At 34.0% G+C, this 144,179-nt stretch overlaps 4 protein-coding genes across 11 annotated transcripts in view; 3 read left to right on the forward strand and 1 right to left on the reverse strand.

Moving 5' to 3' along the window:
* The window catches only part of LOC127836840 (matrilin-2-like), a 10,116-nt gene extending 9,507 nt beyond the window's left edge, over positions 1-609 (forward strand). For all 3 annotated transcript variants that reach the window (XM_052363460.1, XM_052363459.1, XM_052363461.1), the window contains one exon: positions 1-609. This exon is cut by the window's left edge and continues 4,008 nt beyond it. The gene's annotated coding sequence lies outside the window, so the exon portion shown is untranslated.
* Positions 610-9,427: 8,818 nt separating this feature from the next.
* Positions 9,428-25,540, forward strand: LOC127836837 (uncharacterized). 4 transcript variants are annotated; one of them, XM_052363455.1, is made up of 12 exons: positions 9,428-9,607; positions 14,212-14,303; positions 14,539-14,784; positions 14,916-15,107; positions 15,464-15,670; positions 15,792-16,010; positions 16,938-17,063; positions 20,325-20,471; positions 22,198-22,326; positions 23,906-23,992; positions 24,278-24,543; positions 25,185-25,540. In XM_052363455.1, exons 2-12 carry the CDS (start codon positions 14,237-14,239, stop codon positions 25,293-25,295), a joined length of 1,797 nt encoding a protein of 598 aa, XP_052219415.1. In that variant the 5' UTR covers positions 9,428-9,607; positions 14,212-14,236; the 3' UTR covers positions 25,296-25,540. The 4 variants fall into 4 exon arrangements, with proteins under 4 accessions (XP_052219415.1, XP_052219412.1, XP_052219413.1 ...); XM_052363452.1 differs by having other exon boundaries at positions 9,429-9,607; positions 23,906-24,001; XM_052363453.1 differs by lacking the exon at positions 9,428-9,607 and adding an exon at positions 13,957-14,046 and having other exon boundaries at positions 23,906-24,001.
* An 8,144-nt stretch (positions 25,541-33,684) lies between these two features.
* LOC127836847 (putative nuclease HARBI1) lies at positions 33,685-47,439 on the forward strand. Of its 3 annotated transcripts, XM_052363468.1 has the most exons (6): positions 33,685-33,951; positions 40,396-44,169; positions 44,533-44,645; positions 44,864-44,975; positions 45,680-45,771; positions 46,584-47,439. In XM_052363468.1, exons 2-6 carry the CDS (start codon positions 43,743-43,745, stop codon positions 46,863-46,865), a joined length of 1,026 nt encoding a protein of 341 aa, XP_052219428.1. In that variant the 5' UTR covers positions 33,685-33,951; positions 40,396-43,742; the 3' UTR covers positions 46,866-47,439. The 3 variants fall into 3 exon arrangements, with proteins under 3 accessions (XP_052219428.1, XP_052219427.1, XP_052219426.1); XM_052363467.1 differs by lacking the exons at positions 44,533-44,645; positions 44,864-44,975; positions 45,680-45,771; positions 46,584-47,439 and adding an exon at positions 36,364-37,127 and having other exon boundaries at positions 33,687-33,951; positions 40,396-43,734; XM_052363466.1 differs by lacking the exons at positions 44,533-44,645; positions 44,864-44,975; positions 45,680-45,771; positions 46,584-47,439 and having other exon boundaries at positions 33,688-33,951; positions 40,396-43,734.
* Positions 47,440-47,716: 277 nt separating this feature from the next.
* On the reverse strand, positions 47,717-53,038 carry LOC127836848 (uncharacterized). The gene is made up of 5 exons (XM_052363469.1): positions 52,862-53,038; positions 50,035-50,105; positions 49,159-49,293; positions 48,599-48,733; positions 47,717-48,005 (listed from the first exon to the last, which is right to left on the reverse strand). Exons 1-5 carry the CDS (start codon positions 53,017-53,019, stop codon positions 47,752-47,754), a joined length of 753 nt encoding a protein of 250 aa, XP_052219429.1. The 5' UTR covers positions 53,020-53,038; the 3' UTR covers positions 47,717-47,751.
* Positions 53,039-144,179: the final 91,141 nt, after the last annotated feature.

Consider the following 144,179-nt stretch of genomic DNA (forward strand, 5'->3'; position numbering starts at 1 on the left):
ATTACTAGCTTTTTTTTGTTCCTCGCGTACATCGTTGTAGTGAAGTGTGGTATTTTATAATATTCAGTGATATAGGAGTACTATTGAACTTTTATTGATACAGATAAATAAATAATATGAAGAACATAAACAATTAAAATTAAATTATCAGAAATGCAACTTATTTGCTACAACTATTTATTAGTTGTAAAATTAACATTATATATACATATAGTTCATACTGTTTTATTAAAAAATTATAGTCTTATTATTTTTACATGAATGTAGTGTTTTGCCACAGTATGAACATTTGTATTTGTAAACAATGAAATTGACATTACTTTTGTTGAGTTTATGTTTATACGCATAGTTCAGTCGTGGTTATAAATGGTATGGGACCTTGAAAAGAATTAAACAACACTTGTAAACCCTGGATCGTAGGCATACACTTGTACGAAGCAGGGTAATTGAAAGGGAAATTTTGTTGTATATGTTCAATTTTATGTGTTAATATGTCATTATAATAATTGTACATTCACTTCGTTTATAACAAGTCATCGTATGTATGTACTATCTATGTGTGAAAATGTATAGTTGAAAATCATTTAGGAATTATAAAATTGACCATTATCTTGTTACAGTTGTTGATTTTAAATCGCAGTGTTTGCGATCCATAATATATGGGTACATACACTGTGTATGTGTCATGGTAAATAGTCAATAATGCACTTAATATTTAGAAAATAAACAGGCAAACATAAGTTAAGCATATGGACATTGTTTTGGAGCAATGTTAGTTTACCAATTTGTAGTAGTATGGACATTTTATTGTAATTGATAATTTACTGACAAGCAACATATAAACATATTTTTACTAGTTACAATACCCAAATAACCTGTATTGTACACTTAAAATGCAACTATATAAGAATGAAACATTATATACATTATAGATAAAGACATGTATGGAACATCATGATTTATATTTGGTATTATAATAATAATACATATGCACGTTACTATGAACACTTTCCAACACAATAATTCTACTAGTAAAAAAATGATAATTAAACTGTAGCAATAAACAATCAATGCCATCTAAAATTATTAACGTAGCAGTTTTCATGTACATTACAATAATTAAAGAATAAAAAATAAAGGCTTATATTTATTTATGCTAATGAAGTATGTCATGAGTTGTTTTATATATATATTGTTTTATTTCAATCTTTTTATAAATTGATGAAAATCATTTAAAAAGTATCTTTATTTTATGTTTCGAAATATGCTTTTGTTTGACGAATGGCATATTCATATTCAAGAGTGGTCTCCATGCACACCGTGCATACTAATATACAGTTTATATGAGAAGTTTAGCAATAAATGTATATTACTGATATTTTCTAATTGTTTGTACAAATTATAAATTGATAAACTAATCATTACACAAAACAAAAATAGTATCACAAAGCATTTTATGTGAATATTGACATGTTGTGACATAATCGTTAAAGGCAGATACTACTTTTTACTTACTTTCCAATACAGACCAAGATCATGTTCATTTTAAAAAGAAATATCTTTTATCTAAATAATATTATGTATTTTGTAGAAAAAAATAGAAGTAAAGTGGTATTGAATATAGCAAACAACTCTCTTTTGGGGTACATTTCGAACTCGTGTTTAAGATTTTTAAAATTCGCTTTCACAAAAAAGTATCATATAAAATAAGTGCATATTATTTGATGTGTGAAACCTGTTGATGTCATCATCGTTAGTTTTGTATGTAAATACTGTGATGTCAAGATAAACATGTAGGCTCAATGATCGAATTAATAAATCATCGAATGTAAACCATGGTTAATCAAAGTACTGACAGTACTGGTGTGTCGATACTTTTGAAGAGGATGGATATATACAAGCATCAATTTAAGTTGATCTACATCATCACAATTGTGTATGTGGGTACGAAAAAAAAATTTGGTACAACAATTTTTGGAACGAAGCATATTATACCAAAAAAAATTTGGTTACGAAAAAAATTAAGAGTACGAAAAAAATTGGGTACGAAAAAAAATTGGGTACGAACATTTTTTTTGCAACAAAATAAAAATTGGCTACAAAAAAAAAATGGGTACGAAACCATTTTGGTACAGAACAAAAAGGGGACGTAGTTCCCCTGGGAAACTTGACCCAAAGTCAAGACACATATTTCAATCTAGGCCATGTCAAACTCAAAGTTTCAAAGTCAAATGAAAGATGCGTTCATTAATTATTGTCACATTGTTTACTACTGCTGTTATTTTTTAAATAATATAACTGATGACCATCATGTGAGAGAAAATTCACATTATCTTAGTATATCAGGTTTAGCAGCCTTTTAGATAACAAAGTTGGCTAGTTTTCAGTGTCGCTTCTGGGGATCAAATCCGCAGCACATCCTCCTGCAATCAAAGACGACACTCTGCCACTAGGCTTTTAGAAAGATTCTGAAATCGTTCGATCCCTCGTCAGAGCAAAAAAACCAAAAATAAGTCAAATATTGCTGACTCGGTATTATTGGGTCAGTTCATGAGAGATAATGGAAGATGCAACATCTCTCACGCCCCCTAGCATCGCCTTAAGCTGTATTCAATTCTCATCAAGAATTTGCTGGAGTCATTGATCCCGAGGCACCAGAAACAAGATGGCCATGATGGCCCTGTATCGCTTCACTGTTTTTTATGTGAAAAAGCGTGCAATGCGCATGGGTTGAAATGTATTCAAGCAAGTGACTTTCTCTGTCTATCCCTCGTCCCACTGGGCGCTTTAAGTGAGAAGGGTGGGCATTTTATTATATAAATTTGGCCCCAGGGGCATAATTTGAACACACTTGGTAGAGAACTATAAGATGTCACTACATACCAAATTTGGTAGCCATTTGCCCAATGGTTATGGACAGGAAGTTTGCACAAAAGAGGCTTTATATAAGCATATGTTCAATTTTGTGACCCCCGGGGCAGGGTCAAATTTGAGCTCAGGGTAATAATTTGAACAAATTTGGTAGAGTACTATTAGATGTCACTACATACCAAATTTAGTAGCCCTAGGTTCTATAATTATGAACAAGAAGATTTTTAAAGTTTGCACAAAATAGGCCTTATTTAAGCATATGTTCATTTTTGTGACCCCCGGGGCAGGGTCAAAGTTGACCCCAGGGGCATAATTTGAAAAAACTTAGTAGAGAACTTTAAGATTATAATACATACCAAATTTGGTTGAAATAGGCCCAATGGTTATGGACAAGTAGATTTTTAAAGTTTGCACAAAATATCCCAAGATAAGCATATGTTCAATCTTGTGACCCCAGGGGAACGGTCAAATTTGGTCCAAGGGACTTAATTTAAACAAACTTGGGAGAGGACTATATGTTGTCACTACATACCAAATTTGGTAGCCCTATGCCGTTTGGTTATGGACAACAAGATTTTTTAAGTTTGCACAAAATAGGCCTTTTTTAAGCGTATGTTCATTTTTGTGACCCCCGGGGCAGGGTCAAATTTGACCCAAGGGGGCATTATTTGAACAAACTAAATAGAGAACTATAAGATGTCACTACATACTGGATTTGGTAGCCCTAGGTCATACGGTTAAGGACAAGTAGACTTTTAAAGTTTGAACAAAATAGGCTATATATAAGAATATGTTCATTTTTGTGACCCCCGGGGCAGGGTCACATTTGACCCAAGGAGCATAATTTGAACAAATTTTGACTATTAGATGTCACTACATACCAAATTGGGTAGCCCTATGCCATACGGTTATGGACAAGAAGATTTTTAAAGTTTGCATAAAACAGGCCTTATTTAAGCGTATGTTCATTTTTGTGACCCCCGGGGCAGGGTCACATTTAGTAGAAGACTATTAGATGTCACTTTATCAAGGTGCCTGAACCACGTGACTTTTTCGGCTATGTGTGGGACAATCGGATGTAAACAAAACGTCGCTTCAGGTAACGTTTTTGATAAGTTCTTCATCATTTCAAAACCATTTTCAAAAAAACAAAGACGAGTGCCCGGTCATTGTAAAAAGACACAACTTTGTTAAATTTGCGCAAAATTAATTAAGTATTTTTTTCCAAAAAGTGCAACCGCGTGTTTGAAAACACATGAAGTGAAATGCTATGTGTGGTATATGTTTTGTTCAATCAACAAAAACATTGATTATAATATTGTCGAGGGTTTAAAAAATAGGGCGGACATTGTTATTCTTCATAGATAAGTTACCTACATTGTATGTTTGCGCAAATACATCTAATTCGGAGTGTGTGTATATAAATGTTATACTGCTATGTGTGGGACACATTTTTTAAATGCTATGTGTGGTATACAAGAATTTGCCCGTCAGTTCTGCATTTAATCTGAACACAGTTTTGTAAGAAACTAGAACATAAACTTTAGTCTGTCCTGAAAATACATCAAATTAACCAAATGTTACATTATTGAATACTGAAGTAATCGTGTACTGATGAACATCTTCGAATCCAATAATGCCTGTTTGTGGTCTATTCCAATATTATCTCCATATGAATATCTTCGAATCCAATAATGCTTGTTTGTGGTCTATTCCAATATTATCTCCATATGAATATCTTCAGTATATCAGAATAAACACGTCATTAATAATTACATTAATTTATAACTAGCATGCACATGTAACAATAGAAATAAAAGCACCAAATACATAAGGAAGTACATAAGTATTCACAAAGAAAGTGTAATCAGTCAATTTATGAATTTGCAAATCTTGCTATTCAAACATATGAATGCTCCAATTATGTCATAACAAATGATCATCGCCAAAACGTCTTGACTTGTGGGGGTTATTATACCACAAACATATTGAATTGCATCAATACTTCATTTACTCAAGTTAAAATGAAATCTGAATAACTGAAAATAGTGTGAGATGTTTAATGAAAATACTCATTTGCCCCGGTCATGAAAGGGCGATGCAAGATCTTGTTACCACTGCACCAAGAAATTAACATTAAATCATATAATGTTGTTCAATTTGTTGAAATGTCAAATTTTTATGTAATGTTTACTTTGATTGTTTTCTTTCCGTGCAATACTTGCACCATCTGGTAATAAAACAAACAGTCATTTAAACTTTGGAACATTTACTATACTATATGTTTGTATATGACAACTTTTCATTGATCAAGATATCATTACGTCTCTTGAAGGTGCTTCCAAAAATACTTTAATCTCCCTGAAAAGAACAAAATACAAATTAAATAAACTGTTAAACTTAAAAAAATAGCATGCGTAATATATCAGATAGCTCAATAGGATTAAGATACAAATACATGATTTTCCAGAAAAAAATGTTATTGATCCTAGTTTCTATTTGTTTCAAAATGCTGTATGATCTCTTTATGCTTATTTAATAACTATCGTTACAGTAAAGAATGCCTACACATTCCTGCTAAAAAAACACACAACTAACTGTTTGTAGTTTTATTGCAATAATATTCTCATGATATCTTGCACAAATAATCCTTACGATTTTGCGTATTAAACAAGTGAATTAGTTGGCAGTAACAATTCACTGAAAATTCTACATTTTGTAACAATCAATTTTATAGAAACAAACAAGAAAAAGTTTGCCAACGGAACTATTTTCCTGTTCGTGCGTGGGTGGCTTTGTGTATGGAGATCCCCGACCGTGTTTTCACCTCTCTGCCACACTGCTCTCAAACAAATGGCATTCTAAAAGTAAACACAATATGAATATAAGTTATCGACAATCATGATAATTTTGATTAACATGAACGTAGGATTATCATATTTAAGGCGCGCAAAACACTACCAACAATGTTTATTGACCAACTTTTGTTATTCAGACAGACTTTAAATATTATTGACGTTAATGTCAATCTTTCGATTCTCTAGTTTAGTTTGTATACCGCGCATAGCATTTTAAAAATTTGTCCCACACATAGCATCATTAGGAATTCATAAACACACTCCGAATCAGATGTATTTGCGCAAATATACACTGTATGTAGCTTCTCTATGAAGAATTACAATGTCCGCCCTATTTTTTAAACCCTCGACAACATTGTAATCAACGTTTTTGTTGATCAAATAAAAAATATACCACACATAGCATTTCACTTCGTGTGTTTTCAAGCACGCGGTTGCACTTTTTGGAAAATTAATTACTTAATTTAGCGCAAACTTACCAAAGTTGTGTCTTTTGACAATGACCGGGCACTCGTCTTTGTGTTTTTGAAAATGGTTTTAAAATAATGAAGAAATTATCAAAAACGTTACCTGAAGCGACGTTTGTTTACATCCGATTGTCCCACACACAGTTTCTAAATAGCCAAACAAGCCGATGTATGCTGTAAGAAAGTTCTGACACGAATGTGAACATTCATGGGCGCCGCCATTGTTGTATGACCTTGAGCGGTCCGTCTAAAATGCGTTTATGACTGATATGAACGAAAAGTGCAAATATGAACGAATATAGGCAATATTTATGCGTTTTTTACAGTTTTGTTATGAACAAATCACTGTTGAATTAAAAATTCACAATATGTGATAAATATGTTAAGGCTGCCTCAAAATAGAGCAATTTAATAAAAGCGGTGGTCTGACTGGTCGTTCATATTCGCGGATATTATTTTGGAGTTACTGAATTTAAAATGCCAGTGAAACACGCTTTCAAATTCATTCAATCGTAACATTACACCTTAGCAACGTGTATTTTTGTCACAGAACGATTTTAATATAACAAAAATAAAGGAAAATACATTAACAAAGCCATTATCTTTTCATACCCGCACTTTTCAGTCATATCCGCCGATATGAGTCATGAACGCATTTTAGTCGTACCCTATGTTGAGGCGTTAACGACAACTCTGCTGGAGAATGTTATCGATGCTAATAAGCGAGATATGCCGATTAGAAAATCGACACTATCTCAATCGGACTGGCTCGGTCTTTTACATAGCTCGTCATTGTGAAGAATTTTTCCATGGTATGATAACTTAGACGATGCTGACGCAGCATCGTTAAAAAGTTATTATTGTGTCAGAAAAATACACCATGAGATTAAAGCACACTTCAATGAAAGTTAGAGCAAACTCAACTTCCTAAACCGATAAACACTCCAAACAGTTAGGGCATAATTGATAAACTAAATTCCATAAATAGTCGCATGATTAATAAAGGTTGAAAAATCGCCTTCCATTAGGAAGTACACTTTCTATGTTTGCATATCGAATCAAATGTTTGTTTGTGTATTATCTTCGGCCTTCGGTAAATATCCCACTGCAATTTGTAAATTCCTCTATCTCTGTTGGAAGTTTTTTTTAAACAGTTATGAGCCTTAAACCAACGCTTATCTTTCTAATCGATACGAATGTTGTTGATTAGGATAGTATATGCTTTTTCGGCGTTGTTATAGAAGGCTCGTAATTTTATTATTGTAATCTAAATGTTAACATGTACTGGGTAAAATGAATATCGATTGCAGAATTACATAGTAACGCATATTGAATCAGTGTGTCGCTATCGTGCATCGTATTCGCAAATCATCGTATTGTTATTTCGCGATTTCGCATCGTTACTCGTGTTTTTGCATCGTGGTTTCGGGTTCTAAGCCTTGTTACCCAAAGCTCAAAATTGAAAAATCACGTTGCAAGATAGCGACAATCCGACAGTAAATTGCAAGAACTCGGTGCGAGTTCATGAAATCACGGTAAGACGATGCGAGATTACAATACAAGATTGTGGTTTTAATACCAGGCATCTTGTATCGTAATATCGACATTGGAATATACATCGACAGGTTAGCGAAAATTCGATGCAAAGGTACGAAATAACAATACGTGATCACGCCAGTATATTCTCAATTTTGAATCGTGATTGTGCGTCTAATATCGTGTTTTGTTTTGCTCCTCTCATCGTATGCTGGCGTTTTAAAGCTTGTAAGAGGTAATCCATGCAAGACAACATTTGGCCCTTGCGAAATACCGTAGATTCTCATAACAAAAAAGTCATGTTTTCCTTTACTGCAATGTGAAAGTTAGGTCCTAAGGAACAGTGCATTGTTTTTAAAAGAATTACCATAAAGTTATTATGTTATTACTTTGATGTTTGCTATCTTTACAAACAATCGGAAGTTCGAAATTGATTAATTATAAATTACACAATATAAGTAGTTCTTTCTTTTTTTACATTAAATTCCATCAATACAGACACACTTTTATATTGTTTGAAAAAAAACTGAAAAACTAAGAAACACCTATCTTGACAAACGAAGAAAGTTTATCCGAAAATTAGCAATTGCCAATCTGCCCTACAGTATTCATTGTTATATAAGCTGAGGTTAATTAAAACCATAAAAAAGCAATAGAACAACGGTAAATTTTAATTCCCCGCACTCAACAATCTTGCTGTAGGTTCTACTAAAAAATAAAACTATTGTTAATGTCTAAAAAATGGTTGACAAAGTGCGCGAAACGGTAGTCACAACTTTTTGTCGGAAATGACGTCAGCGCTGGAGTAGTCAAAATCGCGTTCCCAGCCACATATAAAGTGGTGAAAATGTCCGCTACCCCTTCACGAGAAATCTCGAAAACGATGATATCTTGGAAGTACGTTTCAGCTAACCGCATATCCGTTTTCTATTGTCATTTTCCAATTACGCAATCATTCGTTTTTTCGTTTCTACATTGCCCGCTATCTTTGAAAAACGACCTACGTGACATGCGTGCGTGTCAACGAAAAATCGTAAAAGGCCAATAATATATTCGAACACATATCATATTTAAGTGTGAAGTCATTCGGTGACATCTCGAGACACTCCGTTAGTACTTCTACGGAATTATCGTCATTTTTCACATACGCATTGGTTGTAAAACGTATCGTTACGATTTTAACATACGTATTGTTAAATAAACTGGACATGTTCGCGGAAAGGATGTCGTTTAGGAGTTATTCCATGACATGAAAAAATCGACTATTTTAAGGTGCCGATATTCGGGTCTCAACTTGCATGGAATTGTAAAGCACTATTTTGAGTGGCGGAACCAAAATGGATCACGGATAGATTTGATTTTAGTCCGCAACGTAAGATTCAGCCAATAGTGATACGTTTGTTTCTTGTTTTTAACAAGGTAACACCTACATTAAATAAGGAATAATACATGAAGAAATGTATTGAAGTGTCTGTGTTGTTCAAACCTCTCCTGATAAAGTACACACAGCCATTAACCCAATATACTGTAGGTTTATACGAATGCGTATATATTTATGTCATGGTTATCTCTTGTCCTGGATAACAACCATACTTGAATTATATTGAAGATAAGTGGTGACCCTATTTTATGAGAAAATGTTTAACTTCCTACTAGATGGTTGACTTAAAATTCGCGGGGACATTTCACGCATAATTTATATTATATTTATACAGGCGTTTATGTTATTCAAATATATATATAACTTATATTATGTTATCGTTTTTGCTAGCACTTGTTAGTGACGCTGATGTGATAGTATGTTTTCACAGGATTAACGCATTTTAAAACTTGAATTAGAACATTGGGGTTATGTAACATCTAACGGCATAAAAGGTAACACTCATTTTTTAATTAATTCGTATTTTCAAATAAAGTATGATCAATTTAGCAATCAATTTTTAAAGTTCAAACGATATCTGTTAATTGCACAAATATAGAAACTTTTGATGTAAGCATGTTAATGTTATTGTTTGAACAATTTTAAGTAAAAAAAAATATTCTGTTGAAATGCAAAAACACATATTATTGAGTATAAAGCGGGTGCTAGCATAAGCATTTTTTATTTTGATCACACTAGCAACATAAATTGACTACATTAAGTTTTTTCCAACTTAAGGGTGTTATCAGGTTATTTATTTTAAAAGCACACGGTACTTACATTGATCAAAGCAATACACTAGGATTCTGTTACTCCTAGAGTAGAAAGCGCCGAACAATCAAACTTCATTGAGTCGGTTTGTTAAGGGGAATATGCCATGCAGATAAAAATGAACGTGCAAACACAATGCGTCATCATTTGTTTGATTTGATCGCGTTCAATCATAGGTCAATGTTTAAAAAAATCAAAATATTGACCAGGCGAGTTAATGATGGTTATCAAACATCGTTATTGCTGATTTTCCGAGCTCGCTTGTCTTTGTTCCTCCATTTCCATGCAAAATTGCTCCGACACAAGAGTACACTAATATGGAGCAACTGATTGCTGAGTTCCTGTTCACACAATATACTAGCCCCAATCGATAAAATGACGCTTTTGTGATTTGATGTACTAAACGGTTCTTCGTCATTTTTCGTCCGGAATAAAATGAATGTTTTTACATTTAAGGTGCACGTAAGCATCGACATGTATTATACAAGCTCAAAATATAATGACAAATGCTGAACGAAACGATATTTTATATGACATTATAAACATAGCACAAACCGACTTGATTAATGATAATAGCATAATGACAAATGCCCAGACGGGTACGATGTACGAAACAATAACGTTAGTGTAGTAAACTTGATAAATGTACAAGATGCCGAGTGTACAGAATAAAAAGACTTTTCTACCGGAACGGATTAAGTATGAACATAATCTCTTGATAAATGCACATAGCATAATGAACAAACAAAATCTACCAAACGAAACGATACGTTGCTACGTTTACAAATTAATAATACATAGTGGCAAATACACAACAACAATGACACGAATACCTTTCAACAGATAAATGCACATAATATAATCCCGAATGTTAAAAAAGGCGACTTTTCGAAATTTAGTAATGTACTTACAGCTTGGCACATTTGCATAAAATGATGCATAGCGCTAAGAAGAAAATAATATGTGCATGAAGAAAATGATGTTAGTACAACAAATGGATAAATTAACGCAATATTATGCAAATAACACTGAACAGTATGTTGTATGCACACAGGAAAAGTCGTTATTACAGACCGATTGGACCATCTCACAAAAGTATAACAAATGTACTGAGCAAAGCCATACTTCTGAGTGACGCAAGGTATTAAAGCGACTCAGTGCGTTCGCCGTTATAAATATTTAAAATGTACCCCCTACGTCACGGTATATGTCACTGTCATAAAATCATAATAGAGAAATGTCCGAATGTAAACGTTACGTTATTATATATTTCAATCGGTTAAATGCAAATTTTACTGTTTTCACGGAACTATTTGAGAATTATACAATGCTTAATTTTTCTTGTATTTTGCAGCTTTCAACTATCTCTATTGTAAAAGGTGGAGAACTGTACGCTCAAATTTGAAAATGTCAGTCATGTTTTGTAACATAATTTCACATTTGTTATATTATGAAGTCATTAACTTAATACATGCTTACCCGATATGTATACGCGTTAAGCATCAGACTCATATAGATGGCAGATTTACAAGAAACATATGCGACACGATTCGGCACGTGAACCGTGTAGCCACTACGTAGCTCCGTGTCGATCCCTGCAGGTCCTGGAACGTCCGGATAGGCCGAAACGGCAGTTGTGGACTTTTACATTTCGCGACGATGGCAGCTTTCGGGATGTCCCGTCAACTGCCATGATGGGTCCGGGCAAAACTGTTGTTATGCCTTTGTTTTTTGCGTAAGTCCTTGACAGTCCGAGAACAGATTCCTGATTCCGAATCATGAAGGATGCAAGCGGTGCAATTACAAAATGTTCATAAACTTGGTCAATGCCGAGTTAGTTTTGGCGGGAGTATGCATAGATGGGTCAGCCGGTGATGCTCAGGTGCTCAACACCAGTGAACTAACGGAAACCATCGATATGGGAGTGTTGGGACTGCTCGATAATGGACCATTATTGAACGACAATAAACCTAATCCGTTTTAGATTGCTGTGGACGACGCAATTGACTTTAAGAAGTGGCTCATAAATCCTTTCTCTGAAAAAAAACATGTCATATTCCGAAAATATATGCAACGACTGTTGATGGGGGTTTCAAAGCTTTCTTCCAAATCATTCATAAAGATTGACCGATTACGGAGTGGACGCCGTGTTGTCACCGAATGAATTGTCTTTGGAAGACCGTCGACGCTCACACATTCCAAAAGTCCACGGATTGTCTCGGATCGATCAGGGACGGTCCGGCACTGCCATATACATCCATGTTTATATTGGGGACTGGGACTTTGTGCCCCATATAGATGCTGGATCACAACTGCCGTGTAGATCCGTGAAGATCCGAAAAGATGGCAGCATCTGAGGTGGTCTGTGTAACTGCCGTATTGATTGGGTCCTTGGACAGCTGTATTCATACCATAGTCGTTCTTGAGCGTCCTTGACAGTCCGAGATCAAAGGTTAGACCCTTGTCCATCAAGGACCATGGCGGCAGTTGTACGTTGTACTCTGTTTTACCGACGATGCAACATGGGCGCTGAGATGACAATTAACGACATGCTGATGTAAATAAGATGCCAGTTCAACAGCAAAACGCTCGGGATGAAAATCGTATTTTTAGTACAAAAGCGAAGGTTCGACAGAAAAATTGAAAAGCGAAATAGATTTGGGCTACCAAATATACCAAGAGATACTAACACGCATTGAGCAAGGAATCAATCGAAAGAAGTAAAACAAGAAGCATCTGACGGCTGGCATTACGTTTGCAGAAACATTTCGGCAAATAAAATATGGGACAGGAATTTCACTCTAATGTATGACTTTCGGGTCGCACTCAGCATCGTATGCAAGTTCATCCATCAGGTGTGCAATACGATACTTGCAGAATGAGCTAGGACCCAATGCCCTGTCCTAAAACGCCAGATGAGTGGAGGAGCATCGTCAAGCAGTTCGGCGACCGATTCCAGTTACACAACTGTGCGTGTGCACTGGACGTTAGGACAATCGCCGTACGATGTCTTCGGTTCAGCTTCTTGTACTACAACTATTGACATTTCCTAATCTTCATAGCCTTGGTCGACACCGACTACAAATTCATTCTTGCGGAAGTAGCAACAATTCTCTTCGTGTTCAACATAGGGTTTTCCTTGATCAATACGGTCATGATGACCTTTTCTTTCCCTGAAAGGAACTGGGACTTCTTCTTTTCCTTTAAGCGACAGTTTTTATGTGCTAATGGTTGTATATCTACTTTCTCGAGCTTTGTTCTTCTTGTCGCGGCTGTTTTTCATCGCTAGTGGATGAAAGCTCACTTTGACAATATGGTTCAAATTTGGGGACATACTTTACGTATAAGCTATGAATACCAAATTTCACCTTCGCGGTTGGAGAATAATGAAATCACCGAAAATTAACATGCTTGAATACAAGTTACTGTCGGTCCGTCGCAGATCGTGTGTGGTCCGTATTGCTTCCGTGGCGTTGTCGTTTATTTCCGCGATTGTTCGTGCAGGTGCTGTGTTGATCCGTGTTTATTCTGGTATGAAATGTCAAATATAAGACGATATAGTAATTATTACATTTGTGTTGTTTATCAGCAACTAAACAAATACGTTTCATGTATGCGTTCAACTTTCTTATTTATTACAAGTTAAGTAAACAATACGTCTGCATTTACATCCATTTCTACGTGTAAATAAATGTTACATAATTCCATATTTATAAATTGTAAACTGATAGAAAACATTGTATATGTTTTTAATAAACAATGTCGACTGAAATATAACGATTTTTCTTTGTCATCCATATTTGTTTTGCTTTGCACGAATTCCAAACTCTCTTATGATTTACAGGAGAAAAAACGTTGCCTTTGTATATTACAATGTAGTATAACATATCCCGTTCATAATGATATGCAATGTTATTGTAATTCAGTCTTCAGAGGTAGTTAGCAATAGCACATTTTAGGGTTGGTAAGCTTTGTATCCTTTTATGAGTTTCATCATGTGTTCCCATGCGATAATACTGCAGCGTATCTTGTGCTGTGTGGATATAATATAATGTGTACCCGATTTATCTTGAATAGTGTTTTAGTCGTACGATGCTCTTAGCAGCAGAGAGTATTAGGTTTGGTTAGATACCATAATCATTTAAATTGACTAAATAATAGTGAAAACCAAAACGAACACTTATAAACATTCGATTAAGCAAATACAAACAGCATATACCTTGATTTTGATGAGCAAATATAGCTGCTGCAAACAATATAAATACGCATTTGCACATTTTTATTTCAGATCTGTTAATTTGGAATAAACAAAAATGATCACTATATATGTCTGGACATTTCTAACACTTTTTACATTCAACCAAACTTGGATATGTGAAGGTAAGTATTTTTGAAACAATTTGTATTTTGCTATTATCATAAAGAATTATTTATGTATTTATTATGTAATGTTGTTATAATATGTTCTTATTATTAACACATTATATTAATTTATTATGATACTATATTTTTTATATAGTGTATGTATAAGTAAGTATGTCATCCCATTTTATCTTCTATATTGCAATACCGAATGTGCAAATATATTTACATACAATTGAACATTGTTATTCAGGACGTGAACTTCTACAGTACTTAAATCGGAGGGAGACACCTGCTCGCGTTACTTATAGTGGCACAATTGTAGTCTTTATGAACCACAACTATGATCCCCACAATGCAATAGACGGCTTAAAGGGTTCACCAGACGAGTGCAACTGCTGTGCTGGTTTTAATCGGCCCGCAACTCTAACAATTGATTTAAAAACACCTTACCATTTTAGTCACATCGTGTTGCATGCACGATCTGAAACCGGTTTTGGTAAACACGTATTTTATTATGTCATTACTTTCATGAAAGTCCATTTTTTTTAAATAAACCTTATCTTAATTATATCCAGATGTAAATGAATTTGGATGTTCATTTAAACATGTAATAAAGTTGTTTTTCAGAGGATCATTTCCGCAACCTCAATCTAGCTGTCAAAAGTACCGCCTCAACTGAGCAATCGTATCCTATATCTGCAACCAATAAAACTTTTATACTGAGCGCTTCAAAAGCACTTCAGGACGTACAGTCGATTGTTATCAGCAGCACTGGTGTAGGATTTATGGTGATATGCGAAGTGGAAATATTTCAACCAGGTAAAACTTTATTAGAATTCCACTAGTTAATTGATAAGAAAAAATATTATGTGTTATGTATAAATTTGATTTTACGTTTCGATTCTAAGCATCTACACAAAGATACTTGCGATTTTTGTTTTCTAACAAATTGTCTTGTTCATCTCTACATAATCGGTATTTTATTTTCTATCAACAGATTTAAACTAAGGCACGTGTACTGATAATAATTATTTACGATATTTGACACTGTATTCAGCAAAATTTGATATTATTCTCCTATCCTCTTTGAGATATTTTCCCTCCTTCTAATTAATTGGAATCTCCGTCAACTCTTATTTCATACTTAATACAATCTGGCCTTTTTTTGTTTTAAGATGTCAACATAACGTCTCAGTCATCTACGTATAGCACCTGTTTTGCGCATAATGCTATAAATGCTGAGACCTTTACGAACGCAGGGTTCAATGATCAGTTGCTTTGCCAGGCCTGCAGCGCGACAACATTTGAAACGGATCCGTGGTGGGAACTTGACTTAGGAAGTTTAAAATTACTGAAACAGATTAAAGTGTTTGGACGAACAGGTTTGTATGTGCTGGCCCAGTCGCCCGACGCATAATTTGTTCGTGCACTCTAAAGACAATATTTGCAAGTATAGTCTCGTACACATTTACAATACAAACTTGTGTTTGTTTGTTTTTGTAGATATACTCTCCTCCCAAAGTACAAATATTGAACTGCGCATAAGCAATACATCTTTGGGTGAATCGCGAAACGGAACGCCAGAAAATATATTAACGATTTCAATGCAACAAATAGTTTTGTTTGACGGGCCTAGACTAGCTAGAATCATCAACATAAAACATGCACGTACAACCGTTGACACCATCCTAACTGTTTGCCAAGTTGACGTGTATGCAGGTGGTACGTATGATCATAAGCAAATATGTATGTTATAAAACTAACATTTAAATGATACATTTTTATCAACTTTCCGGTGCAATCTATAACTTTACATTTGTCGTTGACCATCGCGATTAGCCAATTGGTTTGAGTTAGGGTATCATTGTACCAATGTTAATTTAAAAAGTTTGATTATATATGCACATACAACCAGTATACTTGTTCATTTTATATGGCTGTTAAATGTGTACGGAACAGGTATCCTTTATTTAGATGAAATCTATCATCGAATATGTCTGATTCGAAAGGATTGAGCAAGAAGAATTTACAAAGATACATTTAATTATGCGCGTGTGTTTCCCTAGGGAAATGTTTGTATCGGTCTCTGGTTTTCCATTTGATATGTTCAATCGCTCCGTGGTTTCCAAATAGGGTATACTACCCGTTGCATGTGTAACGAAGTGTTTGTGTTATTATGTGGTGAAAAGTACCGCTCGTAATTTTTCAAAAAATATTGTTCATAATCAAACGTCTGACCTTATTTACCAAGATTATCGACATTCTTTAATTTAAATTTTGGAATAAAAGAAAAACGCTGTTATATTCAAATGCATTGTGTGAATTATTTAGTATACTTTGGAGATGTGGTGCAAAATGTTGAAAACTAATTGCAAACTACATGTAGAGCACCCGTGGGTTATTAAAGACAGCTGTGTATACTTTTTTGATGCATTTTAAATACATAATATATATATATATATATATATATATATAATTACAATTATTTGATAAAATGTTTTAGCATGTTATTAGTCAAAGGTAAATATTACGCATAAACATGCAAAAGGTCACTGAAAGTAGTCAATCAACGAAACTAGTACAATCATGATTCATAGCAGTATAGGTATAACTTTGTGAGAATTATTCACAAAAACGAACCTTTTCCAGATTGTTTAAAAGGCACATACGGAGATGCTTGTTCACGATCATGTCATTGTAAGGACACGTGCGATTATGCGACAGGCGATTGCAGTGCTTGCTTACCTGGATGGACTTCAGCAAGTTGCGATAAAGGTGAAATATCGTTTTTCTCTTACTCCTCAGCCAAATAGCCGAGCGGCCGCACTTTTAATATGCGATCTGTATAACAAAGCGAAAGTCCCCCTCCAAGCAATAATAAGACATACATATAGTATCTTGTTTATACAAACAAAAACCAGAAATATAATGTATATTATTCGCATACAGATACTCTTTCTTAGAGCATATCGCGACAAAATATCGCACAGGGCATTAAGGCATCATTCAAGCTCAACTACAACGACAGCCGCCATGATTCATTATGCAAAGTCACGGGTTGGTAGAGGGGTGACGAACTGCAACAAGAACTTTACATGACTTAGTTTTAATGTTTATAAAATGTATGATTTTCTATATAATTTTCAATGTGTTAATTAAATTTTGGTTCATGGCGCAGTGTCGGGAAGATTGTGTTCTGTCACGACGGGGCCGAACATATAAATGATCGCGTGGGTTTGTAAAGACGTTTTCGCAATGAGTTTCTGTTTGGCAATCGATCCACGTTTATAATGCTCGAATGGGGACTAACAGGTAAAACGTGTTACCGTACTCTTCAGCGTCACACTGTATTATTTAATGTAGGCCTTACACCATGCATATAGCAGTAACTTAGTCCGTATAAACGGACTCCCAGAGCCTTTGATAATTTTTGCTATGGCGGCTCTGGCAGTCAATATGCACCCCTTCATAAAATGGGTGCAGTTCAGCGCAGCGAATCCGTGCGCTTCACTAAACGGACGTCGTTCGAGACAAATTGAGGAAAATAATGAATAAAATTCATAAACATGTTAAATTTACCTGAATGACAACCTACGGATGTTATCCTTTGCATGCACCCTATAAAAACACGACGATGTTTCAACACACTTTTCTCGCTGATATGTTTATGTTTAAATTTGAAACAGTGTATTCTGTATCGAATACCACATCGTTATCGACTTGATAGGCTGGAGCACATAACCCGACGTGCAAAATATTGGTGTACTGCAACCTAACCAATATTGGGTCAATTTTCCAATATGGCGGATACAGCGTACAAAACAAAACCTAAGTCAATAAAATCAATTATTTCTTGCTTTAATGGTACCATTTGGATGTGTGGTATAGATCGGTAAACTTTAATAAGTTCTTGCAGTTTCAGTGTTCCTTAACCCTTGCATTGTTGATAACATTGTGCACCCATGGACAAGAGAGAGCGCATTGCAACTATAAGCAGCCCATTGGGCTATAAAGCTTAGAGTTGAATTATTGCAACTAAGCAGTAACTGTGACACTTGGCCCCTCTAAAATGTTGTTATAAACAATGTGTTTAATATGTAATGCCTTCAGTTTAACTTTCATCTGTAAGTATTCATTATCATATTGAGGTTTTGAAGTATGCATAAACAGCGAACTTAAGTGTTTATTCGAAACCAACTTTTTAAATATATCTTATTTTAATCAAGACTTTAACAAAACAAAGGGTAAAATGTATCTTCGATATTGATCTTGATCACTGAACTATAAGCAGAAACTATCGAGCAACCAAACAAAACATTAATTAATCATAAATCTGACATATATCAGTTAAAATATATTATACTATAATTATTAACTCTTTCGAATCATACTGAGGTTTAAATCGTCTTCATCATTCGACATTATTAAACGTCCTCACCAATTAACTGTATGTACTGAATAATTGCTTAAAATTAGAGTATTCTTACTGAATCATGGTTAATATGTGATTTTCATACTGACGATTAAATAGTTGTTTGCTCTTAAATGCCATACTGACATTGTAATAAATACTATAGTGAGCATCGAATAGTGATGCAATTTCATTCCATCAAAACGCTTAAAAAAGAAAATAAACATAATTATAGAGGCGAATGGTTAAGATGTAACGGCCCATCGGAAAGATAACATCGCCACTTTGATAGGCACGTTGTAGTCCCACAAAGGTCGCTTATATGTGTGAAAATGCAAGGCAGTGTAACAGACATTTAATATTATAATTAAAGGAACAACGAACATAACATTATGTGATTCTACCCCTCGGAAATTTCCATTCGTATGTAAATCATTTTACATTAAAGCTCATTTTCTTTGATGGAATGGTAAACACATAGCATCGTCTTTGTCTTCTGTTAAGTCACCCTCTATTCCCGATATTCGCGTTCACACATGTTTTTGCGCGACTACCTACTCTATAACATAGATTCAGAAAATGGATTATTCAGTCATGTCAGTGAAATTGATTTGTTAAACCGTAAAAATATGTAAATATTATCAACATTTACATGTATTTAAATGCTTGACTCGTTGTTGTTTGTTAAAGTCTGGAAATATACGATTTTATTTTATTTAATGTGATACCAAACTTGCTGAAAAAAAGAACCGAGGAGGATTTTATCTCAGATCCGTATGGGTAAAGAAAACAATATAACACCGTGCTATCCTAATACACCACTACCTCATACAATTAATGTATTCTATATATATGTTTAATATTGCAACGCTTACATTTACGAAAAACAACAGTCAACAATTTAAATCTTTCGTTATACTGTTTTACAAGTGCGCTGACATTTACTCAACATTGATATACCAATCGTTACTTTATACAAATAAAGAACAAGTTTCCAATAATAAACAATACAAATAACAAAAAATCATTTTTCGAAGAAGTGACATTGAAATATAATCATATAAACTGACCTAATGGCATGCATTTTAAGTCCGCAATACGTTGCGTATTATCTTTATGTAGCTTTAAACATTGGATTTAACGCGTACAGTAAAGTAAACTTGATCAACTTGGAATTTCAATTTGTGAATGATTACTGTGTTCACAAAGTACATAAACAGTCTGCGGGAAAACACACATTTAACTTGAATAATTAACAATGAATTAAAACAACGTTAAATTTAGATAACAACTTTGCGCGCACATTTACTACACCAAAATTACTTACCTCCAGTTCATACCGCTTGTGTCTTGCTTTCAAATAATCACACAATATATTTAAACATATAGGGAGTCTAAAATCAGAGTGATTAACTGACAGATTGAAATGCGGAACATAAAAATGTTGTTGATATGTATTTTAGTGGTTTTATATAAGAAGCTTAACGAGGATAGTATTGCAGTATACATAAGACCAGTACTTAAGAGGTGTAAACAGAATGCGTCTTCTTACATAAAACCACACAACTACTGTATCAAGACATGAATGCATATGACAACACTAATATTACACACATATTTTTCAGCGTGCGTCGGATCCTACGGTGAAAACTGCTCTTACCTCTGCACCGGGAATTGCCGTAACAACGAAACTTGCAATATTGAGAACGGACATTGCTTACACGGCTGTAAGCCTGGATACGATTTTAGCAAGGACCCTTTGTGTAATACAGGTAATCCCTTTTTGCAGTTTCGAAAAACACTTGCTTGGTATACAATACACTCCTTCAATATAAAATGCCTTTTGTGAAACATATATTCATGATCATTATCATTCAGTGACATGTGGCATAATATAGTGTCTCGTAGACGTAAACCATGCGCTATTGTGCTGAGTAAGCCTTAATTTGGTTTTACATATTTGTACAAATTACTATTCCAATAGCTCTTTAAAACATATTGTCATGCGATATTTGCCACATACATTGTATTTAATCGTTATACCTTCACCAAGTGTTAATTTTGTCCCATGTTGACTATTATGTAACACAAATATCATATTTTTAAACATAACTATGTAAATATTTCTCACAGTATGTGAACGTTTAGAACACAAAATAGTTTAACTACATGAACATTGTATAATCCAAATTAAATTATTTTAAGAATATCCATGTGAATATACAATATCGAATATATTTTACGATACAAATATAAACTTTTATAACATAAACGCAATATTATTTTACCACACACAGTCATATTGAATCGTACAATACGAATGTATATATATATATATAAAAATAGCTGGGAGCTGAGCACAAGCGGCAAAACTGTCTGCAGTTGACGACAAGTAGAAGACTACTTACTTCGTATCGCTTAATACTCATTTGAGTCCGAATAGGAATCATACCTTTCCCAATATTTGTGCAATGGTATAGGCGAACCGTCCTGCAGTTGAGGTGTGCTTGGTTGGATGAGGTGGTTCCTTTTCTGTACACGTTTGATACAACGTAATCAATGTTAACAGTACTTCACAGCTAACAAATGCGCACGAATAAAATTCATTTCAATCGAGGTTTTCATGGATTATGTTGATATAGTGTTTACATTTTTATAATGCTTTGTTAAACTGATATAATATGTATTTCCTGGCAGTCAACATTTGGACATCGGTTCTTTAGACGACTTATATTAATGATTGATTAATTGATCGATCAAAATCTAGAGATTAGTTTCGAAATATGCATTTCCCTCGTATTTCCAAGCCTACTGTAGGATATACAAACACTCGACCACGATAAAATAGCATGATATTAAAGTGTGAGATCATGATTTCTATTTTATTATCTCGTATTGTAATCGCAACACCTCGTGTCGTGATTTCGTCTATCGTGTCGTGTTCTCGCGCTTTAAAACCAGAAGTCGAGTGTTCGAAACAATGAGTTGACTAATTGAACACCGTCCTTTGTGATGTATGTCAGCAATCGAATGAAATGCCTTGTGGAGGTCAACGATGTTGTGTCTGACTAAAATTGCGAAGTGACATCACCATCTATTAATACAATGGGTTCATGATGGAATAACCACCATTCAATAAAAATAGAAAACATAAATGAAAATATATAACAAATATTTTTACCATACATATAGTATCTCTTTAACAAATAAATATTTCTTACGATGTAAATTGGTAAATATGCAATATATATATATATATATATATATATATATATATATATATATATATATATATATATATATATATATATATATATATATATATATGTTTAAAATATTTGAATGGAAAATGTGCTAAATATATAGGTTATACCATATAAATATAAATATAATTACCACTATGATATACAAAAAGATCTACGTTGTATTTTCAACGTTTGACACGCAACATCTGAACCTATTAATCGCCATTACTTGTAATAATATTCGTTTGTTTAGTTTGCAGACATATCAACATCCCGCATTGTGTCTCTGGACAACAACAATGTGACGGGTTCTCTGATGGAATCATGTGTACTCAGTGTGAGCCTGGATATCATTCCGGAGGATACAACCAAGGCTGCATTGGTTCGAATTACCTTTTCATTGTTTTCATAGAACATTTTTAAGTATTCTTTTAACGCATGCTCTCATTAGGCGGACTACTTGAACAATTCTTTCGTTAATTACATGTGTGTTGTTCTGTCATGAAAAATACGTATTTCCTTATTTCCTAGTACAGATTTTAATTACAAAGCTCAATTAAGGTTGTCCGATCCAGTAATTGGTCTTGATATTCTAAATACATGGCTCAAAACGTCTAAACAGCTATAGGCTAAATGAATTATGTTATTATGCCGTTTTTAATGGCTCAGCTAAATGAATTCTAAAATTGTGTTGCAGTTTGTGTCAGTTAAGTTTCGCGTGTATGAAAGGCAAATTAATAGATTGTAAACTGTGTTAGAACAGAAAAGAATATAGTAGTAGTAGAAGTAGAAGTAGAAGTAGTAGTAATAGTAGTAGTAGTAGTAGTAGAAGTAGTAGTAGTAGTAGTAGTAGTAGTAGTAGTAGTAGTAGTAGTAGTAGTAGTAGTAGTAGTAGTAGAAGTAGTAGTTGTAGTAGTAGTAGTAGTAGTAGTAGTAGTAGTAGTAGTAGTAGTAGTAGTAGTAGTAGTAGTAGTAGTAGTAGTAGTAGTAGAAGTAGTAGTAGTAGTAGTAGTAGTAGTAGTAGTAGTAGTAGTAGAAGTAGAAGTAGTAGTAGAAGTAGTAGTAGAAGTAGTAGTCGTCGTAGTAGTAGCAGTAGCAGCAGCAGCAGCAGTAGTAGTAGTAGTAGTTGTAGTAGTAGTAGTAGTAGTAGTAGTAGTAGTAGTAGTAGAAGTAGTAGTAGTAGTAGTAGTAGTAGTAGTAGTAGTAGTAGTAGTAGTAGTAGTAGTAGTAGTAGTAGTAGTAGTAGTAGTAGTAGTAGTAGTAGTAGTAGTAGTACGTATTTGTATGTTATGATACCGATTAATTCGCTGCGTGAATGTCAGGCTGTGCGCAACAATACACAAGGGTTATATGTATGCAGTTGCTTATCGGGATATTGGTTATGGACGGACAAACATTCCTGCAATTGTTAGATTTAACATAAGCTTATATATACATTTAATAAGTTTCTCCAGCCCGCAACCACAAAAAATCCAAACAATCAAATAATTATTATGACAAGGAGGGTTGGACTTACAAGTCACGTCTCACTCAAATAAGCATTACGAATGACATATATCTCCCCAATCTCTATCTTTCATAAATTTATGTATGAGTAAAGGATTTAATTTTTTTTTAGTATTTACATATGTTAGAAAATAGCAAATATATTTGAAAATGATAAAATAGAGTGAAGGGTCAGCGCAAAAATAAGGATCGTTTGGATTAGTGGTTTAACCCCTTAGCGACACACTGTGTCGGCCTAAGTGCCTAACTTGAGACAATCATAGTTGCAAGTTAGATTTTATGTTTAAAAACTTATCCTAAGATAGTGCGATAGTGTTTCAAATTTCTGCTTGTTTTAAATGTCAGTAAAACCTCCATAAAGCACTTTTTTACATATTCTAGTTTTTATTTTACCATTTGAACACGATGTCTATCGTAAACGTAGATCTTCAGTTGGCGCATCATGTTTAATGCAGATTACAACTGCACGTTCGAATCTGACTCCACGTGTGCATGGACTGACGTCACGTCCGGTGATGACTTTGACTGGACACTAACTTATGGTGCCAGGGGTTTGTAAAATTGAAAAACACATATTGGTCTTTAAGCACTTTTAAATTAATGAACCTTTAAAGTGACTGAACTAACTGTAATTATCAATTCATATATTAACCATCAAAGGTTTACTCTATGATGTGAAACGATTACAAGTAATTGTTAATTTTATTAATATTCGCAGCTGTATTAGCCAATTATGTTAGACAGAAAGATCCTATGATGTAACATGTGCATGTCATCTTAGGGAATCTATTTAATATATTTATAATGCGGATTAATGTTTTACTCAGGTAAATATATGTACATCGGGACTAGCGGTTCTAGAAAAACAGGCGAAAGAGCTTGGCTGATAAGCCCTATGCTTCGCTCTACGTCATTCACGGAAAAATGCCTTCAGTTCGGGTACAGCATGAACGGGCTATCCATTGGGATCATAAGTGTGTACATGACCGCGAATGGTGAGAAGCCCGGGTCTTTACTGTGGAGAATGTCTGGTGACCAGGGGCAGGAATGGAAAGGTGCTTCAGTAAATCTGAGCTCTCTGGAGCAGTATCAGGTATTCGTTTATTGAGTGCTAAATAATATCATGTAATGTGAATGATGTACGTTTGACTATGTTATTTAAGCAATTTGTGTTTGGTATCAATAAACTGACTTCTGAATTCATGTCTGCAGATGTAATTTTTATTAATATTATATTTTATACTGAAACTAATTACCATAATAACCCAGTTGTATTAATGTGTACCTGTGAGGGAAATAAGCCAATGTACCGTGTCTGCATACGGTGCCAAATGTCAATGAACGACGTATATCCCATTGATCGGGAGGGGGTAGATGTGAAAGTTGGTCAAAGATAAATCTCGTATCATAATCAGACCATAAATATATGCTGTCACTTTTAAATAAGATGTACGCGGAAATTACCCAAACTAAACATGCTAATGCTTGGTACTCTATCTCATTTTAGACGTGGAATTGAAAAAATAACAATTTCATACAATAGTACTTACACATATTTAAAATTTAAGTTTTATAATGAATGGAACAATTATGTAATTTCTTAAAGAAAAAGATAAACCATAGAATGTTTTTCTGAATACATACATTAACAGTTGATCTCATGTCACTATAATATCCAGAAATAGACTAATTCATTAACCAACAGTAAATGTTTTACGACTTTTGTATTCGTAGGTCATTATTGAGGCGGTAGTTGGCAACAGTTATTTCGGAGACATTGCCATTGATGACGTTGCGATTCTCCCGACAGCTTGCCAGCAGGAGAAGGGATTGCTGATTGGCTAAGAATCATGATTTCAAATCAATTTAGAACAATCGTTTAATTCAGGGACCTATACAACATAGGTCCCTGTTTAATTACGTCATTCATTATTTTGTTAATTGTTTGATATACATCAAAAACATATAATATAAACATAAGTCGAAAAATCATAAAATGAAAAGCATCGTTATATATATATATATATATCAAAACTGGTTCTGTGTGTATGAATATACAGATGTATTAAAGAAGACCTTTAGAATTTGGGCATGATGTTGTTAAAGTCGCTGCTCGAATGTAAGCCCTTGTTTGAGTTCACGCATTAAATAGTCGTTTCATTAATCTGAACCTAGAACGGTTTTGATAGTTGAACAAAATGCTATCCTTGCTGCTGCAAACACAGATATGAGGAAAGGGAAAATCTTGCGAACATCTGAGCACCTGATTATTTTTATAGTTGAACCATTTGCTACTATTTAAACTAAAACACAAGAAAGGGAAAAACAAATGACATTACTTAAAGAGTAAGACTTGATATTGTACAACAGGTGTCTTCTTTAGTTAATAACTTAGGTTGTACGAGTGATTAAATTAGAGCTTGGCAAAGACTTGACGAACACCCTGACACCGTATGACATATTGTGTAGCAAGTTTTTAAAATCATTTTACAGAAAATTCTGATTTGAAACGCTTACTTAACTAATTGCAAATACGCCTCTTTATATAATAAGGAAAAATGGTTGAATTTATTCAATGCAAGAGTACTTCTTCTAGCAGGCATAACTTCATGTCATAACGAACCGAAAACGGGTAGGAGTGTTTTGTCGGATAAATGTGTGTTTACAGACAGTAACAGAGACAAACACAGGGGCAAACAGACAAAAGACGGCGATTCTGATACTGGTACACACCCACGACGTCGTAGCTGAGGGGCGTCTAATTAAAGTGCAAAATGTTACCCCTTTACCTGAACACGTATAACAAAAGTACACAATCTTACTTCTTCCTATGTTTAAGACGCTCATCCTACGGTCTCCTCCGCATGTCTTGCTTTTGTCCCTATCACATGGTATGTTACATACGGAATCCGGTCTTCTCACAGCTTCGGATTTATGCTTCCACACCAACAACTGCTGCCCGACTATAACACAAATATAAATACTATTCAGAATTTATTTTGTTTTATCAACTGTACCTTCTTCGTTTCTTGCTATTCTAAGACTTATAATTTTCTTTTATCGGCTTTTATCGTAATTTAAATTTGTACACATAATATATAAAAATTATCATCTTAAAATACATGTGTCATACTATAGCAAAAAGAATGCCAAACAGCCTTGAACTCATATACATTGGGTTTGACAAGTATGAAATCAGTGTACAATCTGAAATGGATTTTCACGTTGCATTAAGATACATGGAAGTGCAACAAACCATATCATTGATTGTATAACTAAACAAAATGTAAAATTTACACATAATGTTCAATATATGATACTATAAATACAAATTCAAATTTTAATAGTTTTGATTTATATACGATTTATTATAAATCATAATCCGTGCTCATTTAACATTATAAATTACAAGAATTTACTCTGTTTGTGTAAATGTATTAAATCTATTCTTTGCAACAATTAATCTCCATCAATATACAAGTAAATCATTATTATATGAATTCAAAATATTTTAAAATGTCATCTTACCTTACAGAAGCTTAGTTTATGGGCCTTTTGGAAGATAATACGAGCTTTTAATACGATACGATAAAACAACTATCGCGAGAAATAACTCTATTTAGACATTGCGATATATTTATTCGTGCAAACAGTGCACTGTTTTGCTTAATGAGTTTTACTGATATAAATGGAGCCAATTTCAAAGAACACAATATTATATGAAGGGAACAATAATTCTTGTTACTCTGCTTGAAGAAAACAAATGCTTGATCGTAGTGTTGACCCCTCTTGTTTACTGATCGTTGTTCCTCTATATTCGTAGTCGCTATAATAGCAGAGAGTCGCGCACAGCTCTGGATTGGTAAAAGGCCCGCTATTATTCTGGACAGTCATAATACGGAAGTCCACAATGTCCTCGAAGCATCCGATGTAGTGGGAAGCTGTAAGGGCACACTGACAAGTAATAATACAAGAAACATGAGCAACGTACCTCTTATCTGTTTTGTTCCTCAATACATGTACCTATGAGGTAGAAATGATGAATATATTATTGAACTCTGAACTTCTTATTTTGGGGAAAATATTAAAGAATACTATAATATATGTGTGAGTACAGTTCATACATGATATTGTAATTGCATCGATGTTGTATTTCAACCATGCGTTATTAAATTAATATAGAATCTTTAAGCATGTTTTCCTGCTTGAAAACCCCCAGACCTTTTCATACGGAAAACGATAAGGCTTTCAAATGTTTTCGACTGTCATGTCATGTGCATGCCTTAAAACAACTAGTTGTGGCCCATCTGTTTATAATACAGGTAAAAACTTCAATCCATAAACAAAATCATCAAAACCCGAAAGACCGCCTTTAATATTGTGATCGTTTAGATTAAAATTTCACTTTTGGGTAGCTTTTAACAGATAAAAAATAACTGAGTATTTACACACCCGAAATGACCTTTAAACCTGAACAAAAATAAAATCGAATTGCATGTGAAGAGCCTTATGAATTTTGACCTGTTGACCTCAAATATTGGTCCCCTATCGTCCCAAATAATCACCATGACAACTTTTAGAACGGATCTACGTTTCCTTCTCCATCAAGGAAGTAAGGAGAAGCCAGATGACAGACAAAACATCAAGTCGGAAAACAAATTTGAGTTGTTACAAAGAGTTGCTGCCTCTTGAGGGGAATCGGCGTAATACAATTTGTATCCAGGGTGATCCGGGTTGTGGTAAAACGACGTTTTTAACAAAACTGGTTGTTGATTGGTGTAAAGCCCATTCAAAAAAAAGTGACAGCATTAAGAACAATATCACGACAATGGTCACTACCAGCAAGGAGACGTCAAAACAAACACTTTTCAGCGATCTTGACTGTACACAACTTGTTTGTTTTGGTCATTACGTGATTACAGTAGAACCATATGTGAAGTCAGCAAGATGGTCGAGAATGCCATAAAAAGAAACAAACTAGCTGGGATTTGAGCGTCTGAGAACATAAATGTATAGTTCAGACAGACACTGCAGACAAATGGTACAACCCCGAAATATCCTTTCCTCCGCCATGCGACTCTACTTGCAAGTGCCGTAAAGACCGAGGCATGCCACTATATTTTCAGCGAAACATTATAACCGTACGACAACGGAAACTTGCCAACCGCAGCATGAGCGATACTTTGACGCGTATGTTCAAAATTTCCGTCGTTACGAACTACTTAACCTTGGTGGAAAATGCATTCATGTTTTAGCTGGGGACAGGATATTGAAATAGGAACAACGAAACAAATGTATTGATTTCTTTCAAAACGGAGACGCGCATTGCAAAATATCGTTGTAGCATTAGCTATTTATGTGCAGTTAGTTCATTAGTTTTACGTTTGACGATTGATGGAAGATTCACTGTGTGCTATATACATTAATATGCTTGATATGAAGATTGCCAGGGGATTGAAAAAAAATTCAAGTTGAAGACTTTGACACTAAAGACATTTGTCTAAGAAAAATAAATAACCCATTTGGAACATAAAAAACCGAGTACCTGCAGGTTAATGGGTCGCCGGTTCGCTCTGCAAGTGCGTTTGCGTTTAAAACACTCCTCGAATCTAGTGAACAATCGTCGCTAGTCTTTGTGGAAAATACAATCACAAAGCACATGACGATAACAACACGTGATTACTAACTTCAGACAGGAATTATCACAAAGAAAAAAATGTGTGCCATATCCTCAGACTAGACTGATATTTTATGAAGATGTTGAACGGCATTGATATGACACAATGTGAATTCAAACAATAAAACAGGATTATTTATTACGATCAAATATTGATTTCCTGGAACACCATTTTATCCAGGTGACAGTAATCCAACAGGTTGCCACAGATTCAAGACGAAAATAACACTGATCATCAGAGAGCGACTATACACTAAGGACGTTGAGAAAATTGAAAATTGAGTCGTAATTAAAAATTGATAAAATCGTACATAGTTATAAACGCGAAAAAATGAATAATTGTGATTTGTATTCTTTTTTTAAATGTGTGCCAAAGCACAAGGCGCTAATATAAATCATTAAATTATTGAATAAGTTTTAAGAAATGCAAAAACTTTAAACAAGACTGAGCTTTCACTTAACTGTTCAATTATTATCATGAATTTATTCAATTGCCCTTTCTAAAAACAAACTTGAAAAACATAACCAAAAATGGATCCACTTCGTCAGATATTTTGCAACCAATACAACTTAGATAACCTCTTTGAATACATATGTGCCCATAGTATCAATAATAGTATGTTTTATTTTTTTATTTTTTATTTTTTTTTATATTTTTAAAAAAAAACGTCAACCAAAAGTATATCCCAATTAATAATTAAAAACTTTTAATTATGCTCTGAACATGTTTAAAAATGTTGTTATTTTTTTCAAGAACCGTCTAAACCGTGTATTGTGTGTGTGTGTGTGTGTGTGTGTGTGTGTGTGTGTGTGTGTGTGTGTGTGTGTGTGTGTGTGTGTGTGCGGTGTGTGTGTGTGTGTGTGTGTGTGTGTGTGTGTGTGTGTGTGTGTGTGTGTGTGTGTGTGTGTGTGTGTGTGTGTGTGTGTGTGTGTGTGTGTGTGTGTGTGTGTGTGTGTGTGTGTGTGTGTGTGTGTGTGTGTGTGTGTGTGTGTGTGTGTGTGTGTGTGTGTGTGTGTGTGTGTGTGTGTGTGTGTGTGTGTGTGTGTGTGTGTGTGTGTGTGTGTGTGTGTGTGTGTGTGTGTGTGTGTGTATGTGTGCGTGTGTGTGTGTGCGTGTGTGTGTTTTGTATAACTTTGACAAACATATGTTGTATATGTAACAACTTTAATGAATGAATACAATGTAGTATATGTCTATATACTTATGTACAACTCGAAAATAATCCTGAATGAATATGCCTTTTATGTTGTATGTTTTTATGTATGAACATGTAACTGGTATCAATGTAAATAACATATATGGAAAAATAAATGAGAAAAAAATGAATTTATTCAACTCCATGCCGTATATATAACTTGAAAACGAGTGAAACCTTTATTGTTTACGAGTTCGTGTTTGCTCTCTGGTGGTGTACATCTCACGGAACGCGGATTTATTCTAGATCACTCGTTCTGCGAGAGTTTTTTTAAACGCAACCGACACATATTTCCACACAGTATTTTTCATATATTCTATTTCCAGTTTTAAAGTCACCTACAGTGGGGTTAGGGATTTTGTTCCGGGATTAATCTCTTTAGAATCCCTACAAATAACCCTCATTTTTAGGAATTAATCCTTTTCACCGCTTTTCATCTGAATACAACCTTTTCCAGCGTTTTTTAAGGATTAATTCATCTCTTGATGGGATTAATCTCTACGCTTGCGCTAACTTAAAGAGATAACCACGTGTTTTATTCATTAATTTGATTTAGAAATATATGAGCATGTGGACACAAAATTGATGTCCATAAGTTGGAAGTGTGTTCTCGTGTAGATTAGCAGTAATGACCCGACTGCAACATATATACGATATTATCATTCTTTATTTAACTTTTGATGTTATTTGATTTATAAATCCTCTTTACCACAAAAGCAATTTTGCTTAAGTAAATTATAAAACTGAATCATTTAAAAATATACTGTTATATTTTGTTACACCGACCAAATTGAATCTTAATAATTTGAATTATTTTCTACATCCGATGAATAATCTGTTTTATAATACTGTTTGCTTATGATATTTTTTTTGGAACACATTATTTGTGTAAATTTAATTTGATGAAGGAAAATTGTTATGTTTCTGCTACTATTAGAGCTCAATTAGACATCCCCTAGTTAGTTTTCGCAGAAACAAAACAATAACAACAGATGTTATATTTCGCAAGAATATTTGCATCACCTCATTTCCGTACATTTGACACATCTCTTACTTAAAATTCAATTGTTGACGAGTTATATTGCCGGCCGAGAACTTTAAAAATGCTCCTTATAATGTTAGCGTGCAAGAGCTATAAGGTGTCTACTTCATGATAAGTAACAGGACTGACGTCTTGCACTGTTCGTGTTTATTGCCTCTTTTATGACTCGAACATTTACATGTAATGTGTGTTGCTAACTTGCATTTTTTACGTGTGCATATAAAGAAGTGCAATGCACTAAGCTTAAGACAAATATACATGTGGGTACACGTGCAACAGGCTACTTTTTGTAAAACAACAGCTTAGAATCAGTATGTTAATTGCATATGAAATACTACACTCATGTTCATCGATCGCATCTTAATTGCGTTGTCTCTCTGGTTCTGGAAGCACGCGCTATGTCGTTGTTATTAGCAAAATGTATTAAATGCTCTCCTCTTTAATCGTGGTTATGTACAGATATATACAAGTAAAGTATGGTGTTCAGTGATGCAAAAGTCCCAAATCATAACATCAAATGTAGTGTCCGTGGCTAACTAAAAATACGTGCTATGTTTTGTTTTTGGTTGTGTGAAGCGTCATATCGTCTCTGTTAATGGATACAATGGATAGGAAGTGGGTGGAGAGTGATAGCCTAGTAACTCTCTTGTTCAACAATAGGGCTTGTGGTCACTTTTCTTAGAGAGATATCTCAAGTAGTCTGGGTCAGAACATTATATCATTTTGCAATCCAGAGATTCAAAACTAATTTTTTTTTAATGTTGACAGGATAAATAGCAACACAATTAACTTTTGAAAGATACCGACAAGTATTTTTGGCTTCGTTTCGGCGAGTATATTTGTCGTTATGTCGTATTGTCATGTTGTAATATGATAGAAATATGCCATCATATAGAATAGGACATATGTTCACTTGATTACCTGTTACCCAGAATTTCGTGTTAACAACGCATTCAATGTATAATCTGTACATAGATATAAGCTCTAATATAAACGATTACATTATTTAACCATTTATATTATTCATGTAGCTGTATCGAGGAATGGTAAATAAAGTTGATATTGCGTATGCACTTAGTAAAACTCAGTAAATGCACAGCTGGTTATAAAACAGGCGTTGCCGGTGTCAGAGAAGACATGACACCTTAAATCAACCTCTCTATATAACCTTATATCAACATTAACGTAAGTTTTAAACACCCAGATCAAGTATTTATTGTACAAAGAAAAAAAGTTGTTTATAGTAAATTCCAGACAGATATGTAAGCATAAGCATATATGAAGTATAGTTAAGCTTTTGACTAAATGGGGCAAGTCCATTAATGTGACTAAAAGATGTCATTTATATATATGTATTTCTTTACCAGCATTGTATAACATTAAACATAACCGAACATAATTGGAATAATCAAGAATTGTTTTGCCGTCATCAGGATGCGAACGTAAATCCTTAGGGAGCAAATGTAAAGCGCTACTGCTTAACCATGCAGACCTTTAATGTACTTAGAATTGTTAGTGTCACACTCTTACATTTACAATTTTCAATGAAAATGATTATCCACAAACATGTGTAGAGTGTAGAACATCACTGATAGATACACTGTATATAGGAAGTCATAACTATACAAGTATATAATAGAGAACCATACAAGATGATATGAAGTCAATTGGAAATGAATTGCATTTGTACAGATTGTACTCACATAAATGATGGGTACACATTGAAGAGTGTTCGTGATCATTCAGCAATCTATATAGTTTTGCATATGCGATATTTGTAAACACGTGTGCAGTGGACGCGTTTCACTCGAGCTTTCGGAATGATACACTAGACTTACGTGAGAAGATGTTTATAATCTTTTAGAAGGTGATCCAACATTGTGTAGTAAAACTTGTGTCGTTAACCAGCCTCAAGCCTGAAGCTCATTAAAACATGTTATTAATGGTTTGAATACAAGTTGCAAACACTATAAAATGAAGTTTTCAATTTCAAGATTAATCTCACACAGAATTTACCAGTTATATGCATTATGTATGACCAAAGTCACTTGTTTTCATTGGCCTTTCTAACCGTGAATATCTGATCATCTTCAAGTATATACTGACCAACATCACGGGATATAATATTTTTTTCCAACTGTCTAATGATTGCACTCGGTTATTTTGCAATATAATGATTTAACCTGAACAACGATATACAAAATGTGTCCATTGACTATTAATAATTCCTGTATACATGTCCTGGTGTTAAAACGAAGGTCTGTTATCTCCGATACATGTAACACAAATTTGATTGCGACCCAGGCTAAATTGTTAAATAATTTTCATTATCTAGTGTACTGTGGTTACTACAAGTATGGAGCGTCCGTAGGTCGGATATCTTCATAGCTCATAGATAAATGTGGTTTGACGTAAGAAGATAAAGCTGTACTTTGACAGTCTTTAGCGATTACTACTTTCGATTTGCGAACACTTCGACGGACATTGTATCTTAAGTTGAAATTTAAACACTAAAACATCTTTGTTTAATAATTTTGATTAAAATAGTTGATCTAAATTGTCTACGGGATTACTTGCATAGAAAACGTAAGTATTTGATCACAATTATAATTATGTGTTAACTAAAATATTTAAATTACGTTGAAATGCTAAAGGGGGCGGAAACTAAAACCATATCACAAGGGAGACTGCCTACTCAATCACCGTGTATTTTAATGTTCCATTGTTGTTGTTTGTCATTTAATGTGAATTAATCAAAAAAATGTCGGTGTTTCAATGTTATTAAAGGATTATTGTTCGGCGTAAACGACTCAGATTAATTTAAATTCTTTTAAGATGTTCTTTGCTGTAATTATAAAACCGAGCTTTTAATTGTATATATAAAATGGCGCATATTTGTGTCCATGCAAACTGACAATAAATTATAAATATAAACCAATTACCATTTACAATTTCAAAGGGACTTTACGGTATACGGATTATATTATTGATTTCACAAGTCTTCAAAATTTAGTACATCAACAGACACACTGTCCACCTTCTGACATAACTGCAACCAATTTGTATAGTTTGTCATCATGATATGAACATTGCATTCATGTACATTTTGTATGTTATTGGATATATTCAACCAGGCTCTTAATTATATCGCTCATTGCGTCATTGTCGACCTGAAATAGCCCACAAGTCCCCCGGGGCTAACTAGAAGCCGAGTCACGTCAACCTGGGTTGACCTCAAACCGACGCCTGTCATCCCCGGATGACTAGAATCGGCTTCATGTCACCCCAGGGTGACACAAATCGGCTTCTAGTCACCACTGGCCGACAAGAATCGGCTTCTAGTCATCCGTGTATTTTTTTTTTATCAAACGGTTACGCATCACTTTTCGATGTCGTAAAAAAAACGCGCGCGCGTTCGACAAGAAGCCTGCTTATTCCGGAAACAACAACAACAAAATGTAAATAATAATAGAAAACAAGAGAATTTTACAATGATATAGTATGTGTGATAAAATTTAAAAATAAAAATAAAAAGATCTGAGATAAAATGCATTTAATTCTGGTTTACGACATCTGACTCCCGCAATTTATTCGTTTAGTGTTTTTTTTTACATTTAGCTCTACTTTCGTGTTTGTAGTATTTTTACACAATTTTCCTCCCAATGAACAACCAAATCATATATTTTTTGTTGAAAAAGTAAAAAATTTTCAGAGGGAGATTTTATGCTGATTTCAAAGGTGACTAGAATCGGCTTGAAGTCATCCCCGGGTGACAAACATCGGCGTCATGTCACCCTAGGTTCGCTACAATCGGCTTCATGTCACCCGGGGATGACTAGCGTCGGCTTCTAGTCACCCCGGGTGACTTGTGGGCCATTTCAGGTCCACAATTACCCATTGAGCATTATTATCCTGTAAAATATATCAACAATATTCCAAATAGTGGCTGATACGTATCTCCGGAACAATTTACGTTACAATATCAAAGTTACCATCGGACTTTTGATTTTAATATCACTTTAAGCAAGTTGTCTATTATTTAATAACATATTTTTGTTATCAAAAATACTGTTTATACATAAAAGAAGTAACCTATTACATCTTAATATTATTTACTTATCATTATTTAACACATCAATGAATATTATAACCAATATGTTGACTTAGAAAATGTAGATTAATGATTGTGTGCAGTAACTTCCGATCTCTATATTTACTAGAGTCTAAAATAAAACGCTACATATGTGTTCTGGATCTTTATCAACATATACGGACAAATACCTTTAATTATTACCAGCCTTTAAGCATGTCCTCTGTTGTACTATGTAAAAAGATGGATAATGACCCCCAAAGAACAAGTTTTACCACGTTTTGTGATTAATTTAAAATTGGTTTAACTTAGTGGACATTATACAAACATACAGTTTCATATACAGTATACATTAGGTGAACTTTATTTGGTAAACCAGATTCGCATAAATTTCTTTAAGAATTTAATACAAACATATATTCTGCACATTTAAATGACACCATAGGCAAAGTTTGGTTACTCAATTTGAATTTTCTTTTAAATGAAAGGCATTTTACTATAAGGCATGATGCATATTTGCTTAATAGACCGCTTAAAGCTGTTCCAAATTTTATATTTTCATCGTCATATGTTTATGTTATTTATCAAGATCCCTTAGGAGCACGTAAGAAAGTTTATTCTAAAATCATCATTAATTTTTGGCGAACAAACATGGTATCGAATACCTAAACTTAAATATGCATAATTAAAATGAAAAGAATACTTAACATTCAACTCTTTTTACAATCTTTGTCTTATTGATTAAAGCAAATAAATCACCTTAACTTTTCGCATCATCTATAATTTCACGAAAACTTAAAAATAAAGAAAAAAGTATTTCCTGATTACATGGTATTCAAATTACAAAGCTGTAATCTTCGCGTTATCATTTAAATATGAATATTACCTTTAACATAACAATATATTAGCCAGAGGGAATAAGGCCATACAATCGGTGGTAATTGAGGACAGATACACTATCATATCAGCCATAGAGGCTGGTGCGTGTAAACTGAAAGAACAGGTCATAAAAGGAACATAACACATAGAATGTGGCGTAATGGAAGGAAGTGACACTATCATTTCTGCAATAGAGGCAGTTTCGGGGGAACTGACTGGACACGTCATAACAGGGACAGGGCACATAGAATCGGTCGTAATGGAAGGAAGTGACACTATCATTTCTGTAATAGAGGTAGGTGCGGGGGAACTGAAAGAAAACGTCATAAGAGGAACAGAGCACATAGAATCGGTCGTAATGGACGGAAGTGACACTATAATTTCTGCAATAGAGGCTTGTGCGGGGGAACTGACAGAACAGGTCATACGAGGGACGATGCACATTGAATCGGCTGTAATAGAAGGAAGTTAAACTGTCATATCTGCAATAGAGGCAGGTGCGGGGGAACTGAAAGAACATGTCATAAGAGGGACAGGGCACATTGAGTCGGCCGTAATGAAAGGAAGTGATACTACCATATCTGCAATAGAGGCAGGTGCGGGGGCAATGAACGAACATGTCATAAGAGGGAAAGGGCACATTAAATCGGCTGTAATGGACGGAAGTGACGTTATCACTGGATTGGTTGAGGCAAGTACGAGGGAGATTTCATCTCAAGTAGACGTGGCAAAAAGGGAAATCAGAAAGCTCAAGACAAATATATTGACGAAGATAACGATTTGCAATGCAAAAGTAAGAAAGCATTCATTTATACACATGAAATATAATTTCCACTTCAAACTGTTAAAACTGTCGTAGGAACGTTTTGTGTATAGTTTTTTTTTATTTAAACTGCATTTTCATAGGTTATATATTGCAGTTAAACCACATTTTATTTTACAATGTTGATATTGGTAAACAAATTGTGCATGAATACGTTTTGCATTCCATAGTGCTAAAAGGCATAGCAAAACAGAATGATTTATGAATTATAGAAAGGGATAACAAAAATGATGGAAAGAAAATATATATCAATACAGAATCAGCAATCGTTACTTATAGGCCAGTAGTTTAAATCGCTAGATGGATTAATGTCTGCAAAACTCGCATTGACAAAAGGACCAAGGGCCCTATAGCGCTCTATTGAGGCCTAATGCACCTAAACGTGTCTCATAAGCTGAATTTCAGAATAATAAAAGTACTTTATGAAAATTATATATTTATAAAATATGCCCATTGTTATGCCCCCCCCCCCCCAAAAAAAAAAAGAAGAGTGGGTATAGTGTTAGCAGGATGTCGGTCGGTCGGTCTGTCGGTCGGTCTGTTGGTAGACCAGCTCGTTTCGAATCAATAACTCGTCAAAGGATTGACCGATTGGATTGATATTTTAAATGTGCATTGGCCTTGGATAGTAGGTCACTTCTATTGAAATTGGGATCACTATGTCTGAGGCCAAGGTCACTGTCCCATAAGTGTGAAAATCGTTTCCGAGCAATAACTCTTCCATAAATTAACAGTTTGGCTTGATGTTTTACACGTGAATTGAACTGGACAGTAGAGGATCACTCTTAACATTGGGGTCACTATGTCAAAATTCAAGGTCACTGTCACAATAAGAGTGAAAAGCGTTTCCGATCAAAAACTCGTCAACGAATGTGCTGATTTGCTTGATACTTCACTCGTGCATTGACCTTGGGCAGTAGTTGACCACTATTAAAATTATGGATAACTAGGTCAACAATCAATGTCAGTGTCACAATAAATGTGAAAATAATTTCCGAGCAATAACTCGTCAACGAATTGACCGTTTGCTTTGTTACTTCACAAGTGCATTGGCATTGAACAGTAGATGACACCTATTGAAATGGTGGTCACTAGTTTTAAGGGAAGGGGGCTTGTGTTTCCGACCGTGGAACTCTTGTTAATTTAGATTTCGACTTAGATATCATTAGAACAAATGTTCTTCTTTTTATTAAGATTTGACTTTAAATGACGTCAGGAGTTCTAACAAGATTTTTGACATGTAGAATTAGTTTTTTATCCTTAATGACCCAGTTTCAACCTCAGCAAAAATATCATTATTGCAAATGTTCTTATAATACTTAATGCTGATAGGAATAACATGTAACATCAGAAGATAAGTCCCAATGATATCTCGGCATAACTCGAAAGTGGATTAATTGAGGTTTTTAATAAGGTCACTTGATTAATTTAAAGCAAAGCGTGTAACCAATCTAGAATACACATGTTGTTCCAATATTTATGAAACTTTGTCAAAACATTTGTTTTCAATATCTTTGCCAAGTGTAAAAAATGGTTTCAGTCTGTTAAACTAGATTTTGGCCTGGAGACGGAAAATGATTACTTATATGGCTTTAGAGAAACCTTTTTACATTCTAGAAATCACATTGTGCTTCCGTTGTCAAAAAAATTGGCAAAATTTTGTACCTCAGCTAAATTAACAAAAATGGTTTCCGGTCATTGAAAAACATGACCTGACAGTTTTCCTTATAAGTTTTTTTTTAACCATCATCATCATCATCATAAGCAGCGGCAGCAGCAGCATTAACAGCATCCTCATCATCATCAGCATCATCATCATAATCATCATCATCATCATCATCACCATCATCACCATCATCATCATCATCATCATCATCATCATCATCATCATCATCATCATCATCATCATCATCATCATCATCATCATCATCATTTTTATTATTTTAATCATCATTATTATCATGCTCATCTTTTATCCAGTTTTAACAATATTTCTTTTTGGGGCGTGTTCAACGGCAGGGTGAGGATGACGAGAACTTTAAGGATCTGAGCAAATTACTTGAATTTAAAAAAAGACGATGTATCAGGGACTGTGATTTGTTTTGTAGTTTATATGTATTTAGTTGAATGTATAAACGCTCACCATACTATAAACGGTCGAAAGTCAGTCAACCGTCAACAACAACATCATCATCCTCATCAGTATCATCATCGTCATCATAATAATCATCTTCATCATCATCATCACCATCATCATCAATATTATTAGTTTAAACCTATTAATTTTAGCTCGACTGCATCGAAAGCCTCAGGCTTATTAAAACGCTTTCGAATCCGTTTCTGGCGCCTAGAACCAGGACTTGTTGTCTTTGGGGGAGATCTAAAGAACGCTCCCACAATGGAGATCGAACCCATGACCCCCCCGGTTGCTATGCTGACACCATATCCATTACACCACAGCGACCTCATGAATTGTTATCATCGTACCGATTGACTGCAAATATTTTATAATTACATAAATTACTGATTATCTAATAATACCATAAATTATTCAGTTGTAAGAAATCGCTCGCAAATTGACGCTATCGCTATTAAAATGTGTATGAGATTAAAATATTCATATTTAAACTATGCGAGGGCAATTATTCGATAACGGAAGATCGCATAAGGTTTATGGGGTTATTTTGAAATTCGATGATTAGATCTAGCTATAATTATAATTAGAAAACAAACAATTAGACAGCTATTGTTCAACTTGAAGTAATATGTACATTAAATGAAAGCACGAGGTATATTGCTTTTGAGGTCACCTTGTCCAAGGTAACAGTAACGGGCTTATGACGGGACAGTAATTTCCGTTAGTTAACTAGATAACGATTTCAACCACACTCATGTTAATAATTATTATATTGGTTAAAATTAAGGAAATTGAATTTGAGGTTGCCATGTCAGGGCACATATTGATGTCTGGCTTTCCCGTCAGTGCGAATACACGTTTTTAATATTTAATTATATTGGTGTATTCCAAATTACTTTTTGCTCGATAAACATATATGTGTAATAATTTGCTTAGCATACTGATAAGTAACTCAAAAATAAGTCAAATATTTCAATAATAAACTGTTTATAGTTTTGCGTTGACGTTTTATCATGTCTTGCTGCTTTTATGCCACACTTATAATCGTCAAAACGTTTCCGAAGCCTGTTATTGTATATCACAATTACTCTATTCTTGCAGAAATTCAGTCGTGGTTAATCGAACAGTACCGGGCAATGTGTGTTGTACCAGTGTTGATGCTGGATCCTGACATAGATGTACCTTTAGAAAAGATCTACGTTGCCCCGTCTATCACGGAACTATGGAGAGGCCAGGCGACGGACAAAACATCAAGGGGGAAACAGATTGTTTGAGTTGTTACAAAGATTTGCTGCATCGTGACGGTAATCATGTTAATACAATTTATATCCAAGGAAATCCGGGTTGTGGTAAAACGACGTTTTCAACAAAGATCGTTCTTGATTGGCGTGAAGCCCATTCTGAAACTATTGCCAGTGCTAAGAAAGAAATCACGAAAAGTGCCAGTACCAGCGAGGGGACGTCAAAACCAACACATTTCGGAGATCTTGACACGCTGCGAGAGTACACCTTTCTGTTCTTTGTGTCGTTACGTGATTACAGCGGATCCATGTGTAACTTCAGCAAGATGGTCGAGGACGCAATACAGAGAAACAAACTATCTTGGAATGATAGTTTCTGGCAACGTAAATGTATTGTTCTTACAGACGCTGCAAACGAATGGCACCATCCCGAAATAATCTTTCCACCGCCATTTTACTCAGAGTGCAATTGCCTTAAAGATCGAAGTATGCCTCTGTATTTGCAGCGAACAAATATTACCAACATTATAACCGCACGACCATGGAAACTTGCCAATCTAAGCATGAGCAATACTTTGACGCGTATGTTCGAAATCTCCGGCGTAATAAATCACAAAACCTTAGCGGAAAATGTTATTAATGTTTTAGCTGAGATGGAAGGTATTTCTAAGAATGATATACAATGTAAATGTATTGATTTCCTTGACAAAGTAATGTCACAAAACTTGCATCATCTCATCACAGTTCCAGCTGTTTGTGTGCAGTTAGCTCATCAGTTTTACGTTGGACGATTGATGGAAGGTTCACTGTGAGCTATATACATTAATATGCTAGATACGCATATTGCCAAGGGTTTGCAAAAACTTCAAATTGAAGAATTTGACACTGAAGCAATTTGTTTTGAGGAAATAACAAAAACATTTGGAACAGAAACAACTGAGTATCTGCGGGCTAATGGGTCGCTGGTTCTCACTGCAAGTGCGCTTGCGTTTAAAACACTTACAGACTCAAGTAAAGAAACGTCGATAGTATTTGCGGAAAAAACCATCACAAAGCACATGACAAAAACACAACTTGGTTACTTACTTCAGATAGGGATTATCACAAAGAAAAAATCTTTGGCGCTTAGCCCGCGAAAGAATGTTCCATACATGTTCGTACATAAAACTATTCAGGAGTTTCTAGCATCGTTGTATATTGCAATGCATCAGACGGACATTGAAGACATCACGAACGCCATTAAGTCGGTGTATTGTGATGCTGATTCTATACTGGACATGGGTCAGTTATTTATCTTCACGTGTGTAATGTGTGCTGCTGAAAGAATGTCAAAGCACATCATGGATGTCATAACATGCGACATGGAAAGCAAGCTGCATTCTATTTCAGACCCGACGATAGATCGATTTTCCACGCATTATTTTGCACAAAGAATTGTATTGCATGGCTTTATTGAAAGCGTGGCAAATAAACAGCCTTGCTTACAACTGAAACTCAGTCATTTAGTACTTTATGTTGGAAATAAGAACGAAAACGATGCTTTACATACGTTAATAGATATGAACAAATCAAACATCGTTAGCATTGACACAAAATATATTTTCTTGCTTCAACAAGAATCATCATATTGTGTACAGGAAATTATTTCGCAATCAAGAGATACATTGTCGTATCTGCGGCTTGAAACCGCGGGTCAATTAGACCTACAGGGTCTAAGACTCAAGTACTTATCATGCGGAGGACGTTCCAATATAAGTAATTTAGACTGCACCTGTATGCACACGTGTGAAATAAATGTTTTAACACGTTTATCAGAGAATTGTTTCTTACAACCGATGTCCGTCACAGGTAAAAACATTAAAATCCTAAAGCTTGGGGCTGTTCAATCAATTGATCTTCTCCGCGACGCACTTCCAAACCTGGGAAATTTACACACGCTAATATTACACAGTACAAATTTTCCGAACACAAATTTGTACTACTTTTCTGAATCTATCCGAAGGGTAGTTTATATGAACGTTGTAGTTTCCGCTCAAGATGTGAAGTCGATGGTGGAATGGTCAAAGTCACGGGGCGCGTGTGTGTGTTGCGAATTGATGGAATGTTTAACATCTGCCAATAATTGGATGGATATAAGTCACTGGATGACACAGCAGGACGGCATTGAAATAACGCAATTTGATTTCATAGCAAGCTTAAAAGAGATCATTATTTCTTTGAGCATCAAGTTATCAAAGTGACAATACTCAAACAAGTTGTCACACATTCAAGACGAAAAGATCACTGTTCATCAGAGAGCGATATAACACTAAGTACGTTGACAAAAATGAAAAACTTCATAAGATTCATAATCCGAAATTGATAAAATTATACAGAGTTATAAACGCGAAAGAAATTGAGTTTTACCTTTCCTTTTTTGTTCTTTAATTGTTTTGACGACGGGCAATTCGGTAATATAAATTATAAAATGATTGACACAAGCTATGCAAAAGTAGCAACAGATATACTCGTTTGGTCTTTGGTAACATCTGGAATATTGTGATCTCATCTTGTATGGAACAGCTCAATGCGAAATAAACAAAATGCATCGAATCCAAAACATGCGTGCCAAATTCGTACTCGGCCAACATAAATATGACAGTTCAAAAGATGCTTTGTATAGACTACACTGGCTACCAGTAAAAGCCAGGATATTATTCAAATTTCTGACCTTTCAAATATAATTGTTATGTTGGTCACGCGCCAAAATACCTTACAGAAATTGTAACAGAAAAAGTACCAGCACGTTACCTACAATCTACAGTCTCGTATGACGGATGTGATGATGTTAAACGCACACAGAGATAAACCTTCATGGACAGGAGTTTCGGAGATGTCGGTCCGAAACTGTGGAATGAACTACCATCAAACATCCGGACTTCTGTCTCAATATATATTTTTAAAAGGAATTTGAAAACATTTCTCTTCAGAGACGTTTCAACCTGGCCCCGTGTTCACAAAGCAAATTGAAATCGATTTTCAATGTCAAGTGACATTGATTTTCAATTTTTGTCATCGGATCTCAAACTTGGTGTTCACAAAGAAAATCGATGTCAAATGACATCCAAAATCGATTTTCAAATTGCAATCAATGACACTGAAATTGAAATTGATATTGGGCATTGTCAAATTGAAAATTGATGACAATCACCATGGTAAGAAAACAATATGGCCGACATTGAAAGACGTCTTCGTCGCGCTCGATACATAAATGAATTGTTTCCAATGGATAGGAGAGTTTTCCGTGATCGAACGAACCCATTGGAAACATTGTCCCCGATGGAAATTCGTGAACGGTACCGGTTTTTCCCGGAAACTATTCTGTTTCTTGTCAATATGCTGAATTTGGAGAGGGCTACTGAACGTTCTTGTCCTCTTCCGCCGCTCATTTCAACTCTAGCGGCATTGCATTTCCTTGCAACTGGCACACACCACATTGTGACGGCCGGGCTGCATGGAATTTCACGGTCCAGTGTATCTAGAGCGGTCAAGCAATTCACGGACAGCGTGTGTCGACATCTAAATGACTTTGTTTTCTTCCCAAATATCGAAAATGTGCAACGGACGGTGCAAAAACAGTTTTATAATATCGCTGGTGCGTATTAGCTCTCAATATAATTTAATCGGACAATTTAATGATTTTTGATTGGTTGTCAAGTAAACAAATAAGGGGAGTTAAATGTTTCTTAGTCGAATCGGGCACAATTCAAAACGTTGTATTAGTACTGTATGCTAGATTTATACGTCTTGAAATAACATACGTGTATGATAAGTATACGTGTTTGATAAGTATAATAAACATAACTGTTTATTAATGATTGTTATTTTTGGGAACACATATATTGACATGAAAGACAGAAGATTGAACTTGTAACTTGTGAAAAAAATTGCGGAAACTTTGTTTGTAGTATACTCAAATTAATATAAAATTAGGCTAACAATGTTATTGTCTTTAAAGGTTTCCCCCAAGTGGTTGGTGTGGTTGATGGCACACATATCCGTATTCAAGCGCCTAGCGCAAACGAAGACGATTATGTGAACATAAAGGGATTTCACTCCCTTAATGTACAGGTAAAACAATAAGTGAAATAAAGTCCATGAACATTTCCTCAACTTGTATTTTTTAGAATATATATGTTTAAAGGTTGTCTGTACACAGTGAAAATTGCAAAACGAAACTGGTGACAATTGGATGTTCTGTTGTTTACTTGTATTATTGTGATATCAGACAAAATGATATTGTGCAGTATGGATTTTATTAAGATATGTGGTTTCTATTTGCTCTATAGATGATTTGTGATGCCACTTTTTGGTTTGTTGACGTAGTCGCAAAGTGGCCTGGGAGCGTTCACGATTCAAGGATCTTTCGTGAAAGCGCTATACGTCAGCGATTTGAAAGAGGTATAATGACAATTACATGAAGACTACCCAGTATTATGATTTTATTAATTCATTGCACAAATTTATTTAAGCACAGAATTATTACCGGTACATCAAAATTAACAAGCACAATTTTATTTTATTGAAGCGTTTCCATCTTTTCAAGTAGGTTTGATCACCAGCCATATACATAAATTATCTATCCATCCATCCATCCATCCATCCATCCATCCATCCATCCATCCATCCATCCATCCATCCATCCATCCATCCATCCATCCATCCATCCATCCATCCATCCATCCATCCATCCATCCATCCATCCATCCATCCATCCATCCATCCATATATCTGTCAAGTCTGGATTTATTATATATAAAAGCTTTTAAAACGATCACATGTATTATTATCACATCACATTTGACAAACGAAAGCAACTTAAAACATCACTTTTTTACGCAATGACACAATTGAATTAGCGTCTCATCAGCCCAATAAATAATTCATACTAACAACAAAAATTGAACTTCATTGAAATCACATCATTCCAAATGATCACAGTAACCAATATCACAATAATTTAAATGTAATATAAACAACAACATATTACATCAGTAACGTTATAACTATGTCATAAACTTGCATGCATTAAACAATACACTGCTTGATATCGTTGTTTGACATTACAGTGCTGCAAAATGATCATTCTTTTTTTATTATAACAGGTGAAATCGACGGTCTTCTGCTTGGTGACTCTGGCTATGGATGCAAGAGGTATCTTATGACACCATATCAAAACACCGACAGTCCTTGTAAGGTATAGTTATTAAATGGATTTTTAAAACAATGTAACATATATTCAAAATTAAATTTTGTTAACCTTAGATTAAACAAAAAAAATAAACAAGACCTGTGTTTGTGAAACACAATGCCCCCAACTGCGCGTTGAGCCGCATGGCAGCTATTTAAAAAAACCAATCACCTGTGACCTTGAAGAATGACCTTGACCTTTCACCACTCAAAATGTGCAGCTCCATGAGATACACGTGCATGCCAAATATCAAGTTGCTGTCTTCAATATTGTAAAAGTTATGACCAAAAAATATGCAGAGCAGTTCAAACAATAATAGATATGAATCTATATCTCATCTAGTACAAATATGACCTGATCCTATTGGCTTAGAGCGGTCGCATGCCCATTGAGTATATTCCATACATCCCCAGTAATTTCCGTACTACATGTACGTAAGTAATGGAAAGTCGATTAAAATAATCCTTACACCGTTGGTAACTGACGGTGTATGGGATATATACCCTCAGTAATTTCATACCATACCAGAGCGAAGCTCGAGTATGGTATTAAATTACAGAGAGTATATATCACATAAACTGTCAGTTACTAACGGTGTAACTAATAATCCTATTAATTTCTTTTACCAGTATTTTAAATCTAAAATCATGGAAAATACACACAATGCCAAATTTCATAGCATAAGTATATAAATACTAATAATCATGTAAAGGTTTAATATTTACTTACAGGCATAAAGCAATGTCACCTAACTAGCATCAGTTCGTAACATTAAGTGGAATCCTTGCAATATTATTAGTATGTTGTTTCATTTACAGGAACGGTTTAACATATCCTTATGTCGAACAAGAGTGGTGATTGAGCAAGCTTTTGGCGTTCTCAAGCGTAGGTTTCCATGTCTACATTATGGACTTAGAGTAAAACCTGACAGAGCAGCCAAAATAACAGTCGCGTGTGTCATTCTTCATAACATTGGATTAGAGAGGCAAGACATGTTTTCACGAACATGTGAGGATGACACAGATTTGCCACAGGTTGTATATGAAGGAGATGGGTCTGGAAACAGTTACAGAGACCACATCGCAGAATCTTTCTTTTAAAAACATATAATAACAAGGGCTGTTTGTAATGATACTAGGCCTAAGCACTCTTTACTTATAATTCGGAAACCATATGATGGACGGACCGACCGACGGACCGACCGACATGTGCAAAACAATATACCCTCTCTTCTACAAAGGGGAGCATAAAAAATCATTAATGAAATTATCAGGTTTTGGATTCACCAACTTTTTTAAGTCTAAAATGTAAGACTCAAACTTAAGAAAAGAATCGAAAAACGTTTTACCTATGAATCTGATCACAAAACATTCACCGTCAATTTGAAGATAACTAAACAAAGATTCATTCACATAAACTAACAGAGTATTATATCAATAGCATAAAGATAAGAGAAGGATCACAGAGGCTGCATATCAAGAAAGACAAGTTAGAACAATAGAATAGGCATATCAACAGTATTATTCATTTAAACAGGTATATTGGAAACTAGAAATGTGTCCTAAAGGCTAAAGACAAATGCATTTTAAATATTTCACCGGACACAAATGTATCTTGAGTCAAACTTGTTTCAAGGGGCATATTGACTGCTAACAGACAAGTTAAATGGATATTATTTGCAACAAAAGCTACAAAGGACTGATCCATGCATGATATGTGAATTAAATGTATAAATAATGTAGGACACTAAAATATGAATAAGTGGAACACCAGCTGCCCATCAGTATAGCACTTTCATCATTTACCAAACTTGGTCCTTTATTTATGGTAAGTGGTGTTTCACTTATTCATATTTGAGTGTCACACATTATTTATACATTAAATTAATAAAACATGCATAAATCAGTCCTATGTAGCTGTTTCTGCAAATAATAGCTATTTAACTTGTCTATTAGCAGTCGATATGCCCTTAGAAACATGTTAAGTTTAAGATTCAAACAAAAGAAGGCCTTGATCCATTGCAGACTTTATATTTGAGTTTAACAATTCTTTTTTTAAAGTAAAAAGTTGTCTTTCTTGCTCTGCAGCCTCTGTGATCAACTTAATTCTAAGATCATGTAGCTGTTTTCCTTGCTGTTGCCTCTGCAACAGCAGGTCCAACTCAGCCTGTGCACGTCTTGTTTCCAGCTCAAGTAGCTCTTCTTCATAGCATCTGTTTCTCTTTCTCTTTTTCAACGATTCTGGAAGTTAATTATATATTGACATATTCAAATTGTGCTTAAGAAATTAAATACTTTCTTCATTTAATCCATATTTACATGCATGTTTTTGTAACTGATTTATGCCAGTTATGATTTGAACAATTTATATGCACAAAAGAAGTTTCATAGATTAGTGAAGTTAAAAATGACTCAGTTCTTAAAGTTTTAATTGTTATTTCAGTTATGTGCATGCTTTTTATCCTATTATCAGACGAAAAACAATAGAATATCAAGCGATCGTATAAATATAAGCTCTATGCTAATATCGACATTTTTATACCATGGTTTTCCGATAATATCAACATTTTTAGACCACGGTTTTCCATCTCTCTTGTTAGAACACTATATGTTTAAACGTGACGTCATAGCGAAAGATGACGCTTGAATTAAACAAGCAACTTGGAGCCAAATAAGAAAACCAGCACTATTTCTTTGAAATTCTGGCAATATGACTTTCATATATCATCTGCATACTCAAGTTAATAATAGTGTGATGTATAAGTATGCTTCCAGATTCAGAGGATGTCAAAAGATGATTTTTGGTCTCAAAAAATTGACATATCGAAATATACCTTTTGATGGTCTTGATGTTGAAGAAGTGGCTACATTCAAGGCAGTTGCAGGCTTTGATGTACACTCAGCAACAGTAAGTGTACACTTGGCTGAGGTTTCATCAGTGTCTGCCATCTCAGCAACATCAGCCACGCCTTCAATACAACAAATTATACCATCTAAGAATAAACAAGAAATGTGTCCATGACACAATGATGCACCACTAATTGGCACCGGTCACAACTTTAGACAGACAACCAGACATACAGATGTTACTTTTAATGCCCCTTCACCATTTTTCGAATCACAAACATCGCAAAATAAAACCAATTAACATTCCACAAATCATTATAGCCAGATATGTATATAATGGTTAAATATTAAACAAGACAAATATATTAAAGCAGAGCCATTGTGTATGGTTCATTGTTTAATGTTTCCAAAATAATCTGTAACGTATATTGCAGGTCAGTTGCAGTTCTACATATTCCATTCATATTCATTGCATGTTACAAATTTGAAAGAAAATGCAACAGTGAAAAATAAATTAAAAATATCATTATACATGCATAACAATCACCTGAATCAATGCCACCCGGAATGCCAATCAGCTGTGGCTTGTAGCGGATGCCATCTATGACCAGGTCTTCCACGGTGGTTAATACAGCTGGAGGCCCCCCTCCAGTTTCTTTTCTGTCAGACTCTTTTTTTTTGGCTGAAATTAAGCGAGGTACATTTATGAACCATTCTTTCAACTTAAATATCTTATACTGTAATCTTTGAAAAAATATTAAACAATCAACATTGATATTTGATGTACAATAATAATTGGCAGTGATTATTATTTAAAAAAACTCGGTAAGATTATAATACTGAACTATTGAATTGAACAGTTCAAAAATAGTATTAACTGAAAAATTAAGCTCTCAATACATATACCAATGTATTTTAAGAGCATACATCTTTATATTATAACAACTATTTTCTAAATATGTTGACAAAAATAAACACTGATTAAGGAATATGTAATATAGATTAGAGATTACTTGTTAACTATTCATGGGCCAAAGGAACTAACTTATGCTATTATAATTTTTTAATACTCAGAAATTTATTTTTATCATCAAAAATAAATTTAACTACATTTTGCCAAAGTATTAAAAATAATCAACAAGCATAAATATTGAGCGTGATTAAAGACCTAGCAAAATATTACTGGCGCGCAAAACACATGTAATGAGCTCATAATATTCAACAATTACATGAATCTTTTTTATTTTTGTGTGCATAAAAAACTTAATAAATTACATTTAATATTATACAGTTTTTACAAAGGGTGCAATAAAAGAAAACATTTCACTACATTACATTATGAGAACATGTCATTTTGTTTCATTTTTACATTCCATTAAGACTGGTACATACGAACATGATATAAATGCAAAGTGTAAGGTACCTCGACATTTCAACTGCGCATACATGTCTTTTATTTGACGCACTGTCCTAGAACATTGTGCGACACTGAAGCTGAAATGAAAGGTAATATAGTCATATTCTAAATGGAAGAGGACCATAATTGAAACATATTCATCGCTTAGGTTTTTCTACGTATGAAACGGGGCATAATTCTGTCAAAATGCCAGTCAGAGTTACGCAACTTTGCCTGCACAGTCCCCCTATGATAGTAAGTAAGTGTTGCAAGTATGAAAGCAATAGCTTTGTTACTTTAGGTATAAAGTGGACCTAAGCACAAAACTCAACCAAATTTTCAATTTTTTAAGTATAAAAAGGGCACATAATTCTTAATAAATGCTAAATACAGTTGTCTGCTCTTGTTTATAGGTTGGGGTCATGTTGATAAAGAAGTACACAAAATATAAAAGCAATATGTCAAAAGACATAGTCGAGCTAAAAATATATGACACATATAAAGACATGAATGTCTATAAAGGCACCCTAGCAAACATGATTTTGCTAGATCTTTCTTATTAATATTTTGTTCTGTCTTTGTTTTGATAAGAAAACATTAACATTTTGTAAAAAATAATCATTATCTATTAGAAACATGTTTTTATTTACAAAACAACAACAGTTTAGTATTGAAAATTTGTATTTAATTTTTTTTTTGTTTACACTGAGTAGCACTATTTCTGTCCAAATTCTCATTTTTTCTCGCACAGTGTATTCTATGCAATCAAATTAGTGAACAAAATATTTGAGATAGTCCTGCATTTAAACAGACAAATGAATCTACCTTTATATATAAATAAATAAGTAATTTCCATTTCCAATTAAATTGTATCCTATCATTTTGTTGTCATTTATCTCAAAACAGTAAAAAAAAAAGTTCAAATGGTCCTTTGTGGATAAGATGTTGCAAAGCTTAATTATATAGCCTAATTGTAAAAAGTATCTTTAAATTTTTGATTTTTTTTCATATAATTTTGTAAAGCAAAATTACATAACAGGTTGGTTCAGACCAGGGTAGGAATTACGACTTGCTCTTGGTTATAGGACTGTTTGGAAAGTATTTTAAGTTTAATCAAAAATATTTTGAGAATTTCAGATTGTAAAGCTTTTCTCTTGCAATGCATATACGTTTAAATCAGTCATGGTTTAAATAATTGATATTGTGCCATATCTCACACTTTGTGACTAATCATACTATGGTATTAATATTTAGATCTAATACTGAATAAAAACTACTATGTAGCCTCTTTTCATGATTTCATATAATCTTCTTATATAATTAGGGCGGACAGACCAAGGAAAAACATGCAAAGGGCGATCAGATTCTAGAACCTGTAAGGAATTATGGTGAACGGATCTGTTGATTAGGGCTCTGTAAGTGCTAATAATAGTGTTAGAATAGACTAAACAAGGCCGTCATTTTCAGAACGTACATTTAATCGTCACAAACACACAGACGCTTTATAGGCTAGATGCTACTAATACTAGTGATATTATTTGAGACAATTAAACATGCCTAGAACTTCAGTGACTTGAAGTTTTCACAAAAGATTTAAAAAACATAATTTTCAGTTGCAAACATGAAGCTGCCAAACATTTCCAGACATTGTTTTTGTTCATAGGTCACTGAAACATTATGAATATATATATATTAATGCCGAATTTTCTTACTTTCGGTTATACAGGCATTTGTTAGTTCTATCAAAACATATGAATGTTTTGTCTACAGCCTAACTGCACTAAGACTAATAGTATCGTCGACTCACCTAAATTCGCGACTAACCTAGATTCGCGGATTTTGTTTTCGTCACGTAACCGGTACCAATATTTGTTTCTGCTCATGCGTGATCATGGCGATATGCAAATGAATGTTTACTCGATTGGAACGATTGAAGATTTGTGAAAAATAATGCGTTTTAAACAAGTAAAAAGTGTGAATTAGAATCAATTAGCAAATATACCATATTTTCTTAACACCAATAATACCCGACCATCGAATTTCATAAATATTAAGTAAAAATCAGATATCACGATTTTTTTGTTGTCGTCTGCTGTTGTAGTAGCATTACCATATATGGAAATGTTACGCTTCGAAAACATGAGTAATTCCAACACATGATTTATTGTGTGTTTCTTAGACCATGCAAATTAAGCTAATTTATATTTATTTTTTGTTTTTTAAGGCCATCCCTAAGCATTGTCGCAAGAAGTATAGGCTTTATTCACCGACTTCCTTGATAAATGCTTACAGAGCTGTTAAGGAGAAGAATATGTCCGTTCTTAGAGCCTAAAAATTATACAGATTGTCTAACAATACTTTACGTCACAGGGTCTTTGAAAATTATCCACCCAGACACAGTTGTTATGTGAGCTGCTCCCAATTTCCATGCAATTTACCCTGTTCATATGTTAATATTTTATTGTTATTTCGTGTTTGACTTTTGTGTTAAGTGTTTCATTTGCACCAGAAACCAATTTAAACTGTTAAAAATAAGTAAGCTTGGCCTAATTACTCGACATTGCAATGAATTTTTGTATGACGTCATACCCGCGAATCAAGGGTAGTAAAACAAAATGGCTGACGCTTACACTTATGTCAACAATATTGACATTTAAGAGCTTTACAAACATTGTTTGGAAATCACAATGGAACAAATCAGCGAAGAATGAATTTATTTTAAAAGGTTAATGTTTGTTTTCGTTGGTTTTTATGCGTTATTATTTTAATATTGACATTTAATGTTAAGGTCGCGAATTTACGGTAATCGAGGATAAGTTGACATTTCAAAACAAACAAGTAAATTGCGACTCACCTATTGAAGGTATCAGCAACCTCTTGCCAGGTTTGTTCCCTTTTTTTGCCACCTAGTGTGGCACCTTTAAAGCGACAATATAACTCGTCGTACCGATCATTTATCAGTTGAACCACGAAGGTTTTTTCCGAAATAGACCAATGCACCTGAGCAGTCATTGTAGCTAAACTATCATTGCAGCAGACGTCAGCAAAAAACAACTTCCGCTTTACCGCTTACGTCCACAAAAGTCGAAAAAAATCGATGTCGTTAAAACCGATGTTGAACGACATCAATTTTAAATAGACGAGTTAACGCGTGACGTCACACGCACCTGCAAAGTTTAGACTCCGCCCACTGGTTGGCAAAAAGAGGTGGAATTCTTATAAGCGCATATAGAGAAGGTTGACATTATCATCGTTTTTATTGATACTCATGAACTGTATCAAATATAATTTTACTATGTATGTCTGAATAAAACATAAGCATGCGTGGAAATTCATTTTTGGAACGATTATATTGTTGTTATTATTTGTGTTTACTAAAAACGAGCTATGGAGTGGAACGTACACTATCTACGAGCTCGTTATGTGGTTACCACAAAAATCTCTACTAAACGCATCTTCACGTCCATTTTAGATACAAAATTTCAAAAATGGAAATTCTTTTAGAATAAATTAAATTTAATGAAAAAACACAAACAAGGATGAAAACAAACATCAAATAGATCGCTTTTTGTGCGCAACATATAGTAACTGATTTTAATCTTAATATATCTGTACAGACTTACCTTGTTACACAACAAATAAATTAATAAATCTCATTGTTTTATTTAATTGTGCACACCAATTTTGACACTATTATCTCGTTATGATCGGAGACTGCCCAGACAATTACACAGAAAACATGCCGGTGTCATAAACATAGTGACCAATACTTTAATTGGGTCCCTGCATAGACCACATGTGGCAGACTTTATGATACCTCCATGCCATTTCTTGGCATATTGAGCAGTCATATTGAGCAAGCCAAATATTAAAGCCAAAATACGTAACATTTGCTTTAATAAATAATTTAACATATTAAAAAAAGAAGATATTTGTCTGAAACGGATTAACAAGAACATGCGTATTTATATGTAAGCCAGTTTAATCACAATAATACAGTGCTTTATAACTTTAAATTTAAAATATTGTTCAATATTACTGCTACACAATTGATGTATTTACCGCGGGTACCGGCAAATGTAAACTCGTCAATTTAGTGTAAAGATTGTACGTTCTTGCATTGCACGTAACACCATCATGAAACCAAGCAATCACAATGGATAAACAATATTTGTGTAAAATAAATTAAATTAATATATATATTTATCATAAAATGCTAGATTGTTAAATGTATTACTCCTTATTACTTGTTAAGAGATTTCAATATACATACAAAGACAGTTCAATTTGCACAAGATGCAGGTTTTATTTTCATTTGTATATTAAAATTTATTAATATTGTAATTCAATGGAAACGAAACGAAAATTCATTCTATGGAAAAGAAAATTACCACAACATTTAACGATTGTAATGTATTCCGTTTTTAATGGCTTTGTTTTATAATTGATCAAATGCGCCTCTTATAATACACTTTCGATCGCTGATGAGCAATTACAATATCCACACCGTTTATAGTTATAATCAAATTAATAAATGTTTTATAAGTTTTTAAATATCATTTTTTAAAGTCTTACTATAAAAAAGAATACGGCTAATTTATTGTTTTGTTGTGTGGCATTGTCAGTATTTAGTCTTCCGACCACGTTTGCTCTGATGCTAATAACTAATTTGTATTTTTATAAAGAGGAAATTATACATATGATGATACATTTATTTATTGGTACTAAATATGATATATTTGCACTATTGTATAAGAGTTGTAATGTTTATTTCGGATTTTTTATCGTTTAATTGACTAAACAAAAGCCCTTTATACATGTTTTACGTTACTGTAACCAGTGTTTTTGCCAACCAGTCAGTGCGCATGCGCGAAAAATCCCGAATGTAAACAATAACAATTAACTCGTCTATAGCTTCGTGAACTCGAACTTTGTCATCGATGTCACTTGACAACGATTTTCAATGTCATCCAAAATCGATTTTCGATGACAGTAAAAAGTTTTGTGAACACGGGGCCTGTTTTAATTTGAATACCGGTGATTAAAAAATCGAGACTCAGCGTTATAGATTTATTTTATTTTTTATAATTTACGAGTACGATGGTTGTCCTGACGGAGTTTGATTTCTCAAATCCTTAACTCACATGGTGGTAGTATAAGCAGTGTCTTTTAGTCACGCTAAGCTCCTCTAGTTGTGTCTTATAGTAACATTGTCATTTTAACCTTCAAGTTGTGTCCTGTAGTCACACTTGGTCATTCTATTTGTGGGTTGTAGTCACAATAGTTCAAATAAGGTTAAAACATCCAAGAATTGTCCGTTATGTGACAGGTGACCGGTAGCTGCGACATCCGACAGCCAGAGTGCAGAAATATCCTCTCACGTATCCTTTCAGTTAATGAAAAACAGTATCTTTATGTTCCCAAAACTTTGCTCATAATAACATTATAATTATTGTCTTAATACTAGTTATATCAATTTATTACATAATATTTTTCTTTACCTGTGTTTTAATATTGTGCCGCCATTGTTTACTGATAAAGTTTCTGACAGCATTTGTATTTATATCACACAATTTTAGATTATTAGTAATTTAATTAATGCTCCCTAATAGTATTAATCACTCTCATTGTTTATCAGTTTCATGTACGTTTATATGTTTTGTACAACGCCATTGAATATAATTATATAAATAGGCGTTTCATCAAATAAGCAAGATTTAAGTTCCAAGTTTATAAAATTCAAACACTGTTAAATATTAAGCTTTCATTTTACTATGTAATTATTATCATGAATGTATACAACTTCAAGATGTACATACTAATTGAAAAACTAGTGAAGTGTTTCTTGTTTATGAGTTTGTGTTTATCTGATGGTTTGTCTCTCACGGAACACGGAATTATTATATTTCACTCGTCCTTCGAGGGTGTTTATACGCGACGGATATATGTTACTACAGGTAAATTTGATAAATGCTTTTGTTTGTTTCCGTTATTATGTAACCTATTCCATGTGACAATATATTGTGCTGTTAAGTGCAGTATATGCAATATATATTCATTATAAACTTCCCTGTAGATGTTAACGGCAAGTTTATCTCTTTATATGTGTAATCATGTGTCATGTATGAATGAAAATGGCCGCACTATACACTTGGAGGCAAATAACTATAACATGTGTAAATAGAATTGTCTCAGAAACTATATAACTAAGATTCTATCAGAGTAAATGTGAGGTTAAAAATTGTAATATGTCAATATGTTTATATGCACGTGCTAACACTTTCCAATTTTTAATAAATGCACGTGTAAATCACTGCCTTTTTAGAAAATCACTTAACTGATAGGCTATTGTCGTTAGATTGTACAATTGCTTTAGTTCAAATTGACATTTTCCAAATAAAACTCTTTTTAAACCTTTCTTAACAGTTTGTGTTAAATCTGTTCCCAATTAAGAATCATAAATGAGGTTTGCAATACATTTGGTTTGTGTAATGATACTTGGTGACGTATATAATTTTGCCTGTGGCATATTAACGGTTGAGTTATTTTTTTAGAAAGACTTACAATTTTGGCCGACAATACGTCTTTCGTTTTTTGTACTAGCAATGTGTATTACGTTGTTGGTGTTCTTTGACGACATTTGCGTTTCTTCTTAGTCCACGCTGCTTTCCGAGCGCGTCATTGTTCCGACAATGATTGAATATTGCGGTCAACAATAAATCACACAAAACACATTATGAAATGGTTTAGACATAACATCACAGTTTTAAAACTCCTTTTCATTTTGCTGAGACCCTTCTTGCAGAGATATTTTGCATCACAATTATAGAATATCATGCATTGGTTCACTAACGGGCTTTAACGATTAATTTAATGGAAATTTAATTAAATAAATAAAAAATATTTTGTGCAAAACATTGCCTTATATTGCTTTTATGTTCTTGATTTTTAGGCAAAATGAGTATCGAACCATTTGCACAGTATTTGTTCATGTCTACACATTAAGTCAAATAAGATGTTGATCAGATGTTCCTCGGCGTAGCTACGACACAGGAAATGGCTAAAATTGAGGTTAAAACACATTCGTGAGCATCACATCTAATATACAACGTATGAAAGAAATTTGATGGATGTATACACTAAATAATATACACGCGTTATGCTTTTAACTTAGATATGCTCTATGATTCTCATAAGAGTACATTCGATCAACATTGAACGTTATTCTGCACTAATATGTAACGCATCCTATTACAGTTGTTTTTCCTCTGTTTTGGCAGCAGACATTATGTCGTTGTGAGAAATAAAAAAAAAGTACATTTTATTTTTCGTTTCTCAAGGCGTTATACTCAATAACATCAACATGTGTTTAATAACTTTATATACGATGTATAGAAAAAAACAGTTTAAGGACGCGATTCCCGTCGCTAGGTTCATAGTCGAAATACGTAATAGTCTTGTTGATGTAGATGATAAACTTGTCATTGTTGGTCTTCGCTATACCGCGCGGGTACTCGATGTTAAACGTCGCCATTCGACGCCGAAAGTTCCTGCTCCTCACGACACGTATGCGTTTCCGTCCGAGTCTATCGCCAGGCAATCCACGCCATGGCCAAGAGACTTAGTTCGAATCCTCTCCCGAAGCTGTCGAATAGGAATACCTCGGACTTCCAGCCGCACGCCAACCAGCATTTATCATCCATCGAGGCAAAGTTGGAGTTGATGACGCCAGACTGGTTCTCCACGCAGAACGTCGCCACTTCGCTGACGGAGATGTAGCGGGGTGGATCAGGTCAATGGACAGACGCCCGACTAGGTACCGCATACTCATTTCCGCCTGTGTCTGGAAGGTGAACTCAAGGCTGAGTTTGATTACCTTTCATACTGAGTTGCAATTCCTTCTTCGCCAGTTTTAGGATGTCCTGCCGGCAGGGAACCACCCAGATATCCGTGCCGAAGTCTGCCATCTGGTCAGCTGTGGCGATCTTCTGCACAAAGTCAGCATGTCCCGCTCCACCGCTCCCTTGTCCTCGACAACCCGCACCTACTCATGAACAAATTCCGTGTCCAGTTGTCTTACACTATCGATCTATAGCTTTGTAAGTCTGCTCCCGACTCCCGGACACAAATTTTCATCTCTTGCGCGACGCGAATAACATGAGATTCTCGGTCGTGTAGTCCTCGTGCGTGGTCAGGCGAGACCGCATGCTCATCGGCTATTGGCATGTGCGGCAGTATAACGTCAACTCCTCGTTCGTATGATTGTTGCAGTAACCTAAAAGACAGCAGCAAATAAACATAATACCATAGCACTTGTCTATTATGTAATGTACGATGAAATCATACATACGTCTTTATATTGGTTTTATCAAACTACAAATACTCAATGTATTTTGGAGTGGCTAAGGAAATACTATTTCAGAATCTACAGTTTTTAAATGGCTTGTATCAATAGGAAGGTTGGTTTCGATTATCAATTAATTCCCGTATTTAAGCGTGTTCCGGCAATTAAAAAAATATACAAATCTAAAGCTCTTGCTTAAATCGGTGTCAAATTTACCTTTCAACCATTAATACGTAAAGTGAAAATTTATTTTGAATATATTGTCATTCTGATTCTATACTTAATATAAATGAACGTGTAGTACCACTAGCGTCATTACGTTGATATCGCTGCCCACATTGTATTTGTTTGCTTCTGTTACATCTGTCAGACCGTGGGTTTGATTCAGAGGTATATGGAATATAATATGAGTCGCGCTCTGTGAAACAGGGCTAAACACGTATGCTTATGGTATTGTTTGTATAAAGGAAGTCGCTTCTGAGCGAATTCCCAGTTATATAAAAAATAAGGTTGATGGTACTTCCCCCGCGCACACATTCATTTGCATAAGTCTGGTAGAAAAGAACTGCATTATTACACCGACCATCCACCAGTCATCGGGAGGAAGTGCGTTCCCTCTGGCTTTGCCAGGCTGACCAGGGCATGGGTTTGAACAACGTTTAGGCGCTCTCAATCCACACAGCACTTGGGTGGAGTACTTCTTTTCATTGCACACTTTGGGGAGGAGAAACATTGGCGTATGGGAATCATGGGCGTAAGTGTACTGTTAAAGAGAAAAACACAGTCGTATTGAAAACACAGACGTATGGGTAATTTTGGGGAGGGAAACACGGGCGTGTGGAAAATCAAGCTTATGGGTGAGGTGAGGGTGGAGAAACCAAACATATGGGAAACACAGGCGTATGGGCAATGTAAAAAGGGACAAACCGGCGTATGTGTTAGGGCGATAGCCGCAATTACTAAGACTTACAACAGTAAGGTATGTGTTGAGTTGTTGTTCATACAATGCGCTTTTTATGGTACGGCATAGACGATATTTAGGAGTTAAGTTGCCACTAGACCGTGGACAATAAAAAAAGAACAACATTTTTTACTATATGGTTTAATAGGAGAAACCACTTTACAGAAGATTATATTTACAAGTAGTCAAATGAATGATAATCAATGTTGCATGTGCTTAAAGTGTCGTCCCTGGCGGCACATTCTAATCATGGACGACATTTTCCGCCTAAATTTAATTTATTTAGAAGAGGTTTCCTTGAAATCTAAATGTTCGATCAACGCGGAAATTGTCGACCGTGATTAGCCTGTGCGGACTGCACAGGTTAATCTGGGACGATGCTTAACGCACATGCATTAAGCCCGGATTTCCCAGAACGCGGCTCATATGATTACGAACCATGAAATTTATTTGAACTACGCGCTGGCATTAATACTTTATGTATTTGTTTTGCTTATGTTCACACCAAGCATATTGAAATCGCATTAGCTATTATAGCTAAAACTTCAAGCAGAAAAGTGTCAAACTGGTTTCATTTCTACACAAAAGAACTCCGAAAAAGACGTGCATGGGCAATCGATAAACAAAGATACATAACAAAACATCTTAAATAAAACACTGAGTTGCCCTTATCTTATTCTAACCGTGCGCGGCACGTGACCATCCGCGGCCACCAGCGCGTCTGTTCTGTACCGAACGTTCCAAGAAACACACCGGACACGGAAAGGTCCCTGATGCGTGCGCATGCTTGAGCACGTACTCATTGAGGCAAATTAATCACATGGTGTCCAGACACGAAAGAAGCTGAGGCTTCAAGAAGGCTCCGAAATATAGCGGACACCGGTCCATTGTCGCGACGGAAGTATACGGTTTTAGCATGTGAACTCTTTATGGACGGTTAAACACTGTAGAATATATGAAACGAACATGTAAGGTGCATGTTGTTAATTAGTGTACACATTAAACACCACATTACTATGTACTACAAAGTCTTTTTTATGGTTATTATGTGAGAAATCTCGTCTGACGTCACACATATGTATGTCCATCAAGAGTTTAGTAATATCGAAAATGATCGTTAAAGTAAATAATACTTTATTTGAACTACACACTTCTAAAAAATGAACTGACTTTTCATTGTACTTAATAAAGGTTTAGTAGTAGCATTTTGTCATTTTCAGTTAAATATTTGATTTCGCTTTAAATTGAATAGATTAAAGGGGCCTTTTCACAGATTTTGGCATATTTTGAAGTGTGTAATTAAATGCTTAAAATGTTAACATTGGATCTTAAAAGCTCCAGTAAAAAATCAAGAATAAAAAAAAAATGTAAAGGAAAAAAAGTAGCCGGTACCATGGCTCGAACCAGTGACCCCCGGAGTCCTGGAGTAAGTTTGAAGTAAAAACGCATTTGCCCTCTCTGCTATTCCGCCGGGTATACAAAGTTGAAGTATTGTATACATTATATAAACAATCTTCGTAGTTTGGTAAATTTAAACGACAACAACAGAACTCTCCAAATTATTCAATCGTTTCGCGTTGCAACGCTTTATAATTTTTAGGTTTTCAAATCGTCAAAAGATACATATAATGGCTATATTGGACTATGGTAAATGTTCAGTAATACAGTTTCATCACAAATATCATAACTAAAACGAAAATTTGCGAATCTAAACAACTTTTTTCAATTTTGTCAATTTACCAAACCGTGAAAAGATCCCTTTAAACGTGCAAATGTAACTCTGCCCCATTACTCTACTGTCTATTAGTTCACTGAGTACAGCTTTCAACTTTAATCAATGTCAGATTTCATAACGTTGTAAGATAAGAGATTAGAGATGATGTGAGTCACGTTCTGGGAAAACAGGGCTTAATTTCAACGCGGGTCTTTCCGTTCGTATGGACTGTTTCGTTTAAATCAGGTCTCTTTAAAACGAAAATCCAGTTTAAGCGAAAAGAGTCGCCCCTAATAAGTCTAAAGCTAATCTCAGACAACACTTTACGCACATGCATTAAGCACCGTTTTCCCAGAGCGCGGCTCTACACATGTTCGATTGTTATTCAGCGTTAAGTTGAACTGTAACTTCTCTTATATTTGAAGGCATACGTTTATCATAAATAATGCAACATGAGTACTACATTTGATAATGTTACCTCTAATATGGGAACAACTATTCGCGTTTGTTATGTATTTATTTATAAATTTGTCAATAAATCCTGACATCTACACCCAATTATTTTACCATCTGAAACATATACGGAAACTACCTCCGTCAATACCTGTCAGATTTCAAAACCGAAGACAAATTGTCCTGCTACTTTTTGTTTGTGGAGATATTGCACTTAATCCTGGACCAATAATAAACCCATGTGGCAAATGCTTCAGACCGGTCGCCAAATCACACAGGGGTGTGTACTGCGAAGCATGCTACTACTGGTACCATATTGGTCATGCAAATGTCACCCCGGATGAATACAATATACTTGCCAACTCTGAATTACCATGGATTTGCCCAAGCTGCTCAAACTTTCAGTTCACGGAATCTTTCTTTAGCGACACAGCTAGAAATTCTTTTAGCTCGAGTGCATCTATAGACTCGGACTACTTCAACATATTTGATGAGCTTTTTTCCGTAAAAAGAAAACATCCTACCAGATTTACGTGTGCATACCTAAATATTAACAGTCTGAGACATAAATTTGACCCAATTCAAAACCTTCTTTCAAAGAACATTATTGACCTGTTATTTATTTCAGAGACAAAAATAGACGATAGTTTTTGCAACAGTCAGTTTATGGTTGACAAGTATCTTCTGTGGAGGGCAGACAGAAATCAACACGGAGGGGGCATAGCAGCCTACCTTCGCCTTGACATTGCCGGAGACAGAAAGAACAACATTGAGTTTTCACAAACTGAATCTATAGCCATAGAGGTAAATTTTGAAGGGCAAAAATGGTTAATTACTGGTGCCTATAGGCCTCCAAATTTGAGTGATGATCATTTCCAGAAAGACTTCTGTAATACTGTTGATAAATGGCATGATAAATATGATCATTATGTTATAATTGGGGATTTAAACTATGACATGTTGAAATCCTCAAAATGTGAACCCCTTAGCTCTATGTGTGACATTTTTGACTTGAACAACTTTGTCAAAAAGCCTACTTGCAACACCGCTAATAGTAATCCGTCTTTAATTGATGTTATTTTATCAAATGTAAATTCAGCGATTGGATCAATTTGTAATTTCAACTGTAGACTCAGTGATGTTTATAATATGATTGCCTTTCAGTTGAAAGTAGAAATACCACCCACTAAGCCAAAATGGTGTTATTATAGAAGTTTTAAACGTTTTAATGCTGAAAATTTTAACTATGACCTTGAAAATAGGTTTAAAAATGCTGAGTTTTGTAGTATGGATCATAAAACAGATGTAAATTGTATGTATGATTCTTTTAGCTCTACCTTTCTTGATGTTGCAAATAAGCATGCACCTTTAAAAAAGAAAAAGAAATTTCCAAATCCTGCCCCTTTTATAAACAAAGAGCTGAAAATAGCTATATATAAAAAAAGAATGCTTCAAAATAAATATAATAATGATAAAAATACTAAAACATGGGAAGCTTTCAGGAAACAACGCAATCTGGTAACTAAACTTCGTAGAAAATCGGTAAACACTTACTTTATTGAAAGATGCACGGGTGGGGCTAAATCAAAAGACTTTTGGCCAACTATCAAACCTTTTTTAACAAATAAAGTGTCATGTTTTCAAAAAGATATAATTTTAAATGAGAATAATACTCTAATAAATAATCATCATGAAATATGTAGTACATTTAACAACTTTTTGTTGATGTTGCAAAGGACATTGGTCAAAATTCTATCCCAGTTGATGCAAATCACCCAAGTATTGTCGAAATAGAACAACATAGAAATTCAATGCAAGATCTAACCTTTCATTCTATTGAGGAATCCTTTGTTGACAAACGAATCAATAAACTATGTGTTAAAAAAGCAACAGGTTATGATGGACTTTCATCTAAATTAGTCAAACTAGCTAAGCCATCTATTGTCAAACCACTAACAAATATTATTAATACATCTTTTGAAATGACATCTTTTTCAGACAGTCTGAAAACTGCACAAGTAGCTCCGATACATAAAAAGAAAAGCACTCTTGACAAAGGTAATTATAGACCTGTGAGTATCCTACCAGTAATCTCTAAAAATTTTGAAAGAGCAATAAATGAACAACTTTCAGATTTTTTCTCCTCCCACTTTAATAGTTACCTATCAGCTTTTAGACCAGGCCATGGATGCCAGAGTACTCTACTTAAAATAATTGAAGACTGGAAACTTGCATGTGACCAAAACAAATTTGCTGCGGCAATTTTAATGGATTTATCTAAGGCGTTCGACTGTCTGCCACACGACTTACTTTTACTCAAATTGAAATGTTATGGTCTATCTAAATCCGCTTTAAACTTAATACATAGCTACTTAAGCAACAGAAAGCAATGTGTCAAAATAGGTCCTCTAACTAGTGGTTGTAAAGAAATATATAAGGGTGTACCACAGGGCTCCATATTAGGACCTGTCCTTTTCAACATCTTCATCAATGACATTTTTCATTTTGTAAACAATAGTAGTCTGTATAATTATGCAGACGATAACACACTGTCTCATGCGGATTCTGATATCAAAAAATGTGGTAAAAACGCTAGAAGATAGCATGTCTCTTATAAATTGGTTTCAGAACAATAAAATGAAAGCTAATCCTGATAAGTTCCAGGCAATTGCTATTGGTAATAAAACCAAAAAAGAAAACATAACTTTTAACTTTGATGATATCAGAATGCAATGTGATGATAATGTGGTACTCCTAGGCGTCACTATTGATTTCAAACTTAAATTTGACATACATGTCTCAAATATATGTAAAAAGGCTTCAAGACAACTTAATGTCCTCAAACGAATTGGGAAATATCTATGTAGATTAGGAAACTTAAGTATATATCATTCTTTCATCTTGTCAAATTTTAATTACTGCCCTCTTACTTGGCACTTCTGTGGGGAGGTTAATACCAAAAAGATTGAAAAGATACAGGAAAGGGCCCTGCGTTTTATTTACAGTGATTACAATTCTGACTATCAAACCCTTCTATCTCGCTCTAAAATGCCCTCCCTTAAAATAAGAAGAATAAGGACTATGGCACTTGAAGCCTTTAAAATTTTAAATAAACAAGGTCCAACATACTTACATGATCTTCTTAATATGAAAAAAACAAAATTACTCGCTATACCAAAGGTGAGAACGACTGGTTATGGCACTAACTCCTTCCGCTCCTATGCTGCCAAACTATGGAATAAGCTCCCTCAACACTTTAGAGATGAAAGTAATTTCAATCAGTTTAAAAGCCTGATAAGCTCATGGAGCGGAGAGAGTTGTACCTGTACTTTTTGTTCTAACCATGCTTAGTAATAGTAATACTTCATACACCCTGCTTATATATTCAGCATCCGATTTGCTTCTACCTTGCTTTTTGCATATCCTATGCTAGATTAGTTCATTATTGTTTTTGCTATATGCTTTGTTCATCATTGTGCTAGATAAGTTCATTATTGTTTTGTTATATGCTTTGTCTTTTATTTTGCCTTTTATACTTAGCTTTAAAACTCAACCCCTATATGTGCATGTATGCTATTGAGCATATGTACACACACTCACATTATATCTAAGATGAGTCTGTGTATATAGACTATTTATTCCACCTTGCTTTTTTGCATTTCCTATGCAATCTGCTAGATTAGTTCATTATTGTTTTGTTATATGCTTTGTCTTTTATTTAGCCTTTTATACTTAGCTCTAAAACTTAATCACTATATGCATGTATGCTATTGAGGATATGTATACACACTCATATTATATCTAAGATGAGTCTGGGTATATATACTATGTTTTCATTTATATATGTGCTTTGTAATGTAGATGCTGATCATTTCCTCGCAGAACTGATCTGAGGTAATAGCAGTTTTCTCAAATCAATTTTATATCTGTCGCACCTTTGTGCCCATATTTCTCACTCAGTTTTTACCCATTTGCTTTTACGGCAGCTTTTAGACATTTATAAGTCGAGATCAGCAGGTACAACACACATTTTTTAATCATGCGATGTATTTATGTTATTTGTTTTAAACCCACCTTTGATCTTTCATTTCAGTATATGAAACTACCATGTTTTATAGTCATTCATTTATTTATTTATTCTCATTGACTCTCGCATATGCTTGTTTAATTGTTACATGTTATGTTGTTATGATATGTCGGTAAATAGCTATACATAGCTAATGTTTATATTGACATATATGCACCGACTTAAAATAAAAATTGAATTGAATTGAATTGAATTGGAAGTTCAACATCGACCCGTGTATTCCTTTATTATTGATAGTAAAACTAATGTGTGTATTTCGAAGTTTACGAAGTCCCTCCGCACCTGAGGCTTCACTAATTTAGACAATCCGCAACTATTTATTTCAGAATACAAATATATCAATAGTTTTAAAATGTTACATCCATGTCTGGAGTCCGAATCCTTCACCGTCATTGCATACAATAAGTTTTACTCTCAATAAGAAAGTATTATTATTCAATCTATGCATAAGACATAAGTATGTCTCAGTATTATTAAAGGGAGACAAATATGATCCGCTTCATTAAACATCTTCATCTTCAATAAGACTTATCTCAAATTGTGAATACAAGCAGAATGGGCCAGTTTAGGACGAACCTATAGCTCGTACTTCTAAATCTTAACGTGGTAATTCCTAATGTCAAATAAATGTAATTGTAAATGCGTCTGTAATTCTAACTGAATATAATGTAATTGGAAATGCTTTATAAATAGCTAATTAGCTAAAAACGTACATTTTAGTATCTAAATAATAATATAAAACGAGTGTAAACTTAGAATAGAGGTTTTGAAACTCATACATATACATACTTAACACAATATGTAAATAATGCGCTAATATACACATAATTTAACAGTTATACTAGAACACATAAGACGTCGCGCTCATTACTGGCGTAAAGTAGGAAAAAGCGGGGAGGGTTATTATAAAATCTCCCACAGTATGCACATTTTTTTAAACAAATTCATAAATCAAACATCGTAAAAACAAACCTTATTGAAAATGTCATTATAAAATGCGAAAAAGAAAGTGTCGGATTAATAACGAGATGTTTTTTCGAAATTACACAGAAAAAAATGCGTGTAATGCGTAACAAATATCTACAACGAAATTATTTAAAACGAAACGGCGTCCGTCTGTATACCGTTTTTATCCGGGAAAATAAACGCTACTGACGTTACGTCATTTACCTTTAGCGTGATATGAAAAACAACGGACACGCAAAAAGAATTTTTTTAGAAAGGCGCGTGTTTCAAACCCCCGCTTTGTCGATAGTGGTAAACAACTGCGTACCGGTAAAGTTCAATCGTCCCTTTTTATTATACATGCGTGGTGAGTTGATATATATCTGCTGTTTCTTGTGTTTATATGTAAAGATGTGAAATTTCAAATTATGTAACTGTCTATAACTGTGTAGGTCGGTGTAATGTACATGTATTATTAAGTTGGATGCATTATGCATATTATGTTATGTTACGTCTTTCTTTTAATTATGTTGATGTAAATAAGCAACTAAATGCTGTATCAGTATGTAGCCTCGTGTAGTTCTTCACAGAACAGACATTCTTTTCATAACACATATGATACTTTTATGTGCAAATTGTTATATTAACTTTGTAAATTTGCATAAGACTGAACTAAATGGATAAGTTGATGTATTTCAGTGCGTCCAGACCACCGTTACTAATCAAGACAGTGCAGATAATCAAGATAATTAGGTTGTGTCGTGTTCTGAGAAAACTGGGCATAATGACATGCATGTGCGTAAAGTGTCGTCCCAGATGAGCCTGTGCAGTCCGCACAGGCTAATCAGGGACGACACTTTCCGCCTTAACCTGATTTTCAGTAAGGAGAGACTTCCATGAAACTAAAAATACCACAAAAGCGGAAAGTGTCGTCCCTGATAAGCCTGTGCGTACTGCACAGGCATCTCTGGGACGGCACTTAACGCAAATGCATTAAGCCCAGTTTTCTCAGAACGCGGCTCATATGATCTCACCACATAGTGATTGCTTCGCATAGTTGTTACAAACATTTCACATTCATTTATAAAATCCCTTTAATCACTTAAGATAAAATAGTCAATTAAACAGTAATTGTAAATAGATAAAGGATGTTTCAGGTTAATAAGAAATCTAGTCCTTCAACATGTCTCCAAAACAATATTTAGCTCGTCGAAAAGATATATCAATTCTGTGTGTTTTGATATGTAAGCTTTAAAATTCGGAAGAATAACTGCCACATATCACCAAATAGAATCAAGAGTCAACGGCTAAACATACACCTTAACGTCAACATTTATTTTCCGCATTTTTGACGTTACGTAACTTTTGGCCAGTACTTAGCGCAACGTTATAAGCGTACATGTTATATAAAAAATCAGTTGTACTCTCTTCGTCAATCAAATTAAGTCGGAAACAACGCCACTCCTGGTATGCGGATAATTTGATAACAGATGGAACTTCGATAACAGAGAACAAAACACGTTCGAGAGGAGAGTTCTTCAGCTTTTTTGCATTTATTTTATGTTCATTCGGTTTTCAGACACGGGACATTGTTTGGTCGATTAATGGTACAGCATTTCGTACTGCGAAAAAAAGAAATTCGCAGAAAAAAACGGTGGATTATAAAAACATAAACGGTAAAATTCCGTCGATAATCAGCATTAATTGGATGATAAGTACATATTTCAACAAAATAAAAATACTTAAAAAAACAAGAACGTGCTTACTTTTCGAAATAAAAGTTCAGTATATCCAGTAATGTTACAACATGTTACATTTTAGCTAACTAACTTATTTGGAAAAAATCAAATGTTAACAGTGTCGGATGCCACATTTTCATGGACACTTCTTTAACCGATCATCTCAATGACAATGGCACTTCTATTCCCGAATAGTCGACACTTTTTACCAGATATATTAAACACTTTTTAGTGAATCAGAAATGCAGAATTCGCTGTGGAATACTGTTAAAGTAAGCTGGCAATCCATAAAATTGTCTATACTGAAGTAACTTTAAAACGAATTACCGAAAAATTTTCTTATCCCTTTTGGGATATGCTTATGATTTTGTATAAATGTGCATGATGAATGTGAAATAATTCTATATGTCTGATGGTTTGCGTGTATAGGACCATATATTTTCCGTGTTCAAGGCACCCAACGGCCGGATCTTCGCGTAGTACACGAGTTTGAACAATATTAGACAAAGTTCCTTGTAGCGAAACGGTTGATCTAAAGCATGTATAAGTATGTCCTAATAAAGGTACTAATAGTATTAACTTATAAATTAAATACCATGTCATCAAACATAACTCTGCTAAAACTGCTACTTTACGATAAATATCAGCAGCGATGCATGTCCGTAATTCGTTAAATTCAACCACTACAGTGATTTAGGGTCAGTTGAATCGCATTTCGAGCTTACGTTATCATTGTGTAAAAGTAAGTGCTCCCTTTAAGCAGGGCTCAAGATAAAGGGAGTTTTCAATTCTCTTATTTAGTTTGTGGCTACGCATTAGTATCGTCTTAATGATGTGATTCTAATGAGCACCAATGGCTTTTGTTTTATGAAGAACAAAGTTGTATTTGCCTCTTAAAGACCCCTTCGCGCTCCCGTTATTTAGACCCATGCTATAAATAAAATTAAACACGATATAGTTGATCCACTTGATCCGTTGTATTTTCATCTCTCCGAATCTCAAGTTGCCACTAACAATTAAGTTCATTATAAAGAAGATCGTCAGTTGCCATACATTTCTTAAGAAATAAGCATTTTAATCTTATTTAAAATTGCAATAATAATATTAAAAGTATAAATGAATACTATTAATAGTAATACGATTGTTGAAAACGAACAACGCCATTGGTTATATTTCACATGTACTTGTAATTAAGTTATGCATAGATTCTCAATGTGTCGCGCTTGATTATGCACATTGTTTCGTACTTCAAAATGTTTGGTAAGAATAGCCATAATTTACATGAATGCATCGCCTGTAGAAGATAAAACTCGGTTATCAGAGTGCCCAATTTGTTGAAAGTCTCTGTTATCTGAAGTGTCCTTTATCGGGAATCAAAGTGTCAACTTCATGAATACCACCTATTTAAATTTATATTTCATTGAATAGTATCAAAATGTCAGTACTTGAAGCACAGTGATTACTCTACATGCTGGTATATCAAACAATTTCTTGCAATATTTCTAAGTAGTTTTATTTTGTTGAAATGTTAACTGTTCATCCAAGTCATGCTGTTTTAAGACCGAATGTTCTATTTCAGGGGAACAATATTCTTTTTTGATTTTATTCTTCCCCAATAGAAAATGATACATCATTTTTAAATTCGACCATGTGTCTTGTCTAAAAAACTAATCTATAGGATATAAATTTAAAAAAATGAGGAACTTACCTCTCGCGCGTGGCTTTTGTTGTTCCCTGTGATCGAAGTGCCATCTGCTAGCAAAGTATCCGCATTACCAGCATGCACGCACAATGCTCTAAATATTTAGTTCATACTAAAATATTTGAATACTAATACAATGGCGAGATACTTGCTACTGGCAAGACAATATAACGTCCAATGTACTTCAAGGTAATGAATGGAATGTGTAATATATGTCATGTTACTTGTTAGAAATCTAGAGGTTAATGATTTAAATGGAATGTTGCTCAGACAAATATAATATTAAAGTAACCGACTGCAACATAAATAAATGATAAACGTTTATGATTTGAGCCGCGTTCTTGGACAATTGGGCTTAATATATGCGCATAAAATGTCATGCCAGATTAGCCTGTGCATTCCGATTTGATGGAAAAGTTCGTTTATAGGAGATCTATTCTACATGAAAATCCAATCTAAGCAGAAAGTATCGTCCATGGTTTGCCTGTGTGGACTGGACAGGCTAATCTGGGACGACACTTCACTCACATGCATTAAGCCCAATTTTCCCAGAACGAGGTTCATTTTATGGATTTGTTTCACATTTTATGCGCCTTAAAAATGGACTCATGATGACTCTTAGAGTCAACTGTCGCTCGGGTCGGAGAGAGTGGGGGTCTCGCTCAAGTTTGGGGTCTTCATCACAGCATACTTGCTGTTGCTATACATTGTCGGCTCCCTAGCTACCGATACGCAGTCGAGCAACACGAAAGCGCCTAGCCGACAGACGGAGACTATGGAGAGAGCGATGATGTTTTCAACCGAGAATAAGTTCACTTTAATCGTGTGACCTATTTCCTTCGGGAACACAATCAGAGTACTATTTAATGCACAATATTGTTTAAAACGTATTAATAAGAATTTAATTACCTATACTTTTATCCAGTCGTTATGCTTTCTGTACGTGTTTGAAGATATCATTGAACAGTTCGTTGCAACCAAATATCGGAATTGATATCAATATCGGCTAGAATTGTTCACAGCGTTTTATCTATACGCATGTTAGTCAGATATGTCCTTACAAACAGTCTGTTTCAATGCGTGTTATTTATAATTGAGTTATTACTAAATATTTAAAAGAAACATAGTTGAGCATTTGTTTCCAAGTCTGTGTAATATATCGACTGTATCTGCTTCAATAATACTGTTAATCACTGGTGTATTCGAGAAAATGTTTGTAATATCAATAGTTCCACAAACTGTATTAGATTATGGCAAAAAAACTGTCGTCATACACTAGAAAAAATTAATGGGCGGACTTCGTAATACACTTACAAATTGTATTTGCGGAACTGAATTCTTGGATACACACTTAAAATGCCGTCCACTGCTTGTATTCATAATGTCCATAAACACCTTCCTAACTTAAGCCGGACTTCATGATTTTGTTTATCAACATCTTTATGCTATGGAAATTATTTATTTCTATTAACCAGAACGACCATTACATTTAGTGTCGACCATTAACGTTTTTTTTTTGGTATTCCATTCTGGTTGAGTTTCGATCATGGTTTTCTACATTCAATCAAATTTGCTTTTTTTTAAATTACCGAAAAACAAATTCATGTTGCGTAGTTACAGAAAAGATAACTGGCATTGAACAATCTTTTTTAAGTGAGGAATATTTATTATATAGTGGAAAAAAGAAAGAAAACAAACAAAGGTTTGCCGACATAATACCCTAATTTGTTGAATGTCAGTGGTAATAAACAGCTTTTCTCGCCAAATTTGATTATTGTTTTGGGGTTATTGTGCTTATAATATATAATGGGATTGTTTTTTAACTAATATGTAACACTTCAAACCGAAAACTAACAATTGCTAGTGTTGAATATGTCATTTTCGTTGATGTTCAGATTTATACTTAATTAGAACAAACGCAAGAAAACTGGTACATGTATATCGTTTTCATATAAAGATGTAACTTACTTAAAAACCCAGTATCCGCATCTTTAAAAATATAAAGCCTGATCTTAGAATAATTAACCTTAGCCGTTAATAACTCGTACTGATGTTTGAAATGTCGATAGATACACGCACTATACTAAATATGGACCGAATAACGTACGTAATACACTTGAAAAATTTAATGGGCGGAACTAAATTCCACCGTCAAGGAAACACACTTTCAATGACGTCCACTGTTTGTATCCATCAAGCTTGTTAATATCATCTGTACTAAAGCTTTACTTAACCTTAACTTTTTTGGTTCTCCAATCAGTTTTAGTTCGAAAAACATTTGAGACATTTGCTTACAAAATGGCATACAGGCAATACGATTTTGCGTAGTTACATGGAAGATTGAACATCTTTAATAAGTGGAGATCATTATGTGTACAATAAATAAAGACAAAGAAAAATACAAACAGTTTGCCGACATCGTTTCCTTATTTTGTTAAAGTTTACAGTGGACATAAACGCCATTTTACACCTAATCTGATTATTGTTTTGGGTACTTTATTGCTCATCCGCCTCTCGTTCTTATGTGGGTCGCAGTAACCTCCAAAACAGGGAAATATAAACAGAATCTATTGTATTCGTATTTTACTTTGTGTACGTTGGGGTCATATACTCATTTTTATATGTTTAGCAGAAACATTGACTCTCACTACACATACGAATTGTATTTCGGAGTGGCTTACACATTAATATAAAATGGTTTGCATTTACTAAGTTTTTTAAATTGTGGAAATTACTTATAGTAAGAGGAGGGCGATTTGGTTTTATGCTCTGCCCATTCGCGCATGTAAGCGTTTTCTGTTGATATTATAAGGTACACACCTAAAATAATTGTCTAGTTTAACGACCAGTCATCCATACGCAAAGTGTACTTGCTTAACTAAATGTTAGCCTTGCTCTGCTAAAACGAGGCCTACTACGTACATAACACATGAAGTGTCGTCCCAGATTACCTTGTGCAGTATTTTAAATAAAGGTAGAGGGTACTACCCTCGCGAACATATGTTCGGTGGCCCTGAGCATTTGCACAATCCTGGTTGAAAAAAAAACTGCAACTGTTAAGCCGACCACCCATAAGGAAGTGCCCTCCCTCTGGCCCTGCCAGGCTGACGTAGGCGTGTGGTCGAACCACGTTGAGGCGCAGATGTGCCCAGCTAGAGGCGCAACATAAGTTCTTCTCGCAGTCGACGAGTCGCTATGTGGCGTCCTTCTTCTCTTCGCACACGTGTCGGAGGGAAACAAGGACGTAATGTGTGTGGGGGAAATAATGGCGTATAATTATGTGGGGGAGGGATACACGAGCGTTTGGGTAATGTATGTAATTTACGGGAAAAACACCCGGGTTGTTTGGTTATTTCGGACAGAAAAACGGTATGATGGTTAATGCGGGTAAAGTAAACACGGACAAATGGGTAAACTAAATATTACAAAAGTAAAGTCTGTGTTAAGTTGTTGTTCTTATAATCTTCGTTTTGTTCTACGGCATATTATTATATTATTAAGGAGTAATGTTGTCCCGTTACCGTGGGCAATAAAAAAGAAACACAATTCCTAATACTCGGTAAAATAAATCAATTTAAATAAAATGTATTACAAAAGTATTCAAAGGAAATAGCATCTCTGTTATGATATTAATAATAAATATTACACTAGGCAATACATGAGCCGCGTTTAGGAAAACTTGGCTAAATGCATGCAATTGAAGTGTCGTCTCATGCTAATCAGTGACGACAATTTCCGCCTAAACTTGATTTTCATTCAGAAATGCCAACATTGAAATGAAATGTTTCGATAAAAGCGGAAAGGCTTATGTTTTTACGCACATGCATTAACCCACGTTTTCTCAAAGCACGGCCTATATGACTCCACATCACGAACTTTTCTTGAACTGCGGTGCCATACTTTATGTATGTGTTTTGCTTAATTTTGTCACGCGCATTTTGAACTCGCATTATATATCATAGCTGAAACTTCAAGCAGAAAATCGTCAAGCTTGTTTAATTTCTACACATAACTACTTCGAATGTATGTCAACTTACTATCGATATAAAAACAACATCTGAGTACTTCTTAAATAAAACAATGAGCGACCTTATGTCATTATCAACTCTCATGGCACGTGACCGCCGAGGGCCGCCAGGGCTCGCTCGAGCGTATGTTCCTATAGATTTGCCACACACAAGTACAACTAATATAGTGGAATATCATGATATAGGATGGTATATCTTAGAATTAGTAATGCCGTACCTTTAACGGAAATTACGATTACTCTTCAAAATACTTGCCGATGACTTTATATCACCTATCCCATTTTCCTAAAACAACAAAACATATTATATAAGTTGGCAAATTTATTTGATTGCTTCCATTTCAACATAACCTTTTTACTTGTGTTCGTCTTGATAAGACTGTTTTACATATAGCAAAGGGAGACTATTTAACATGTTTGACTGGAAAAGATGGATGCTTTGAAATTTGTGAAACAAATCAAGTTGTTTGCTAACAACCATTGTAGAATTACATGCTGGTTACTAGCAAGCTCTCGACTGATCAGCAGGCACGATTGGAATACCGTTTATCAATATACGTTGGCATTATAGTCAGGACTTCATATAGGAAATGGCTCCAGTAAGTATATTGGGTATGTTGACCTTTTGAGAAGTTGAGTGTTGTTTTTGTCAGTTTGAGACATTTGCTGAAAATTTTAAGTAGTTAACAATAATGGAAATATTAACCAAATGAATTGCTATGAAATATCATCCTAATAATGGTTATGTTGACATCTTATATTGATAATATAATTATTTATTTGTTTATATACTTTATGTTCTTAATTTGTACAAAATAATGAGCCTTATTAATTATGATCAGATAAATATATTGATGAAAATGTATTTACATAAAGTTGTACACAGGGCTCTTGGTATTGATACAATGGTTTGTATGCTGCCTAATGAAATGCTTCATGAGCATTCATTAGAAAACAGTTATTTTATGATAATGTGGGATATGTATTAATTTATATTTTTCTTATGAATTTGAACATTAGAAAGAAGTATTTTTTTCTTATTCTAACACGGCACGCGACTTGTTTTTTATAGACAAAGCAGGAAATCAAGTGTGGGTTATTCTGCAATAAACTTTGGGCGGAGCTTAATGTTTCGAAAATAAATAAAGAAAATATTGCAGTAAAATGCACGTGCTAACACCCGCTCTACAATAAATGTAACAAATGTAGCATGTATATAAATGAAATGAAACAACAAATTATATCTTTGGTGATAAGTGGCATAACGACGCCTGCAAAGAATGTTATTTGTTAAGAAACGTAATTAAGCTAACATTATAGCATGTCAGCTTTTCAGTAGCATTAATAAACGTGACGTCATCACGTTTCTACGATTGCTGTTCTCAATGAAAGTGACGTCATGTGCAAAATATTTATGAATGAAATCGACGTCATATGTTTGTACAATTCAATGACGTCACTAAATAGTGAACTTCGTACTAAAAAGGGCGGAGTATTGACAAATATAGTTCACGTCCAAAATGTTGAACCAAATCAATCAGAATCGTGTTAGAATCGAAATAATATTTTTTATCATGGTTTGTTGTCGAATAACCCACAGTAAGGAGTATAGAAAAATATTATTTCTTAAATCTGACATACATTCTGAAATTGAAACCCTAACCCTATTGAATTGGCAGGTTGATAAAATAATCAGTGTGTTTTTGTTTGTGATTGACGATTGTAAACATGTTATTAAAAAAAACGTTACCTCCAATATTCTCTAAATTTATTTATACTGCATATTTGGTTTAGTTCACAGTTACAAATAACATGATGCTTTAAAGCATTTTGAATTAGTTGTACATGTTCGGTGGAGTTCCCTTTTGTTGTTTTTTTCTGAACTTTGTATGAACTTTTTTCCCTCTCTTTGTTTTCATATTTTGTGCAGCATTAAAGGTCAATTTTAACACTTTTGCAAACCATTAAAATATGAAAGATGATTGTTTGAGATGCAGAATAAAAACTATTTGCAAAAATTAAGCGTTACGCCTTATGCCAAAAATCACCAGGGGGCCGTTTCTGGTACAATGCGTAACTTTACGGACGAAAATGTACGTACGTATAAAGTAACGTACGCTTTTCTGAATGCGTAAGTGCGTTCCTATAAACCGAACGTAGCGTAAAACTTAGTTGCTATGTTTGAATAATCTCTAAACAGAAGTCTGGTGATTGCGCGGACCTTATAGAGAACATTTGAAGAAATTCATAAAGTAGATTTAATTTGCTTTCTCTAACAAACTTTCGGTAGACTAAGTATTAATACATTTATCCTTAAGAAGTACCTTATAAAGAGCAAAGTTCTTTCCCTTGTTTGCGAAATTGCGATGAAAAAGGGGTCAACTGTAAAAAAGTTCAATTTCTTGATTCTTTTAAAATTAAGTGTGGCCATTCTTTGTTGTGCTGGATATGCTCTTTGTTAAAACAGAAGAGATGATTCTTACTGAAGCAAATGTTTTACTTAGGTTAATCAGATATATTTCAAACTGGAATTGCTGGAGCAAACTGGAAAAAAATGGATGGATAATACTGAGAAGACTGGCGTGTGTATTGTAGCTTACACATCTGAATTTACAGAAACATAATCAAGGAGTTTCCTGACAGGAATTCAATTTACTGGAAGGGTATCTTTGATTATGTTTAGTGCGTCACTGAATTACAAATGGAATGTCCTATAATGAAAAGAACATCAGCAATGGTCTCTGTAAAGAAGGTAGTATTTTTTTTAATTTCATTTACTGATCAATGATAATGTACAGTAGTACAGTATGGTTTTAGAAGAATTAACAAACTCTGTAGCTTGTATTCACTTGTCGCACTTCTAGATAATTTTATAACAATCAACATCATGTTTTAACCATGTTTATATTTATACTTGTGTGCAAAATATTTAAAAAAAACAACAACAGATGTTTACTCAGAAATTCATTTAAAATGAGAATCTTTTTTCTGTGATAAATTAACATTGTCCATTAATGCTTCTATTAATTTGAGACAATAGGCATTGGCAATTATCATAAAGTATGCTTCTTCACATATATAATTATATTCTATTTTTTTGTTCAATATTTAAAAAAAAATGCATGGATTGGTAAAATATGTCAGGGTATGTACCAGTTGTGATTAGTTCTAAATACAAAATTTGAGAAATTGGGATCCATCCTGGGTCATTGGTATGGGGTAATTGGTATGACAAGCGGAAACTTGTGTAAAACTGAATCACTTTACATGCTCTACCAACACAATGACTGAAATATTTGTGAAAAAGTTCAGTCACTCATAATATACTTAAACATCATGCCCTTCACTAACGGAAACTAATTCATCAATTTAAATTCATGGAAAAGTTTTACACATCTGGCTTAATGTACATATGAACAAAACACAGGGAGAAAGCAAACCATTTTTTAATGTTCCTATTTTTATGAAGTTAAATTTTATTGGTTGAATCATGTCAGGATGACACAATTTATTCTTGCAAGTTCCTACTAATTATGCTATTAAAAATATGTGTCCATATACTTGATATTAAATTTCTGTTACATTTTTTTTTAAATCAGTAAAAAAAGTGCTATTCAAATGTTTTTTCATGTGTTGGCGAAAGATACATAATTATGAGAATATGTTAAATCTGTTGTTTTTTTTCAGTTCAAATCTTTTATATATTTTTTTCAATTGATTTTTTAACACATACACTGATACCATACATGTCCGCAAAAAGCTTTATTTAGTGCAAAACAAACAACTTCTTTTGAATTTATATTGTCTTATAAGTTATGTTTTTGGCAAATAACTTAATGTGAATGTTATGCATAACTATGGTGTTAAAAGTGAAGAAACAAAAATGGTGTTGTTTAAATTATTTGATTGCAATGGTAGTTAATGCTCTACACAACACAAACATTGTATATTTTATGTTTCTTATTTATTTGTACAAGTTAATGGATTTAAAACAATAAAAAATACATTTACTTATAATAATAAAGACAGTATACCTTATTCTAATATTTCCCAACAAAAATGGTATAAAATAACTGAATGTAAAAAAATGAGAAAATTCGCAGCATTGCTTTTCACAATATAAGATAAAATGAAGTGGGTTTTGCAATGTTTACAGCATTATTATAGATTTTTAAATGGTATAAATGGACATTACAGTATGTAAAAAAAACACAGTATAGAGTTTAAAGAAATGTGTTCAAAGATATTGGAAAAAAAAATGACTGTTGATAGTTTTCTGTCAATCTGTGTGACCACCCATAAAGAAAAAAGGTTCTAAATAAATTCTTATGACATAACAATTTTATTTGAACATATCAATCAAACTGCATTTAATGTGTCCATATGTTTTATAGGGAACTTAAAAATAATCTTAAAATTAGTAATTAAATATTTCAGACAGTAAAAATTAACAATGACCTTAATTAAAATTTGACACTTCTTCTTCATGGCAACTGCATTTATAATAATAAAATTAAAGATTTTGAATGTTGATGATACCATATATAAAACAAAATGAAATGATTTTGTAATGTCCCCATGGTTTGTGTTCTAAAATTTGTTTGTAAAAAAACAAAAAACTCAGAAAAAATGATTGTAAAGCAAACAGCAACAACATATTTTTGCCATGAATATGATATTAATATGCTTGATTTCCGATGAAATCTGATAATAAACAAGAGAACCGCATATCTGGAGCCACGTTGGGCTGTGAAAGCTTGTCAGAATTTTATATTTTTGTAGAGGTCACAGTGACATTGCCCTATAACCTAGTGACCCAAAATGGGTGTGGCGTTTATAACTCATCAACGTGCATCTACATATGAAGTTTCAAAGTTGAAGGTGGAAGCACTTTGATTTTAGAGCCAAATGTTAAGGTTTTAGCACATTGCCTACAGCGGACGGGCGGACGTTGGACAACTAGCTGGCTATGACAATAGCTCGGGTTTTCTCTCTCCGAAAACAACCTCGCTAAAAATACAACTTTAAGCATTAATCAACTGTAACTTACCAAAAACAAATCGCATTGGTTTAAAAATCATAGTATTTTGACAGTTTTTGTATAAAATAACATATTTGGTACATTTCAATACATGTTTTCAGTAAATTTACTTCAACAGTGAAAACTTTTCAAACCTACTTTAAAATGAGCCATTTTTAATATTTAGATAACTTAAGTTTTAGTTTTAACAATAACCATTGCGCAAAGTTAGCCAAGTGTGTGAGCCTTGACCTTAACTTCCAGTTAATAATTGCATCGCTTAAACAACTGAAGCTTGATTGGTCATTGTTGGCCCCGTACTACTTAAAAGTACCCGGGGTACTCTTAAGTACACTTCAATGTACCCTGGGTACAGAGTTTTATTCCTGTCTAAAATCTGATGTCATCAAACGCACGTCCGAATACGAAACATAATCCTTTTTTAACAAAACCTAACTCAATATGCTTTTTTGAGTACGAGTTTCAATAATATCATCGCGGAGGACATTTCACAGAATGAAAACAGAAACATTGTTAATTTGAAAATAGAGCCAACAACAGCAGATTTAGCCTAAGTATTCCATGGTATGTTAAAGTATATTTTCTGTAATCAGGGTATATTGTAGCATACATAAGAGTACCCAGGGATCTTTCAAGTAGTACCAGAGCTGACAAATACCAATCTAACTCAACTGAGCTAACATGTCGACAGGTTGTTTCTCACAGTCTCTACAGTACATTTTATTTTGCGCAGTTTTGACAAAATGATATATGCATGATATTATTTCCAAAGAAATGGATCTTGATGCAGAACTTCTGCTTAAACTGTAAATGTGCCAAATTCAACAATAACGTGACAACCGTATACACATTTATAAGAAGCGCTGTTGACATATAAATTAAAATTGTATACAGTAATCTACGTTTTTGTAAATAGTTGCATTTATAGTATACTGCTGTGTCAATGAATGACAATTATACAGTAATATGTGCTAAAATTAATTGAATTTATGTTAGCACAGACTACTGTATACTTGTCATTCATTGACACAGCCGTATAATATAAATGCAACTATTTACAAAAAACGTAGATTATACAATTCTAATACATAATTCTTACAGAAAAAGTATACTTTTACCCATGTTTACAATTAATAATTTCTATCACTCAGCAAACGTTACATTCGTTGAGTTCAACTTGGTGTCTTGTGGTGGATAAAGCCTTGTTCAAAACGAAAGTTGAATGAATTGTCAAAAGGAAAATCGAACAAATCATAACAACAATCGATTCGAACATGTAACATTTCCTCTTTTAGCAAAACTCCAATCCACAATCGTACACAATAAATCCTGCACAAGCAACGCAGGATTTCCGCTACAGTATCTTCCCATGCCCTACCAAGATCTTAATAAAGATAAAGGTTTAAATTAACTTAAATGATGTTGCGCTCGTAGATTTCGTAGTCTACGTTCGGTTCTCCGATATATCGGTTCATACGCCGCCATATTTACGCTAAATTACTGAGTTACGTGAGCCTTTCAGCACACGTAACTTTACGTGCAAAAATACGGTAAACGTAACTTTACGAAGTTCATAGAATCGCTACTAACTGAACGTTTTGCACTTACGCATGATTTTTGAACGTACGTAGTTTTAAGAAACGGTCCCCAGGTAAATCTTCCAATAACGCGCCGTTTTCTTAAAGTTTGACTGACTTACCTCCCTTGCTGTGACGTCAGAGCTGTACATGCGCTATTTTTAACAGCGTTATTCCGGATTTTCGAAACTAAGTAGCATAAGAGTAGTCTCCCATTCGGGTAGGTATCGCTCACGTCCAGTCTGTTTCATTTCTGTACACGGCGCAAAAAGTAAGCAATGAGAAAATTGTATTGTTGTATGCCTGAATGTCAAAATTGTTGGGGAAAAGTTGGCAGATATGGCAAGCCTGTAACGCTGCACAAATTGCCAATGTAAATATCAACAATCAGATCCTCTATTCCGTGAATGCCTGAAATTGTAATATAATGAACTTTAATGGCATTTATAATAAAACCGTTTTCTTATTAATAAAACATAAGGTTATTTGTTGCATATTGATTGGTACAATTTCAGTGGATTAAACCACAAGAGTTTGATATTCTATCCATAAAGCTAAAATAAACAATATACCCCTATAAAGTATAAAGTCTTTATACTATATAGTTTTTTTAGCCATTAGAATAGCTTTATGGATAGAATTTCAAACTCCTGTTATTAAACATCAACACCCTGCCCCACCATGTATATTAAATTATTCGCCATGTTTCGCACACACTAGCATTTTACATTTATCTCTGTGACAAATTTAAGGTGCTCTGAGTGTTTATTAATTTTTTCAGTATTAAGTTAAACCCTTTTGTGTATATTGATGTTGCAGATACATCAGGGTATGCTCTGATCATTTGTGGATGGAATTTTTCCAAACTCCATGAACAGGAACAAGGTGCCAACAAAATACCTTGCGCAGAAGATCCTATCTACCAAGAAAGTATAGACATGTAAATCTCTAATAAAGGTGATTAATAGCTGTTTCAGCCTTTCAACCTATTTTAAATAATGTATGCAGGATGTGAAGATTATAAAAGGCATGCATAATACATATGCATTCTAAATTAATTATTGACCACACAGTCTTTACTAAAACTTTGCATAAGAAAATAATGCAAAACAACAACAGTTAAATGTATGTTATATGAAGACATTCAGATCATACATATGCATGCATGTATGTAGCAATATTATTCAATAACATTTCAAAACATCAAACCCTTATTTCTAGTTTTATATATCACCTAGCCTTAATATACACTTGGTTATTTGAACTTTAGTATGAAGTACCTCTTGTGTATTTAAACTGTATTTTTATCTGCATTTAATCAGTATATTTGTTTGTTGTTGTATTTACATAAAATGTACAGATACATGCATTTATATATCTTACTATTACATTTTTAAAGGTGTTTGAAAGTGCTGATCAGTCCTGATGATTCTTCAAGTCCACAGAGTGGGCACTGGATATTTCAGAAATGCTTCAAGTGTTTCCCACCCAACTAGAGATGTATGATATGAAACCCAGGTAATTCTCGCGTGTATCGGTGCTATACACTGAGCACGTACAAAGCCCAAAGGATCTATTCGCAAAGAGCTAGGGTATCGCACCCGGATTCATTGTATCCCAATACTGTCTCTTCTGCATGCTGTCTCTTAAGCAATACCAACGGACCCCATTGGAAATAAGTGCTTGCACTTTCATGGGTTATCCTACCGCAAGGTCAAAAAAATACATACATACAGAGTAAGAGTCATTCCTGGGATCAGATTCAATCATTTCATGGGTACTGATAGCAATATTTATCGTCTCCAAAAATGTCAGGCTATTTATTCTTTAGGCCAGTGTAGGGTTTGGCATTTTTGTATCTATTATTGATAAATATAATTTTAACTTAACATGCCTTTAGTTAAAAGATTCTTAAGATTAACCATCACTTTTTTAATATGGAAGTGAATTCTTTTTGCCAGAACAAAACATAACATACTTTCTGTGGAAGGACTAGGCAATAAACATTAACTTAAATTAAAAAAACATTGATATTTGTGTATTTATAACAATAAACTTATTCATTTTAGCTAGATTGCATCCAAAGCCTTAGGCTTATTGAGATACTCTCAAGTCTGTTTCCTGGGAAGAACCAGTACATGATGTATTTGAAAAGATCATGAGAACGCTCCCCAAGTAGGCATCAAACCTGCGGCCTCCCAATGGCTAGGCAGGCACCATATCTACAATTCCACAGCAAGATTGTAAAAAGATACAATATATATATATAATATACATAACAATTATGTATTCCAGCTATGCCAAGTCACATGCTGATGACAGGCATCTCCTGACAATCATGAAATCTCCACATATACCGAAAGACCAGAAATAACCATCAAAGACATTAATGCCTCAGACAATAAAATCATGTTTTATACTGGCTAGGCAACTTTCTTTTTTTTTATTTCTTTGTTTTTGACATTCATTGAACTTGGTGCCGACAAGTAATGTACTGAAAAACTGAACACTGTTAAGATTGAGACAGGGCGTAAAAGAAAGTCAAGACCTGTTGATGAGTTTCAATGACAAAGTAAACAAATTATTTGATGCAAGATAATAACCCTTCATTGCAAGTACTGTATTGATAAATAAAACATTTTTTTTTTATTTTGAACGAGTTGTATCTTTTCATTGTGTTTTTGTTACTTGAGTGCTATGTACATGTTACAGTTAAATATACTTTCAAATCACACATATCACAGACCATATAAGTAAATATTGATATATGTACCACAACAGGCCATCTTCATTTCCCATTTTATCAAAACTAAACAATAGTAATGTTTATAAATAATGTACCAAACAAGACTAAGAATAATATGAAAATATTTTTTATTTTTATTGTGCCCAGATGAATTTATAAGAGTATTTCTTTGATGTCAAAATGAAACAGTTTTCAGGTAAATGTAAAAAAAACTGACAATTTTTTGGTTCATTATAAATGTACATATGTCTTATTACATTATTTTGCAGACAATTCTAAAAATTAAGGGATGAAGAGATATTGCTTATTTTGAGAATTTTCCTTTTTACCATAATTATTGCTACGATATGTATTATAAAGCTATTTCTCCTCTATATTGTTTACACGCTGCCTATACCACGTGACTTTTTAAGATCTGTGTTCAACTTGGGAGAATAAAGCGCGACCCAGTTAATATTTATGATGATGTCTTTTTTAAAATTTCACCATTTTTATGGGATAAAGTGAAGAGCCTGCTAATTCGTGAGCATTAACTATAGGAATCGTGATCTTTTTAAACAAATGAGTAGTTTTTCAGTTTCTCCACTTCATCGCATTAAAAATGGTGAAATATATTTTTTTTAAAGATTCATACAAATATTAACTGGGTCGCGCTTTATTCTCCAAACACATCCGTCACGTGGTATAGGCACCGTGGTTTAGTAAATAGTTTAAGAACATTAGATAGACACCTTTTAACTCTGTTGTGCAGATATGATTTGAACCATATTGCTAAATGACAAAAAATAATCGTATAAAGCAATTACTTCTTTTGTTACAATGTTTACAATACTAACAATAGCTCAAATAGAATTGAAATAAATAAAACTTCCCCCAGATTTGCAACATAAATGTAAAATGTAACAAATTCTTTGATTAAAATACAATATAAAATAGCAATTCTCTATTTAAGGTCACATTGTATATATGTCGAACACAAATTTAGAAGACATTCATTGTAAATATTCATAAAAAATAATGCAAGCAATTTTATTTCACGTGATAAAATCATTAACAGTAAGATTCCTTAATATTAACCGACTGGAAATGAAATCAGAATCTTAAAGCAAGCAAACGATTCAGCAAGTGCTGTATCCGAAGAAGAACCAGGTCAAAGAAAATATATTTAAAAACAAAAACAGTTGAAAAACATCATAAATTATGAATCTTAATATCAAGAAATTAACTTTAAACTGGTATGAAATTGCGATTAAAATAAGTGTTTTCAGAAACTGATACTAGTCAAGTGTGACAGTGACAGAAGAATATCAATCATTATTTAATAATAAACCCACATTAATGAGGTGTATGAATCAATGACATACCTTACAGAAACGTATTAAATGTTGGGTATTAATTGAATAATGCAACAGGCACAGTTTTAAAAGCAGAAAGCAATTATCAGTGTTTCTAAACTTTTACGGATGAAAAGATCGGTGTCGCGAAATTATATGACAATACAGCATTAAACTACTAATGAACGCAAACTGGAACTATAACTATATCAATCAATGAAGAAATAACTGTATACGTAAACAATTGAAATGAACAGTAAATGTTACGATTTCAGAGATCTGAGATGCAGACCGTATTTTCGTTTGATTTGTTTATTGTTTACCCGATACCTACCCGAATTGGAGGGTATCCGGAGAGGCGCCCCCCCCCCCCCCGGAGAACTGCCCCCCCCCCCCACGGAGAACTGCCCCCCCCCCCCCGGAGAACTGCCCCCTTATTTTAAAGGGGGCGCAGAGGTGCCCTCCCATCAAATCTTTATGGGCGGAGAACTGCCCTCCCATTGAATCTTTAGGGGCGGAGAACTGCCCCCCTGTCCGAATTAAGCAGGCGGAGATCTGCCCCCCTCACAATAATTCATTGGGCGGAGAAGTGCCCTCCCGTGTTAACTTCAATTAACATGAAATGTCGGGCATCATCATCACACCTTTTTACCGCAAACAGTTACTCAAACATAAATGGTTTCCGATGAGAAGTAAATGCAAATGGTGAACAATAATTTACTTATGACGAGTACGTAATAATAACAATACTTAAGGGTAATTTTACGTTATACCCGTACACATTTTATCCGGAAACAATGTAATTTCAGCGTGCGTGTCAATACAGAACATGTGTCGTAACTAAATATAGGCGTGCAACTGGGTACATAAACCGCTGTAGTACTCATGAAAGAAAAATTTAATCGAAATTAATGTTCTCAACAAGATATAATTGAAAACAGCGAAAAACAAACACGTAAATTTACGAATAAAAATTAAATTCAATATGCAAAATGGACGCCTATCTATAAGTTAGCACACAAGTCACAACCGTATAAATAGGCATCAATTTTGCAACGTTTTGCAATATTAAGGATTTTATGGAAAAAATCGACGTGAAGACAAGTTTATAATCAATTTATTTATTTGTTGTTTATGAAATTGAAGTTACATACATACATACATGCATACATACTATGCTTAAAAAACAAAATCAGGAGCTAGAATATATGGAAACTGATTTTTGTAATTTGCATTTTATACATTTGACGGAAAACAGTTTGCATTTTGAGCAAAGCGTGTCGTGCGTCTTCAAAAACAAAATCGGTTTCAGTTTGCTTTAATTTGCAGCTAATTAGGCAGGCTGCGAACGTGTTACCGTTAACGATTAGCACCGCGATCTTTTAATCTTTTAATTGGTAGACCGGGCGGACTTTAATTGTTGAGCACTTGTTAACTTTGAAGAAAGCCGCATACGGTTTTATAATATTGAACCGTCGAAATCTGTTATTGGAGAAAATAAACAAATAAATTATTGTTTTCAACTTGCATAAGGATGTAATAAATTGCATACTAATTGTTTATTTTACTGACGGGGAAAATATCAAATAACTCAGCCGCGATAACTGTTTAATAGCAAAAAGGGGAACATCACGTTATTATCAATATGGCGACGTCGATGCCGATGCAGGTTTTATCTTCTGTTTTAAATTTTTTATTAATTGCATAAATTTTGCTTACTTTCTAACCATATTAGCAAGAAAGTTATTGGCGTTTTTTGTCATTGTAATACGCGATCTATATATCGACTTTACTCGCCGCGCAATTTCTTTATTTAGGGGACGATTCTTCGGGTCTTCAAGTCTGACAGGAGGGCACTTCTCCGCCCCCTATTTTTCAGGAGCAGGGCAGTTCTCCGACCACTAAAAAACAGTGAGGGGGCAGTTCTCCGCCCATTAAAAAAACAGTGAGGGGCAGTTCTCCGCCCAGCGAGCCGCCCAGCGAGAAATCTTTGAGTGGGCAGTTCTCCGGGGGGGGGGGCACCTATCCTAGAGCCGAATGGGAGACAACTCTCGTTCGCCCTTAGTTTCGAAAAGACCGAATTTATGCCGAGACGATCAACTGCATTGCTATTACATCAATACTTTTCTGACGAATCTGATCATCATGAAGATGAACTGCATGAAATTAGACCTAATATGTACAGTACACGCCATTTTATCGAATTAAAAAAAATCCGAATTAGACAAGACTTCTTTCCCAAGAATGGCTGGAAAAAGCCCTAAGATGTTCGTTATTAGATTGTTAATCATCTATCTAAATAATTGTGTTTTTTTGTAAATAAATGCAAGTGAACGAAATCGTATTATTGAAACACATAACTTAACTTATAACAATAATTCTTATCATTTGCACCCATCGATATAATTACATCGATGCTCTAACTGTTCATCGCGCATGTTTTGTCTAGTTTGTAATCTTTTCCACTTATGCATAGTGCAAATGGTAAGGTTCATGGGAGGGATGAAATTCATTAAAACTTTGCTTTGGTTTGACTTCATTCAATGTGGTACAATATGGTCAAACTATATATCATTTTAAAGGTAAAGACGGATAGAATAACATAAACACATTTTTGAAATTCAATATTTTTTGCTTTATTCATATTTGTGTTTAAAACCAATACATTTGTACACTAATTTACAAAATCTCAATCTCAAGTTAGGAAGGATGTGCACTACCGTAAGTTGAATAAATACAAAGCTTTATACATATACAAGGTCAAGTTAGCAACATTTAACAGAAAATTATTGTCAGAAAACAACAAACGAGTTATTATTTAACTGCATTTTTTGGAAAATTTTCCTAAACAAAATTCTAAAAATAACTAAACTGAACTACTTTTTATAATCCATGTATGGTGGATAATAAGAGTCACCATTCTATTTCAAGGGCTTAACAATTTTGCTATAACCAAATGGAAAATTTTAAATAATCTCAAATTGAAAGAAATTGCAGACGACATATAACATTGTAAATAATTATAAAGAAATAGGTTTGGCTGGGTAGAAATCATTGTGATAAAAGGAGAAGTAGTAAGAAAACCTAGTATGTGTATACACATATCTGAGAAAACACATCATTATTTTGAAAGTTGGTCGCGACTGGTAAAACAACTGTTTACATTAATCAGGAAGAGATCGCGCTTAACATCAGAAATGATCACACAGAGATATAATCACTTACCCCATTTCAAATATTTCCCAGCTGAAAATTGTCCCCACACGTCTTTTTTTTAGTGTATTTGTATTGTTTTTCTGGAGCCGAAGTGCATCTCACATAATATCCATCCGACTTCCGTTGTTTTCACTTTCGTTATTAAAAACTTCGTTTAAAATAATTATTTTTACATTTAGGTTGTTGAAGCGAATTATTATTATATATTATCAATAAAATAGTATACCGTGATGAATTGAACGAAGTTTCGTATCGATCTTTCTGTCAGTCTGTTAGCGTACTATTTTGTGCGCAATAATACAAGTACATGTGGTTCGACAACAGTTGTAAACATCGGCGAAATGCTTCTTACAAAGTTTTTTTTTGAGTGTTTATGAGGTCTGATTATGCAGTTTGCACACATCAACGGAAAGATTACAATCCAATGCATTTGTCATCGTCAACCGTTTGGAATGTCAAATAGGCGATGAGTGAGTTTTTAGCATGTTTCTTTCAAATTTATTAATCTAAAAATGGCTGCCCAATCGTCATGAAATGATATGTGTTCGAGTTTTGATATTTCTAGATATGTATTGTTTTTACTATTTAAGCGTAACTTGCCTTCATTAATGTCGATACTATTGACTATAATTTTACGCCGAAATACGTTGAATAAACATCATTCAGATTTTTGAAAATAATGTCTATTTTTGTGTTAAAATCGCTTTGTATTTTGATTGATTTTGTCGATGGTATGAGATTTTGCTGCACAAAATTGGTAGCAGTCTGAAGGAAAACCACCCTTTTAAGCAAATATGTAAACATTTCAATATGGCACTCTTCGTTTAGTCAAATTTGAGTGCAATGCTAGGGGTCCCACATTTTTCAAACTGAAGCCTCTACATGAACCTTAAGTTCAATAAAATTTCAGAAGACAGAAAACACACTACCATATTTTTCGGGGGTAAAGACGCGATTTTTTTCCGAAGCGTCTTATAAATGGACGAAAATGCAATAACCATAATATCCTAATTTGTGCAAATAAATGCGCGTGTGATAATCATTAGCGGTGATTTGATTGCTTCTGAATAACCCCTATGTTACTAACAATCGATAATTTAATTGGTTTATTGCAGTGTTATGGCATCGTTATACCTACCACACTTTTACTTATGTGTGAGCCTCTCCACGATAAAATCGTACTCAGATCTACTGATGATAGCATTCGGGTGTACTCCTTCTTGAAATCGTGCTTTTCATGCATTATATTATCAAAATAGTTTTTCGACACGGAAAGTTTTTTAACAAATTTATATTTAATTCATTACAAATATATAACAAATATAAATGATTTGTTGAATTCCCCAATAAGAATAAAAAATTGTTATCCGAAACACACTTCTGATTGTCTTCTGTTAGCGCGCTGTTTACAAATTCTAGCGTCAAATATACAGTCCGGATTGTTAGCAGATAGAAACGAAATATGTCTTCTTTTCCAAATTTCAATTTTGTTGTCCTTTAAGACACCGATGCGTATAGGAAACCGTGCTCGCACCTAGCTGTAGGCTCCCGCACCTGAATTAGTGATACTTTCGTGTTGTTTATGCTTTTCTCAGTTTGTACACGGAGTGTATATTCTCATCTAGAGTCCGTGGTTTGTAGCCACGACGAGCCCATAATTGATTTTTAATAATTTCACCATATATGTCTACATGTCGAATTTTATATAAAACATTAGGCTGCGACCATTTTGATTTGTCGGCATTCTGCTTCATGACTCCATGCAGTTCTCAGATCAAAATCTCTGTGATTTATTACTCTAACTTGTTAGTTTCTGACCACGCGTGCTGCTGAAAATAGCCTGCGGGATTGGGTTTTATGGCACAAAAAAGATTAGAGTGTTTTCAACCCGTGTTTTTGATCCCTAAATGTTAGATAACCACGTGCAATATTAAATATTATGTTGGTCAGTACAAACGTTCTACCGAAAACCGCAGACCGCGTCTTTGTTTTATTGCCCAACCAAGCCCTGAACAGAACATCCAATACCCTGTGTATTACGATACACACACTTTAGGTAAGCACGTGCCGTCTGTCAAAACCATGTTTTTTTTATAGATCTGTAAAAATATCGAAGTAACTCACGCAGTGAATTCCCGTATGTGATCTCGGAAACGAGACTTGCTTAAAACGTTTAAGATAACGATATTTATTGTCAAAATAATTTCTAAAAACAAATGAGTATCCAACATACACACACCAAACAAAGTTTAAATATTTTTTACAATTTAAATACAAACATTGAATTGTACACGATGATGTTTTGTGCGATCAGTATACAGTGCAATACAAACGTATGCAATTGAATGTAATGAACGAAAAGAGTGTAACGATGCAGCGTGTTTGATTTTTATTTTATTCAAAGGAATTGTCAATGGCAAATCATTCGCGATTAATCGAAATTTCACCAAATCTTTTAAAAGAAACATATGACAAAATTCGTTTGATACTTTAGAAAAATGGAGAAAGTTGTGTTAATGATTTTGAGCACTGTTTCTTCAATATTTACCAGAATTTATTGTGAAAAATGGAAATCGGCCATATACGGAATTATGATTGTTTTGACAGATGACATCCGATGGTAATTGTATGAAGTATGCAGAGAAGCTGACGAAATGTGAACACAATCGCACAGAAGTAAATATATCAGCGAATTATTTGTATCTGTTTCTGATTTTCGTTAATTTTATAATTATTTAACATTTGCTATAGAATACAATAAATATTTGTAAATATTTTTACTCGGGTAATCGCCGCGTGTGAAGACGCGGCGTGATTCTGTGGATCGATGCCGAGGCAGAAACAGACGCGGCTGTATTTATTTCGAGAAAACAGATTGTGTTTTGAAACATGGTAAGCACGACCGATTTAAGTGCACCAAATCTTCTTCAGTTTTTTTGCCATTCGGAAACTGGAAAAAAATCACATTATCTTTTCCAGATTTACAGCCAAAGGCCGCACAGATAACCATTGTCCCTATAACTGTGAAAAAATTTCATGAACGTATCAATCCAAACAGAAATCAAAGTACTGATAGTACTGGTGTGACGATACTTTTGAAGAGGATTGATATAAAAGAATCTATTTAAGTTTATCTACATCACTACAATTGTGTATGTGGATACGAAAAGTTTGGGTAGGAAAAAAATGGGTACGAACATTGTGGGTACAAAACTTATGCCAAAAAATTGGGTACGAAAAAAGATTTGGTTAGGAAAAAAAATTGGGTAGGAAAAAAATGGGTGCGAAAAAGAAATTGGGTACGAACAAAATTGGGTACGAACAATGTATGGTACGAAAACAAATTGGTGGTACGGGGAAGTAGTACCCGTGGGGAACTTGATCTATTCAGGGAAACTGGGAGGCGGGTTACATTCTCGATCAAATATAACAAGAAATATTTTCTGTATTTTCTGTACCACTTATCTTTAAAAAAAACGTTCTATTACAGTAAAACGCTTGTGGGTTATAACATTACGTTTCAGCATATAAATTCAAAACTTGACATGCTCTTTAATTACACCATGCTCTTTAATTTCACATGTATATCATACCAAACTTTATATTTCGTTGTTTCCTTTCCTAAGTTAATGATGCTATGTGTACGGACGTGATTTTACATGCCCATGTGAATGAACATATAATTTTTCTCTTTTGATTATTGTTTTTTTCTCTAATTCAATAAGCTTAGGCATGTTTGTTCGTTAAGTACGGCAGTAACTTCATGATGATTCCCGAAAGTAGGTATGAGCACATAGTCGTAAGAGCAATCGAATACGTGAGTTTGCCCATGAACACATGGTAAGGTTAACTAAATCTCCGCTATATGACCTAATATGTGTTTAAAAACTGATGTGGCTCTGTAATTTCTGTTTGAAAAAGTTTATTAATATGCAAAATGAGAAAGCACGCATAAGAGCGAGTTTCACAGATGCTATACGGCTATTATGCTGTTTATATACCAAAGTCACTACAACGTTTACAAAAGGCAGGTTCGAAATAATTCGTTTCTTTACACTCATTATCGCGTTGAAAGTTAATTATACACGTTTTAATTCGAAATTTATTTACTGAATCTCGACAAATGTCAAATACAATACAGAAAATGCATTGTTGTTTCATTGATCTATAAACATATAATGAATTGAATAAAACTGATTTAAAAATTAACGTTTTCAAACTATTAATAAATCTTTTTCCCAGAATATGCTGTCCTATTTATAGCTGAGCTTCCTTTACATTTATCAATGATAATCAGCGAGGTATGCCGATAAGAAAAATCGAGCTATCTCAATCAGACTGGCTCGGTCTTTTACATAGGTCGCCATTGTGAATTTTTTTTCATGGTATGATGACTTAGACGAGCTGCTTCGCAGCATCGTCAAAAATAAAACCCGAATTCTGATCTATCGCTTATCTTCTAATCGGACGCGAAAATGCTTGTTCAGCTCTGACGTCACATAACAGGGGAAAACAGGGGAGATAAGCGAATCAACGCTTTGCGAGTTACGATCATAAAAGTCAACACAATTATCTTTTTCAGGTGAAACACAACATGCAAACGTTATTTTCCCGATAATTTAATCACATTTCAATGTAAGTAATGTTAAATATATTGACTTTGGATTTTCTTTAAAATTGACCTTTAAATATACAAACACATAAATTGCCTTTTTAAACCCTTTGGTTAAATGTTTGACTTTTTATTTACATTTGCTTCTGTTTCAATAAATTGTAATGTTATTGATTATTTAAATTGACAGATAAAACACTTTACACTGTGTATAACATCCATAATATTGAACATAAAATAAACAGTTTATTAATTAGTTTATATATATTTATATATTTTAAATAACATAAAATATATATCATATTTAACAAGAAAGGCAATAACTTTTGTGCCAATATTGACATCATATAATTATGATTCAAATAAGTTCTAATATTGCAATTGTTAATATCATGAAGTATTATTAAAAGGAAACACACACTTTAAACTGTTTCGGTTGAGCATTTTATGTGGAAAACATGTTTATTAACATACTATTAATAGATTTAAAACAAATCAGACAAACGGTCAATACACATAACACTATCATCAAATTTAACAAGAAAGGCAATTACTCAATAAATGGAAAACCAAAGTATTACGGATAGCCATGAATAAGATACATGAATATAATACAAATCCTTTGGCCTTACCACATTCACTTAAATTTAATAAACAAAGTCTCTGTAAATTGCTTGACGACTTACAATCTAAATTTGTCATAGTTCCTGCAGATAAGGCTGCTAATAATGATATAATGATATGACGAGTGTTTTATGTTCAAACTATTTCACAGTTAGTTTAACAACCTACGTAATATTGTGATTACAATTAGCAACCTAATAAAACTATTGACGACCATATTGCCGAATGCAAAAAATAAATGTAAAAGTCAATATTACTGACAAGAAATTGCTATCACTTTACTGGATACCTATTTTACATACCTATTTTTTCAATAAAACGCCTTAAAAAGTCGTTTTATTGCTAATTCAATGTCTTGTACCACCAAGCAATTATCAGTGTATCTAACATATGCATTGAGTGTTATAAGACATCATATAGATAAATATTGTAATAAAGGTTATGAAAATAGTAATATAAACCTAGTTTGGTCAATAAAACACTCATAAGAAGTTATTGATAAAATTGAAAAGAAAAAATATATGGTGTCATAAGTAAGAACTTATGATTTTTCTACACTATATACAACGCTTCCTCACACTTAAATAAAATCCGAACTTGCTTTTTTTATTTAAAAAAAAACATTCGCTACAGAAAATTGATCGTATCTTGCTTTAAGCACTAAAACAGCTTCTTTTTTTACTAGACATACATTAGATAAATACAACATTTGGACTTGTCTTGATTTTTCTGCAGCACTTACTTTTCTTCTTGATAATATGTTCGTTGAATTTAATGGTAAAAAATTAACCAATTTATCGGCGTTCAGATGAGTACTAATTGTGCGCCACTTATAGCTAGCTGATCTGTGTTTATATTGTTATGAAAGCGATTTTATGGTAGAATTATCGAACACAAAGCAACTAGATTTGATTCAACGTTTTAACCTAACTACTATGCACATTGATGACATACTAAATTTAGATAATCCATTCTTTGAACAATATTTTCACAAAATTTACCCGAACGAACTAGTCATAAATAAATCGTGTCAATCCAATAGAGATGCTGCGTATTTAGACCTACATCTGACTTAGTTTAGGCGTCAAAAGGGACGACTTTAACTTTGAAATTGTGAATTTTCCGTTCCTAGATGGTAACATCTCTAAAGGTCCATCCTATGGTATTTACATTTCGCAGTTGGTACGTTTTGCCAGAGCATGTTCATGTATTAAATATTTTAATGATCGTTAACGTATTTTAACGAATAAATTGCTAAAAACATTTTTTTTGTATCATAACCTAAGAAGTAAATTCGCTAAATTTCACTCAAAGTATGGTGATTTAATTTCAACATATAATGTTTCTTTAAAACTGCATTTAACTAATGGAATTTCCCATCCATCATTGTATAGAGATATTTTGAAGCGTGTTCGCATATAGAAATATCTCAAAGAAAATGTTTGTATTAAACTTTTATTATTTTTTGTCAAAAAGATATTAAATTAACGTACTTAAAACAAATGCTTGTTGGTTTTCGATTCACTATATATTTCTTCTCTTAAAATTTTGAATAATTAATGGAATGAACGTTTTATATGTTTGATTCTTAAATGTTTAATCACCTATGCTGGTTTTATTGGTAATTTAATTTTAATTTTAATTTTTACAAGCATTATATGCATTTATACAATTTTGCATATCATAATTTGTAAATATATACCGTTTGTTAAATAAATTAAGTTATTTATTCGGGTGGTTGCGATTTAAATAAGATGTAATTGTCGTCTTGCCCTGTAAATATAAGTTCTATCTATTAATAACCGTTATAAGCTATTGCATGAACACATCTCAATATAATCGATTGTTTAAAAATACTGACCATTACAGACACATTTTGCCTATAAGGATCATCATGTCAATACAAAGGTAGTTTATACATCAATCTTTAGTTTACATCGCCGTTTCGATTCCCAACCCAAAAACATGATGTGACAATAAGGTGTATATACTTATCATTTACACCGATTAGCTTAAACTAGACCAAGAATGGTTAAGTTGAACACGTGCACGTGTCATCAGAACATTAATATTTAATGATACGTGGGCCGCGAAATGCGAAAATGGGTATTATGCTAAATGCGAAAAGCGCAGCTGCAGACCAGCAAGCGCATTTGCAGAGAAGGCATGAGAGGCTACTTCCACAAACTAGTCAGGCTGTCTGAAAGTCTTACAGAGTCACTATGCTACGTCAAGGAACTAGCCAGACTGTATGAGAGTCTTTGGATGCCAATAGGCTACGTCTATGAATTAGCAATAGAGTAATGTGACTTTGAAAGGCACCAAGCTACGCCTCGGCAATATGAATCGCGTTCTGAGAAAACTGGGCATAATGCATGTGCGTCAATTGTCGTCCCAGATTAGCCTGTGCAGTTCGCACAGGCTAATCAGGGACGACACCTTCCGCCTAAATTATATTTTTTCTAAGAAGAGACTTCATTTTAATGAAAAATGTCATTAAAGCTAAAAGTCTCGTTCCTGATTAGCCTGTGCAAACTGCACAGGCTAATCTTGGACGACACTTTACGCACATGCATTATGCCTCATTTTCTCAGAACAAGACTTATATCAAAGATGTGTGTAAGTATTTGGGATAAACTTGGGTAAATCAAATAACAAGCATGACTGCATGTGAGTCTCTAGGAATCACAACGCTAAGTTCAAGAGCTAGTTAGAATGTTTAAGAACCATACGGGTTCGATCCGGAAACAAAATACAAACACTCTCTGGGAGTTATTAGGCTACAATTACCGACTCTTCAGACTGCCTGTTAGTCTTTGGAAGCCACTAGGCTACAACAAATGCACTAGCCAGACTGTTTGGTGTCTTTAGGAGTATCAAGGAACTTTGAGAAGGGTCAATAAATGAAGAAAAAGATCAACCTATAAAAATTGCTACAAAAGGTAGTTTTCTGATCCTGGTAGTGAAGAAGGTATTTTATTACATACACAAGTTTACCAAACTTTGACCTCCGGAAAATTGGTTTTTCAAGATGGCCGCCAAGATAGCCGCTAAAACCTATTAATGATCATAACAATGTGAGTATCCACTCAAATAGGATAATTTTGGTGTCTTATACTAGGTTTAAGGGGTCAAAAAACACATTAGGATCATCAGACATTGTGTAAGTGTATCAAATCATACAGAAATATAACATTGCGTCTAAAATGTCTGCCAAGATGGCCAAAATATACTGATGATAAAAACTATGAGTGTCCACTCACATTTGTTGATTTTTGGTGTCTTTACCTAGGTTTCATGATGCAAATAAAACAATAAGATAATTTAAAAAAATGTAAGTCTATTACGCATCGAAGAAATTCTACATGGCGTCCAAATGACCACAAACACAAACATGCTTTATTTTGGGTACGTAGGCATGTATACCTGACATACGCTAGATAATTAATGACGCCTTAGGCGCGGAATGACCACATAAACTTCGAAATACACAAACATACGGTAAATATGATTCAGCTGCAAGCTTAATGTTATCTTTCAATCTTCTTGATATATTCACCGTTTTCCTGTTGTATCACCTCGGGAACAACTGCCGATTTTGATTATACTGATAGTTGTGGAGGGTCATCCTACGGAATATTAAATGCTCCTATTTCTACTTGGTGATCAAATTAAAATCTTTCTGTAAAACAACATCAACAATATTAAATGGTTTTAGATTTATTGCAAACATAGCTTCAAGTATTTAATACTGTGCGAAGTGGTATTTACTAGCACACTCTATTATTTTGAGAAGTGCCGTCAAATCGAGGAATATCCTATCGTTGTTGCAAAATGCCTATTTAAGCGGGTCTCCAATTTTCGGACAATGACTTCTAGGAATATTTTTATGTATCTTAATGTTCGGAGATGAAACCATTTAATTATTTTGAAGCGTTCGAAAACTTAGAGTTATGACGGTACGTCCGATATGTTTTTTCAACATCGCAATACTAAGCGACAAACGTTTCAGTGTTATTTACCTAAACATAGGTCAAGACCTTTAACCTGGTTTAAGTCGGCTGAAGAGGCCCATAGGCCTTATTTAGAAAGCTATTCAAAGTAACCCTCTGCAACAACATGTTACAATGTTAATTTTTTTTCAGACAGCACATATTGTTAAAGCCTTGATTGATTCTAACTGCATTACTTTACTTGTGTCTAAGCATATGTGTTCTGTTTGAGACTTAGATCATGTCTTATAAAATCACGTTTTAAAAAGTTACCTCCCTTGATGATAAGTTCAACAATATTTTGCATTGAAAATAGCAGACACTAATTCTTGTCTATATGTAAATAAATATGTACTCTGGTTACAAATCGTGCATTCTGTCAACATTAGACTTTGTTTCCAACCTAGCCATGAAGCACAACCTTCCCACAATTATGACGTTTGACAAACCCTTGTATTGGAAGCCTGCTATAATCATCATTGATGCGCCACAAAGTAATTGCTTGAAAAAACATTGTTCTGATATTGGGGTGTTTTTATAAAGTAATCAATTTGCTGGGGGCATAAGATCTCTCATGGAAGGCACCGTTCTCAAAAATATATTCGTGATACTGTAAATGGGGCAAAGGCAATTGTGCACATTATGGCAGAGAAAGCTATCCAGAGGGCCTTGTGGGGCCATTCACTTGATGACAAATGCCTGCACAGCCAGTTTATAGCCGAAATGACCCAGTAAGATCCCGAGATTAAGTACTGCTGGGTCAAGCCGAGGAATTGTATTTTTTCCTTCTTAGGGGCGAGACGACGCTGGCAGATGCTTCATGTTCTGAGATTTTGATCAAACTCGAGACGGCTACAGAGAAGAAGAAAAATGAACTTGCCCATACCTCAAAGACATGCCAAGTATCTCTGAATGATTAGCGTATGGTTAGCCTTGCATGAATGTTGATCAAGGCCGATCGTACTAGGTGTTGGCTATACAGTAACTTGCCCGTCTGTCTGGGAGTATTTGGCAGTAACATGTCTATATCTTGTCAGTAGCATGTCTGTCTGGGAGTCTGTGGGTGTTAAAAGGCTACGAGTGGTTACACTTCAGACAGGGAATATGTGGGTGTTAATAGGCTACGACTGGTCACAAGTCAGACAGGGAGTATGTGGGTGTAAATATGCTACGTCTTGTCACAAGTCAGACAGGGAGTCTGTGGGTGTTAATAGGCTACGACTGGTCACAAGTCAGACACGGAGTCTTAGAGTGTTTATAGGCTACAACTGGTCACAAGTCTGACAGGGAGTATGTGGGTGTTAATAGGCTACGACTGGTCACAAGTCAGACAGGGAGTCTGTGGGTGATAATATGCTACGTCTTGTCACAAATCAGACAGGGAGTCTGTGGGTGTTAATAGGCTACGACTGGTCACAAGTCAGACAGGGAGTATGTGGGTGTTAATAGGCTACGACTTGTCACAAGTCAGACAGAGAGTCTGTGGGTTTTATTAGGCTACGTTTAGGAACTAGCAGAAAATCGTTGAGTAAGCAGGCTCCGACCAAGGACAAGCCAGATTGTCTTTTGCTTTCGATAACCACTAGTCTACGACCAGGCACTAGTTAGAATTTCCGGAACTGTTTCGAAGTAACTAGGCTATGAAATAAGTTTGGGTTATCATTCAAAATAATAGATAATACAAAATATGTTATTAACTTAAAAATACCGTAATAGCAAAATAATGTGTAGGAGTCCCCATTAGTGCACTATTCATACCTCGTGCACGTACATAACTGAGGTTTCGACGAAAAGTGTTTTATAAATGATGTTACATTCTTTTGCAGGCTTTCCTGGCATTAGTAATTATTTGCTGTTATTCTGGAAAGGACGGATACAATTCCACAGAGTTTGTAGAATACTTGTTTAACAAAAAGAGTTCACAAATTTTGGCAAAAGGACATTTTTTAATTTGAAAAGTCATATATTCAATAAAGTATGTATACATTGTATTACAACAACTGAAATAACATTTTTTACCAGGAGAAGAGTTTAAAATGTAATTTCGTGTATGGGTAACCATTCACATTAGTATATAAACTATATAAGCATTAATAAAGCTCTTCATTGATAATTTGCAAAATGTGCGTATTAATAACATTGAATGTTAAATACGCTGATAAGTTATACAGCCTTAGTGCCCTAGCGCGTTAGATATTGCTTCCAAATTTCACAAAACTTATTAAACAACATAAAAAATAATTAAACTTTGTTTCGTGCACCTTAAGTAAGTTGGGGTTATTCTAAATGTAAACGATATGTGAAGAAATAAATATTAACTAAAAAAGCACACAAAACAAACACAAGTCTTTGAAAAAGTCCCATGAAGTACATGTATCTTGCTACTAAACAATTAACCATCAATCTTGTGTTACGTAGTTGGTATTTTTAAAGTAATACTTGTAGAAAATTATTAATAAATCTTTTATCACAACGCCCATAATTTCATAGATAGGATTCTTGAATTTTGGAGATTATTTATAGATGTTTTATTATAAAGAATATAATGTAATAGATGTTTAATTATAAAGAAAATAATGGTTTAAATAAAATTATAGAATCTTAATTTAAATATTTACCAAATCATGAGAGAACGTTAATTTTACATTTACATGTACCACAATTATCACATTGCAAATCAAAACGTGACTGCCTATAGGTAGGTTATAGACGTAAAGATGTCAAACAAGATTAGTTATGAAACACAGTCCGAATATACTTATCTTGAAAATCCATCAAAAATATACGTTGACATGGTCGAATAAGATAATTTCTTTCTAGCACCTGCTGACCGCTTCATTGATCGTTCATAAGATAGTCGGTCAACCGACTTCATCGTACTTCACGAAAATTAGCAAGCGTTGTTTGTATTAGAAAATATTTAACAGAAATACATCGCGATGAAAAGTTAAATGAACTTCGTTTGTTACTGTGTGTTCTCCACGAACAATGTGTTATTACTTAACACTTTGTAGTACATTGTACATATGTTTGCTTTTATACCTGTTTTGAGTTATTTAATCTCAATTATTTAGCTCTTGCTTCCACATGTCACAGAACTTAAACAACATTTATCAATTATTAAACTTGTTATCGCGCACCTATAGTAAGTTAAGGTTATTCCAAATGTACACGATGTTTGAAGAAATAAATATGAACTGATATGAAAAATTAACACACAAGAAACCAAAGTCTTTGAAAAAGGCCATTAAAGTATATTATAACAAAACAATTAACCATCAATCTGTGTAGTGCATTGTGCATGTGTTTGCTTTAATGCTTTTTGCTGTTTTGAGTTATTTAATCTCAATTATCTATCTCAACAAGAAGTATCTAACACTCGTGTACGAGTACAACTTACAAAGCGTAAAATAACGATGAAAAACACCTCATAGCTGCTAAAAGCCTCTATAACGCTTAAAATCAACATTATTTCGAAAAATAAAGTTATTACCTAAACAATCAGTGTTTCTTACAGCAATAGCCACAATTTCAACGCTAGATTTGGTTTGATTATATTGATTTTTGTAGATACAAAATGCTCGTTTTTATTTATTTGTGACACAATTAATTTCATTTTAATTTCCCGCGAATATATCTATTCATACGACACACGAACACTAAAATAGTACCATATGCAAAACAGTAATAAAAATGAACATTTGTATCTACAAACAGCTATTTTACCAGACCACATCTAGCGTTGAAATTCGGCAATTTCCATAAGGAGCACTGACTTTTAATTGTTTAACTTTTATTTTACCAAATACTTTACGAAATTTTGATTTGGAGTGTTACAGAGGCTTTAAAAAGGACATATACTACAACAAAAACTGTAAGTGTGATACAACGATAGTCCACATGTTGGTGAGGACAGTAATAAGTATGTTTCTTTTCAATTGAGCAGAGATGCTCAGTAGCTAGGTAGGAGCTGTGAACATCATTAAATTGTTGATAACATCTTAAAATGTCGCATCTAAAATTACATTTAAAACGTTTATATTAATAACGCTTTCGCCATTCAAAACACATAAAAGCTGTAAATAAATCTAATAAGTCATTTAATTGACGGTTATGAACATATTATTTCGTTGGTTTAACTCTTGTTAGCCAAGCAGACCATTTCTGTGATTCTGTGGATCGATGCCGAGGCAGAAACAGACGCGGCTGTATTTATTTCGAGAAAACAGATTGTGTTTTGAAACATGGTAAGCACGACCGATTTAAGTGCACCAAATCTTCTTCAGTTTTTTTGCCATTCGAAAACTGGAAAAAAATCACATTATCTTTTCCAGATTTACAGCCAAAGGCCCCACAGATAACCATTGTCCCTATAACTGTGAAAAAATTTCATGAAAGTATCAATCCAAACAGAAATCAAAGTACTGATAGTACTGGTGTGACGATGCTTTTGAATGGGATTGATATAAAAGAATTTATTTAAGTTTATCTACATCACTACAATTGTGTATGTGGATACGAAAAGTTTGGGTAGGAAAAAAATGGGTACGAACATTGTGGGTACAAAACTTATGCCAAAAAATTGGGTACGAAAAAAGATTTGGTTAGGAAAAAAATTGGGTAGGAAAAAAATGGGTGCGAAAAAGAAATTAGGTACGAACAAAATTGGGTACGAACAATGTATGGTACGAAAACAAATTGGTGGTACGGGGAAGTAGTACCCGTGGGGAACTTGATCTATTCAGGGAAACTGGGAGGCGGGTTACATTCTCGATCAAATATAACAAGAAATATTTTCTGTATTTTCTGTACCACTTATCTTTAAAAAAAACATTCTATTACAGTAAAACGCTTGTGGGTTATAATATTACGTTTCAGCATATAAATTCAAAACTTGACATGCTCTTTAATTACACCATGCTCTTTAATTTCACATGTATATCATACCAAACTTTATATTTCGTTGTTTCCTTTCCTAAGTTAATGATGCTATGTGTACGGACGTGATTTTACATGCCCATGTGAATGAACATATAATTTTTCTCTTTTGATTATTGTTTTTTTCTCTAATTCAATAAGCTTAGGCATGTTTGTTCGTTAAGTACGGCAGTAACTTCACGATGATTCCCGAAAGTAGGTATGAGCACATAGTCGTAAGAGCAATTGAATACGTGAGTTTGCCCATGAACACATGGTAAGGTTAACTAAATCTCCGCTATATGACCTAATATGTGTTTAAAAACTGATGTGGCTCTGTAATTTCTGTTTGAAAAAGTTTATTAATATGCAAAATGAGAAAGCACGCATAAGAGCGAGTTTCACAGATGCTATACGGCTATTATGCTGTTTATATACCATAGTCACTACAACGTTTACAAAAGGCAGGTTCGAAATAATTCGTTTCTTTACACTCATTATCGCATTGAAAGTTAATTATACACGTTTTAATTCGAAATTTATTTACTGAATCTCGACAAATGTCAAATACAATACAGAAAATGCATTGTTGTTTCATTGATCTATAAACATATAATGAATTGAATAAAACTGATTTAAAAATTAACGTTTTCAAACTATTAATAAATCTTTTTCCCAGAACATGCTGTCCTATTTATAGCTGAGCTTCCTTTACATTTATCAATGATAATCAGCGAGGTATGCCGATAAGAAAAATCGAGCTATCTCAATCAGACTGGTTCGGTCTTTTACATAGGTCGCTATTGTGAATTTTTTTCATGGTATGATAACTTAGACGAGCTGCTTCGCAGCATCGTCAAAAATAAAACCCGAATTCTGATCTATCGCTTATCTTCTAATCGGACGCGAAAATGCTTGTTCAGCTCTGACGTCACATAACAGGGGAAAACAGGGGAGATAAGCGAATCAACGCTTTGCGAGTTACGATCATAAAAGTCAACACAATTATCTTTTTCAGGTGAAACACAACATGCAAACGTTATTTTCCCGATAATTTAATCACATTTCAATGTAAGTAATGTTAAATATATTTACTTTGGATTTTCTTTAAAATTGACCTTTAAATATACAAACACATAAATTGCCTTTTTAAACCCTTTGGTTAAATGTTTGACTTTTTATTTACATTTGCTTCTGTTTCAATAAATTGTAATGTTATTGATTATTTAAATTGACAGATAAAACACTTTACACTATGTATAACATCCATAATATTGAACATAAAATAAACAGTTTATTAATTTGTTTATATATATATATATATATATTTTAAATAACATAAAATATATATCATATTTAACAAGAAAGGCAATAACTTTTGTGCCAATATTGACATCATATAATTATGATTCAAATAAGTTCTAATATTGCAATTGTTAATATCATGAAGTATTATTAAAAGGGAACACACACTTTAAACTGTTTCGGTTGAGCATTTTATGTGGAAAACATGTTTATTAACATACTATTAATAGATTTAAAACAAATCAGACAAACGGTCAATACACATAACACTATCATCAAATTTAACAAGAAAGGCAATTACTCAATAAATGGAAAACCAAAGTATTACGGATAGCCATGAATAAGATACATGAATATAATACAAATCCTTTGGCCTTACCACATTCACTTAAATTTAATAAACAAAGTCTCTGTAAATTGCTTGACGACTTACAATCTAAATTTGTCATAGTTCCTGCAGATAAGGCTGCTAATAATGATATAATGATATGACGTGTGTTTTATGTTCAAACTATTTCACAGTTAGTTTCACAACCTACGTAATATTGTGATTACAATTAGCAACCTAATGAAACTATTGACGACCATATTGCCGAATGCAAAAAATAAATGTAAAAGTCAATATTACTGACAAGAAATTGCTATCACTTTACTGGATACCTATTTTACATACCTATTTTTTCAATAAAACGCCTTAAAAAGTCGTTTTATTGCTAATTCAATGTCTTGTACCACCAAGCAATTATCAGTGTATCTAACATATGCATTGAGTGTTATAAGACATCATATAGATAAATATTGTAATAAAGGTTATGAAAATAGTAATATAAACCTAGTTTGGTCAATAAAACACTCATAAGAAGTTATTGATAAAATTGAAAAGAAAAAATATATGGTGTCATAAGTAAGAACTTATGATTTTTCTACACTATATACAACGCTTCCTCACACTTAAATAAAATCCGAACTTGCTTTTTTTATTTAAAAAAAACCATTCGCTACAGAAAAGTGATCGTATCTTGCTTTAAGCACTAAAACAGCTTCTTTTTTTTACTAGACATACATTAGATAAATACAACATTTGGACTTGTATTGATTTTTCTGCAGCACTTACTTTTCTTCTTGATAATTTGTTCGTTGAATTTAATGGTAAAAAAATTAACAATTTATCGGCGTTCAGATGAGTACTAATTGTGCGCCACTTATAGCTAGCTGATCTGTGTTTATATTGTTATGAAAGCGATTTTATGGTAGAATTATCGAACACAAAGCAACTAGATTTGATTCAACGTTTTAACCTAACTACTATGCACATTGATGACATACTAAATTTAGATAATCCATTCTTTGAACAATATTTTCACAAAATTTACCCGAACGAACTAGTCATAAATAAATCGTGTCAATCCAATAGAGATGCTGCGTATTTAGACCTACATGTGACTTAGTTTAGACGTCAAAAGGGACGCTTTTAACTTTGAAATTGTGAATTTTCCGTTCCTAGATGGTAACATCTCTAAAGGTCCATCCTATGGTATTTACATTTCGCAGTTGGTACGTTTTGCCAGAGCATGTTCATGTATTAAATATTTTAATGATCGTTAACGTATTTTAACGAATAAATTGCTAAAAACATTTTTTTTGTTTCATAACCTAAGAAGTAAATTCGCTAAATTTCACTCAAAGTATGGTGATTTAATTTCAACATATAATGTTTCTTTAAAATTGCATTTAACTAATGGAATTTCCCATCCATCATTGTATAGAGATATTTTGAAGCGTGTTCGCATATAGAAATATCTCAAAGAAAATGTTTATATTAAACTTTTATTCTTTTTTGTCAAAAAGATATTAAATTAACGTACTTAAAACAAATGCTTGTTGGTTTTCGATTCACTATATATTTCTTCTCTTAAAATTTTGAATAATTAATGGAATGAACGTTTTATATGTTTGATTCTTAAATGTTTAATCACCTATGCTGGTTTTATTGGTAATTTAATTTTAATTTTAATTTTTTCAGTACTGCCCCTTGAATAGATTTATTTTTATTTTACAGTACTGCCACTGGAATTTGTTCACGTCATCGTGTCATCGCTTTTACATAGCGTCATTCGATACACTTTCACTGTTCTAGGCTACATTGAATTTTTTGTTTACGTCATCGCTTCTATATTGCTTCATACGACACACGTTCACTGTTTTAATCTACATGCCTATGTCATTGAGTTTATACTCAACTTTAAAGCGTTCAATTGTATTATATTTTCTATCTGACAGGCGTTACTTGTTTGATTTATTTTAAAGCAGTCGCATAAATAACCAAGCTATCTACTATGGATCTTTTACACCTGCTATTGCTGCTTCTTCCTGTATTTGCGCGATGATGATCTGAACTATTAACTTTATGATGCTATATTCTTAAATCTATTTCTAAAATGAAGAGATTTAGTTGACACTTGTTCGTAGTTTCATTTCATCGTTCCCTTAAAAAGTTGTTACTCTGTTGCTCTGGTCCCTTTCCTACCATTTAGTTATTAAATGGTAATTAAATTGAATGCGTTTCAATTCTCTTTTATGATTGTTTAATTTGAGCTGCAATGCTATGAGTTTAAATTTTATTTACACTTATATGTATCGTGAATATTGCTGGGCCAAGTGTGAGGTTGAGCACTCTAAAACCGGTTTAAACCCCCAATGCTTTGCATTGACCATTCCAAGGCGGTGACCCCAGCTTTATTCTTATATGTGTTTATGTTGTGTGTACTGTATTGGACATTGGTCACTTGCCTCAAACAAAGTACAAACTAATTGTATATAATGAGAATGAAATACTGCTCCATCAGCTGGAGTTTCACTTCTTGATATTGTACTCTTCTACTCAAAATATATAAAAGACCATTTTTCAACTTAAACTTTCTTTTGGTGTATGCTGTTCATATACATACACACTATTAGATTAGTACACCCCGAAGCGAGTTAAAAGGAGCATACTGGAATCACTATGAATGTATTTCCGCTTATCAATAAATATGTCTATCTTTCCGTCGGTATGTGAGTTCGTCTGTCCGGAGACACAGGGTTGCCCGAAAGCGTTCCCCTACACTGTTCGTTATACCACATTTAAACTCGACGGCGCTGTCATGTGCGATAACGAAGTCGTGCATGGGCAATGTTATCCACCTGCGTTCAAACCTACAAACTATGTGTGACGTAAAAATTAAAAAAATGCAACAAAGAGATAGTCGGGCTTAACCTTCATCAGCCATGCTGTGTGACGAAGCGGTTTTTTTGTATTTATTGCATAAGTTGACTTCGTTAATTTGTATATAACGGCTTTCAATAGCGGTTTTAAAATTAATTTGCAATTTGTTTTCATAAACATGTATAATTAATTCAATTCCGTTTTTTTTTTCAATTTAAATGTCGATAACAGAAACCAAAGAAGGCTGTGAAGTTAACGGAGTTATATGTATCTTGAAGGTGTCGAATTTACAATAGTTTGTCTATATCTGAAACGACTTGAAAAGTAAGTTACGGTTATTGTGACATATTTCAAGTTTTCGTTTGTTCGTTTCTGATTTGTAATGTTAAATTTTTGTGCCCGCATTACTCGCTTAATATGTTTTTTTCCTGCTGAGTCTTACTCAAAGAGACTGTCTGTAGATTGTTAATTTAAAAATAGTACACTGCAAGAATAGATCTATAGAAGTAACACTTCAAAATATAATCAGCTAAAATAAGTGTGTATGGATATGTTTAAATAACTTATTTTGTGGAATAACTTAATTGGTTGGGACATACTAAAGAAAATAGACGAAAACTAACATTTTACAAAGTGTGATTCGTTTAATATACGTATTTAAATTGTAAATGATGAAACATTTCGGGGAAAATGCTGTATAATATGTTACTTTGATATTGGTAAGGTACGGGGCTAAATTTACTGGTATAACATTCATTGCGTGCAAATAACGTAAACTTCGACTGAAAGTGTGTCAATTTGTTGTTTACAACGATTAAAATCATAACTGAATTTAAATGAACAGTAGGCCCATGGTTACTTTATTAATAAACATCGACCTGTGCTCTTTTTGTGTGTTCATTCATATTCACAATTATGATAAACAAGGCCGTTGAGTTAATATAAAATAATATAAAAGTATGTAGCATGCGTTCTCCATAAAAAATCCTCCACCGACTGAAAAAATAGTGTTGCTGCGTCACCTCATTAATATGCAGTTTCTTACTCTTGAGCATTACCAGCTTTGCTTTGAAAGTATTTTTACCAATGGCGTATTCATTAAAAAGCAATAAATGTTACTAAAATATGTTACCGTCGTATTATACGGTAAATGTAAACTTGAACCGGATCAAGCTTGAAATATAAAATAACGACAGCATCATTATTGCTACAAAGTATTATTTGCAATTAAAATATCGATATAATATGGTAAACACAAACACTTAATTAGCCGTATGTCTCCACATCAATCACACATCTAAATGTTCGTTATCGTCGATCTGTTGTTTCCTATGCGGCTAATTCTTTCCACTTCATTCCTGATTCCTGATATACCTAAAAAATACATTTGTGTGAGTCAATGTAAAGGAGCATCACTTAATTACAGTTCTCGCCCTATATGCGAGAACACATATCGATCACAAATAACGGGTAAAATATGCATATTCAACAGCAAAAGTTTTATTTTCACGGAACTATATTTCAAATTTCATTCCTATATTCAATTGTCATTTAATTTGATTTCAATATGAACACTTTATTAGAGTTGAGAACAGTTTATTAACAATGCAAATATACCACTCCAACTTAAGATATAACAATTAAGTCAACATTCATATTGTTTTAGGGTCCAACTTTTACGCCGTACTTGTAACTTATACTTGAAAATGCCCGCCTAAAACATGTTAAATTAAGCTAGCTATTTTACGTTTTGATTGCCGTAATATTTTCGAAATATAAGATTGAAAAACAAGTGAAGAAAAAATAATCAAAAGTAATCTAGGTGTGGTATCGATGTAATAACGCTCATTAACGGCAATAAAGATGATAATTTAAGTTTCATAAATTTATGTAAGGTACGAATAACAGCCAGTTTCTATTAACTCCATAAAAACCGCTTCGAAAACTTATTTTGGTTTGATATGTTTTGAGCCTGCACATATTTTTTTTTGACACGTGTAGGTAAAGGGGATCGAGGCCTGTTAAATGTGTCATTGGTTGCTACTCGAAAAATAAATACTAAAATTAGTTAATTAAGCACTTTAGATTACAATGGTGCTTATAGAAATAAACAAGAAGATTTTAGGAGTGTGTCCCAGTCGGCATATACGAACACAAAATTAAGGAAGTGTAATATTAGCATTTTCTTTTCAAGTATTTTTAAAATAAAAACATTATATTGTTGCATTACATGTTCTTTCGAGTGTTATGTTATGAGCGTATAAATCACCATTTAATATCTTCTGTGGTAAATGAATGTTTAGCACATGCATATACACATGTTTATGTAATATAGAACTGAATTTAAGTATGGGACATTGTGGTCAGCATGCATCAGCAGGCGTCATTTGACCAGTACCGTAGAGCGGAGGACGTTTGAATTTGATACAATTTTTAGACCCTTCTATATGTATAATATTCGAAGACACATTAGAACTTCAAATCGTTTATTTTATTTCTTAAACTCACTCGAAACTATGGTAATAGCATAATCATGTATGTCATTTTGAAGAAACAATATAATATGAATAAATATGGTATTAGGATCTAAATTTTACGCCGTACTTGTAACTAACAAATGTCGGCCTTTAACCCGTCAACTCAGTTCATTATTTTACTTTATGATTGCTTTAATATTGTAGATATATTACATTGATTTTTGTATCAAGAAATGAGAGTGTGTAATCGATGTTAAAAAGCTCATTAATGGCGTTGTATATAGCAGTATACATTGTTTCATTTAGTACTGTAAGGAAAGAATGTTTCATTTACTTCCATTACTGAACGGTTTCAAAAACGTGTTTTTGTTTAAATTATGATTGGCCAACACGAAACTTTGGTTTTGGACACTAGTACTTTATGGGAATCGAGGCATTATAAATGTATCATAGATTGCTACATAATGTTGAAATGTATTATGATAGTCAACTTGGGAGTATAAGTTATTTCATTAAGGTATGTAACATCATATAATTAGTGCAATTTTTACCCTTCTATTATATTGATCTCTGGATGTACAAGTAATCATTGTTTTTTTAAAGTCTTAATCCATACCTTTGCAATGACCGAATTTCCAAATCACGTGATATTTGAAGTAAAACTTAATAAGTGTAGTTTTAGATGTTAGGAGTGTATGAAAATGGCAAAACATTATGACATTTTTATTTGATGGCGCGTGTTATGTACAAAATGAACCATAAGCAAATGTGTATTTTCTTATTTAAAGTGCTGCCTTTAACAAAGTTGAAACGCTAGTAGTCTTCTGTTATATTATATAGCTATTACTTAATCATGAGAGCACGGTTCTTCGCTGGTTGTACAGGTTGTACTATCTCGTCCCTCGCATGTACACGTCCGACAACCGTCAACAAAGACTTCACCAGCTTTGTAAACCTCCCCATCTTCTGTTGTGCACGTTGTTCCTTTTAATAGACATAATACAATTATTTAGTAAGAAAATAAGATTATACAAGTGCTTATTGAAATAAACAATAACATTTTTGTAGTGAGTCTCAGTCGGCGTATACAAAAACAAACGTAAGTAACTTTACTATCCGAAAATTACTTTTTAGTGTCTTTTTTAAGCAAAACATACGATTATTGTTTAAAATGTAATATTATGAGTGTTTACATTAGTATTGAACTTTTTCGAGGGTAAATGAATGTTTCATACATTCGTGTCAAAGACACATTAGAACTCCAAAACGTTAAATTGATTTCATAAACTCACTCGCTTTATGTTAATTCCCTGATAAAAAAGAAGAAAATTTCGCCTTGAACCAGTTGTCTAAGATGTTTATGTGTATGTTTAACTATTTAAAAAAACTCATCAAAAGTAATGTAGATGTGCTATCGATGTTATCACGTTATTAACGGCGACTAATATAGAAATTAACATTGTTCTATTTATTACAGCAAGGTAAGAATAACATCATATTTCCAATAAATGCCCATTATAAACGGCTACGAAAACTTGTTTTAGTTTGATATATGATGAAACAACACGTAAGTATGGTTTTGAACACGAGTACTTTTTGGGAAGCGAGACAGGTTAAATACACCGAAGATTGCTTCATATCATTCAAATTTATAGTAAAAGTCAAAATGCGAGCTTTAGTAATTTCATTAAGGTACAATTGTATGCAGCATCATACAATTAGAACATGTTTAGACTCTTCTATTGGACTGATCTCATGATGTATGAGCAATAATTGCTTTTTAATAGTATAAATCCATACCTTTGCCGAATTCCCAAATCACGTAAATATACTGTTAAACTTAATAAGTGCAGTTTTAGATGTTATAAATTAATTAAAATGGCATTTACTTATAACAATTTATTTGATGGCACGAGTTATTTGCCAAATGAACTATTAACATTTGTGTCTTTTTATTTAAAGTTTCGCTTTTAAAATACTTAAAAAAAAACAATAACGTGAGTAGTGGTCAACTTTTATGTTAAATAGCTATTACTTACCACAATAATACCATGCACATTGCACGTGTCCATCCGCGCAGCTACAGGGTTCACAAACATCTGTGAAGCTGTCACCATTTCCGTAAAATTTCCCCTTGTAAACGCACCACCCTCTTAAAATTTCAAATTGTATTACTTATTAAAAACAATTAAGGTTGCTTATTGACATAAGCAAAAATAATTTAATTATTGTGGCCCAGACGGCGTATACAAAAAAATAAAGTAAGGAACTGTACATACCGAATTCAATTTTTCTATTATTTTTTTGTGAAGAAAATCATTCGATTTTTGAATTAACTATGTTCTTTAAAGTGTTTTGTAATGAGTGTATAAATCAGCTGTAATATTGTATATCGTAAACGAAGGTTTCACACATGCGTGTACAAAATGTAATATAAAACTGAACATATTTATGGGGAATTCGGGGCAACATGCACCAGCATGTGTTATTTGACCAGTACCGTAGAGCGAAGGAGACCAAACCCCGCATTACTTACCCAAACAGAAATTGTCGTGTATTTGGCCGCGAAATCACCGTCCCAAAGAACGCTATAAATAGCAGTGTCATAACGCCTTTTAACATTGTGTTATCTGCAATAAAACAAAATTTGGTTCACAGTTTGAAACATGTTTGTTGATCCTAACCGGGAAAGCACCGTCCCAAAGAACGCTATAATTAACAGTGTCATAACGTCTTTTAACAATGTGTTATCTGCAATAAAAAAATGTGGTTCACAGTTTGAAACATGTCCAATACCCACGTTTGAAAAGTCGGAGTTCTGAGCGTATTCTTAAAACAGCACGTAACGCTTGAATTTTTAATTTCCTATAGACACAAAGTATGATCACGGGGATATGTAAAGATCCTACAAGCTCAAAGTATTTCCCGATAACCAAATTAATAAATCAAAATAGTAATTCGTTAAAAATCACAAAGTAGTACAATTCGATTGCAAAAAAATCGTTTTAGATGAAACACTACGTAGATACTATTGAAGATATTAAAATACGAATGCGAACATATTAACTCATCCATGCACAATAAATGTCTTATACCGTTATTGAATGTCAAACATGTACAGCTATATTTCTTATAAACAAGAGAAGTTTCTGAATAAATTCTAATTCTTACTTTTATTTTCCTTTAAAAATACTTGATATCTCCAATTCTCACAAGATCATTAGCCGCACAGTGCCATTTCTTCACAAAACATCTCATTTTATATTGACATATACATAAACATAAAATAATAATACTTCTTATTAAATATTTGATTGGCCAAAGAGTTCTTTCTGAGTACTTGTAAATTGCTTATTGGCCGACCGCTTATGTATTGTTCCAATGACACGCCCCGGAAATGGTGTGACCAAATTATCCACGCGTTAACCCATTTACCGGATGTAAGCGATGGACAAACCTGATTAGACTCCCGTGACCATCTCCATGGATGTTTTTGATTGCTTACCCAGATTGCTGTTGATACCAGATAATATTCTAATCATCATACTCGTACAGTTCAACGGATGTTTCAGATGATTGAACAAGATTATAATTCCCGCGGCAGTACTTTTAAACATAATTACACTTTTATATGCTTAGACAGCTTGTTAAGTATACATCTTTGTAAATCAAATTCATTCGTACAGAGTATCTCATCTTTGACCTTTCAAATTATTGATCTAGATTACTTTAACAATGAATGTAAAGCTACGACTGGTTTTTGCGAGAAATCTTAGCAAAACTATTTATTTTGTGTATACTCTTATATTATTTATAGTTAAAACAAATACTAATAATTTTCAGATTCTATAAGTATGGCTAATACATCAAAACATTTATTATTAAATTTTCAAATTCACTTACGTCATTATAGTTTTAAACATTTAAATATTTTCTTTACAGAATCACGATTATTATGATATACGATGTATGATTATTATAGTTTGCATTATTCAAATATTTCTTTATAGAATCACGATTATTATGATATAAGATGTATCAATAATTTCTAAAGTTACTTTATTTATAAATATTAATATAAATATGCTTCTAATTTTTGGTTACATTATGAAAACATCGATTGATAATTTCTGAAATGCAATTATTATAATTAAATTATTATCTCTAATAATTTAACTAAATTCCTATCATATTATCAATATTATATATTTGCGTTAGATGGATAAATAAATTTCTATTATTTGAGTCGCGTTCTTAGAAACCTGGGCATAATGCATATGCGTAAAATGTTGTCCCAGATTAGCCTGTGCAGTCCGCACAGGCTAATCAGGGACGACACTTTCCGCCTTAAGTGGATTTTCGTGTAGAAAAGACTTCCTTTAAACGAAAAATACCATAAAAGCGGACTGCACAGGCTAATCTGGGACGACATTTTGCGCACATGCATTAAGCCCAGTTTTCTCAGAAGGTGGCTTATTTTATTACAACATTATGGGGCTGTAACGTTACAGTCTCAATTCAGTTCAAATAAAAATTAAAACAATCGCGGTTTCCGCGCTAACACATGAGCTCTAATTTTCAAGTTTTTTAACCCATTTATGTCTAGTCGACTCTCCCATCCTTATAAATTGGATCAATATATTTCCAAAATTAGGGATGTCTAGTATATTTATTTCTATATTTAAAATATTTCTAACAGAACTTCCTTTAAGCAAACAGCACAGACCATAAAGAGACGCCGCATTATGCGGCGTCTCATCTGGGTCGACGCTGTTTGCACAGGCCTTTTTGTAGACGCTAGGCATACATGGGCTAAAGGTATTTGATAACACGTTGTAAAGTTTTTTTTAATAATCATATATTCACAAACGAATGTTTGAATTATATTCGAATAAGCATAATAACAGCCATGAAATGTGTAACGATTAGCGGCTCTATTTTGTAAAATCATCGAATGAATTCGAAACAATAATAAAGCGTTTGTTAGACTTTGTATCAATAATATGAAAATAAGTGTCTCGTAAATTAAGTGATAGTGCCTGAATAGTTTGGTGATAATGTCTAAGTCTGTGCAGCGGAAGCGCCTCAGTAATGTTGAATAAATGATGCGGTGGGTTGCTTTTTTAAATAACTGTTCACAAACCCCCATACGATAATATTGCAACATTCTTAGCATATTTTTATACAATAAAAACACTTATGCATGTATATTCTAAAGTTAATGCCGGCACTTTAAAAATGCGAACTAGTAATGTAATTTTCTTATTGTATATCATACATATGGTGGGTTAGTACTATAAAAATTAACATATAGCGCCACATAAAAATAATTACAAAATTATTGCAATTCAATGATTTAAGTGCTTATTAGTCCCCTACCGGTGTCACTTATGGTTTGCGCTCTGTCTGTCTGTCTGTCAGTCTGCCGTCACACATTTCTGGATCCTGCGATAACTTTAAAGTTCTTAATATTTTTTCATGAAACTTGAAACATGGATAGATGGCAATATGGACATTATGTACATCATTTCATTTTGTTCTTACGTCAAAATTCTGTTTGCTATGGCAACACATATTTAATAAAATCTCGAATTTTTGACAATGGTGGAGCCGGTAGGGGACTCATAATGAGAACCTTGGTTCTCGCTTGAAGATTGCACATGGCTTCAAGAACCCAAATTTTCAAATGAGAACCTAGGTTTTCATGAGAACCTAGGATTTCATCAAGAGAACCTAGGTTCTTATGAGAATCTAGGTTTCTCATGAGAACATAGGTTCTCATTTGGAAACCTAGGTTCTCATGAGAACCTAGGTTCTCAACATGAGAATCCAGGTTCTCATGAAAAACCTAGTTTCTTGGGATTATGCGTCGAACTTCTTGCCTTATCCGTGGTTTTCATTTAGGAACCTAGGTTTCCAGATTTACGTGTCAGACGGCGTAAACTTGCTCGTTTGGCATACGGGACACATATTATTCAGGGCGCAGGATCAATGGGGTTCACATATGATTACACACGGGCTTGACAGCATGAAAACAGGCCGTTACGAACTTTATTTTTGCAGATATCTCAAGTTATTGAAATATGTTTGCAAAGTCTTAATTGCATATGTTTTTCGTGCAATGTGGGCCGATATCTTACGATTGAATAAGACATTATTACACATTATCAATAGAGATTAAACTACTATTTATACCGTAATAATTGCTTACTATATCACAGACACACTTAAAATAGAAAACTGTACCCGAACAAGGGAACTGAATATTTGAAACTCATTTAATGCTGTAACAATGAATTATGTAGATCTAACGATTGATCTGAATTTGTTTCTATTATAGTCTCAAAATAATATTTACAATTAAAGATGTATTTCATAAACAGTTTAATTTTTTATTAACGTGTTCAAACTTAGCATTGTCTGAACATTGTTCAAAAATGTTCTTGGGGAGAAACATTGACTGGTTCACGTCTATTTCTTATCATTCTACACATATGCCGCCAGCGTGTACTAAGCAATGGGAGACAACTGGAGATTAATTATGGCAAGCGGTTCGACGCATAATCCCAAGAAACTAGATCTCTCATAAGAACCTAGGTTTTCATGAGAACCTAGGTTCTCACGAGAAACTAGGTTTATGAAATCCCAAGAAAATAGGTTTCTCGTGAGAACCTCATGATGAAATCCCAAGAAACTAGGTTTTCATGAGAACCTATGTTTTCATTCTAAGAACTTATGTTCTCGTTTGATATCCAAGGTTTTCACAAGAACCTAGGTTCTCGACAGTTTTTCGCGTCGTTTTCTCTGATAACCTAGGTTTTCATGAGAACCCAAGATTTCATATGGGAACCATAATTCTCATGAGAACATAGGTTTTCATTTTGAGAACCTGGGTTCTCATTCTGAGAACCTAGGTTCTCATGAGAAACCTAGTTTCTGGGGAGTATGCGTCGAACCGCTTGCCATAGAAGTGTTCACAAGTGGGGTAATAGACTTTTCCAATGTCTACAATTTTCATAGCTTTTTGGCGGGGAAAAGCCTTGTTTGTCTGAAATACAAACATAAACCCCGCCCGAAATAGGATGGAACAGAGTTGCATCGACACCCTGACCCATTGTCACTTGCGCTAATTTATAAATATCAATCGGACGACATGTCATCTTGTCAGGGCATAAACAGCACTAACATGTATTCGTCCAACGTGGCATGTATCGTTAAACTGGGATAACTCGTTTGTGTCAGAAATGGGTACGTTTATTCCGTCGAGAAGAACTCAGTGTCAAGTGCACAAAAATACAAACGACGACTGTTAAAGAGGCGCTTAAAGCACAATTTCGGAGACTATACAAATGGTCTTAATTTTATGTTGTCAAAATTTTCTGCAGCAAATTCCTTACTTTCCGCTTAAATATACACATTCAGACCATTCAGCCCTACACAAATTAGCGCAATCTACCAAGCATCCAAATAGGAGTAGACAACACAAACTCTTGCGGCTTATATAATCTGTTGCGGAAAAAGAGACAAAAGGCCATAATTCGTCACTTTTTTAAACAATATCTTCTTTACGATCAACTTAACATTAATTTACGGACAAGGGCAATGTGTATGCCTCAAACTTTGTTTTGATGCAACAAATATTTCCTATTCAACCCTTTTAAATGATCAGTTTGATTACGATTCAACTAGAATTGTCAAAATAACACAACACAACAATATATTGTTGATTTTGTCCACTCAAATATGGTTAAAACGATCATAGAAGATGATTATAAAGCTGCATTTATGATGCTACACAGACCTTCACAATTTTAATCAGAAAAGTCAATTTAAAAAAAGAATACACATATATGTGTGTCGCGTTCTGAGAAAACTGGGCATAATGCATGTGCGTAAAGTGTCGTCCCAGACTCGCCTGTGCAGTCTGCACAGGCTAATCAGGGACGACACTTTCCACCTTAACAAGATATACGGTAAGAAGGGACTTCCTTTAAACGAAAAATACAATAAAAGCGGAAAGTGTCGTCCCTGATTAGCCTGTTCGTACTGCACAGGCTATTCTGGGACGACACTTTACGCACATGCATAATGCCCAGTTTTCTCAGAACGCCGCTCATATATGTGCTGTATATTGTTAAGAATAATTAATAGACTTTACTAGCCAGGGTTCATTCGTGTTAATGCCGCAACCATCTCGCTATTTAGGAAAGAACGTTCACCAAATCATGTCAATGAAACGATTGGCGATTATTATTATTTACCAATAATTAAACAGAACTAAACCTAAACGCATTTCGGCTTATCTATAACAATATTTAAGAAAACATAAATGTGTTATGGCATCGACTAGTCAATGTGAACGACCCGTGTGACTAAACGTTGTTTATAGAGCACTTTTAACTTAACTCTTACCAAAAGCATTCAATCGCAGATATTCATGTTTTTTAGTGGATTGATATGTGTACCTCCTTTTGACAGAATTTGATTGAAACATCTCATTTAAAAGTTCTAGAAAATTTTACGGGTTTACCAACTGAAATAGCTGTTTTCGTAAATAATTAGTCATGCACGTTCCCATAGACGTCCGTTCATTCGCTATAAACGACCGTATAACATTAACAAGTCTACGCTTTTGGCGACTAATTGTACATGGCCAGGTGATGCATCCCTTCTTAATTCATCCGTTCTTAACGAAACATGTGTTCGTTTTGTATTTAAGTTTTAAAATAATTCTTTCTGGGAATACCACTGCGTTCGGTTAATCGATTAACACTTCATGTGCAAGTGTAGCCGATCATTACGTATCCGGATAGTGCCATCTTTAATTTCGCCCTTCTTTCATCAAGGGCGACACTAGACACACGAAGCGATACACGATATTTTTCGCGACAGTCGCGGCAACGCATATTAATTTGCGCGACAGTCGCGGCGACGCACGATATTTTGCGCGACAGTTGCGGCGACGCACGATATATTCAACACGATATATCGCTCTTGTGTAGGTAGCCCAAAATGCGATATATCGTGTTAAATATATCGTAAGTATAGCCGATCTTAACCGGTAACGAGTAAAAAGAGCATCTCCGTATGGAGGGCTAACGCGTCTGGTGTTCATATTTGTTTTCAACACTTCAGTATGTAACAGCAGCATTTATACAATATTGCATTTTATAATTTGTAAATATATACCTTTTGTTAAATAAATTAAGTTATTTATTCGGGTGGTTGCGATATAAATACGATGTGAGTGTCGTCTTGTCCTGTAAATATAAGTTCTATCTATTAATTACAGTTATAAGCTATTGCAGAAACAATTCTCAATATATTCGATTATTATACCTCACTTTTATTCACAATGCTAAACTCCCATAGGCCATCGTGACATAGAACTACTGTCAGATCCAACGGGAAAAAAATTACTGACCAAAAATACTGTCGCCCGCTACCTTAGCAAGCACGTGCCACCAGCGGGAAAAAAAGTACTGTCCAAAAAATACTGTCGCCCGCTACCATAGCAATCACGTGCGGAATGGTGAAAAATAATGGGAAACACTCTTTTCCATTTTCCTGATTCCATTGGCCGTTTCGATTGGCTGTTTCGGCTATGGAAAATAGTTGTATGGCCATAGACGAGAAAGACCGGTTATGGAAGAGAAAGACCGGTTATAAAACATTTAGTTTTAGAAAGACGTCGGAGAACTAAAAGATAAAAAGTATTTAGTAATAACATAAATTTCATTCTTAAATACGAATGAAATTATATGTACTGGTACTAGTCTTCTATCTGCAATGGTCAAATATGGATGTGTATGGTGTACTTAATAAATAAATAAACTACACGAATGGTTAATAAATTTAATGTACATCGATAATAAATATATAATCAGGCAACTTGATAGTGCGCGTGCATGTGATGAGCGCTACTGCAAGTCGACTATGGCCACTGTAAGTAACTATTAAAATGACAACATTGCTCATTTCTTCAAGTCGACTATGGCCACAGTGAATGACTCTAAAATGAAACAATTTTTCGTTACTGCAAGTCAAATATAGCTACAGTAAATGACTCTTAAAATGTCACCACTGTTCATTAATGAAAGTCGACTATGACCACAGCAAATGACTCTTAAAATGACACAATTGTTCATTACTGCAAGTAGACTATGACCACAGTTAATCACTCTTAAAATGACACCATCGTTCATTACTGAAAGTCGACTATGGCCACAGCAAATGGCTTTTAAAATGTCCCCATCGTTCATTATTGCAAGTCGACTAAGGCCACAGTAAATGACTTTTAAAAAGACACCATTTTTCATTACTGCAAGTCGACTATGGCCACAGTAAATGACTCTTTAAATGACACCTACGTCTAATACTACAAGTCGACTATGGCCACAGTAAATGAATCTTAAAATTACACCATTGTTCATTACTGTAAGTTGACTATGGCCACAGTAAATGACTCTTAAAATGACACCATTGTTCATTACTGCAAATCGTCTATGGCCAGAAAATGACTCTTAAAATAACACCATCGTTCATTTCTAAAAGTCGACTATGGCCACAGTAAATGACTCTTAAAACAACACCATCGTGCATCACTGAAAGTCGACTATGGCCACAGTAAATTACTCTTAAAATGTCAGCACTGTTCATTACTGCAAGTCGAATATGGCCACAGTAAATGACTCTTAAAATGACACCATCGTACATTACTGCAAGTCGACTATGGCCACAGTAAATGACTCTTAAAATGTCACCACTGTTCATTACTGCAAGTCGACTATGGCCACAGTAAATGTTTCTAAAAATGACACCATCGTTCATTACTGCTAGTCAACTATGGCCGCAGTAAAAAACTCTTAAAATGACACCATCGTTCATTACTAAAAGTCGACTATGGCCACAGTAAATGACTTTTAAAATGACACCATCGTTCATTACTGCAATTCGACTATGGCCACAGTAAATGACTCTTCAAATAACACCATCGTTCATTACTAAAAGTCGACTATGGCCACAGTAAATGACTCATAAAATGACACCATCGTTCATTACTGCTAGTCGACTATGGCCACAGTAAATGCCTCTTTAAATGACACCATCGTACAATACTGCAAGTCGACTATGACCACATTAAATGACTCTTAAAATGACACCATCGTTCATTACTGCAAGTCGACTATGGCCACAGTAAAAGACTCTTAAAATGACACCATCGTTCATTACTAAAAGTCGACTATGGCCACAGTAAATGACTCTTAAAATGACACCATCGTTCATTACTTACAGTCGACTATGGCCACAGTAAATGACTCTTAAAATAACACCATCGGTCATTACTGAAATTCGACTATGGCTACAGTAAATGACTCTCAAAATGAGACCATCGTTCATAACTGCAAGTCGACTATGGCCACAGTAAATTACTCTTAAAATGACACCATCGTTCATTACTGCAATTCGACTATGGCCACAGTAAATGACTCTTAAAATAACACCACCGTTCATTACTGGAAGTCGACTATGGCCACAGTAAATGACTCTTAAAATGTCACCACTGTTCATTACTGCAAATCGACTATGGCCACAGTAAATGACTCTTAAAATGACACCATCGTTCATTACTACAAGTCGACTATGGCAACAGTAAATGACTCGTAAAATGACACCATCGTTCATTACTGCAAGTCGACAATTGCCACAGTAAATGACTCTTTAAATGTCACCACTGTTCATTACTGCAATTCGACAATGGCCACAGTATATGACTCTTAAAATGACACCATCGTTCATTACTGCAAGTCGACTATGGCCACAGTAAATGACTCTTAAAATAACACCGTCGTTTATTACTAAAAGTAGACTATGGCCACAGTAAATGACCCTTAAAATGACACCATCGTTCATTATTAAAAGTCGACTATGACCACAATAAATGACTCTTAAAAAAACACTATCGTTCATTACTGAAAGTCGACTATGGCCACAGTAAATGACTCTTAAAATGACACCATCGTTCATTACTGGAAGTCGACTATGGCCACAGTAAATGACTCTTTAAATGACACCATCGTTCATTACTGCAATTCGACTATGGCTACAGTAAATGACTCTTAAAATAAAACCATCGTTCATTACTACAAGTCGACTATGGCGACAGTAAATGACCCTTAAAATGACACCGTTGTTTATTACTACATGTCGACAATGGCCACAGTAAATGACTCTTAAAATGACACCATTTTTCATTACTGCAAGTCGACTATGGCCACAGTAAATGACTCTTAAAATAACACCATCGTTCATTGCTAAAGGTCGACTATGGCCACAGTAAATGACTCTCAAAATGACACCATCGTTCATTACTAAAAGTCGACTATGGCCACAGTAAATGACTCTTAAAATAACGCCGTAGGTCATTACTAAAAGTCGACTATGGCCACAATAAATGACTCTTAAAATAACACTATCGTTCATTACTGAAAGTCGACTATGGCCACAGTAAATTACTCTTAAAATTACACCATCGTTCATTACTGCAATTCGACTATGGCCACAGTTGATGACTCTTAAAATGACACCACCGTTCATTACTGGAAGTCGACTATGGCCACAGTAAATGACTCTTAAAAAGTCACCACTGTTCATTACTGCAATTCGACTATGGCCACAGTAAATGTCTCTTAAAATAACACCATCGTTCATTACTAAAAGTCGACTATGGCCACATTAAATGACTCTTAAAATGTCACCACTGTTCATTACAGCAAGTAGACTATGGCCACAGTAAATGATTCTTAAAATGACACCATCGTTCATTACTAAAAGTCGACAATGGCCACAGTAAATGACTCTCAAAATAACACCATCGTTCATTACTGCAATTCGACTATGGCCACAGTAAATGACTCTTAAAATGTCACCACTGTTCATTACTGCAAGTCGACTATGGCCACCGTAAATGACTCTTAAAATGACACCATCGTTCATTACTGCAAGTCGACTATGGCCACAGTAAATGACTCTTAGAAATGTCACCACTGTTCATTACTGCAATTCGACTATGGCCACAGTAAATGATTCTTAAAATGACACCATCGTTCATTACTGCTAGTCAAATATGGCCGCAGGTGAAGAATCTTAAAATGATAACATCGTTCATTACTAAAAGTCGACTATGGCCACAGTAAATGACTCTTAAAATGACACCATCGTTCATAACTGCAATTCGACTATGGCCACAGTAAATGACTCTTAAAATAACACCATCGTTCAATTCTAAAAGTCGACTATGGCCACAGTAAATGACTCTTACAACGACACCATCGTGCATCACTGAAAGTCGAATATGGCCACGGTAAATTACTCTTAAAATGTCAGCACTGTTCATTACTGCAAGTCGAATATGGCCACAGTAAATGACTCTTAAAATGACACCATCGTACATTACTGCAAGTCGACTATGGCCACAGTAAATGACTCTTAAAATGTCACCACTGTTCATTACTGCAATTCGACTATGGCCACAGTAAATGACTTTAAAAATGACACCATCGTTCATTACTGCAATTCGACTATGGCCACAGTAAATGACTCTTCAAATAACACCATCGTTCATTACTAAAAGTCGACTATGGCCACAGTAAATGACTCATAAAATGACACCATCGTTCATTACTGCTAGTCGACTATGGCCACAGTAAATGACTCTTCAAATAACACCATCGTTCATTACTGCAAGTCGACTATGGCCACAGTAAATGACTCTTAAAATGACACCATCGTTCATTACTGCTAGTCAACTATGGCCGCAGTAAAAAACTCTTAAAATGACACCATCGTTCATTACTAAAAGTCGACTATGGCCACAGTAAATGACTTTTAAAATGACACCATCGTTCATTACTGCAATTCGACTATGGCCACAGTAAATGACTCTTCAAATAACACCATCGTTCATTACTAAAAGTCGACTATGGCCACAGTAAATGACTCATAAAATGACACCATCGTTCATTACTGCTAGTCGACTATGGCCACAGTAAATGCCTCTTTAAATAACACCATCGTACATTACTGCAAGTCGACTATGGCCACAGTAAATGACTCTTAAAATGACACCATCGTTCATTACTGCAAGTCGACTATGGCCACAGTAAAAGACTCTTAAAATGACACCATCGTTCATTACTAAAAGTCGACTATGGCCATAGTAAATGACTCTTAAAATGACACCATCGTTCATTACTTACAGTCGACTATGGCCACAGTAAATGACTCATAAAATGACATCATCGTTCATTACTGCTAGTCGACTATGGCCACAGTAAATGACTCTTCAAATAACACCATCGTTCATTACTGCAAGTCGACTATGGCCACAGTAAATGACTCTTAAAATGACACCATCGTTCATTACTGCTAGTCAACTATGGCCGCAGTAAAAAACTCTTAAAATGACACCATCGTTCATTACTAAAAGTCGACTATGGCCACAGTAAATGACTTTTAAAATGACACCATCGTTCATTACTGCAATTCGACTATGGCCACAGTAAATGACTCTTCAAATAACACCATCGTTCATTACTAAAAGTCGACTATGGCCACAGTAAATGACTCATAAAATGACACCATCGTTCATTACTGCTAGTCGACTATGGCCACAGTAAATGCCTCTTTAAATAACACCATCGTACATTACTGCAAGTCGACTATGGCCACAGTAAATGACTCTTAAAATGACACCATCGTTCATTACTGCAAGTCGACTATGGCCACAGTAAAAGACTCTTAAAATGACACCATCGTTCATTACTAAAAGTCGACTATGGCCATAGTAAATGACTCTTAAAATGACACCATCGTTCATTACTTACAGTCGACTATGGCCACAGTAAATGACTCTTAAAATAACACCATCGTTCATTACTGCAATTCGACTATGGCTACAGTAAATGACTCTCAAAATGAGACCATCGTTCATAACTGCAAGTCGACTATGGCCACAGTATATTACTCTTAAAATGACACCATCGTTCATTACTGCAAATTGACTATGGCCACAGTAAATGACTCTTAAAATAACACCACCATTCATTACTGGAAGTCGACTATGGCCACAGTAAATGACTCTTAAAATGTCACCACTGTTCATTACTGCAATTTGACTATGGCCACAGTAAATGACTCTTAAAATGACACCATCGTTCGTTACTGAAAGTCGACATTGACCACAGTTAGTAGTAAATGACTCTTAAAATGACACCATCGTTCATTACTACAAGTCGACTATGGCCACAGTAAATGACTCTTTAAATGTCACTACTGGTCATTACTGCAATTCGACTATGGCCACAGTATATGACTCTTAAAATGACACCATCGTTCATTACTGCAAGTCGACTATTGCCACTGTAAATGACTCTTAAAATAACACCGTCGTTTATTACTAAAAGTAGACTATGGCCACAGTAAATGACCATTAAAATGACACCATCGTTCATTACTGAAAGTCGACTATGACCACAATAAATGACTCTTAAAAAAACACTATCGTTCATTACTGAAAGTCGACTATGGCCACAGTAATTGACTCTTAAAATGACACCATCGTTCACTACTGCAATTCAACTATGGTCACAGTAAATGACTCTTAAAATGTCACCACTGTTCATTACTGCAATTCGACTATGGCCACAGTAAATGACTCTTAAAATGACACCATCTTTCGTTACTGAAAGTCGACTATGACCACAGTAAATGACTCTTAAAATGACACCATCGTTCATTACTGCAATTCGACTATGGCCACAGTAAATGACTCTTAAAATAACACCATCGTACATTACTGCAAGTAGACTATGGCCACAGTAAATGACTCTTAAAACGACATCATCGTTTGTTACTAAAAGTCGACTATGGCCACAGTAAATGGCTCTTAAAAGGACACCATCGTACATTACTGCAAGTCGACTATGGCCACAGTAAATGACTCTTAAAATGACACGATCGTTCATTACTGTAAGTCTACTATGGCCACAATAAATGACTCTTTAAATGTCACCACTGTTCATTACTGCAAGTCGACTATGGCCACAGTAAATGACTCTTAAAATAACACCGTCGTTTATTACTAAAAGTAGACTATGGCCACAGTAAATGACCATTAAAATGACACCATCGTTCATTACTAAAGTCGACTATGACCACAATAAATGACTCTTAAAAGAACACTATCGTTCATTACTGAAAGTCGACTATGGCCACAGTAAATGACTCTTAAAATGACACCATCGTTCATTACTGCAATTCGACTATGGCCACAGTAAATGACTCTTAAAATTTCACCACTGTTCATTACTGCAATTCGACTATGGCCACAGTAAAAGACTCTTAAAATGACACCATCGTTCATTACTAAAAGTCAACTATGGCCACAGTAGATGACTCTTAAAATGACACCATCGTTCATTACTTCCAGTCGACTATGGCCACAGTAAATGACTCTTAAAATAACACCATCGTTCATTACTGAAAGGTGACTATGGCCTCAGTAAATGACTCTAAAAATGAGACCATCGTTCATTACTGCAAGTCGACTATGGCTACAGTAAATAACTTTTAAAATGACACCATCGTTCATTACTGCTAGTCGACTATGGCCACAGTAAATGACTCTTAAAATGAGACCATTGTTCATTACTGCAAGTCGACTATGGCCACAGTAAATGACTCTTAAAATAACATCCATCGTTCATTACTGCAATTCGACTATGGCCACATAATATGACTCTTAAAATAAGACCACCGTTGATTACTGCAAGTCGACTATGGCCACAGTAAATGACTCTTAAAATGACACCATCGTTCATTACTGCAAGTCGACTATGGCCACAGAATATGACTCTTAAAATGACACCATCGTTCGTTACTGCAATTCGACTATGGCTACAGTAAATGACTCTTAATCTGACGCCATCGTTCATTACTACAAGTCGACTATGGCCACAGTAAATGACTCTTAAAATAACACCATCGTTCATTACTAAATGTCGACTATGGCCGCAGTAAATGACTCTTAAAATGTCACCACTGTTCATTACTGCAAGTCGACTATGGCCACAGTAAATGACTCTTAAAATGACACCATCGTTCATTATTGAAAGTCGACTATGGCCACAGTAAATGACTCTTAAAATGACACCATCGTTCATTACTGCAAGTCGACTATGGCCACAGTAAATGACTCTTCAAATAACACCATCGTTCATTACAAAAGTTGACTATGGCCACAGAATATGACTCTTAAAATGACACCATCGTTCATTACTGCAATTCGACTATGGCCACAGTAAATGACTCTTAAACTGACATCATCGTTCAATACTAACAGTCGACTATGGCCACAGTAAAAGACTCTTAAAATGACACCATAGTTCATTACTATAAGTCGACTATGGCCACAGTAAATGACTCTTAAAATGACACCATTGTTCATTACTTCAATTCGACTATGGTCACAGTAAATGACTCTTAAAATGACATCACCGTTCATTACTGCAATTCGACTATGGCCACAGTAAATGACTCTTAAAATGAGACCATCGTTCATTACTGCAAGTCGACTATGGCCACAGTACATGACTCTTAAAATAACACCATCGTTCATTACTAAAGGTCGACTATGGTCACAGTAAATGACTCTTAAAATGACACCATCGTTCAATACTAAAAGTCGACTATGGCCACAGTTAAAGACTCTTAAAATGACACCATAGTTCATTACTAAAAGTCGACTATGGCCACAGTAAATGACTCTTAAAATGACACCACCGTTCATTACTGGCAGTCGACTATGGCCACAGTAAATGACTCTTAAAATGTCACCACTGCTCATTACTGCAAGTCGACTATGGCCACAGTAAATGACTCTTAAAATGACACCATCGTTCATTACTGCAAGTCGACTATGGCCACAGTAAATGACTCCAGAAAGGAAATCACCGTTCATTACTGGAAGTCGACTATGGCCACAGTAAATGACTCTTAAAATGACGCCATCGTCCATTACTGAAAGTCGACTATGGCCACAGTAAATGACTCTTAAAATGACACCATCGTTCATTATTGAAAGTCGACTATGGCCACAGTAAATGACTCTTAAAATGACACCATTGTTCATTACTGCAAGTCGACTATGGCCACAGTAAACGACGCTTAAAACGACAACATTGTTCATTACTAAATGTCGACTATGGCCACAGTAAATGACTCTTAAAATGACACCATCGTTCATTACTGCAAGTCGACTATGGCCACAGTAAATGACTCTTAAAATGACACCATCGTTCATTACTGCTAGTCAACTATGGCCGCAGTAAAAGACTCTTAAAATGACACCATCGTTCATTACTAAAAGTCGACTATGGCCACAGTAAATGACTCTTAAAATGACACCATCGTTCATTACTGCAAGTCGACTATGGCCACAATGAATGACTCTAAAAATGACACCATGGTACAATACTGCAATTCGACTATTGCCACAGTAAATGACTCTTAAAATGTCCCCACTGTTCTTATTGCAAGTCGACTATGGCCACGGTATTTTTTTTGAAATATCACCAATGTTCATCATTGCAAGTTTGCTATGTCCACAGTGATTGACCTGTAAAATAGCATTAATGTCATTTATTGCAAGTTGACTATTGCCACGGTTATTGCCCATTGAAATACAACAAATGTTCTTTATTGAAAGTCAACTATTGCCACCCTAATTGCCCTTTGAAATACGACTAATGTTGTTTCTTACAAGACGAATATTGCCACCGTAATTGACCTTTAAAATATCATATATATTAATAATTGCTGGTCGAATATGGCCACAGTAATTTACCATTGAAATATCATCAATATTATTAATTGCAGGTCGACTATGGCAACAGTAGTTTACCATTGAAATATCACCAATGTTCTTCATTGCAAATCGACTATTGCCACATTTAATGACTTTTTGTAAATAACACTAATATTCATTTAAACATGTCGTGTATGGCCACAGTCATTGACCTTTAAAGCAACATAAACGGTCATTAAACCAAGTCGTCTATGCCGACAGTGATTGACCTTTGAAACAACACCAATGATCATTAAACCAAGATGTCTACGGCCACAATTATTGACATTTGCGTAAACCCCAATGATCGTTAACCAAGTCATATGCAGCCAAAGCATCCTTTGGGATATCAAAATTGTAAATTTTAGAGAGTCAGTAAATAACCTTTGAAATAGCACAAATTTATGCAATTGCAAGTTGTATACGGTCAAAGTGAAACAACACTTTGACACAACATCATTAAACCAAGACGTCTATTGCGACAGTGCTTGACATATGAAACACTATATACGATCGTAAAACACATCGTATATGGTCATATTGAGTGAATATTAACAATATGCTTTATTACAAGTCGACAAGTCAAATGATATACAAATGTATACAATAACACAAATATCGATCACAAAAAGTTGTCTTTGGCCTCAGTTATTTACATTTAAAATATCCCCCATTTTTTATTGCTTTTCGTCTATTGCCACAGTAAATTGCATTCGAAAAAAACACACTAATATCTATAAAACAAATCGCATGTGGCCACAGTGACCTTTGCAATAGAAACAATATGAAAATTCTCATATGACCTCAGTAATTGACGTTTGCAATAGCACCTGTTTACGTTATTCCAATCGTTTATGGCTATAGCGATTGGCCTTGAAATAACATCAATGTCTTTTTTAACAAGTCTTCTTTGGTCACAGTGATTGACCATTGAAATGGAAGTTTAAATCCAAGTCTTATATGACTAAACAATATCCAGATTTAATTAGAGACTATTATAATTTTATGATATTTGGAAGAGAGGTAACTCTGTAGTTCATGTTACAGTTTTCTGTAATTTGATTTCGGGGGTTAGTTCCCTTTCATTTCACTATAATTATATGATGATTCTTGTGTTGATATAATACTCTAGTTTCATATAACTCTATACTTTCGAATGGCAGCATTTTATTGTTATGCTTATGTTTTATTGTATGTTGTGATTGTATATATACTGATGAGCCTTTAATAAACTAATAAATGTAAAATTTGATATCTGAAACTGCACAAATTAATGTTATTCCAATTCACGCATGGCTACAGGGATTAACCTTTGAAAATAAAGCAAATAATCGTTATGTCAAGTTGTATATGGCCACATTGAACTTTAAAATAACCAACGTGTCCATTTTACGACTACTACATTTATTATTTTACTTTAATACAATATGGCTACCGAATTTACATGTGAAAGTTTTGTATCGGTACATGAAGCGCTAGAACGTTTGCGACGCCACGAAATAAGCAACAACACACGGTTTGCCGTATTATTCGTCACCAAGAAATTTTGGAAACACTAGTAAGTTTTTTTTTCAATGCATCAGGAATTCATTGTGAATACATATATTCGGACAAAAGTTTTATCCGGATTGACGCGTGTCACTGCTAGTTTGAGTTATACAAATTACTAACGCCCATTAGGTCTTTCTGCTCACAAATCTTAATTTATAAGTCGACAGCTGTTTAAAGAAAAATCCCACTTTTTTATTTCATTACGTCGGGCACGACAGCATAACAATACCATCTTTTCAGAGCATTGGGTCATATTTCTGAAATATTTCAAAAGATGACATTGTCATTAAAATAATGTTCTCTTCGTATATATTGGTAAATAGCATTAGAATGTCGTACCAACTATCAATGGCATTGGATATGCTCCCAAAAAGATGCATGTTTCCACTTATCCGTCGGACCCTACTTTTGTGTGCCGACCCTAAACTTTGTTTGTGCATTTCAAGTCAAGTCGCCCCGCAGGGCCACCAAAGAACAAAATAAGTTCGCCCATACTTATTTTGTGGTTTCACCGAATTTTTTACAGTTAAATGTAAATGATTGTATGTTTTAAGCCATCAGTTGTTAACTTAACTACAATGCAGATACATGGATCATGAATCTTGATCGCGATATAGCTTGCGATGTATATGTATAGCACATCATTTGTTTATTATAATTTAGAAAAATAACTCTATTGGATTACCCATTTAAATGAATTACATCTACGTTAAAATATAAAACTAATTTAGTTAAATAAATTTCGAATGGCAATTATGGGTTATACGAACAGGTAACAATGTTAAGCCCCAAAAGCGTATCCATTTTTTTCTACACACAAGACATATGATGACGTTAAATAAGCTGCTTTGAAAGTGCAAACAACGCATGTATTTCGTGTGTTAGGAAAAACGTACATAACTTGATTCCTAAGACCACCTCGAAAAGACGTTTTCATGTGTGGCACGCGCTATATAAGCTAATGACGTGAGACTGTTAAAATTCCAGGGTGTTGAGCATTCGGGCATAATGTTTGTTGCTCTAGGAGTGCAGACACCGAGAAGGTGCGAAAAATAAGATTAAAAATGATTTATTCATAAAAAGCGATTTTATGTTGATGAAAATGCGGTCACCCTATCGGGTGAGTGTTTCAGAATTTATATCGCCTGAGTCTAATAACAAGTCGACAATGCGAGCGGGTGACCGTAATTTTACACCCCTGTTAACTACTGTTTTGGCGATGTTAGTGGAAACAAACACCCGTTTTAAAGGAGCCGTCATGTTTTGAAGAGTGTCATTAAATGCTTTAAATTCTTTATATTGATAAATTTAAACATTTGAAGTAAAAGTCTCCATTAATAAAAAACAAGAATACCATTTAATAAAGGAAAAAAAATAACCTTCAACAGGGCTCGAACCACTGACCCCTGAAGTAAAAAGCCTCTCGCCTAGACCACTCACCTATCCACGCTCATGCGGACAGTGAATGTATTTTTAATAGCTATTTAAGCAATCCTTGTAGTTTCCAAAAATAGCGTTCCGCGTCGCACGACGCTTTATCTTTAAGCTCTTTAAGCCTTTATTTATTCCGAGGTTTTTACATGCACGTGGTATATCTCGTGCGATTTTGTGATTTTAGCACTAAAATTTGTATTTGGTTTAAATATGTTTTGATACTAGAAACAACTGTACGTTTACATTAGATTGTCCGACGGACAATATGAACAAGACATATGTTTAAACAAGAGTACCTGAAAGGCACAAAGTCGCTTACCTGAGAGAAAAGGAACTGACCTGTTCTTAGCAGCCCAAGATGTCATTCGAACAAAATGTTCTTTCCAACTTTCATGACTAGTGAACACCCTGGCAGCTACGTTTTTAAACAAACCAGAACCATTTTCATACACATCCAAGATATCATTTAAACAAATATTCTGACAAAGTTTCATGAAGATTCATGAAGCCATATAAGGAAAAATGCCCCTCCACCCCCTGGTGGCCATGTTTTTCAAGCAGCTTGAACCATTTTCGAACTTGTTCAAGATATTATTGGAATAAACCTTCTGACAAAGTTTCATGATGATCGGACAATAAATATGGCTTCTATAGTGTTAATAAGGTTTTACTATAGCTATATAAGGAAATATGCCACGCCCCCCTTGGGGCCATGTTTTTCAACCAACCGCAACAATTTTCATACTCATCCAAGATATTATTCGGATGAATCTTCTGACCAAGTTTCATGAAGATCGGACAATAAATGTGGCCTCTAGAGTGTTAACAAGGCAAAAGTTGACGCCGGACGAAGGACGACGCTTGACGGACGACGGACAAAAGGTGATCACAAAAGCTCACCATGAGCACATTTTGCTCAGGTGAGCTAAAAAGATATACGGCGTTGATTGTGGTTGTGTTTGATGAAAGATACAGAGTTATATCAATGAGACAGCAAATGCCTTTTTGTGCGCAGTTCTTAGCAGCATCGCATGTAAATCCATTACATTTCGTGGCTTATTTCGCATTATAAAATGAATCAAAACTAGTACTTATCATGGAATTATTGAGAAAAAAACACTAATTGACATTCCATAATTATCCGAATATCTGCAATAAAGATATTTCTGGTCATGTTCACCGGGTTAACGCGAGAGAGTTTATATAATAAGTCTTGTACTGACAGCGAACTGAACTCTATACCTGGCGAGATATAATGCAATGCATTATCAAAGCGCTGAAGGCACTGAAGTTGTTCGCTATTGCAGAATTTAAGACGCAATTCATTTTTCAAAATTAATCGCAAGTTTGAAATGAACACACGCCAATTTATTAAGAGAGTTCCATAACGCACGGGTCGAGCTTTGCGTGCACTTTTTATCATCCTATTTATTTCATAGAGATTACTTAGACAAAATAACAACAACATGGCCCTTTTTGGACGTTCTGAAAGCATAGAAAGTATGATGAAAATGGTAATGAGAACTGAATATAAAGACAATTTGTAATCACCATCATATAAAATGAACATATTGAGTGATTTTATAGCGAACAGCATCGCCTCTGACCTGACCGCGCAAATGCACATGATGGGTTTAAGAAACACTGGCTGAAACGCAGAAGACCTATTTTCGCATGACGCGGCTATGAAAGTGTGATTTAAATGTTTCAAAATAAAACTGCGTTTAAATCAAATATTAACATACGATACATTTTGATAGTGAAGAAATATACTCATAATAAGGCATGTGAGGAGACATATGGTGTGCACTCCCGTAGTGTTTTTTTCATCTACTTACACTAATGAGTGGTTTGAAAATGCTAACACACATTTCATGCGGCGAATATGCACCTTACAAGTGAAAAACAACAACATAATAGTTCAAATTTTGTGTTCATTTTATTTAATTAATCAGAACAGTAAATTGAAAACTTTATTTAAAGTCAGCGTTTACGCCTACTAGACATTTCAAGATATTTCTTGTTATATTTAGTTGTTTTCGGTTTTAGCATGTTATAAAGCATTTTTGAGGCTGTCTATAGTATAGTTTGGTCAAAACGAAAATCAGGATAGGGAAAAACAATATTTTTATGATTAAAAAAATACGTGATTACAGAATGCAATACGGCAGTAATAACTAAATATGAAAACACAGCCTTTAAGTACAAACGCTATTGCGTTGACAATCTTCCAAATTAAAAGGGGCACACACAAAATGTATGTATGTCTTGAGATGATTGTGAAATTTTTGAATACCTCAAGCCTTTGTTTTGAGAGGTAAAGTAGATTCATTCTGAACACGCATTTAACATTGAAACAAAGACGCGGTCGTTTTGCCGATGTTCTGTGGAATCATGCTCAAATCAGCCAATTGAATAAATAAAGTGTGTTCATTCTGATCTAGCCGCGGAATATTTTATTGGAATGTTATTGGTCATGTTTAAAGGTCACCTTAGGTAAAAAGTGACGTAAAACAGCTACGCCGAAAATAACACGAGATTGTAAGTACATGCATTGTTCCAAATGCACAATTGCTTCGTTCAAATGCGTTGGATGATTTAAATAGTATTTGTGCTGACGCCCATACATATTTCTTGCTTGATTTGCTTCAGTAGTCATATAGTAAAATGAATAAATAAAATTTAACGTATTACACAAGCAAATTAGATGAATGAATATCCCCCGCCGAGTTAAAAAAAATCTGAAGATTCAATCAAAGTATACAACTCTGAACCGACCAAATCATCCTGACGAATGTTGTGCAAGAACCAAAGAATAATGTTATTACACGTTTATTTTTTATTTCATTCAATTCCAATATCAATAATCAATTTCAATCAATTCAGGGGTCATAACTGAATTAAACTTGCAAGTGTTTCGCCACAATATGACACATACCATTTAAATCAAAATTCATGATATTTCATACAATAGTTCTTGAGATACAGTAATTTTAATCAAAAAAGGGGCATTACTCTTGAGATACCAATCCGATCCCGGCGAAATTTATGCATGCGCCATCCCTGTATGATCACACACATTTATATTTAGTCTCATTAAAATCCAAGCAAATATTGCTTCTAAACAGCTCTGGACTGACAATATTACTTAAATTTTGATTTATTAAGGGGCATAACTCTCAAAATACCAAGGCTGTTCAAACAGAATTTACATGTGCACCAGCGCAGTGTAATGTTATGCATGTATATGTAAGTATATTTTATGAACTTCCACGCAATAGTAACTGAGAAACTTCTCCGAACATGAAACAAATTCAATTTAAAGTAATAAAGGGGGCACAACTCTCGAGTTATGAAGGCTTCCGTAACAGAATTTGGGCTTGCACCACCGCAGTATGTTGATACATATTTATTTTACGTATATTGAACATTCATGAAATAGTTATTGAGAAATAGCTATGGATGGAAGAATTCCTCAATTTCCATCAAATGAGGAAACATAAGACTACCAGTTACGGAGACAAGCCAAACAAAATTTACGTGTGCACCATGGTACTATGAGGGTGCATGTTTATGTTAAGTTTCATACACCTTAAAATGCAATAGCTACTGAGAAACAGTGGGAAAAAACAACCTCAATATCCATCAAATAAGTCTGGAATTGTCAAGGCTATCCAAATAGAATTTACGCATGCACGGTCGTTTTATGATGATGCATAGTTATTATTAGTTTCATGAGCCTCCATGCATTACTTTCTGAAGAACAGCTCCGGGCAAGAACAAATCCTCAATTTCAATCAATAAAGGGGACGTAACTTTGAAGTTACCAAGGCTATAAAAAACACAATTTACACGTGCACAATACACATTTATTTTAACTTTAGTGAAATTCCACGCGATATTTACTGAGAAATAGTTCTGGACGGTAAACAATTTTACAATCATTAATTTCATTCAAATAAGCTTGAATGCGTAAACAGACAGATTCCTAAGTAAAAACGCGGGAAGTTTTTTCAGTTGATGTTCTTTGAGTTGGTCGTTTTATATTTTTAATATAGGCTTTTTCCTATACATTTGTTTTCATATCCATACCAGCTGAATAAGTTCACGTTCCATCATAATACCACATGCATAGAACTGGAAATAAATTCTTTAATCAAACATAATCATTCGATCAATGCATTCCAAAAAAGAACACTATTATGCAAAAAATAACGAATTTCTCTCCGTGTTATACTAACGTTATCTCATACTTAATTGCTATGACGTCGGTTACATGTAATCATTTTTCACTTAATCTATTTGGCTTTGGATCGTTTATTCACAATACTGTTTTCACGGAAAACGTCTACAGTCTTAAATATTAAATCATGTTCTTTAAGTCATCTTATTAACTTTCATCCAGCGTTAAGCTTCTCGCTTGCGTACGCGATGCGTATATAACTAAATTGGTGTAAAACTGCAAAATAACTGTGTGTGTGCGTGCGGGCATGCGTGTGTGTATGTGTGATGCGTGTTTGTGTGCGTACATCCATTCGTGCGTGCGGACAAAAAAGAAAATCACACACAGACGCACACGCGCACGCAAGCGCGCGCGCCCGAACGATTGCATTTATATGGACTTATGCGCTATGTGAAATTTTGAATTTTACCAAAGGGGTGGAGAATATATTGCTTTTTAAGCAACACTTTTATGCCGGGATTTGACATGGAATGTGCAACTGGAACATTTAGGTAACTTCTATTTTGTAGGCATTCAACGAGCTAAACATGTGTATCTTAAAGACAGAGATCAAGTCAAGGTCGGTCGACAGGACTACAATGGGATCCCATTTGTTTTTCTTGGATCCAAGACGTTTGGCTGCCAATTCGGAAAAGACAGGAAAACTAAATTTAAAAAGCATAGAAAAGCAAACAAGGTAAAGAGTGTTTATAATAATTCAAATTAACCCAACATGACAGCTCCTTGCAATATCTGAATTTAATAACTGTAATATGCATACATTTATGTTTAAACCTTATACATACCGCTAGTTAATGTAAGCATTCAAGCTGTTAGTCCCATCGTGTTCAAATTTGATGTAATAATTCAAATGTTATATAAAACATGATGGCTAAGCTGATTCAGACTATGTAATTTGTTATTTTCACTATTTTTAATCATCCTAGTACGGTGCTTTATTTTAAACATTTTGGACATGTATTGATAGCAAATTCTAGTGTGTGTTTTTTTCAAATATTATATTGCGTTTGCTTCTTATAAGCTGTTCATCTGAATGAATTGCAGTTTACATTTTAATTGAATAGAAAACCGTTTGGGTTTCCAAATGACATGACTACTTTTCGACTCACCAAATTAATTATGGTAATCACGATAATATATTTTTAGTTGCTAGTGATTGAAGCAGTATTTGTTATCATAAGACTTTTGAAGTAATTATTTAATGATTATTGAATACTGTTAACACTTTGTTGTGATTTGTCTGATGTGATTTATTTATTTTGAAAGATTGATTTTTGAAAGATTGCTTTTTCATTGTTCATATTTTAATACTCTGTTGTGATGTGTCTGACGTGATTTATTTATTTTGAAAGATTGATTTTTGAAAGATTGTTTTTTTTTCATTTTTGTATTATATTGCATATTTTGTATTGTCATAATCATCATCATCATCGTCATCATCATCACCGTCGTTATTATTATTATTATTATTATTATTATTATTATTATTATTATTATTATTATTATATTAATTTTAGGAAGAAACTGATCATGGGACCTATACAAAAGGAAAAAAGTTCCTCCTTACTGACTCCAAGAAGTTAAATTGCTCAGCGAAATGCATAATGCGGGAAATATGCAAGTTCCCTACATTTGAGGTAAACATAAGGATATTAAATTATTTCAAATTGAAGTTTGCTAAAATAATATGCAGCTATCAGTTTTTGACATGTATATCAATAAAATGAAACATAAATATTATATTTGATATTAAGGCGTAGACAAGTTGTTTGTTTCCAATAACATGGCCAAAACATAATAATATGTAGCTTTTTTTTTTCATTTTACTTTATTTTTCTGTTGATGTTATTTTCCGCTACAAAAAGGTACTTTCATAGACCAAAGTCTATATAACATCTTTTCTATACAATTAAATCTGAGATGTCACAGACATAATTTTGATAAAATATTCCAAATTAACAGATGTAATCCTAAAATAGTGAGTTTTTCGCTGTAAACTTGAATTAAAAGACAAAAATTCGGCAAAAAAATAGGATCGGTCGCGTTAGTGAAAATAAAATGATATAACTGCACCGACAAATAATGCGCTAGATTTACTTCTCTTTATTTATATAATATATATGTACTTGACGTCAGCTTTCCAGTTGAATTAAAATATAAACCAATGACATCAGTTGCATAAATTAAATATTATTATTAAGAAGGAAAGCGACTTTATATGTATGAAACGTTTCCATGACATTATTAAATAGGGCGTGCAAATCTACTTGATAGTAAGAAAAATATAGTTCTTTTCAAGTTGTTTGAACCATAATTAATAAGAATCTTGTAAGATTTGAAATGAATGTGCATGCATTCATGATAACAGAAAATAATATCTTAAATATTTTGAAAATGACGTCACATTCATTGGTAAGATAAAAAAAGAAACAGTATGAACTCATTCGCATTTATCATACTGAAAAGTTGGCATGCATTAAATGATATTTACATGAAGTTCCCCCATCCCCACCATAAAATGTATTTGTATAAATCTGAATGACGTTATGCCACTAATCATCAAATTGACCTTCTCTTATCTCATTACATGTATATGCATGTCAAGTTTATTTTTTGTTTGTTTATTTCATATAGGATCCAGAAGGCCAATAACAGCCCAAGTGGACAATATTTATGCATACAGTGTTTACAAATTTGATATATATATATAGACGGATATCAATGACAGTTGAAACATAAATACTACTACTAGATTATGATAATACAATAATACTAATAATACTAATTTTTATACTAATAATAATGCTAATAATAGTTATAATAATAATAATAATAATTATAATAATAATAATAATAATAATAATAATAATAATAATAGTATTATTAATAATAATAATAATAATAATAATAATAATAATAATAATAATAATAATAATAATAATAATAATAATAATAGTAGAAGTAGTAGTAGTAGTAGTAGTAGTAGTAGTAGTAGTAGTAGTAGTAGTAGTAGTAGTAGTAGTAATAATAACAAATATTTTCTACTATAATGATGCAAGGTATATTATGTAAATTTACATAACATAAACTCAAAATTGTTGATTAAATCACATCTAAAACCGCTAAAGCAAACGTGTAATAATTATAATAATGATAATAATGCAATTTATAAAATATACATTGGCATACAATGCATTGCGAGGATATTGATGAAATGACAAATATAGCCGCTAAAGCAAACCAGTAAAAATTCTAACAATTATAATAATGATAATTATGCATGACATTTATCACAAAATTATTGGTTGGATAACATATAAGCAGGCAAACGCGGGCATGTAAAATTATATGCGCGTGTAAAGTAAATAGTAACCACCTCGTAATTAGTGATAAAAAAATTGTGTTTCCATATTATATAACATAATACGAATAACTATTAGTCTTTATAATTACACATTAGAGTAGTAAAAGCATGATTTATCATTTTTATTTTATTATACATATCTATTGTTTTAAAAGCTCTATATTAAAGACTGTTTAAAGTTACTATTAAATACTAGCATAGACTCTACTAACTATTCGAAAAAAGAAACAATACGTAGTTATGAAGCCTACATAATAATGAATAAAAGAAAATACTTTCATATTGACATAAGTGAAGCTATACATTTCTGCTAGCGTCTTATCTTGGCTACCTATTCGAAATCGAAAAATAGATAGCCATAAGGCTTGAAAATGTTTAAATAAATGATAATAAAATAATAAGAATGATCATAAAGGACATTTAATATTCCTTTCTAAGACTAAGGCTTTCTGCATTGTTTGTATATAACGTTACTATTAAATACTAGCAAATACTCGCCTACTTATTCGAAAAAAGAAACAATACGTAATTATGAAACTTAAACAATAATGAATATAACAAAATACTTTCATATTGAGATAACTGAAACTAAACATTTTTGCTAGCGCCTTGTCTTGGCTACCTATACGAAATTGAAAAAAAATAGATAGCCATTAGGCTTGAACATGTTTAAATAAATGATAAAATAAGTTATAAAAAATATCAAAAATGACATTTAAAATTTCTTTCTAAGGCTAAGACCGTCTGCCTTGACATTAAAAAAAAAAATAACACAAAATATACAGCTTATTGTACGAGTTTGATATACATTGCACATGAGTGTGATATCGCACTTCACACAAACGGGTCATAAACGATAAGATTATGATACTGATAAATCGTAACAAAAGTTATATGAATTTTACATAATTATAGATATTAAAAATGGGGGAAAGTACACATGAATATTGGTTGCTTAATACTTTCATAAAATAAAACCAACTATTTGTCATATTATAATGAAATTTGTTTGACCTTACATATGTGCTGTTTGTACGAACTTGAAATGCGTTAAAAATGTATATGCACAATATTTTAATCACCAATTTATTTTCTGAAGTAATAAGTGCTACGAATTTATGCATATTTGGTCTCTGTCGAAAATATGATGGAACATTTTGTTTTTTTTGTTCTGAGTATAAAATGCACTCAAGGACAAAATGAAACTCATCTTCAATTTTATGACATACGGTACATTTTCTTTGTTCTAATGGAATAGGAGTGAGACGTGCCTATCTGCCACTCTCAATGTACAGCATATGTGATGCCAGACGTAATTTAGAAAAACTTATTCTGAATTTACTTATTTGACAATAATTTAGGTACGGTTGATAAACGAAATATTGCAATTTGTTTGTATAAATTAGCTCTGCTGGAGTTGTCAAGCCTTTTATTCCAGTTTCGGATAAATGTGTCGCTCAGTCGTTGTCTTAAAGGGACTGTCCAACATATTTTGGCATGTATTCAAGCTTGTCATTAACTGCTTTAAATGCTTTATATTTATAAATTAAAAACATTGAACTAAAAATCTCCAGTAAAAAAAAAGAATACAATTTAAAAAAAAGAAGAAAAAAAAGTTAACCTCCACATGGCTCGAACCACTGACCCCTAGAGTCGTGGAGTTTTGGAGTAAAATACCTCCAACTTTACCACTCGACTATCCACGCTCACTACAATTACGGAGATATTCTTTACCTATATAAGCAATCCTCGTAGTTCCCCAAAATATCGATTAGGGTTGAACGACGCTTTTGCCTGTTGGACAGTCCCATTAAGGCAGATTATGAAAATGTTAACATAACGAACATCTTGGAATAGCCAAGCGTCATAAAATCCCAAATTACAATTCCTTTAATAATGTACACCAATTTTTCTTTAATGGATAAACGATGCTATCATTTAAAGAGTTAAATATATTTTCTTAATAAATTTGTTGTCTGGAGTTTTTAACAGTTTTACCCAGTATTTGATAACATTCAAATATCTTCTGGATTGATAATTACACATGTTATACGTCCATCCTCACCATATACAAAATTATGGCAAGCGGTTCGACGCATAACCCCAAGAACCTAGGTTTCTCATGAGGACCTGGGTTCTCAAAATGAGAACCTAGGTTCTCATGAGAACATAGGTTTTCACATGAGAACTAGGTTCTCATGAAAACCTAAGTTCTCATTTGAAAACTTGGGTTCTTGAAGCCATGTGCAATCTTCAAGCGAGGACCTAGGTTCTCATTCTGAGAACCTAAGTTCTCATGAGAAACCTAGTTTATTGGGATTATGCGTCGAAACGCTTGCCATACAAAACCATTTTGTGTGCATTTTTGCAATAATTGTTGGCAAAATTGCATATGAACCCTTTCTGTTGGTAAAGCCGTAAATAAGCCCTATACCTCGCTACCGTAATTCAATATTGGCGTTATAAGTTCATCGAAGAGCTCAAGTTTGTTGCATAATAGAATTTCAGTAGATTTGCATAAATATTTTTTTTCAGTTTAAAAATAGCTCTAATAGATTGACCAGCTAATGTGTTTGTGGCGTCGCAAAATGACCCGTCAGACGTACAATCAACACCGAGATAATTAAAACGGTTGACGATATCTGTAGTTTTGTTGTTGTAACGAAAAGGGTTTGTTGAATTACGACCGCCTTTGCGAAATATCATTCATGTCACCACAAACAATTAAATTAAAGCCATTGACATTTTTGTAATCAAGATCTACAATAAACTCTAATAGTCGATTTAATGTATGAGATTCAAGTAGGGCTTGATGGGAGCTGCTCTCGGGTACCACATAGCACAGATATATATACAAATCATTAGTTAGATTGACTGAATGAATCATTTTTTTACAAATAAAATATCATCATGAGATTGAAAAACTTAAGTATTTTTGTTTACATAGTCATTTCAAATATGTACAATAATACCACCTGACAAACGTTTACTTGTCTTCGAATTTTCGGTTCTGTTAATTTAAAATGCTCAAATCCAACGAAATCAAGTTCCGAAAACTCATTTGCCCATGTTTCAGTTAATAAAATAATATAATGACAGCGAAAAATGTCATTAAATACTTGAGAGTGGAGTTTGTTTGATCTGAGCGAAGAAAGACCCTGGATATTCAGTAACGCACAGCGTACATTGGCCTTCTCGGCGATGTCCTACTTTATACCACAGTTCGGTTGACCTTGGTCAGCAAATATGCCGCCTACACTTACGCCTACACAGTGCAGTGACTCACTCATGGATATGTTGCTATTTTTAGAAGACACAGATTGCGATGATCTATTTTGGAAACATTCGCGACTGTTACTGCTTTGTCGATTGTAGGGCTTTGCAGACTCAGGGTGTTTCTCTGCTCTCGACTATGGCGCACCAAAAGGGTCGAAACTTTAACTTCTGCTGCAGCAGAAAAAAATGCTGCTCGAGCAGCATTGAAATGCTGCTCGAGCAGCAAATTACTGCTCGTGCAGCATCTTGATGCTGCTCGGGCAGCAATTTGCTGCTCGAGCAGCATTATTTTTTTGGCTGCAGCAGAAAAATCCTACTGGACCAGCATTTATTTTTAGATTATGGCATCAGCCAATCAAAATCAGATAACATATAGGCATAAATCATGTAACGTTGAGCAATTGATCAACCAAATTTGCATGTTCCTACATGACTTATAGATTTTAAAGTTTAATTATTATTTTATGAACAACTACGTAAAAGGGATAAGAATTTAATAATAATTAATTAAAACAGATTATGAGTTTGTTGCAGTTTTTCCAAAGTTATTGTCAGATCTATTTCGTTTCCGTAGAGGTAGCTTATGTCTTCCGTTTGTAAGCTCAAATTTGATTGGCTGACGGGTTAAGGGCTTATTCTAAAAATAAATGCAGGTCGAGCAGGATTTTTCTGCTGCAGCAGAAAAAAATTGCTGCTGTAGCAGAAGTTAAAGTGCGCCATACTCGACAATGAGCGAGAATCTCGCGGGCGACCTCGCGCAGGCTTTTTCTCGTGCACATTTATGTTCGGGTTACTGGCGTCGCACATAATTGACTTAAGTTCTTTTTCACCGTCGAGTTTTGCTGAAAATGTATTTGCATTTGAGGTTTTGTGGGTCGAGAGGCTGTTAAAGGTTTATTACATGTACATTCTTTAAACGCGCGATTTAGTACGGAATCCGGATAATGCCATCTATAATATCGCCTTTCTTTCATCAAGGGCGACACTAGACACACGAAGCGATACTTGATCTTTTTCTTGACAGTCGCGGCGATACTTGATCTTTTTCTTGACAGTCGCGGCGACACACGATATTTTTCTTGACAGTCGCAGCGACGCACGATATATTTTACTCGCTATATCGTCATTGTGTAGGTAGCCCAAAAGTCGATATATCGAGTTAAATATATAGTGCGTCGCTGCGACTGTCAAGATAAATATCGTGTGTCGCTGCGACTGTCAAGAAAAATATCAAGTATCAGTATTGACACACTTATAAAAGATTATTCAAGCATAAGTAAACCGAGTACAGATTAATTTATTTTCATAATAATTGTGATATATATTGACAACGATATATGTTTAAAACTATTCAGAAATTTGAACAATGGAGTAAATTTCTATCAATTTTAAGATAATATATCATTATTATCTGTATCAATTCCAATAGGATTGCAGATTTATAGATAACGTTTAACTTCAAGTAAGGCATCAATATGAAACCAAAATATTTCTTTTCAGTACATGTGTAATCATCATTTATAGGTTATCCAGATTATTGACGAGCAACATTAATGTCCAGTCTATTAATATATTAATTAGACGGTATTTTTGTTGCTGGTGTTGTTTGACCTTTTAAATACCTTTTATGATGCTTTATCAAATCAATTATCGGCCTAAATAAAACTGCATACAGTGCAAACAGCAATTTTATAATATTCATATTGGCTAACAAAAACGCATTTGAAGTGCGAAAAACGTTTGTTTCATATTGCTTAACAGGGTTCCGGATATAATATAAATGTCTATTATATAATTATATTCACATAAAGTTCACACTGTAACTTTTGTGCATGTCAAAGATGATTGAAACAAAAGCACGTTGAACCGTTGAATCGAACAACTATTAACTTTACCTTGGGAACTCAGTTTTATATCCAAAATCGTTATTCCAATCGATTTTCCTATCATCAAATATACGTAAATATAAAATATTTATGAAATAGTAAATATTTATTTATGGCCAGATTGAAGTATAAAAAGCGAATAGCTTGCTATATCAATCATATGCAATCATTTTAATTGCTGATCAGTAATAAACATTATTATAAAATAATATTATATCAAAAGATATATACACGACATGATGCACATGCTTGATGACGTGAAAATATCCCTTTTTTGTATCCCCAGATTTTTTGAAAACCAGACAGTGGACAGGCGATATTATTACAGCGATATTTGAACGCGACTGTCGCGCAAAATATCGAGTATCGCTTCGTTTGTCTAGTGTCGCGGTTCGAAATTAGACCGCGATACACGAGATTCGGACAACATATCGAGTTAAATATATCGTGTGTCGCTGCGACTGTCGCGCAAAATATAGTGTGTCTAGTGTCGCAC

Source organism: Dreissena polymorpha, chromosome 7, assembly GCF_020536995.1.
Source record: "Dreissena polymorpha isolate Duluth1 chromosome 7, UMN_Dpol_1.0, whole genome shotgun sequence".
NCBI lineage: Eukaryota > Metazoa > Mollusca > Bivalvia > Myida > Dreissenidae > Dreissena > Dreissena polymorpha.

Coding starts and splice junctions, on each gene's coding strand:
- LOC127836837 (XM_052363452.1), top strand. CDS start 14,237: ATGATCACTATATATGTCTGGACATTTCTAACACTTTTTACATTCAAC. Junction 15,108..15,463: donor AGTGGAAATATTTCAACCAG/GTAAAACTTTAT, acceptor TTTTGTTTTAAG/ATGTCAACATAACGTCTCAG. Junction 17,064..20,324: donor TTCAGCAAGTTGCGATAAAG/GTGAAATATCGT, acceptor CATATTTTTCAG/CGTGCGTCGGATCCTACGGT.
- LOC127836847 (XM_052363467.1), top strand. CDS start 41,363: ATGCTAGATACGCATATTGCCAAGGGTTTGCAAAAACTTCAAATTGAA.
- LOC127836848 (XM_052363469.1), bottom strand. CDS start 53,019: ATGACTGCTCAGGTGCATTGGTCTATTTCGGAAAAAACCTTCGTGGTT. Junction 50,106..52,861: donor GTTGCTGATACCTTCAATAG/GTGAGTCGCAAT, acceptor CTTTCATTTCAG/CTTCAGTGTCGCACAATGTT. Junction 48,734..49,158: donor TCCGGGTGGCATTGATTCAG/GTGATTGTTATG, acceptor GTTGTATTGAAG/GCGTGGCTGATGTTGCTGAG.